Below are 144,179 nucleotides of genomic sequence, written 5' to 3' on the forward strand. Positions count from 1 at the left end.
GGGGTGGTGGGAGACATGAGTGGGGACCTGGTGGAGGCTGCCCCTGCACTGCTGGGGGGTGGGGGTGGTGGGAGACATGAGTGGGGGCCTGATGGAGGGTGCCCCTGGTGGCGGGGGGGTGGGGTTGATAGGGGACATGAGTGGGGGCCTGGTGGAGGCTGCCCCTGCACTGCTGGGGGGTGGGGGTGGTGGGAGACATGAGTTGGGGCATGGTGGAGGCTGCCCCTGCACTGCTGGGGGGTGGGGGTGGTGGGAGACATGAGTGGGGGCCTGGTGGAGGGTGACCCTGGTGGCTGGGGGGTGGGGGTGGTGGGAGACATGAGTGGGGGCCTGGTGGAGGGTGCCCCTGCACTGCTGGGGGGTGGGGGTGGTGGGAGACATGAGTGGGGGCCTGGTGGAGGGTGCCCCTGGTGGCTGGGGGGTGGGGGTGGTGGGTGACATGAGTGGGGGCCTGGTGGAGGCTGCCCCTGCACTGCTGGGGGGTGGGGGTGGTGGGAGACATGAGTGGGGGCCTGGTGGAGGGTGCCCCTGGTGGCGGGGGGGTGGGGGTGATAGGGGACATGAGTGGGGGCCTGGTGGAGGCTGCCCCTGCACTGCTGGGGGGTGGGGGTGGTGGGAGACATGAGTGGGGGCCTGGTGGAGGGTGACCCTGGTGGCTGGGGGGTGGGGGTGGGGGTGGTGGGTGACATGAGTGGGGGCCTGGTGGAGGCTGCCCCTGCACTGCTGGGGGGTGGGGGTGCAGGGGGACATGAGCAGGTGTGCAGGGTAGTCCCCTGTTTTGTGGGCTGCCTGCAGGGGCTGTGGAGGGTGAACAGGGAACACCTGTGAGGACCCACCCAGCCTAATTGCGTGTGATAATTCCCGCACACACCTGTAATACACGTACCAAGCCAAATCGCGTGTGATAATTCCCACGCACCCCTGTAATACACGTACCTGGCCAAATCGCATGTGAAAATTCCCGCGCACCCCTGTAATACACGTACCCAGCCGAATCGCGTGTAGAACTTCCCGTGTACCCCTGTAATACACGTACCCAGCCAAATCGCGTGTGATAATTCCCACATACCCCTGTAATACACGTACCCTGGCCAATCGCGTGTAGAACTTCCCACGCACCCCTGTAATACACGTACCAAGCCAAATCGCGTGTGATAATTCCCACGCACCCCTGTAATACACGTACCTGGCCAAATCGCATGTGAAAATTCCCGCGCACCCCTGTAATACACGTACCCAGCCGAATCGCGTGTAGAACTTCTCGTGTACCCCTGTAATACACGTACCCAGCCAAATCGCGTGTGATAATTCCCACATACCCCTGTAATACATGTACCCTGGCCAATCGCGTGTAGAACTTCCCACGCACCCCTGTAATACACCTACCCAGCCAAATCGCGTGTGATAATTCCCGCACACCCCTGGAATACACGTACCCAGCCAAATCGCGTGTGATAATTCCCGCGCACCCCTGGAATACACGTACCCAGCCAAAACGCGTGTGATAATTCCCGCGCACCCCTGGAATACACGTACCCAGCCAAATCGCGTGTGATAATTCCCGCGCACCCCTGGAATACACGTACCCAGCCAAATCGCGTGTGATAATTCCCGCGCACCCCTGTAATATACGTACCCAGCCAAATCGCGTGTGATAATTCCTGCGTACCCCTGTGATACACGTGCCCTGGCTAATCGCGTGTAAAACTTCACGCGTACCCCTGATATGCACGTTACCCGCTTTGCGTTCCTTGTTTGGCAGCCCTGTGGACTGGTCCAGGGTTAGCGCTGCCCTTTGCGATGATTTAGCGATTTTGATGGCTTTTCCTTGCGCGAGGGCGTTCTTGGGGGCGTTACTGGCGCTGCTGCAGGGTCGCTGCGATACTCTGCGCCACGGCTGGTTTGGGAGCCTGAAATCCATGAATACGCTGTGCGCGGAAATCGGTTTTAGCGCACGTGCCTGGCGCAGTCAATCGCACGCGGACACTCTGCGCCAGCCGCTTGCGACACTTTTCTGCGAAATTCTATGAATTACCCTGATAGAGGTTTTGAGCTGCGACGATTGGTGCACACTCATGGTGGAGTGATTGGTTATGTAAAAGTGTTATTTTGTGTGAAACACAGTAAGTATCGACAGGTGAGTGAGCCTTGTCACAATGGAGGATATTACTCCACTTGCCATATGTGCCAGCAGTTACCCAAACACGCACCCAATCTCAAACAGTATAGCACAGAATGGGTTAAGAGAACGGCGAATAACATGTTCATGCAGTGGCCACAAGGGGAATCGCTGTCAAAAACGGTTTTACAGCATATGACCACATATTTGCATGCAGCATACACAGGAAATAAACTGAAGAAAAGGTTAGCTAGTTTAGAGCTTTGGAAGGTGTATCAGGAGGAACGGGAAGACCCGCCTCCTGAAGACTGGATATTAAGTCAACGCACAGAAGAGGGTGATGAGCCTTCCGCTCCCCACCACAACCTCGTGCCTGAAGTAAATGATGATAAGTTAAAAGATGATGGAGTGTATCCACTCAGAGAGTTTAAAGCAGCAGCAGGGTAAAGTAACCCAACGTATGAACCACCTGCTTAAAGCAGTGATGATGGTTCGGAGAAAGCTCCAGAGAAAGACAAAGACACGGTACAAGGAGAGAAGTGAACAACCAGGTATGACCCTGGATATGGAAAGAAAAATAAAGATATGGAAAGGAGAGAAAGACAAAACCGACGACATAGCACCCATACAAAATGAGTAGATGGGAGGTCAGATATTGCTCAAACTCGATGGGACGAGCATTGGGGAAGTACGGCAAACGAAAGATCAAGATGAGCAAGATAAAAAGACCGGGACAGAGAGAAACAATTGAAAGAGGACGAGCTTAAACCAAAGGACAGGAAAAGACGAGAACAGATGTATCAAGAAGAACAACGGAGGAAGGAAGAAAGAGCAGAAGAACAATGGAAATATGATAATAGGCAGCGAGCAATCGAAGAACGGGATAGAATAGAAAAGAAGAGAGAAGAGGAAGAGGAAGAGAACTTAAGAGAAAAGAGAATACAAAGGCAAAAAATGATCTAATATGAAGGGCAAATGAGAGAAGAGAGATGAAGAGACAGGAGGAAGAAAGAATTAAGGAAGAAGCAAAGAATCGAAGAGCATTACATGAGGAAATGGAATGGAAAGGAGGCAGAGAGCGGGCAACATTGATCGCATTGGGAATGAGTTAAGAAATCTGAATCCAGTAGTAGCATGGGAGAATATAAAAGAATTCTTCCCATCACAGGACCCAATGGCAGTGCCTTCTAGGGTAAATCTAGAGGAGGATTTTGAAGAATAAACTATTGGGAACAGAATTGCAAAAGTATATCTTGAAATGAAGACATAAAATGAATTAAAAAGTCAAGGGAAAAATGATCAATTTGAGATTTCCTAATAACAAGGAAAGGAAGGAAGTCTGTTTGGTTCCGAGCACCGAGCTCTGTCTTTGGATAGGCTAACTCTAAATAGAGAAGAAAAAGAGGGTAGTCACACGAGTTGGGCAAAGGAAATGTCAGATGAAGAAGGGGAAACTTTCAGTGAAAAAGAAGGGACTGGTGCATGGGGGTTTGGAGGATGTTTATTAACAGATAAAGCGGTTAAATGGTTAGACCTGTACCTACCAAAACCGAGAATGCCAGACCCAGTGGCACAGCCAGGACGACCTAAAGGACGAACACAGAGTGAGCGGGGTGAATCGCCGCCATATGTAAACAGATTAAGATCATTACCAGGGAGAAGACGGTCGGGAACCATTGTTCCTACTATGTATATGCAAACGATGGAAGCGGATTGGGATTTTGGGATTTCACAGTTTCCTTTATTAGAATAAGTAGGGGTTAGACCACAGTGCATTCCATGACCTCAGATGGATAAGGGCAACTTAAGATGTAAATTGCCCAGTTAAACATTGGGTGCCGGAAAATGGATCTATGAGTTAGAGAAGATGACAGGAGGTAATACGTTACCCATAGGAGACATTAAAGGTCTCCTTGCAGCCATCCTTGGGGAGAGAGCTGACGACATTTGATCCAGAGCAGGATATGCAGGAGTTACCGCGCAGAACACGGCACACGATGATGCACCATTTAGTAACTGTAGAGCAGCAGTTTGGAAAGCGCTTAGAGTGCAGTATCCTAACACGTCAGATATGGGAGATATAATGGCACGGAAAATGCAGGAAGGGGAAGATCTGCTTGCTTATATTCAAAATTTCCAAGAGCAGTGGTCCTTGGAAATGTGAGAACCGTGGGGGAAATCTATACCAGTGTTTTATCACATTTTATGACAAGGGTTACCGGAACAGGTACAGAGGCAGATCATGAAATTGGTGTGTCATATGTGCTAAATGTAATCTTAGCTGTGTGGGCATTGCTTCATTGCATGTGTTTTGGTTTGTGTAATCTGTAACAGAGGAAGAAGTGTTGTAATGTGACGTGTGTCAATGTTGTGATGTCAGAGCTTCTGGTTCTGGGGAGTGTAGGGGTTTCTGTGTTCTCAAGGGACGGTTGGAACTTTAATGAGAGGGGCTAGCTTGATGGGTGTAGGGAATGTCCAACATTAATACGTGTGTCTCGGTCTGCCTACCTTTTCCTACTGCTTCATGGACCCTCAAAAAGTACCAGACCAAGGGCAATAAAGCGTGCATATACCTTGCTGGAAAGGATTATGCCACCGTTATTTTACTTAGATATCTAAAAGGCCTTTGATCTGGTCTGTTGGTCATGCTTGGAGGCTGTACAAAGGAGAAACGGGGTTTTGAGGATTTTAATGAGTATATTCAAGGCCGTTTAGAGTGAAGGTAGGGCTCGAATTTTGGCTGATTAAGCAGAGGTACACGGCATGTCTGCTCCCTATCTCAACTCCTTTTTCATGTCATCATGGAGCCACTTTTGAGTCTCCTGACGAAAGATGGGGTGAAGTGCATAACAGTGGTGCATGTCTCTTTTATATGCAGATGACTGTCGAGCCCTTATCGGGAATTCAGTTACCTCGCCTCCACGCCTTTTTCAGAATATGGGTCATTTTTGGTTGCTCTCTGTCTTTAAGGTAAATGAAAGCAAGAATGAAATGATCCCATTATGCAAAACTGCTCTTGAAGGTGTTCATTTTTTCTGGGCTTGCGGCGCATTTAAGTACTTAGTCTTAGGTGTGGACCGTGGATGCATGCAAGACAATGGGCCTCATTACGAGTATGGCGGTAAGGCAACAACGGCGCCGGTATCGCCACCAGCACCGTTGGTACCATACCGCCATACTATGAGTTCTGCTCGCGGGTGCCCTTGCGGCCACCAGGTTTTACCGGGTAGCCGTACCGGCACCCGCAAGCAGAACTTGATGGTAGCAACGGTACCGTTAATAATGGTACCGTTGCTACCACCCTCCCCATTTCCATTGAGCCCTATGGGGCTCAAAGGGAATGGGGAATATTTTTTTCTGGCGCCCAGAAAAGGGCAATTACTGGGTCCACCAAGGTCGTAGTGAATCGGTAATTGCCCTTTTCTGGGCACCGGATAAAAATCAATACCGGCGGCACCCGTGCCTGTACTACAGGCACGGCTACCGCCATACTCGTAATGAGGCCCATTGTTGCTGTAGGCTCATACGGGGGAAACAATCTGAGCAGACAACCCTGTAAATTCCAAGACCCCATTACTAGTCTCATTGCTAGAAAGAGATCGTCTTAAAAGGGGATTCCTTGTTACCTTAAATTGTGCCATAATTATTGCCAAGAATACCAATAAACATTTCCATTGAGTTTTCCCTCACTTCACAGTATGATACAGGGAAACAAGACCGGGGTGGATGCTCTCAGATACATCATTCCAGTCGACCTAGTTCTATCATAATATGCAATCAATCACGTGTAGATCCATAATTCCTGAAGCCAAGTACACAGCAACAACGTCCACACACGCTGTGCTTTTGGGAAAAACCCCTCAGAGCTCCCATAAGTACGTTGCAGGACTTCTTGTAAAATTACCAAAGGCAAAATCGTGTGATGTAAAATGTCCAACATCCTCCAGAATGTCCATATTATTCCACGGAAAGGTGATTACCACAAATAAATGCAAATCCCTTTTCATGATGCAAAAAGGCAAAGCGTGCCTTAAACCAGCTACTTAGACTGCACTCTGAAATTAGAATGTGACTCTGTACAGCGCCCCGCTTCTCTCAAGCTAGGTCCACGTTACAAACAATAAACATGAAAACAATAAAAAGATTTGAAAAAATGAAAAGAGTAGGCCGTGGTTGTTAGCTCGCGGCAGCTGTCTCACTTGGAGTCACAACCCCTGAATACATCCATGTGCTTTCAAGACTCTAATCTAGCGACAGAGTTCATTAAAAGCCCCGAGACAATAAAGGTGCAGTTTGGTGCCTTGCCATTTAAGTCCGATGTTGCGGTGTGCTGCGTAATATTGGACAGCTTTAGGGCAGCGTACAGAAGCTGGCTCATGCATATTCAGACCGGCCACAGGCAGGATCGCCAGATGGAGAACCCCGATCTTAAATCGCTCTCCGGACCTCATTCCTCCCCGCTCGGAGGCCCTCTGGCTGCAAACAGCAGCGTTTAATCAAGTGACTGCCCACCCCCTACAGCCGCCCCTATGCATTTATGCACGCGGCGTCAGCACTGCAGCACGAATGTCAGCGCAAGCACATCATTTGACTCTGCATGAGCGCGTGATCGCTGCAGGTTCATTCCACTGCTGAGAGGGACTCTTCTCTGGGTGTCATTCTCAAAACCTCGAGAGTAGGAATAAATGATATTCATAAATAAACAAGTAAATACGCACACAGCCGTGTGTGAGGGAGGTGCTTTACAATTAGACAATTATAGCATGTGACTAATTATGTAGTGTGGACAGCTACTATACTTTTCAACAGTCGGTGCACGGTCATTAAGTCTTTGCACCAGAACACATTTGTGTATGTTCATTTAAATCCGGGATTCACAAGGGCACTGGTATGTGAACATCAGCACTGTAGATGTGTACTCAAAAGTATGGGGGCACCTGGATTTCTGCATTTGCACGGAACGTGATACAATGGTGCTTTACAGAAATCGTGGTATATTGCTTAGTCAAGCAAACATTGGCAATGCCCATAGTTTTGGTGTTTATTGCTGTTCTTTGCATTCTGCATTTACAGACACCTTGGTGCGAAGAGGAGAGTGGAATGCTTCAAATGAGGATGTGATAAGGGGTACAGGTGTGCAATAGAATGAGAAGGGGAATCTATTGATAGAGGGTACGATTGATGATGAGCAAGAGGAAATATGAGCGGAAAAGGGTAAGAGTGAGGGGTAAGAAATAAAGTGAGAGATTGAGCAGAAGGATGAGGGGGTGGTTAGAGGGGCAAGAGAAGATAGGATGGGTGGTGGAGGTAAGGAGAGAGATGGTAGGGCTGAGTTGCGAAAAATGGGTAGGATGGGTGCCAGTAGAAGAGGGGATAGGGTAGGTGTGGATAGAGAGAGAGGGGTATGGCAGGTGGATGGGGGTAGAGAGAGGTGGGTTGGTGGGGGTACAGAGAGTCAGCACTGTGTGGGTGGAGCTAGGGTCACAGTAGCCTAAAATACACTCCTAGTTCTGACTCCACCGAAAACAGTCTTCCTCAGGGCCAAACATGAAAGACGCAGTATTCAATCTGCTACCAAATGCCCTCCAACCTTGTGCTTTAATGTACGCCACTGACTGGAAAATAGTACCAACAATGACTGCATGTGGGTACTGGATGTTTCCTGCTAATTCTGAACAATTTCCATTCTGTGTGTAATTAAAATCTTGTCACACCATGATGTTGCATGTGCATAGTGTTACTACATGTGCTACCGGCTTTATCGTCGGTAAATATGTGCTGGAGTACATTTTCTTGGAGGGAAGGAATTCCCACATCATGTAACACTGCAGGTCATAACGAGAATATCCAAACAGAAATAACGCCATTGATTGGCAGGGGCCAATGTTGGTCCAGAATGATTGTTTTCTAAAGTGCGTTCTTTGGAATTATTTTTGGAATGATTATCGTGCAGGGGACACCACAGATTCCTCACTGGGTGATGACTTGTTGATGTTGGTGATTTGGTCTCCACAGTAGCATGATGACAGTCATATTTGGTGAGTGTGATAGGTGTGTGTTTAGTGGTTCATTTCCTTTGGTTTTGTTGCAGTTATTTTACCTGGTGTACATTAAAGCACAAGGTTGTGGGGGTGTTTGGTTGCAGATTGAATACCACGTCTTTCATGTTTGGCCCTGAGGAAGACTGTTTCGGTGGAGTCGAAACTAGGAGTGTATTTTAGACTACTGTGACCTGTTGGACCTTTTAATACAATAGGCCTACTGTAAGTTGAGCATAGTGTTGTGCACTTTTTAGGCTCATAGCTGACCTGAGCATTTGTGTCCATTATGTGATGGTGAACTATAGGTGATAAGTTAGACCATGTTTGGCTGCCTGGTGGTGTCCACAGCACTTAAGATGTGGATCATTGTTCTCAGGTGAATTTCATGAATATTGTGATCAATTGTTAATGTATGAACTCCTTGTGAATCTGTTTACACACACATTGTGAATTTTATTTCTGAATGCATTGTTATATGTTCCTTTTATGTTCTTGTGATGTTAGTCCTTTTACTTAATTTTTGCTAATTACCATAATAAATTGTTTACTGATTTGGATCAGTTAGACCACAGGTTGTTGTGATTTTTGGTAGGTCTTCAGGTGTGTCCCCTGCCTCAAGTGCTGAGGACGATATTTGCTGATACACAGACAGTGATAGGTGTACTCAGAAGTGTTATATAGTAATCTCACATATTGGTTATGTCCAGGATAATTTGTGTTTTTTAGAATAAAGTAATGACGCAGGCATGGATTTCCATTATTTGTTTTAGAAGACGTCCAAATGCCCCATAGAAGGCAACCCTTCTATGGCTTCTGCCCTCTCCATGGCACTGAAACAGCCTTGATAGATCTTAAAACTAAAATTGAGGAATTCAAGGATAGTGGGAAAACAGCGCTGCTACTCCTACTGGACTTGTCAGCAGCTTTTGATTTGGTGGATCATGCAGTTTTATGCAACCACCTCAAGCTCGCTGCCAATTTCACAGGGGAAGCTATAGCATGGGTCCAATCCTTTCTAGCCAACCGGACCATGAGAGACTTTTCCACCTCTACCTGTGCCGATCCCATCCAAATTACACGTGGAGTCCCACAGGGCTCCTGTGTCTCACCCACTATGTACAACATTTTCACCAAGCCATTCTTCGACAAGTTGGACAGACTGGGTGTCACCTACACAAATTATGCAGATGACACCGAGATCCTCATACCCCTTTCGGGCAACTATGAAGTGGACCTGGCTTTGGTGAATAAAATATACATCCTCATTCAGGCATGAATGGCCACCCATGGCCTCTGCCTGAATGACGATAAAACTGAAATCCTGCTCCTCGGATCAGACCATAACCTAACCAAACTCACCCCGGACTATGCCTCATTTAACATCGACAATAATACTATTAAGGTTATGTGAGAGGTTAAAACTCTAGGTTTTTACCTCGACTCAGTTCTCACCCTTAAAAAGCAAGTGAACTCCCTCGCTTCTACAACCACTTACACCCGTAAACTCATCCGTGCTGCCAGACCATTCCTGTCCAGTGCCAGCTGCCTCACCTTGGCCAATGCCCTTGTCATGCCCAAACTGGACTATTGCAACGCCCTATACTCAGGTGCAAATAAGTCGGTCATTGACAAACTCCAGAGATTACAAAATAATGCCTTAAGAGCAGCTTTGAATATCCCACATAGAGAGCATATCTCCAAACACCGGACTGAGGCACACTGGCTAAAGATAAAGGACAGAATATTCCTTAAAACTATTTCTCTCACATCCGAATGCCTCAACAATCAAGCACCCCCCTACCTAGCTGAAAGAATCAACTGGAGACCCTCAAACCGACTGACGAGATCTGCCGACACCTTCTTACTTGACAACAAACTTACCACAGCGGGTGGATCTAGCTTTCCTGTTAGAGCTGCACAATCATGGAACATACTCCCACCTGACTTCAGACGCCCATTACCCTACACTAGATTTAGATGCAACGCTCTCAAATGGCTGCACAACAATGATATGTAACAATATTCACCCTTATCTAGCTGATCATGGTATACATATGTTAAGACGGTATTCTTCTACGCTTACCCATCTTGATCCTATATGGACTACATCACTTGTATCATTTGTTGTGGCACTGTAACTAAGTTTCAAGTCTACTTGTATTGTTACGCCCAGCTGCCCAAGGGCTTGGAGCGCATTATCAAATAAACAAGCAAACAAACAAACAAACCCTGGCCACCAGCGGTGCTAGAGCCCATTATAATCCACCCATTTCCGTCATGCTACCAGGTTTCTGTTGCTGAGGGCCATCTCTTGCTGCTGCCTGCTCATCTAACGACTGCGCTATAGAACAGGAATGCTGCTCCCTAAACTGGACTATCCCTGTACAGTAACACCTGTTACATGATTCCTCTCTTGACTGCATTCCCCACACCTAACGGGAGTCGCTGACCCCTGGATTACTATCTGTGCACCTTCCATATCTGCTTGTGTACTTCAAGGACACCAAAACTGGTAAAATATCCAAAACTACCTCTTTTGAAGAAAAGCTCATAGACATGGCGGACATTGGGGCTCATTACAATAGTGCCGGTCCGGAAACAATGGTGCTGGAAAGCCTACTGTCACTGTTGTTTCCAGACCAGCACACTACACCTCTGCGGCCGTGTGCCGTCCCGCCCGCCAGGGTCAGACCTGCCGGGTGGGATGCCACCCGCTCGCAGAGTTCTCACGGAAGCACCAGCACTGTTGTTACTGCTGCTGTTGCTCCCGTGTCCCCATGCCCATCGAGTCCTGGGAATGGGGGCTAACAAAATTACTGGCGCCTGACTTCCCGGCCATCAGACTCTGAATAGCCCTGTGGCACCGGGAAGTCAGGCGTCAGCGATTTTTTTCGGGTCCGGTGGCAACCGGACCTGTAATGAGGCCCATTATCATGAAGGATAAAGTTTATCTTGATGACCAAGAACCTTACCAGGGTTCACTGTGATCTTATCAAAAATGTAATAACGAAAACTTTATTAACTAACCTAAAATACTGCAATAATACAGAATTTTTATTTTTATGTTTATTTTCATTTGGGGGAGACCCTCATACCCCTCATTTCACTAGGTTTATAACCCCACCCAGCCCCCCCAAAATAATCCCTTACCCCACCCCATATATGTTCTTAATAATACAATTCTGTGTTTTTCGCTATTGTAGTCATTCGTTATTTCCAGTTCAAAAACATCACTGGATACCCCTTACCAAACATCATGGCCATGCTATGAGAGGCCATCCACACCCACATCAACATGCTGGCTGTACACCCTTAAAGTCTTGAAGTTCTGAGAAGCAGTGGAATGACTTAAATAGGCATCTATAGCAAGGCTATAAAGTACTGGTGAATGTTCCTTTCAGCAGGAGGGGTTCTTCACCCAACTGGAGCTGAGGCCCTGGGAGGAGAATTCCATGTACATCATTGACCTAAAAGGTCTTGATCAAGTCAGAAACTGGGAAATAGGAGGAAAAGGGGCATACCAATGCACAACATTAGTATGTCACCTGTTGTCTGTATTTGGAATGCTCACTTATATACATTAAAGTGCCCTGACCCAGTTTACTCTTTGAGGTGGTATTCTGAACATATTTGCAGATGCCACTGGGCTGTCACAAAGCAGAAGTTAATGGTCTGGCTGCAATCCCACCTGCACATGAGGGCCTGACTTCCCAGCTCCCCAAACTACCATTCTGACACCTGCCCCTTTCAGAAACGTGCACAGCCATACTCACAATAGACGAAAAAGGGATCCCGTTACAGATGAATAATGTGCATTTTTGTCTACTGGGAATGAGGACATACCATTGGACAATTGCAGTTTCAAAGTGTGAGAGGCATCAAGGATCCCCTCTAAAGACACGAGTCTATGATGGGGAAGGCCAGGGCAGCATGACTACTACCTCTACCATTTTTATGAATCTCGGCTAGCCTGCTAGTCAGCCCTAAAGCAGGCAGGTTTATAAATTGAACAGCTGCAGGTATTCTGAAATGGCAGGGACCTTTGAAGGAGCTACCCCCTGAGTCATTCAGGCATTATAATAGATGGAAACGATCAAGTTAATAATGGCACTCCAAATTCTTAAACTATTAGGTAATGTAAGAGTTATTTCAAAATACTTCTCAATATATCCAAATGTTTATGAATCTCGATAAACAGACTCTAAGCGGCTAATTCATGGAATAAATGTGCGCCGAAATCAGTGACGCAAGCAGGCGCAAGCGTGAAAATGCCAGCGCACGCGTACAAATTGCATTCATTTCCACATCCCAAACGCTGTACGCAACGCGCACAACGTCAATGCACATATCAAAAAGGGGGCAGAACAAGTGGCAGAACACGCGGAATGAGGAACAATGCGTGAAAATAAGGGCGTAACAGGGGAAGTACCGCTGGGAAGTACACGGAACCCACACACACACGCAAACTACACGTATTCATGGAATCGAATAGGGAAAATCTGCGCACGTCAAAACACACGCACACCCACAATTACGTTTGCCACACGAAAGCAGGCGGAAGCGTGTGCAAACAACAACGAGCATATACAGCTACGATGAATGTCCCGTTCCTCGCAGCATTGATCGTAGGACACCGTAGGAGGAGGAGAATAGCCAGGCCCTGTATAATTTTGCCCAGGACCAGCCTTTTTGGGATGCCTGATAACCAGGTCTCTGGTAGGTATAGGTTTCCACCTCATGTCATCCTAGAGCTGGTCAGGGAGTGGGAGGATGAACTCGCATCGCCCACCCTGTGCTCCCAAGCATTGAGCCACTTGGAGAAGGTGCTCAATGTACTGCATTTTTTGTCCACAGGGTCATTTCAGCGGACAACTGCCATAGTGGGGGGATCTCACAGGCCACGCAGTCACGCTGCCTACACCAGGTGTTGGCAATCATCACTGCGCGCCCCTCAGTCCGCAGGCACATATACATGCCCAGAACACCCACAGAAAGGCAAGCCATGGTCCTGGACTTGTACAGGGTGGCACACTTCCCCAAAGTGCTCGGTACCATAGATTGCACCCGTGTGGCCCTACGTCCAACTAGGGCCTCAGAGCACATCTATCGAAACCGCAAGCACTGGCATTCCATCAATGTGCAGGTGGTATGCGATAACAAGGGGGCAAATTTCCCTGCGTCCACCCATGATAGTTTCATATTCAGAATGTCCGCCCTGAGCCGGGTCCTGGAAGCTGGGAAGCATGGCGACACATGGCTCCTAGGTGAGTACAAATGCCTGTGCATATGCATACATGTCACACACAGACAAATACAAAAGCCCCACTAATGACAACTATTATCACCTTACCAGGGGACGGTGCCTACCCTCTGAGCACCTACATGATGACGCCCATACGGAACCCCACCACACCACCCCAGGTAAGAAACAACGCAGCCCATATTGCAACTAGGGCCAAAGTGGAGCGCACATTCGGAGTGCTCAAGTCACGCATTCGCTCTCTTGACCGCTCTGGTGGACAGCTACTATATGCACCCCCAGTAGTGTGCAGGATCATTGTGGCAGCATGTGTCCTGCACAACGTTGCAACAAGGCATGGTGTATCGGTGGACATGGTGGTGCCCCCACATCCCCAACCACACGCACGGCCGCTGCGCGTGGGAGGGGAAAGGGCATGTTGCGAGGCAGCCCGTACCCAGCTTGTGGCCACATTTTTCACCTAAACTCCAACCCCTGCGGAGTGCACACAGGCCTGGCACATACCAGGTCGCAATCGATGATGACAAAGGGACAGTTAACTGTCACTACCTTACCACCCTGAGAATGTGTCCACGGAAGTGCCACATTGTGTGCATCCCTAGATACTTAATCACAACCAATCCCATGTGACCAAAGGGAACACATTCAAGGCATTTCCCCCCCTTGCTAAACAGGGCATGAAAAGACTGACATGCCACCCAAACTCTCCCAACACTCCTCAACCCTGACTGCCACACCATACCATGGCATACAACGTGAAAACATCCAACCATATGCACAACAGGAGTGACCAACATCTCACACCCTGGAAACGGTGCCACAAATACATGCCACCAGTCGTTCAAGCAACAAAAGTCTGAATTCCTTTTGCCATGCAAACTGGACAATAGCAAATGGCCATATCAAACACTGCACACTGCACAGCACAATGATTGTGCATTGCATTGGTGAAAACCCTTCTGCATCATTTCAAAAAAAGGCATACAACCAAATATCACCCTGTCATGAATGTACACGAAAAATGACTCGGAAGTGAACATGGATTGTCGTGACACAGCATGCATGAGAAGGCAATCTGGGTGCAATGTATTTGGGGGCGGTGTTGCCTAAGTGTATTTGTCCATATGGACATGTCTAGAATACATACATGTGTAATGAAGTGAATGGCAGTGTCCTGTACACAGCACATATGAACATAGCACCAAGGACCACCCTGTGTCTCAAACCACACCCATACCGTAACAATTCAAAAGAAATCACTACATTTCATCAGCCATTGACCAGCAGAACATATCATGTACAGAGTACACCACATCGGCAATGGCAGACAGTGACCCATCACTGATTCATAGAAATCGATTAAATGAGCAAGACACAAACTTCATCAAAGTGCATCAATGAGGGAGTGAATAAGGGAGAAGAACAGTACATTACTACATGTCCTTCAAACAGTCCACAGTGTGAGGATGAACTGGAAAAGCAAAGTACATATTATAAATGCCAGGCCCATTAAGGGAGAGCCTAGGGAGGGAATGTAGGATGACATAACTAGCATCAACATTCCTATGTCTGACGGGAATAGTCGCAAGTGCAGGAGTCACATAAGGAGGGGAGTGACAGAAGAGGATGGAAGAGGTGAGGAGAGTAACAAAACAAGTTACAAACTGTGTTAGGTCTACAAAGAATCAACATAGTGCTGGGGAGGTGGAGAAGAAAGACAGAAGGGAAAGGGGGAAGAGATGACCTGTAATCAGTGGTGGAAGGACTAATGATCAAATCAACTGCCAAAATAATACTTAAAATAGTGAAGGTGGGGTGTGGAAGGGTGGGGGCAGAAGAGCAAATGTCTGCAAAGAACAAGCGCCTACATATCACCATGGTCAATGGCAATTGGGCTAGTGGTTGAAAATGACAGCCAGAGTACAAGGAGGAGGCCAACGGGGTGGAGAGGGAGAGGGAGGAGAGAAGGGAGGAGGGGGCCAAGCTCAAAATGACCACTGGGGAAGATGGTGAAAGAAAGCACACACCGGGGGCAGAGGGAAACCTGCCGGTAAGGAGAGTTGGGGATGTGATGATCAGGGGGGGGAGACAGAGGGACACTGACAAGGGCAGGGGAGACAGGGGGGTCTTCAAGTGACCGAGTAGGCATGTGGACAGGTCTAGACAGGGGCACCTTAGTGGGCGTTTGATAGTGGTGGCAGGCTCAAGCATCCTGGTTGGCTGGATTTTCACAAGGGCCAAATGCAAACAGTGGGAGAGGGGTAGCAGGTCCAGGACACAAACTGAAAATTTAAATGACAAACAATGTAGTCCTAACTCAGATGTCACATCCAAGCACCAGCCAGGGCTGGGAAATGTCCAAAGTGGTGCTAGCAAGGAATGGGTGATTGTTGAAATGCGTGGTGACAGGGGTAACTCAGCGTGCAGCTTTCATGTGGCATATCAAAATCACTGTGGGAAAACTGTCCCAATTCCACATTCTCAGCACATGGACCCCTCCCACCATCAGTGTGTTGTATGCAGCCAAAGGGTGCATGGTACCAGCTACAGTAGGAAGTGCATCAACATAGACATTCAATACATAACAAACATCTCAAGCAACATGATGAAATGCACAGCCAGCTTAATACTCACCAAAGTGAAGTGCAGACATGCATTGGAGAACCCATATGGAATGCCCACTAGGGATGTACACACAAGTAGAACTGCAGGCTGGCCACAGATATGATAGAAGCCCAATGCCCATGTGTGATATGCTGTTACACCGAGCCATCCTTGCGAGCCCATGGAAAAGGGAAGCAGGAGTAGCATATGTGTCAGGACCCCAAGCAAAACACATACACAAGACAAGCCTGAATGGGCCCAGCAGGAACATACAGTGGATGCCTTCCGATGCCACAAAGCACTGCACTGTCACATGTATGCACAACAGACAAATAAAATTGAAAAAAATAGAATTCTAAAGAAAATACAAATAAAATCAAATAATCAATTGAAATAAATAAAATGAAAAGAGTAATGATTGAAACAAAATCAAAATCAATAAAATAGAAGAAAACCTGAAAAAACAACAAACAAAAAGCGAAATGAAATCATTGAAAAAGAACAGCAAAATAATGGAAAAATTTAATCAAATGAAAAATTAAAATGAAAAGATAACATACTTCCCAAAAACCATACAATTTTGATGGAAAATCAGAAATATTTTCAGATTAAAAACTGCTGGAAAAAAAATGTGCAGGAAAAAAATAAAAATAAAAAATGCCCATATTTGACCCAGCGGGTGGGGGGGCACCCAGCAGGAGGGGAGGGGGCACAGGGTGCACCTCTACACACACATGTTTAGATGTCGAGGTAAAAAAAAACCTCACTGGGCTCAGCACCTGCACGGCCCGACCTATGTGGGAGATAGGTTGTCATTGTCACCCTCTGGATCTGAATCAGAAGGTGGAGGTGGTCCAGTTGACTCCCCACGCCTAGCCATGCCTTGCCCCTCAACGGCAGCAAGTATGCGAGTCTGGTAAGCCAGGGCCTGGCGGGCAATGACACTGAGGTCAGTATGCATTACCTCATGTGTCACACGTGCTTCCTCCTCCAGGGACTGACGTGTGAGACGGAGTTCTGCTTTCATGGCCTCACATGACAAACAATGTGACTCCTGGCTTGCACAGAGTTTAGCCGAGATGGTTCTTTCAAGCTGTTCAAACCTGTCTTCTGTCTGCCTACTCTGATCCATCATGAGGTCAGCTAAAGTAGATCGGAGGGCTTGTTGTTCCACCATCAGGGCCTCACGGTGTGCCTCTGCTTGAGCATTGAGTGTTTCACACAGCGCCACCATTTCAGCCCGGCGCACCCTGTCATGCGCCATCATGGCCAGCCTGAGTGAGCCGCACGTGGACTGCGTAGCCCGCTGATGGAGCACCATTTGCCTAACAGATGGGAGGATGGAATGGGCCACACTTTCCATACCTTGAGCAATCATCTCAACTGCTCCCCCCTGTTGCTGTGCTATGGCAATCATGGAACGCTCCCACTCGTTTGACCCCGGTGGCACACGGCCACCGCGTCGCCGGACACCACACCTGTTGGGCCCAAAGAGACGTGGTCCTTGCTGGGTTGGAGCCACCTGCGGGTGCAGGACTGCATCCCTCCCTCCACCCGATGCCCCAGGAAAATTTCCAATTGGTGTCGAGTGTGACCGTGCACCCGTAACCAGCACAGGTGGACATTCCAACCCTGCCTGGCCCCCTACTGCAGGTGTTGCAGACAGAAGACCATCCGACACAGGATCTCCTACCGGCAATGACACGTCATGATGCAGATCTGGCTCAACATAGTGGTCAGAGGATACATCAGAGCCTGACTCAGAGTCAGCTCTGGACACGATGGCCTGGAGCACCTTTGGGTTCTCGTGGGCTGCCACCCCACGGCCACCACTGGTGCCTGGTTGGTCATGTGAACTGACCACTGTGTCTGGTATGACATCTTCATCCTCTGCCGCCAGTGCATCATCACCTGCAACATAAAAAAGAAAAACAAGAACACGCACGTCAGTAGCACATACCACACACGTATAGTTCACAACATTGACAGACAAATAATGAAACAGCTATGTCACAGGCAAATCAAACCCCAACATGCATCCAGTAGCATTGGAATGCAAGGCCACCCCAAAAGCAGTAAAGGATGTGTGCAAAATGTGAATGAAACACATTTATTGCATGTTTCACATCACCTGCATCACACACAACCTCTAGAGGGCATACATGCAATTAAAAAATGTGAGATGGTAACAACTAGTCTGCACCTAGCATAAGCATGTGTTACCACACAGATAGACACAGCTAGAAATGTAACCAACCATACCATGATACATGAAACATGCATGTTCATGTGCAGCACTCAACTACAATCAACTATACACAGTACATGTGTCAGAGGAGGCATCTACGCTAGTGCATTTCCAAACTGTGATGGGAGGGACATGCGTACATACATGTCAGGTCAACATCACACAGCACCATCATGATTGCACGTTGAAGGGCTTAACTTGGCACAGGAGTGGGTGTGTGTGTTGCAGTGCATGTGTAGCCCCTCAACTTACAACATCAAGATGGACGTAGTAATGACAATATTCAAACATTATGGCAGTGTAACGGCAATTGCAGCAATCATGTGCAAATGGCATGCACCAGGTAGCATGGTTTCCATGAAACACTCGCCCTATGGCCCATAGCAGGGAGGTACTATATGGCAATGACATGTTACATGCAGAACTGTGCATTGCCAGACAGTGTAGGCGTGCGTTTATTGCATCTCATCAGTCAAAGGTCTCTACAGCCAATGAGAAGTGGACATGATGGAGGAGAGTTAGGAAACCATCCATAGTACATCCATGCATGTAGAAGACAACACCAGTTGAAAAGTGGTCATGGGCCTGTACCTGGGGGGGGCCATGGCCATGATACAGATGTGCACAGCTCAAAGACGTGCGTGATGACACACAGACCTACAGTGAGCATGACATGGCTGTCCTAATGAGATGACACTTGGATCATCCTGGAAATATACAACAATGAGCAGATGGTGAAGGACACCTAGGGGCATACATGGAATGCACATGCAACATGATCCTGCACATATATGCATGGGGAGCCACTGCCATCAGCACACTTAGAGTGAGCCACACTGCACCAAGGACAAAGGATGCGTATGACATGATGTGGCATCTCATCAAGATTTCACACGTACACAAGTGGCTCAGAGCACAAACAAGCAAAGGGCGGGGAACAAGGGAGAAAAGGAATTCAAAACAACTATCATACTGGGCACAGTGACATTCAGAACACGCTAGTGCATGGAGAAGGGATAAAGGGTTGAAGACCCAGGAAGGGGGAGAAGCGAAACCTGACAAACAGAACAGACCAAAGAAAGAAAATGAAGTGCAATGATAGAATGTCCATTCAAATAGTTGTAGTGCAGCCAGTAAGTGGCAAGTGCAAGATGATTTGGACAGGGCAAATCTGATGAGTGCAGACAAAGAGTGCTGGACTGTATGGGACAAGTACTGGACCCATTGATATGGGAGGCCTGTAGGCAGTGCAGCAGGGAGGCAGGGTGAGCAGGTACCTAATCCGATGGACAGAGTGTGTGCAGGTGCACAGTGCCAACAGAGGAAACTGTTCAGCTGGGTAGAAGAGGGGCTAATGCAGGAGCAAGAAGGAAGGTGTTGAGGTGCTACCAGAATCAGATATATCTCCCCTCAAGATTCAACGTGGCCAGTTGGCTGTTCAAAAGTGAGCTCCCAGCTGTACACACAGATCTGCTCCTACCTCATTTCTTGAATTAACGACTGAGCTTGAGGGAGTGTGGGTTAGAGGAGCAAAGGACTCAAGGCGGGAGGAATTGGTAGAGGGATTGTAGAAGGTATTTTCTACCCAGTCCCAAAGAAACCTTGTGCACAATGCAGAGGGTCTGAAGTAACATCCTTGCATCCACTGGTAGCCAGTGAATGGGGCACATAGCTGGAAAGATGGGATCCCAGGGCTGGTGGCCAAGGACAAGTCTTGCAGTCCTGTACCGGATTAGTGGTGGAGGGTGGAGGCTGGTCGATTATTGAATGAGACTGTCACAGTACCCCAACCTTGAATGAACCAGAGCTTGAAAGACTGTGAGCATGTAGGAGAATGTTAGGGAGGGCACAGTACCCTTGAGGTGGCGGAGCAAGAAGTTAATCCATTCCAAGATACATCACAAATGTGTGTGTAAAAGGGATGTGTTGAGTCAAAGGTGACCCAGAGGTTCATGGCCTTGCAGGTGGAGGCAGGAGGAGGGCCAAGTGGGGCTGGCCAGAGATTGATTGCAAAGGATGGAAAAGGTACATCAATGAGGAGGATGTCAGTCTTGCTGGCATTCAGACAGAGACTGTTGGTAGTAAACCTAAAACAAATGGCAATGAGGCGGCTATCGGAAATACGGGAGGGACAAGAGGTGGCCAATGGCAGCCAGAAAATTAGTTGGTTGTCATCAGCATAGCACCAGAACTCGTACAAAAAATGATAATGCAGTAGTTAAGAGCTGCCAGGTGCTCTCTGTGAATTGAGGTGACAGTTTAGGCCTCTGGTGAACAACACAGGTGGAGAGGGTTATTGAAGATAGGTAAGAGCCAACTTGTAGCTGGGTGGGTCACACATGCCAAACACACATGTCATTGAGTTACACGCATCAATACTCACCAGATGATGCATCATAGTCCATCCTCTCTCCCACTCCACCGATTTGTGCCTTTGGGATGAACTCTGAAGCAATCTCCTCATGCTGAGTGAGTTCATCCTCCTCTGGTGGTGGCCCACCACCAGTCACCAGAGGCATGGAGTAATTGGAGGCACGCTTTTGCTTAGCACTGCGTTTGAGGTCATTCCAGTGCTTGTAGCAGTCCTGAGCTGTGCGCACCTGGAATCCCATCGATGTCACACCATCCGCAACATGCTGCCAGTGGACCCAACGCTGGTGATGTGTCGTATGACACTGTGGGCCCACAAGCATATCGCGTTGGTGTTCCGACAGGTAGCCCACAAGGAAGTCCAGTTCCTGATTGCAGAAAGGCTTCTTCCTTAATGTGCCAGAGGCCAGAGCCGTGTCTGGGGTCCCAGCCTCTTGTGCAGGAGCACGCTTCCTCCTTTTGGCCGGTGGTACTGACCCTGAGTGAGCAATGTGGCCCTGATCAGTGGGGGCTTTGACGCTGGTGGACTGGACCAAGGCTGTTGGTGTTGGTATGAGGACAGAAGGTCTGGCTTGGGTCTGAATCACTGCCGGGGTGGTGTTGGCTGCATCTGCACATGCAGTTACCACCACCCGGCTGCTTGGGGCAGCAGATGACATGACTACCCCAGATACGTATGCCACAGTCACAGCCACAGTGGACACACATGACCCCAACCTCCGGACAAGATGGAAATCGACCTGGGAGTCCTTGTCACACAACAAAACATGTGCTGCCTGACCCAGAGCCCGGGTGGGAGTAGCCACAGCTGCACCTGCAGCTACCACCACCGGTGAGCCTGTGACTGCAGATGTAATTTGCTGTTGGGTGATATGGGTGCCAGGTTGTGATGCAACAGCTGCATCACCAGGAACCACAGGGAGTGGTGGCATGTCTACAACAGCACGTGGCTGGGCATCCCATCCCAGAGGGGCACGCCTGCCTCTTCCACCCCTGTAGCCACCCTGGCCACCCTGGACTCCCTGTCCTCCCTGGTCTCCGCACCAACGTGCCCGACCACGTCCAGCCCTGGGAGGACGGCCAGCTTTGCCACCCTTAGCCTTTGGTGGCCTCCCAACCATGGCACCGATGGAAAATGGGCTGTGGGAGGTTCAATCAACAATTGTCCTGGGCAATTGGCTAGAAGGGGGCAGGGTACTTGATGGAATAGGCACCCCAGTGCCCCTGCAAGGCTGTCTGTGACCCCTGGGGAGAAATGACTGGTCACGCAATGCTGAGACACTCCCTAAAAAAAATTAAAAAATGAAAAATAAAAAAGAATTTAAGCTCACAAAATTAGAATTAAAAAAAAAATTGTGCACGCGACCCTGGTAGCCCACGTGCGTGAATATTACCTCCAGCAGTACGTTGTGGCACCTAGGAACACAATAAACACGTACGCGTGGAACACGCAGGCTACAATACAATGACCTCTAAACAGTATGCATGCACAGGGGGAACTACAGTGGGAAAAAAGCATATGCGACTCACCATCTGCCTTGCGTGGGAAAAAAAAAAAAGCACGCGCTTGTGCGTGTAGGCAACACCCCACCAAAAGAAGAGGTACGGACTCCAGGCGCTGCGAAGTAATCGCGTGTGATTCCAGCAGAGTAAACACATGCATCGGTCTCCACGAACAGCACGTACAGTGTTTTGCTGGCCTGCGCTCACCTTTCACCCATGCAGAGAGCAACACCTGTGCACGTAATGTAACATACACGCTTACGTGCTTGGGCCTTTTCCTCGAATTACACGTATTCACACGCGGACGTGTTTTTTGGCACGTGCGGATGCACCCGTGCTGAGGGACATGCCTGCACACGTCACTTCTCTTATGTGCTTAGGCCCTTTCCTCGGATTACACGCATTAACACGCAGACGTGCTGTTTTATCACGTGCTGATTCACTATGCACCCGTCATGAGGGAAACACACAAGTGTGTAACATCACAGATGTACTTACACGCTAAGGGCCTTTCCTCGAATTACACGCTGACGTGCAGTTTTTTCACATGCCAAATCACTCCGTATCAAGCTGGCCACGCGACAACACACAGAAGACCATGCTCCTGCCCAGAAGGCCGAATCACTACCGCCCAAAGCCCCGAGCAGCCTCCCATGAACCATCTGCTGCTGCCTGCCTGCCTACTGCCACCATGCCCTGCCATTTGGTGCCTGCACATCTGCCATCTGCAGGGGTCCAGTTGCTGTGACCACCCCTGCTGGAACAGAAGACTGCCGACTGGTATTCCATCGCTCCACAGCCCAGCCCTAGGACCCAGTTGCCCACCCACACCTGCCTTGGGGTCGCCATGTCGGGGCAAACACCATCAGAGACCACTGGCGACCCCCAGCCAGAGAGTCAGAGGGCTACCAGCTTCAGTGACAAGGAAGTTGGTATCCTGGTGGAGCAAGTTCTGGGGCATTATGATGCCCTCTTCACACCATCGCGCACCGACAAGGAAGGACGGGAGAGGATCTGGGAGGACATAGTGGGTGCCATCCACGCGAAGGGGGTGGCACCCCGTGACATCAAACACGTCCGGAAGTGCTGGGAGGACTACAAATCCAGGACCCTCAAGAAGGCCCGGTGTCTCTTGGAGGCAGTAGATGCAGTGGGGCACCGGGCCCATCTTACCACCCAGTAGATGAAGGTCCTGGAGAGCATTTGCCCAGTGCTTCACCACCAGATCCTCAGGATGCAGGCCCATCTGGAGTCGAGCAGTAAGTGGCCATGCATTCACGTTTGAGACAGTGCATGTTGAAGTATGGTGGTAGTTACCTACTCGGCTGCATGTGTGACATAGGTCATGTACGGATGTGTGTGTGCAGGGAAATGATGGTGCTGCATGTGAGTCTAGTCAGGCATGACCCACACGGATGTGTATGTGTTACAGTGCAACATGCAGAGCAGCATGCGGAATGCACACATGAATGCCTGCCTGTCTCTGTTCTTGGACATGGTTGGGGTGTGAGGGATGGGTGCTGCTATCATGAACATGTATGCTGTACATGTCTGTGTGTCTGAGTGGAGCTTTTGTGACTTGTAAACACCATGGATGCATGACACATGTCCGTGATGATGTGTAGATTCACTGATGCAGACTAGTCATCCTTGTATCCACTGTGTCTGTGGTGTACGAGGCCAGATGCATGAACCTCCGGTGATGTGTGTGCATGTGATCAGTATGACCCTTGATGCATGTGAGTTTCAACCCACCATTTTATGTTAATAGAGTCCCTTGGACATGGATGCAAATGTTGATTGCATGCGCCATGCCTGTTTCTGCATGTGTGTTGCCTGCATTGACCCATGTGTTGTGGAGGGACATGATGGTAGTGACGTTTCACAGTGCCACTCATGTGCTGTTGCTTCCTGTCTGGGGACTATTGTACAGTACACTGATGCTTGTGTTCTATGTCTCCCTCTACACAGCGTCCAGTGAAGAAGAGGGCGGAGATGGTGCTGTGGAGCAAAGCGGTGGGGAAGACTCCACCGGCCAGCGACGCAAGGCCCAGCCACCTTCCCAGGAATTAACATCATCCAGGAGCGAGGGGACTGGTGCCACGTCTACCACAAGGGCTGCAGCAGAAGGGGTGGGTGAGCCCCCACAGGGGCTTGCAATGGCGGAAGACGGTACGGAGCCATCCAGGTTGGTGGTGTGCACAGAGGAGGAGGAGGCCGCTACTGAGCCACACATGGGGCCTGGTGGGGGTGGTACCACTGGTGCAAGTGGGGCAGTCCAGGGCCAGGGGCAGGTGGCAGCACAGGTCGCCGCGGAGGGGCCTGTTCATGTCACTGTCCCTGACCCTGTGACTGCACCACCATGCACCAGCAGGAATGCCCCGTCCCAGGCCCGTCTGCAGGTAGGGGGAGGTCCCCATCATCTGGCACTCCGGTACGTGCAGACGAGGTGACCCGTTACCGTATGGAGTCCGTCCTGATTGGCGTCGCGTGGTGCACGCGTGACATTCATGATGACGTGCATGCTTCCTGGGGGGTTCCTACATGTGTCCGGCACTCTGGCGGCCCTCTCCTCCTCTGTGCACACTATGTGCCAGTCGTTCTCCATGCCGTCTTCCGGCCCAGATTCCACCAGGGCCCCCTGGGGTCCTTCCCCGACCAACGCAGCCAGCTCGGTGGAGATCCCATCCCTGCCACAGTCGTGAGTCGGAGGTCCAGCAGGGGTGGACACCCCAACAACTGGAGCCCAGCACATGGAGGATGTGCCGGCATCATCGGGCAGGGCACGTGCATGATGGCGCTGGTGGATTCCATCAGCCCGGATGCCGTCATGCTGGCAGAGGCCCTTGCGTCGGAGGAGCGGCAGGCTCAGCGTGGGAGGCATCATGGCTCGGGGCCATCAACATCAGAGGGGCAGGTATCGGCCGGGGGGCAGGAGGACCCTGGAATGGGAGTGTCTTCCGTTTGGCAGCAGTTGGGCCAGCGGATAGATGTGGAGCAGCGGCGGGCGGAAGAGGCCCGGCTCACTAAGGTCAGGGCGGAGAACTCCATTCACAGGGCGTTGAGGTGGGCTGAGTGCCTCGAGGCAACCTGCAGGGAGTTGGAACAGGCCATGACTGCATCCCTGCGAGACCTCTGGGACAGGGAAGAGGCTCGCCTCCGGGACATCGACGTGGAGTTCGATGATGCCCTGGCCCAGAACATCACAGAGTGAGCCTTAGGACTTGCCCGTTGCCATTGTATATAGTTGATTAGTGTTAGGTTTCCTTTCTATTTTTCTTTCATGTGGGGTGCATGGACTATGCCCCACCTTTTTGTATATAGTTGTTTATTAGGTAGTGTTTTTTGTAGGTTTCCTTTGAATTGCTGGGCTCATGGACCCTGGATTTGTACATTGTATATAGTTGAAGACTGGATTTGACCTCATTATTTTGTTTTCCCATAGAGCAATGGATTTCTCTTTTTTCTCCTTTGGATTTGGTTTGATGGACGAACACTTTGGAGCCATTTTCATTTGAATTTATTTGGATTATGCATTGATATATTTTTTTTATATTTTTTTGGACATACAGCCTTTTGTTTGTTATTATTTTCTATTGTGTGATTTTCTTTTATTCCATTGATTTTTCATTTAATACATTTTGGTTTCATACTTCAATTGTGTGGTATTCTCTCATTGGTTTCATGCATGTAACAATGTGGGTTTTCTCATTCACTTGGACCCATTGTGTGTGTGTGACAGACATGTATTGATTTGCATACTTGCCATTTGGGATGTGTCATGTAATGGGGATTTCAATGTGGGGTGGATGGAATACCTGGTTGGGTGTTTGGACTAGGGAGGCGTGGGGTGGGATTTGGTTGGCCATAAGGGACATGATTGTGGATGATTATGACGTGTTGGGGGGGACATGAGTCAGGGCCTGCTGCCAGGTGCCCGTCAATGCTGGGTGGGTGGGGGTGCAGTGGGACATGAGTCTGGGCCTGCTGGCAGGTGCCCGTCAATGATGGGTGGGTGGGGGTGCAGGGGGACATGAGTCGGGGGCCTGCTGGAAGGTGCCCGTCAATGGTGGGTGGGACATGTGTTGGGGCTCACAAGTGCATGGTGCCATGTGGGTTGCCTGCGGGGCATGCCCAGGGAGGATGGGCTGCCTGCGGGGCATGGCCAGGGTGGATGGGCTGCCTGCAAGTCCTGGGGTGGGGGCACACCCGTGAGGACCCACAATGACAAATCGTGTGTAAAACTCCCTGCGCACCCCTCAGAATACCCGTACCCCTCTTGCGCTAGCGAAATCGTGTGTAAAACGGCCAGCGCACCCCTCAAAATACACGTACCCCTCTCGCACTAGTGATAACACATGTATGAGTTCCCGCACACACCCGAAATGCACGTACCCCGCTCGCACAGGGCCTATCGTGTGTGAAACTCCCCGCGTACCCCAAAAATACAAGTACCATGCTCGCCCAAGGCCTATCGCATTTGAAACTCCCCGCATACACCACAAATACATGTACCATGCTTGCCCAAGGCCTATCGCGTGTGGAACTCTTTGCGTACCCCACAAATACACGTATCACGCTCGCCCAAGGCCTATCGAGAGCACAATGCCCCGTCCTTCAAAAAAGGTCAAATAATACATTTGGTAATTTGGGTAGGCGATCCAGACGTCGCCCGGGCGTAGGGGGCCCTGATAGAGGTCAGTTTACACAGGACCCTCAGCAACCTTTCTCGCTGGACAATCAGGCTCCGTGTGTGGACACCAGGAACATATTTGATCATCCTTCTGCTGCATATTTATCTGAAGAGCTTCCTTTTGATGACATTCTGTTTCGTTAGGATTGCCGGAAGCAGGGCTTGGAACCTACACCTATTCCCATCAATCAGAAAGGTCCCTACATTGAAATGGTGGTGGGAAATAGGAAACATCAATTTTTCATAGACACTGGAGCACAGAAGTGTTCCATTGATCATTCACGGGTTCCAAACATTCCACTGTCAGGGCAAACCAATGTTTCTGTAGGGTTTTCTGTTACACCAGTTGTTTGCCACGTTTCTATGCCGGTACCTATTTCTTTGGGTCCCTTTACGGACCATTGTCCATTTCTGTTGACTTTGGATTGTGGAGAGAACTTGCTGGGGTTGAATCTGTTAAAAGAATTAAATGCAGTGATTTATTGTTCTTCTGATGGAGTGCGCTTGACGATTTCACCACAGCAATTTTCTGCCTCGCAATTCTTGACTAGACCTTTGCCTCCAGAATTCATTAATGTACCAGAGAGCTTGTGGGCTGTCGACAACAATGATGTCAGTGTTTTACAGATTGAGCCTGTCAAGATAGTTTTGAAACATGGAATTGAGCTGCCACGCATTCCCCAGTATAAGATGTCGATTGAAGAAATTTCAGGAAGTTTGTGTAACAGTCCCCATTTTACCCGTGTACAAGAAAGGTGATAATGCAATTCCATTCCGTTTCATAATTGATTTACGTGTCATTAATAAAGTTGTGGCACCACAATTTCCAATTGTGCCTGATATAACGACAATCCTAACCATGATTCCAGCTACAGCTACTTACTTTAGTGTTGTGGACCTGAAGAATGCTTTCTTTAGTATTCCTATACACAAGGATAGTAGATATTTGTTCGCGTTCACCTTAGGGGGACGCTCGTTCACATTTACTCGTGCACCTCAAGGGTACACAGAGAGTGCTAGCATTTACAGTAGGGCTTTGAAAGAACAGCTTGATACCCTTGAATTGCCCTCTGCCTGTACTTTGCTTCAGTACGTTGATGATTTGCTTCTAGCTGCTGACTCTGAGAGTGCCTTTAAGGAGGGCAATGTGTCACTACTTATTCATCTAGCTAAGCATGGTCACAAAGCTTTGCTTAAAAAATTTCAATATTGTTGTCAGGAGGTTGCCTATTTAGGCTAACTCCTGTCAAACTACGGAAGAAGATTGACACCTCAAAGAATAAAACGCATTTCTGGCATGTCTGTCCCAAATAAACAGAAGGAAGATAGGGCCTTGATAGGTATGGCTTCTTACTGTAGGTTGTGAATCCCGAATTTTTCACTAGTGATCAAACCGATGTTGGCTTTGACGAAGAAGGGCATTTCTTCGCCATTGCCATGGAACGCGCTACACCAGCAGTCGTTTGACTTGCTTAAGACTGCATTATGCTCTGCACCAGTTTTGGGCACACAAAACTATGAAAAGGCCTTATTGTTGTTTGTGCATGAATGTGATGGATGTGCTTTGGCTGTATTAACGCAGGAACATGGAGGGAAGAATAGGCCGTGCGGTTACTTTTCTTCCGCCCTTGATCCTGTAACATGCGCTTTGCCAAGATGTTTGCGAGCTGTCTCTGCTGCTGCCGTGTCGGTAAAACAGAGTGAGGGAACGGTCCTAGGCCATGATCTGACCCTGATGGTGCCTCACTCTGTAGATGGTCTACTGGACCGAACTCAAACGCAACACCTCACTTCTGCACGGTTGACAAGATATGAATTGCTCTTGTTTGCTGCTCACATTCAAATTAAGAAGTGTTGTGTTCTTAATCCGGCTGAACTTCTACCTTTCCCACAAGATTCTACTTGCGGCGATGAAGTGCCACATGATTGCTTGTATATGACCGAACAAGAGACAAAGGGTAGAATTGATTTGAAGGATACTCCCTTGGATAATCCGCAAGGAGAGCTGTTTTGTGAAAGCTCCTGCTTCAAACTTCCGGATGGTATATCCACAGCTGCTTATGCGATTACTACATTGAGCGCGGTTGTGGAAACTAAGAGAATCAACCATAATTCTGCGCAGGCCGCAGAGATTATAGCATTGACCCGAGCTTGTGAACTTTCCGAAGGGCTTGCAGTAAATATATATACTGATAGTCAGTATGCTTTTGGTGTGGTCCACAACTTCGGGAGACTTTGGTCAGAGAGAGGGTTCCTAACTTCGCATGGCACCAAAATTCAACATGGCTCCCTAATAGTACAACTACTCTCAGCGCTTGTGCTCCCTACTCAGTTAGCAGTTATGAAATGTGCAGCACATCGAAAGATTACAGATGATATAGGGAAAGGGAATGCTTTCGCTGATCAGATACCTAGGAAAACTGCTACTGATCTCCTTACGGAGATGTATGTTTCAAGGGAATCTGTAGATGCTTATGCTATATATGAGGGTGTTGGGTCTGTACGGGATATCCAAGCTGATGCCACGTTAGAAGAATCCAAAAGGTGGGCTGAAGGCTTGGGGGAACTTGTTGATGACGGGTGTTGGGTGGACATAGTAGAAGGGAAATGGCTACTCCCTGACACGTACGTCATGATGATGGTCATCATGGCCCATGGTCCTACGCATTGATGTGCCCAGAAAATGACAAAAATGTTAGAGAAAGTTTGGGTAAGTGACAACATTTCCAGAATTGCCCAGCGCTACGTCCGGGAGTGCATGATTTGCCTGCAACACAACGTGGGGAAGGGGATAGTAACTCCGAGGGGTCGTTTTGGGCCACCCTCTATCCCCTTTGAAGTGATCCACTTTGATTTCATTGAAATGGAATGATGCGATAATAAGAAATATGTACTGGTGGTTATCTGTGCTTTTAGTAAATCGGTTGAGGCTTTCCCTGTTAAAGTTGCTACTGCTATGACTACTGCAAAAATCATGTTAAAAGAATACTTCCCGCGGTTCGGTTTGCCAAGAGTTATCTGGTCGGACAATGGTCCACATTTTGTCGACGTTGTAATTCTGCAGATATGTACATCATTACGAATTGACAAACGGTTCCATTCGGCCAGACATGCTGAGAGCGCCGGACTAGTAGAAAGACACAACGGTATCATTAAGAACAAGCTCGCTAAAACGTGAGCCGGCACCAAACTAAAACGGCTGGACGCCTTACCGATCGTGTTGTTATCCATGCGCACAACCCCTCAAATTAAGACTGAACTCTCTCCATTTGACGTCGTAATGGGGAGACCTGCCAATATTTGGAACCTTGTTAAATGTAACTCATTAAGAAATGTTGAAAATGTACTACTTTCAGATTATTGTAGCCAATTGACTAAAAACCTGCATTTGATGTATCACCACGTACGAGAAGCTTTACCTGTGCGATACGAGGGCCCGGGCCACAGCATACGGCCTGGAAGTTGGGTGCTCGTCAAATCGTTGGAACGCTCCTCTTGCCTTGCGCCTCGCTGGCATGGGCCATTCCAAGTCCTGTTGGTCACCCAGACAGCGGTGCGGGTCGCTGGGAGAAAGAACTGGATACACGCGTTCCACATCAAGAAACTTCCTCCCTGTGCCACACGTTACAGAAGAAACAGAACCCCTCGCTGACACTGCAACCAATGATCCCAAAGCAGTAAGTGTCACTGAGAGTGTGTCAGAGAATTTCTCTGAGCCCGTGAGGCTTGGGGAAGCTGCCATTTTGTCTCCACACTCTCCACGAATTTCGCTTCCGGAAACTGCTATTTCAAATTCAGTACCTTCACTTGCTTCCGACACGTTGCTTCCAGCAGGAAGTGATGACCTCTTGTTTCCGGATCAATCAGTACCAGGAAAAGTACGATATAATCTACAAACACAAAGATAGACTTACGGCACGGTTTTGCTGTGCATCTGTAGGCTCACAGCACGGTTCGGCGGTGCATTTGGAGAAGGAAAAGAGTCATCGAGGGCTTGCTTTTTGCCCAAATTTGAGAAAGGGGATTGTGTTGGCTAGGGTTGTGGAAGGACTAAGAAGTCGCTCGACCGGGAGGTCACCAGCAACAAACTTTGGAGTATCCGTTTGAAGACTACGATGCCCGCCACCGCAACTGCTCGTATGGGACTTATAAATAAGGGGGTGACCAAACGGGACAATGGACAAAATGCCTGGGCCCCGAAAATGTATTGCTGTATTTTTATAATGATATTTGGGTTTTTAATAGTCGCTGCCTTAGGATTGTGGTACCTCGAGGAAACACACTCTTTAGAACTTTTGTTGCCTACTGAAAGTGCATCCATTGTTCCTACTTCCTTTGTACATTTGCACACTCTATCCCCTAGGGATTCTCAGCACAGACAAAGGTACCACATTAACACTTTACTGCTTATCATGAATGCTACACATGCCATTTTTAATAAATCTAATTGTTGGGTCTGCTCACATTTACCGCAACACAGGGATAAGGGGCTAGGTTGGTATATTCATCCTTTACCGTTGACAACTGCTTGCTATGCTTCTCTTAGAGCACTGTTCTTTGGCCGATGGAATGATAGCATCTCAGGGAACTTTGATGGCACCAATTTGAATAGTTTTGAGAAACTTGTTTTGACTCCCCTGGGATGCTCGCTTTTTGCAAATAGGAGTAAACCGAATGTTGCTTCTATTAGGCCTTCTGATAAACCGTCTCGTCCTTTCGAATCCTTGATTGCCTTTAAGATGGCTCCAATAGGCAATAAGGATGCCATGCCTCCTTCTTACACTGTTAACCATAGCCCCGATTCAGTTTCTTTTTGCATACAGAGAAACCGAACTCAGTCAATGGGAAATTTTCTAGGTTGTGCCAACGTTGCAAATTTGACTGGGGAAAACAGACGTTTGTATGTAGGCAAACCTGTCTACTTTGTCTGCGGTAATGTAGCATTCCCATGGTTGGCCAGTGACTGGCAGGGAACCTGTTATTTAGGGGCCCTGTTACCTGGGGTGTTTATAGCTAGTACAAAAGAAGTTTCAAAGGCTTGTCCACGGCGGGACGAGAATGGTGACACCCCAGCACAAATCTTGGGAGATATAGCTAAATCAGTTGTGCCATTTTGGGGGCAGATAGCAAATTCGAAAGATATCAGAAAACTAGCGAGAGTACTGGAGAGAACCATCAACCAGACCACGGACATACTCTATAATATGACGTTAGAACAAAAGGCGATAAGATTAGTAGCACTTCAAAACCAAATGGCATTGGATGTCATTGTAGCTGAGCGTGGTGGAGTGTGCAAATTAGTGGGGTCCGCTTGCTGTGTTTTCATACCAGATTCCTCCCCAACTATCTTCAAGGCAATACAGAATCTGCACGTCCTTAGTTCCGAAGTGCATGTTCCCGAGGGAAATTGGGATCTAAGTGCTTGGTTCTGGTACTTCTTGCAATCTTGGGGTTGGAAGGTACTTTCGGTATTACTAATTATTTTGGGAATCCTGTTGTTTCTTTGTTGATGTATTCAGTGTCTACCTGGTATGTGTTCGATGCTAGGGGGATGTTGGGCACAAGCAATAGGTGCTATAGGACATAAAGTGTATGCCCCGGATAAAACTTCCAAAGAATATGTGTTGAAAGATATTGTAGCAAATGACCTAATGGCAATAGATTTTTCCGATAGTGATTCAGGGTGCATGGACTAGGATGCATGGAGTTATTTGTAAGGAGATCCAAAGTAGTTTTTAGCACTTGGCATAGGCCAATAGGAGGGTTTGTCGAAAGAGAAAGTATATCGTGCCTCCTATTGTAATAAATATATTAATATTGTCCTACGCCAAGCTGCTCGAAAGTCGCTTGCGAAAGAAATCCGTGTTGCAAGGTCCTGACCTTAAATCCATGTAAGCCACCATTTTAGGTCAAACCGACATTTTAGGCTTCGCTTTGTAAAAGTCACCCTGTGAGTTAAAATGGTGGACGATGTCATTCCAGAATACAACATGGCCGTCTTGACCTCTGTACATAGCTAATATGTAACTTGCATGCAGGCCACTTGTTGAGGTCGTGAACTGAGACCTTGTCCTTCGTTGACCTATGTGTAGAAGGATTACTCATGCAATGAAACTAATCCACGAGCATATGTTGAGACAATGTATTCAAATACTGAACGAAGAACATTTGTTTAACTACATTGTATTAATGTTTGAGAAGGCCTGCATGGAAAATCTTAGAATACACAGCTATTGCATAGGCTTGTTGATACATGTATTAAAGGCAAACCAGTTATATGCGGTTGTTTGAGACTTGGCACGAACCCTAGATCGGTGATGTATTAAAAGGAATATTAACCCGAAATGGGGCTGGACATCGTGCCCACCAAATGTATAAAAAGTGAATGCATTCTAATGTACAACGTCTCTCACTGAACACACTGAACCACGCTGGAGTTCGTTGTGTTGTACTGAGGGCCGATAGCTATCTGATTCTGCTCTGTTTTTGTAACTGGATTCAGTATAAAATAAAGTACTTTGTATGTTCCTTTGTAACCCATGTTCGGTGTATTTCCTTTAGGGGGACTCAGCCTCGATATTTTGATTCTGTTTTCACACACCCTCCACATGCCTCACAGGCATCCCACACCACAGGGGGGCTTTTTCCATGCTATTTACCTCGCGCGAGTGGGGTACGTGTATTCTGAGGGGAGCGCAGGGAGTTTTACACGCAATTTATTTCGTTAGCGTGAGAGGGCTACGTGTACTCTGAGGGATGCGCGGGGAGTGTTACAAGCGATTTCGCTAGCGCGAGCAGGGTACGTGTATTCTGCGGGTTGCGCTGGGAGTTTTACAGGCGATTTCACTAGCGCGAGAGGGGTACGTGTATTCTGAGGGGTGCGCAGGGAGTTTTACATGCGTTTTCGTGGTTGGGGGGCTGTATGCTTGTCCACTGGCCTTTGCACCAGGTATTGGATTTGTCCGCTGTTCATGGTGCACGGGCGGTGTTGGCGGTGTAACTGGTGTAACTGGCGCTGCTGCAGGGTCACTGCTCCACTCTGCGCCATGGCTGGTTATGGATGTTGAAATCCATGAATATGCTGTGCGCTGAAATGGGTTTTGGCGCACGCAGCTGGCGCAGGCTGCCACACGCGCCCACTGTGCACCAGCCGCGTGCGCCACTTGTGCGCTGATTTCTATGAATTACCACCTTAGTGTTCAAAATCAAACTGATTTTTTGACAAAAATACGTTTGTCAAAATTAGTAGCATAATCCCAACAGAATCTTTGTTGTGGGCCCTCTGCATTCTATTTGAGTAAAATATACTCTTCTCCTCAAAGTCAATAAAGATTAAATAGTAAAGGAATTTTAGAATTAACTAAATGTCAATAGGCCACCATTCCGGGAAGGTTTCTGAAGACAAACTTTCAAAAGCACTTAATTTCAAAACAATGAATTATATTTAGTACAGAATAACATTGTTGTCATGTGTACATATTCATATAAAAATATTTAAATATTTCAAATACAACTAACACTATGTTTACAAACAATACTCAAATAGTGAATCCACAATCTCAAAGATTCCCTGTATAGTTTTTCTTGCATGGTCTCAAAAATGGATTGTATAGCCTTTCTTCCACAATGTAGGGCTATGGTGAATTCACCAAAAGCCTTTATACAAGAAATCTTTGAGATTGTAGATTCACTATTTGAGTATAAACATAGTGGAAGTTATATTTGAAATATGTTTATATGAATATGTAAACATGACAATAAGGTAATTGTATATTAAATATGATTCATTGTTATGGTATGAAGTCTTTCTTTAAATGTGGTCTTCAGAAATCTTTCTGGAAATGATGGGTCATTGAGATTTTGCACATTCAAAAATTCCTTTACTATTTTATCTGCATTTACTTTGAGAGAATAACATTATTTTGTGATGACAAAAGTCCAATAAAAGTAAAAAACGACAAATATATCAGAAAAAATCACACCCATGTTGAAAATACAACAACAAATCATCAAATGTACTCATAACGCATCAAGTTACCATAAATCCACTTACTGTTAATGAATTTGACTAATTCATATAGCCTTCTATCAACCCCTTTTCAGCACATGCACCCACAATTTATAGAAAATGAAACACTTGCTAATATTGTAACATACTGATTTCCATATTAACCATCTAAAATCTATGAATGAGTAAAACCTTGGAATGTGTTTGTTACCCTATTATTAGTTCACAATGTAGTAGTGGCTCTTGCACATAATTCAGCTGTTTTCCTAAACCTACTAAAAGCAATAATTGCCCCAGTTTCCCTTAATCTTGCCTACAGATGCCCTTCAGTGCCGCGCTTTCCGAGGGAAATGAGCGGAATATGATTAATATCTGATTGTTCTTTCTTCAATAGATGCATGGAAAATGAATAGAAAAACAAAAATGTAGGTAGAATTGATATTTGGGTTACATTCATCTGCAGAAGCACCACTATGGAAAGAGTCCCTGCGTGATTAAGTGTGTTCCTGTTTTTTAATTCATATTCCATGTATATTTGTAATTTCTAACTCTATATGATGTTTTACTGTTTCTACTAGTAAACAGATACTTGTATGTATCTTCGGCCCATTGTATTCATCCAAATTCCTGACCGTGGTCTGATCATTTATCATGTACCCTGCAAGACTACACATTTCTAAGTCTAGCTGAGGAATCTGCAGAACAAACATTGCTGTATTTGAGGAGAGGTCAAAATGTAATTAGCAAAGGCAATGGTCTCACCACTATTTTCTTATTTGTGGTTTTGTAATGGGCTAAGTGCATCATAAGTCACTTGACAGTGCTCAGAATGACAGAAGAAAAGAAGGCATGTGGAAAGGGAGTTGAGAGAGAAAGCCCTCTATCCCCACCATCCTGTGAGGCCAAAAACCTCAGGGCCATCTTTGATTCTGCGCTCTCATTCATCCCTCACATCATGGATCTTACTAAGACGTTCCACTTCCAGCACAACCTCCTCAGAGGCATTCTTCCTTTCCTCACCTTCCACCAAAAGCTCAATGTCTCCAGAGCTCTGGTCCTTTCCAGGCTGTACTACTGCAGCAGCCTCTTTCTAAATCTCCCTTTTACCTCCCTACGCCCCCACCAGCTTATCCGGAATAGAGATGCAAGATTTATCCTTATCCTCAAGACCAGGGACCATATCTCTCCAACCCTAAAATATCTCCACTGCTTCCACTGCTGCAAGGATCGAATTCAAGACCCTCTGCATCATCCACAAGGCCTTCTGTGGCCTGGGGCCACGCTATCTCCAACTTTCCCTCACTAAATACTCCCCTGCTAGAGCCCTTCGCTCCTCTAATTCTAACTCGTTGTCAAACGTTTCTCCAAGCACAGAGTAGGATGCAGGTCTCTCTCCTCAGCTGGCCCCTCCCTTTGGAACAGCCTCCCTACATCTCTCAGATACATGACATGCCTCATTAAGTTCCAGAAACTGCTCAAAACTCTGCTGTTCTCTACCTCCTTCCCTCTTTCCCTTCCCTGTTAATCACCCCACTGCCACTGTGACCAGTGCCTGATCCTCAGGAGTCTCACAGGACCCTAGCCCCTTTTTTCCAGTCGATACCAGCACCCAGCCCCCCACTGCATTGCCCTTGCAGACACCTGCTTGATGGCCCTGCATCCAAGCTTTGGGAGTCGCCTGCACTCGCTCTAAGCTTAAGGTTCTCTTCCTTGCTCCCCTTAGCACTTCTCTCCTGGGCCCTCCAGCAGCATGTCTACTCCTCTGCTCCCCCTATCCCCCTCCCTATCTCCTACACTTCACTTCACTGCTCTTGCATGTCCGAATGGCGCAAGGCCTAATAGGAACACAACTGTATTTTGCTGTTTTGACATTATTTTTTTCCTCTGTTCCCTTCCCATTTAGCCTTGTAGAGCTTTGAAACACAAGTCTGTTGGATAGGGGCTTAACAAATGCTCAGTAAAATAAATAGATAAAAACAACTATCATAGAACAATCCAACAAGAGCAGATCTCTCTTCCAAGAGGTGGAACCCTGCATCAATCTGCTGCCATACCCTGCAATAACACAATCCAGTGACAGATGCAATGCCATCAACAGCTCATTTACAGATTCAATAAACAAGATAATGCAATGCATTAACAACTTGTAACACACCACAAACATCCCACACATACCGGCCTACAAAATATCAATGTCGACCAAATTCAGGACAATTACTCCAGGATTAAGAAGGATGTTCCATGGAATTTCTTCTACTCAGGACAGTCTGCAACCACGTTTAGCTCTCAGCACCCTTCACAGAGGAAAAATATGAATTTGCATATTTGTCTCTGTCCCACCCACAAGCGCAGTTCATCATCAAAATGGTAGGCAATTCTCCTCTGAAGAAGAGTACCATCAGCAACCCCAGACATGTGTTTCGCCCTTGTTGGGCCTCCTCGGTGAGGTGGAGGTAAGCTGAGCAAGGGGTTCACGTCTGGATTACCCTGGGTTACAGAGGGTGAAACTCCAAGTTTTACAAAATTAAGAAGGGTGTGGGAGTCCATCTACTGAGAACGAACGTGGGTCAAATACCCTGATCTATGGAATTTCTTCCACTGAGGAGGGTCTGCAGCCATGTTTAAGTTCACTGCAACCTTGACAGAGAAAAGACGTCCCACTTAACTCACATCATAGCGAATGATACCTTACATGTTGGCCAATAATACAAATGTCTGTGACATTTAATGTAGACACTCATTGCACTCTGAAAATCCTTCAGACTAAGAATTAAAAAACAGGCAGTATTTTCCTGCTTCACTACTTGACCTCGCTTCTTCTCTACATCTCTCATTATAGCCCTTGCTGAACATGTTCTGGAAATTATCTTTAAAGTGCATCCCTGCTCTATAGGCTAAGTCTGTGATATAACAATTCTTTAATAAATGAATGCACATAGTTATATTTAATTTCTACTTTAATATTTTTGTCACAGATTTTTTTGTCATTTTGGAATCATGAATACTGTCACTAAATGTCCATACTTGCCATGACATACTCCACTAAAGAGGTGACGCCAAGACCTACCTCTGGTGTTTTGTCTCCATATCTGCACCATGAAATGGGCAGCCCTCCAGGCTCACACGGTATGCTACACGTGGAAGGTTGGTTGGAGGCTGGCAAACTTCCAGTATGGGCAAGAGAGGCCTATTCTTGGAGTGGGGAAGAATTGTCGGATCAACATGCTGCCCAAGCATTCTCTAAAATCCACAATTGACGACCTGGTGTCTATCACATGACTTGCCCCTAAGAAGTAATGATGGATAGGGAGGCTCCACTGAAAGCCCTTACAGCAATGAGGACACTACTGCTAGAGCCTGAAAAAGGAAATAGTGGGCCTCACCGGCACCCTTGTTTCCGGACAAGCAAACTACGTGTTTGCATGCCGTGGCCGCTGTGCCCGACAGGTCTGACCCTGCTGGGTGCAGCGGCCACAGTAGTCAAACACTTCACGTTCACCAACAGTGCCAGCGCTTCTGTGTCCCCACTCCCATTGAGACCTATGGGACTCTATGGGAATGGGGGCTTACAATTTACCGGTGCCTGACTTCCCAGGCTGCCGGACTTGTAATGAGCAGGTAGCACTGGGAAGTCAGCCGCTGGTAATTTATCACAAGTCTGGTGGCAACCCGCCGGTTGCAACAGCAGGGTCACCGCCGGACTCGTAATGAAGGCCATTGTGTTACTCGCCTGTGTTAAGGGATTTACTGGATGCAATGCTGAGGGGCCCAAGGAAAAAGCCTCTGAGCCCCTGCACTTGGCTTCCATTCTGAGCCGCTGATAGAAGCCCCTGGAACGCTGCACCTGACTGCCATTCAGTAACCTCCAAAAGTTTTAGAACCCTCAAAAGCACTGTAAACACTGTAAACAACGAACCCAATGGAAACCTTGAAAGAAGAGTGATCCCCAAAAGCATCGGCAACTCCAAACGCACTGTGAACCCTTTAAGCAATGTGGAGATCGAAAGTGCTGAGAACCCAGACAGAATTAGGAACCCCTAAATGTGCAGTGAATCCCAAAAGAGATGTGTAACCCCAAAAGTGGTGGCAGCGGCAAAGTGCTGTGAAAAAGGCTGAGAAAGCCTATGCGGAGGCCTGAGGAGTGGCAGAAAAGCGTATTCTGAAGCGCGAGGAGAGATTGAGAAAGCATTTTGATCTTATTGAAGAAAAAGGCCTGTGGGGAATGTTCTGACAAAGCCAGGAGGGTGTGAGCCTCTGGAGGACTCTTCATCCCGGAACCCTGAAAAAGACGAAGGGCTGAGAGAGGAAGCTGCTAGTCCACGCGCTGTGTCTACTAACTAGAGGATAGCACTGAAACTGGGAAAGACTGGGAACCCGAATGATAATCCCAGAGATTGATAATAAGCTTCTGATTTAAAGCAATACTTTGCTCACTACTTTGTTGACACAAATGTAAGGCCTATGGCCATCATTATGTGCTTGGTGCTCAATCAGTGGTAAATCCGCCAAATTACTGCCAAAATTGGTTACCGTTGCCACCATTTGCTCCTGTGGATTTACCACGGGATACAAATGGTGGTAGGGCGGTGTAATTCCCCATTTTCGTATGCATGGGGATATTGGTCAGATTTACCACCGGCGGAATTACCACAAATGACTGCTGATTTTGGGAGGTAAGGGAGAGTATTTAGCTCCACCAATAAGCTGGAAGTGAATCTGCCACTTTTACGGCAAATCTGTGGATTTACCACACGGTAATTACGCCAGCAGTAAATCTGCAAAAAAATTATAATTTTCCCATGCGGTCGAAACAGCAGTAATTCCTTACCGACAACAAATACGGTGGAATTACTGCTACTTTTTTCTTACACCACCAAATTTACAATGAGGTCCAATCTATATTTTGCAATAAATGCCAGCAAAATGTACCTTTTTTGGCACCAGTAAAACATTCGAACAGAAATGTGCCAGAAACTTGAAATGATATAGCTTCCCCTAGATTGTTAGTTCGGAGCAGGAGATGCAGAGGCCCCTTTGGGTGCAATACAGAGGTTTAGGTGTAGCATAGGTCTAAGGATCCTGTCGCTTCGAAATGTCAACAGACTTTCTGTTAGCTCTTTCCAAACGCCCTTATCTTTTGTTGGAGCCAGCGGGAACCACTTTGACATGGCTGGGCTAATAGCAAATACAGCAGGGAGCGGAGCACCTTGCTATCATTCGGAACATATTTTAAGAATTAACCCTTGCAGTCAGAGGAAATAGGTGTCGTATTCGACACAGGCAAAGCGAGGCAAACATCGTCATGCGCCGTTAAATACCTAATGCTGGTGTTTCCCTATTAAGATGCGCTCAGTATGATGGACATAATGGGGGAACCCCACGAGGGCAGAGTTAATTGAATAAATATAATACATCAATGTAATTGGACTTGTCGTCAAGCAGCATGTCATATGTGCAGTAGACCCGTGTGACGCTCAGGCATACCTATGAGTAGATTAATTTACTGTCCTCATTTTGAACGAGTGCCTTTGGGAAATCCAGCCCTGGTGTGTAATCGCTTACACAGAGTGACGGGCAGTAAGCATGTATAGCCGAGCGTCGATACGCCACCTTCCTGAGTAAAGCACATGCACACAGTCCATCACTTTGGTAATGACAGGACCCCTTACTAGAATAATTGTTCACGGTCGCGGCATTCTTCACAGACATCCAAGCAATCTCTTCATACCATGCAAAACTGACATTGAACTATGGCGGGTGGATTTATTGCACACTGCATGCTCGCGCCTCCCCCACGCTTTAAATGCACGCAGGGTGATGACATACACATAACCTCAGGGTTGCTGATTGGTATACGCCTCTGGATATTAGAGATTGTATTGCAGACGAAGGGCACAAGGCCCGATTTACACAAGTGGTTTACAACGGTGCAGTCCCTTTGTTAAACGCTTTGTAAATCCGGCCCACGCTGTCCTGTATAAAAAATGCACAGAGCTTCAATTCAATGTATTGACAAAGCCATGAGGTTTGGGCTCTCAACAGGGACGTCATTTGACCAAAATGTCAGGGGTATTGGAAGTGACATCACACGACCTGTGATCCCACGATTACATTAATGGAAGTGATGTCTTTGGACCCCGCCAGAAAATGGCATCACAGGAAATGATGGCAAACGACCTTCAGATTCTTCAGATGCGTCTAGCACTCCTGTTTCCAGGCACTCTCATTTCAGCCAGATATAGGAAGCGAGGCACAGAGGGAGGCATGATTTGTTCATGATCATACATTTGGGGACTGTCATTTCCCAGATTCGACGTGGGTTCTATATGTAAAACATACATAATGCAGTATTTGTAACAGAGTACCCACAATCTCTAATGCAAGCTTGCGCTAGCGTCTGATACATCTACAGATCAATGAATATAAAAGTATGCGTTATCTGTGGCATTTCTGTGTTAAACAAGCCAAAAAAGCACTGACCTCGGGAGGCATGAGTGCTCCTTAACAAAGCACAAGGAATGCAACACCCCGAGATAGACCGGACCACCACGTGTGAGCAATGTCCATGATGATTATGCCGCTGCAGGAGCATGCACTACTGCAAGTGAAATAAGTAAATATATTTTTTAATCAAAGTTTAAATGTTTACCCTAACATAGAAAGAAGGGGTGGTGCCTGGTCCACAAATATACCAGCACCAGTGGTGGCTGGTGATTTTTTCTTTTTTTTCTTGGAGGGTGTAAATATATGTCACAAGTATGTGATTGCGACCGAGCGTAGCGATTGAACCCAAACTAACAAAAATGGGTTGTGGAGGTGTGGCTGGGGAGTCCAGGGGATTCTTCTCCCTCCCCTAAGAAAATGTTTCGAATAATGGTGCATTACACAGCACACTTTCTGTGAAAATTAGGGTAAAAGGCCAACAATCGGTTTTGTAGGGTGTAGGGTAAATCATGCAAGTCACCAAAAGTGCACAGGGCATTTCCCAATGCATTATCATGTCGGTCCCTGCAACATATGCCAGTATAAAAACATTTTCATGCTGGCTGTGGCCATACATTTCCATGCTGGCTCCACCAACATATGATAGTATTCCCATATAAGACCATACTCATGTTCGCTTTAAGATGTTTTTTTATAGTATAATTATTGGCACTGGGCACAAGACTGGTTCTGCCAATATATGTCAGTACTCCTATATAAGAACATACTCCTGAGGGTTTGGCCAGTAAAAGTGAGATGTCACAATATGAAAACCTGTTTCCAATGTATGCCATTCTAGACCCATAAGAACACTTACCATGCTTGATTCATCATAGATGCTCAGTTAATAAAAAGTAATGCTACAGGAAGAAATATACAGGCCGCTACACCAAAACATCAGTCTAGCGAGGTAACACTACTTATCCTACTTGCTTTTTTAATGATGCCGAGTAATAAATGTCATGCCACAGTAAGCAATGGCTAGACTGATTGCACCAAAATGCCAATCTAGCCAAGTAATGACACACATGAAATTGGCTCTGCCTGAAAATACCAGTAAAACATGCAAAGTCAATAAAGGATGTGGCAAACATGCACCAGTGATCCCCAGTCTCATAGGGCCTTACCCACACATGCCTCCTCTTTCACCCACCGGTCATTCACCCATACATCCACTCTCACATTCACTCACACTGGATCGCCCACACAAGCACACACCAAACCCAACACAGAGCATTCAAATACACACTACCACATTCATACTCATTCACCCACCAATCACTCACTCACACCTTCTCTTACATACACCCATTGCATTCTCTACACAAGCACGCACCCATCCACTCATTACATTCTGTACACAGGCACGCACCCACCCACCCACCAAGAACATTTAAAAACACACATCACATCACTTCTCATTCAACCACCAGCCATTCACACCTTCTCTTGCATCCACCCATTGCATTCTCTACACAGGCACAAATCCACCCACCCAGAACATTCAACAAAACACATCACATCACTTCTCATTCACCCACCATTCACATACATACATCTGATACGCACTTCACACATGCAAAATACGTATCATATTTTTTTTAAAGCTGTCTTCCCTTTCTCTTGCAGACCACCCTCGGCTCCTCCGTGCTGCAAGACCTTCCCTGGTTCCTGTATGGGTGCAGTGAGGAAGCCGAGGGAGAAGGGGCTGGAGCTGAATGTGACATGTGACATGTGCCACATATCACGGTCCGCTCCAACCCTTACTGAGTGCCTCCCCGGCCCAGCCTTCACCCTGATGGGGCCCCCGCTACACCAGGTATTTCCTTTATTTTGGTTGAAAAAAGGAATAAATACATACTTTTTTTTAAGTTGGGTTCTCAAGGGAGTTCCCAGGGGGTGCAACTGCAGCCATCAGGGTACGCAGTTGCGACCCCTGGCAACCCCAAAATGAGGTCCTAGGCTCTCAAGTGTAAAGTTCAGCTTCAAAGGTCAACATACACATGATATAGACCTTATGGGACATTGGGCCTCATTCCGAGTGGGCTGGTCCAGTAAAAAAGTGACGGTGTTCATGGATACCAGCACTTTACTGGACAGGCTGACTATGGATTTGTGTTTGGGGCACCTGGGTTACCTTCAGCTAAACTGAAGGTAAGCCAGGCAACTTACCAGCAAACAAAGCCCTCATTACTGGCACTGGCAAATCCCCTCCTGGGCTTCTATGGGACTCCATGAATGGAGATGTACACCGTCACTCTGGCATTGTCACCAGACTGAGTGCCAGAAACAGTACTAACATTTGCAGGTCTCCTGGTGGCTCTACCGCCAGGATACCAGAAAATTTAAAATGAGGCCCATTGTCTTTAAATATATAAGGGCTTTGTCTTACAATACTATATTTTCAGGCTATAATAAGTTCTTTTTAAAACACAAAAGACAGTATAGGTGGGATTTACTTTTCATAGCAATGTTTATTCCACAAACTGGTTAAAATTCAGTTTTCTTTGGCCAAGTATACAAAAAGCTCAGACTAGGTCAACTCCAGGTCACTGACATTCGAGTTCAAAGAACAGTTTAACATTCAGTAGAACTAAATTTGATAAGAAACTTGAAGGAAGCCTAATTGCAGAGACAACCATGATCCATCTCATGTAACAACAATTGCCTTTTTCAAAACAGCAGTCTAGAGATGCAGGTGCACATGTCATCACCAGCTCCTGCCCCCTCACTTCTGTCAGACCGGAACAGTAGGAGAAGAGCCATATCTGGAACTCCAGGTATCATCCCAATACCGCATCGAGTGTATGAGAGACGATATGCACTCAGACAACTGTATCAAATGCACCCTCACATTGAGAGGGTGGAAGAATGTCTGCACACACCATTGGACGCCATAGGGATATAAGTGAAATCTAACAAGAGTAGAATGACCTCATAGAGGAAAGATACTGAGACTCAATGAAACGATATGTAAATACTCAAAGAATAAAGATGTAACTGAAGTAACAAGAGAAACATGTAATCGAACATGAAGAAATCGTATATGCAAAGAAGTTAAAGAAAGCTGCTGACTAATAAGTGTATATATGCAGAAACACAAGGTAGATGAGACATATACAAGTTTGCTGCAGAGGAAAACATAACATGGCTAGAGTGGCCATGATGGAAAGATGGACGTCAGACTCATATTGAAACCAATCAAGCTATCTCAGCGACAGACCAGGTCTGCAGAGTCGGGTGACGCTGGAAAAGAGCTTTGCATGAGTAATAAAGAGTAGTCTATTGGCCTGGAATCAAGGATGGTACTTCAAGGAATAATTGCAGGGCACAAGGGGAGTCAAAAGGATAAGCCATGTATGTAAGACATATTTCTCTTAGATTAAGCAAAGGACAAAACATCTTACAAATACCATATCATATCATAAGAGCCAAGTATTAGAAAATTAAAAATGTGGAAAACCTATGTAAATCGGAGTGAACAAGTCTCTGGAGGCCAAGAATGGTAATGACACCCAGCCCAATTGACAATTTGTGGTCTCCTCACACGTGATTTAGAAGTTGAAAACAAGGGCTATTCAATGGAGCCAAACAAATATAATGGTGTGCCTACACTCCCTTGAATGTCCCAGAACAGAGAACAGGCTTCGAGGTCAACTACAAAGGAGAAGCGTTGGCTTGGAGCCTGACCGATGAGAGACGATGGAGTGATTGGGAAAGTGGGGAGTAGTTTGACGTTGCTTGCAGCACCTGAGTTTTTCTTTGCTTACGTGCTGCTAACGAGCCGAAAGGTCAAGCTTAGGAAAGCATTTCAACCAATCAGAGGGTCTATGTAGTAACAGGCTATTCAATGCTACAAAGAACAGCCCACTGCCATTTTTCTGCTATAATCAGTATTATACGTATTTAGATGGGGTTTCAGGCGTGCCCACCAACTAAGGGGCAGGCAATGAAGTTATTAACACGTATACATAATACAGGCCCATATGTTCCCTTAATCAATCCCTCCCTTCAATAGGTCTTAGGTTGCCATGTAGGATGACATCATTGATGACGCATATCAAGGTATAAAACCTCTGCATAATCACACTTGGGTGTGAGTGAGTGAATTACTTCCTGTTATTCGCCAGATTGCCCTACTTTATTTTTATGCTAATAATAAAGTAGTACTTTGCCATATTCTTTTAGTCTGCCTGGTTATTTGGGTCTAAGATAATTATTGGTAATTCCATCTAAAACATTAGATGCTTCAAGGTGCTAGAGCACAATAGGATTCAAGACAGGAAATCTGCTGCCCTTCTTTGACAAAAAAATCAACACAAAATGTCAAAATGAAAAGCACAAGACATTCAGGAAGTGACATGCAAGTGTGTCAAAGAAATCTACCAGCAGAGGAGTGTTGAGAAATATTAGCATACAATAATAATTAATAATGTGCGTTATATAGCACTACATGCTGGATAACATGTGCTATTGTTACTGACTTCAGTGGTACTCAATTCATTAACTTCAAAAGGATTAAGGGCTGAGTCGGCCCGAGGCAAGCACTTACCTCATGAGTTGACCACATGGATATTCATACCCAGAACACTACATTTATCTGCCACTGCCATTTTCTCTGTGGCTCTTCAATACCATCACGTTCCCACACCTAAAAAGGATACTTGTGCTTTTTTTATCATGCCAACTGCTTTGTGCATTTTCCCACATCTAACCTGCTAATGAATATGCAGGAGCAGTGTAAGCAAGCAACTTAAGGCATGCATCTCACTGTCCTGGCCAGGTTAGGCACACAGGACCGCTGGTGAAAGCAATGCACCAGTCCTTTTCAGTGCAGCTGCAAATCATTATTCTCAACACTTCTGACATGTACAAATAATTTAAAATTGTAGTAGATCTCGACTACATAAATATGCATTGCTCCACAAATGGTTTATGCAGTAGACAGGGGTTGGGATGCAAGTACAGCACCCCATCCAGGCAAAAAGTTTAAATTTGAGAAAAACCTATTACAATGCAACATTAGAGGAGCAGAGAGAAGTTTGCGACAGACAGCGTATACATTGCCTTAGTTAGGTCTGGTACACAAATAGATATTCACATATAGGAACACAGACAGAGCAACAAATGTTGTGTTTGCAGAGGTCATAGACAGGACAGCATTATAGGCCCAGTGTTATAGATGATGTGTAGTAACGTAGGGTAGCATGATGTGGGGGAAGGATTGAAATGAGTGGAAGATGGAGTCAGCAAGGCAGGGTGGTAGAAGCGAGGTTGGTGTGTTAACTTTGCAGAAGTGTCACCAATTTTGATGTTAAGGCCTAGCACATGATGAACAGGAGAGAATACAGGCCTTGGTGCAGAGCTGCGGCTCTGGTAGTTCAGCTCTAAAAACAAATGCCCTTTCCCGTTCCCCAGGAGATAAGGCGAGGTCAGAGGGAACCATGGTTTGCAGATAAGCACTAGTTGTATCCAGCTGCGGGACGTGAACTTGGTGGGAACAGATTTCTAGTGGTTAGAAGAGCAGAAAAGGATGTGCCCTTTGAAGGACACATTCATGAGAATAGGGCATGAGGCTCTGTGATGCCAATGAGCCAGGTGAAGTTATAGATGACTACTGCCTTCACCCAAGAGGGGACACCCCATGTGAATTACACCCATACACACAATTTAAGCAAACAATATTGAAGTTCAGACTCGAAAGCAGTGCCCTACTCACGTCATCCCATGATACCTGGGTTTGGGAGGATATAAGGGGGCAACCGTGTCATGGACGTCTTGTGATTCAGGACCGAAGGAGCGGAGGTGATGCCAATCAATTGAGTACATGAGCTTCATAGTTTCTGGGTTAATGAGGAAGCCTATTGTCTAATCAAAAGCAGAGTTGGCCTTGCTAAATTACTTTGATCGCATCTGAAACAGGACAGTGCACAACATGTGAAGCTTCTAGATTTATGAACCCATTGATAAGAACCCGCCAATCACATACCTGGGACCGAAAGTGACAATGTAGGGAACCACGTGGCTAGGGGAATGGGGTAGCTTAGATGTGGCTAATCAGTCAAGGACCTATAGGAGGGGATTACCATGCTCTATAGGTGGTAGAAAATGAGGGTGGTGGTACTATGCTGTACTAATTATTATGCATAACGTTGTTAATTTGCAGACATCTCTACTATATAAACTGTAACCCTTCCCTTTGAGATAAGAGGAGCTCCATGTCTGTTTGGGTTTATGAGACCATCTGAGACCTTTTTGCAAGCAATACACCTTGTTTTCCCTTGCAAAGAAGTCAGTGATTATTTTGTCTTTTGAATTGTTTTTATTCCCCGGTTTTTGGGCTACCATCATTTTACAGGGGCCATGACTGTACCATCTCTGCTCTTTCACAAGTTAAGTGGGATTTATAATGGAAACAGAAACGTTTGGGACTGTGCTGCCATCTTGGTACGCATTCTCACTGGGAATCACCTTTGTTGTACAAATCTTCACATAAAAAGGCACATTTATGCAGTGCACACCTAACTTCTGTTCAACTATAGAGTTTGCACAAGTGCAAATGAAACATATGGGGCCAGATTACAGAAATGTTGCACTGGAGGAAGTGCAATTTTGCACGGTATAAATACTGAGGGCAAAGTATGACCTAGTGCAAAAAACATTGGGGGCCATATCATGAAAGCATTGCACCATGACAAGTGTAATTTTGCATGGTAAGTATGATAGAAGTGGGATATAATAGAGAGTGTAGGGATTGAAGCAGGAGGAAAGAATAGGGATGAGGGAGGGATAAAAGAATGGACAGGGTGGTGTGTATCTTGGTTATTGTTGAGAACTGGGAGAAGAAGTGATTGGTGGAGAGGGAAGATGATATATAATGAAGTTCGGGTGTGTGTTAATCATGGCCTGCAGGGTCATGAACAGCTGGCCAGGGTGTAGGCAGGGGAAATGATATACGATTATTGTGGCAGACAGATTTGTCAGAGTCTACAGTGAGGGTAAGGAGCGAGTTATTGTAAGAAGCAAAGAAAGAAGGGAAACATACATTTCATCAGCAGCAAAGATGAAGACATATCGTAGTACTCAACCGTTGGATGGCTGAGGAGATCCATGGTTGAGAGTGTGAGTGGGAAGGAGTTGGCTGAATGGTGAGAAGGAGTGCCCAGTGCATTGTTGAATTCCGTAAGGGGAGTTTGAAGAGCAAGCAAGCAGAGACAAGAGCTTTGAGGGTGGTCCTGATTTGGTCATGGCAGGAGACCATAGAGCATGGTTTGTAGTTTCATTTGATGATAGATAAGGCATGGCAGAGCAGGATATGCTTAAGTGTGAGAGTGAGTGTTCTGAGGCTAATAGAGCATTAGCTAATAGAACATTAGGTCTAGGGTGTTACCATGAGTGTGGTTAAGAAGGTTATGTAACTTGGCCGGAGAATCGAGTCCATCTGTAATTGAATGGCATTTGTCAAGTTAGTTAGGTGGGGGTTACCCATGATGACAGCAAGGACATTAGCTGCTAAAGATGTGAGTGGTAGGTGGAGGTCTGTGAAGACAGCCTTAAGGGTGCGATGTGGACAAAATGCCAAAATCATAGTGTGAGTGTGTACTTGTACCTTGCTCTATCAGTCTACTGATCTGCTGGGCCTGCCCTAACAGTGGCACAGAGAAGATTCAGAGGTCATAGTCGCCCATTTGCATCTGCGGTGACAGCCAAGTCCTTGCAGCGCAGGGGCTGAATTTAAGTGATGCACCCATGCACCAAAACTATAATGATCATAGGTATCCTGTGCTGGTGGCAGGGTAAACTCTAAATTAAGCCATGCCTTTGTTAGGTATGGTGCATGACCCTACATATAATCATTGCAGCCACCTTCAATTTATATCACACGTGTCAACTTCTGTGAGCCAGTTCAGCTGTGGAAGGTGATGTGTATTCTGTCCAGAAAGTCTGATCCTGCCAAAGTGACAGGACAGGAAACCTGAATGATCTCTTTGTGAGTAAGGAACACCCTCCTCCAGAGACAGTCGCACAATAGGCAGCTGTCCTGGGACCAGGCATCAATGTAGCACAGCCCTTCAAAGGAAGTAACCTCACACCAGGCCATGGACATGATCTTATAGATCTGCAATAATGATTCATTCCTTTCAGTCACATTTTCTGTTGGTCATCAGCTGCTGTACTGGCTGTATTTCATCATTCCTCCTTTCCCTGTCCACTGGTGATTTTGGGAATATTAGTGGTAACAATCTCTTCAACTAATTTCTAACAGTGTCTCTGGTGTCTGTTTCCAATTCTGGTATTTGGTGGGTTGGGTTATCTAGCCACTGGCCTTTTGTTGTGCAATTATTTAGGCCATTTCATTGGTTTCAATTCATGACCTCCAGAAGACTATGGGTTTAAAATCTCTTCATGTTTGATCAACAATGTGTGACTGTCATGTTTTGAGTGTGAGTCTAAGTTTGTCACCTGTACCATAACCTCAATGGGGATGAATCCAAGCTCATGTCCAGTATTGAAAAGCTGAAGGACAGCTATCAAGTTACATGTTTATGTTATGACAAAGACTCCTCCTAGCCTAGATGCTTCAGTACTCATCAAATTGTATTTTCAACTGACCCAGACTCACTGCAGCCCTAGCACTCCATTAGATGATATTTGTGTTTACCTTTCACTTCAGACAAAGCCATCAAGTACTGTGCAGAAGCCTCCAGAGTGATGGTCACATCACCTCACCCAACTACCCAGGTTCAAGCATGCTGTTTACATAGCTATGGTTTAGTGTTTGGAGAGTCATTCTTTTCATTAAGTACTTGCTTTGTAGGTCTCTCTGGTCCCATGCAGCAGGCGGAGGCAGCCTTATGTTATGTTCCTGTGCTTTTAGCCAACTCCCTGGGGTCCCTTCAGTTGGCAAGGTCGGAGGAGAATTGATCTGCCATCCTGATTTGCTTGCTATTTGGGGTCCTGAACTCCATTATGTGTTTTGGGTTCATTTTGTGTTGTCTATCCTGATTTGTAGGTTCTTCTTTCTCCCTCTGTTCTTGGTGACCATTCTTTTTTATGGATTAGGTTTGATTCCTGACGTCTCCCTCTCAATGGTGTTCTCTTAGGTTTGTCAATTGATAAGAGCATTTCCCCTTCCAATGAGTTTCTTAGTCGCCTTTCTTGTTTTTCTTCATTGGCTGTGGTCAAGGTCAACTGGGACCACTGTAGTATGTCAACATTGAGGCAGGGCCTTACAGTGGAAGAGAATTGGCATGGGAATGACTACTAACTCATCTCCTTCTTTGGTTCCCAATTCCTCCTCGTTGCAGTGCTTACAAAGTCCTTTCATCTGTCTACTTTTGACCATGACCCCGCTGGAGCAACGCTCAGTAGACAATGTAGGAAACTAAAGTGGGGTTTGGCGTATTTATTTGAGGGAATCTTTGAGTGGGTTATCCCAAATGCGAGGATGAATTTTATGGATTGAGCAATATGATGAGGACGATTTGCACATGGAATTGTAAAGTTCATCATTAGGTCATCATGTCATTGCTGAGCATATACAGTTGTATAACCTCAAACGACTATTTTTTTCTTCTCGTTTTTTCACTTCTTTGGCTTACATTTTTTCTGATTAAAAACCTCAACTGCATAATGTAATAGCAACTAGTCTTTTATTATATACTGTAATTGCATTACAACCTCGATAGAAGGCCCACCTCTTCCAAATTCCTGTCCCACTCATTGGATGTGGTAAAGTTTTCTGATAAGTGAAATACATCTGGCACAAGGCAGACAAGAGCTGCTGGGATCTGCTGACAGTTGAACACTTATGCAGTGTTACTTGGCGATTTGCATTAATCCACCTTCTTCCCTTGCAGAGTAGAGTTAAGCAATTGCGACCGTGTTGTGGCAGGTTCTGTCCCGGTTACGCCACCTTAGTCCGAGCTGTGCGAAGCGAGAGTCGCAGCGACCGCTCAGCGCTGTGACCGGCAGCCCGGAACGCCAGAGCTGTATTTTTTTGGGGACGGAAGATAGGCTACGTGAGAGCACCTTGTTTAGCTCAAATCATCTCACAACGTTTGAAGCCTATTATCCTCCATTACGGACCTGGAATGTCGGCTCTGTTATACAGTAGAAATTGGAACCAGTCTTTAGTTCGTCTGCTTAATGTGCCACACATCTGAAGTGTGCCCCAACTCACGTGCTTGTCTTTACATTGTACAGACTAGCCGAGCATATAGTTTGCTTATTAGTGAATCCTCACAAACGCTGTCACTCATATAATCACGTTTAATGGCGGACTTTATTGTTGCTAATGTTGTATCCTTTCTTTTTGAAAGAAAGAGGCAACATGTCTCAAATGGCAACACGTTGACAAGCTTCTCCCTTACAAGCGCAGACAGTCGTCGTGCAGGCCCTGCAGACCGCTATGTGAAGCGACGGCCTCAACAAAGCAGGTTTGATGCACAACGTGAGGAGCGCGGGCATCTGTTCAAAGCCAATTTACAGGGAAAGGAGACCTAAAAACAGCAACGCGCAGCAGATCCAGCATGCTATGTGAGAAGCTCCGTATCCATGGCAACAGAGGCCGAGTATTTAGGAGCCAGTACACCTCTGCAGATCTTCAAAACAATCTCACTCTTAAGATTAGCAAGCACGTTTCGTTGAATACATATTGTGTTGTCAATTATGTATTTATTTTACCTTTACGAGAAAAACACGTTCACTGACAATGTCGTGATTATGGGAAAACGGTTTCAGAAAACAAGCATTAAGATGGCATTGTATTGAACGAACGATTAGATCAGTAGATGGTGAAATGTGTGCAATCTGCTGCAATCCATCATAACACTGCCATGGTGATAAATGGGTGAATGCGAAATAATGGATCAAACATGCCACTCTTCTAACGGCTTAAGACAGCACCTCCCTCCATAAAAAGGGACCCGACGCATCCCAGCCCTGGACATGCGCACAAAGACAGTGGCAGCAGGAGATCAACATTTCCACTCAATGCACTGTCACCACGGCAACACCATACTCGTGTGCTTATTGTGAGGTTTCATAAAGTCCAGACCGGGTATCAGAGGATCTACAGAGAGGAAGGCAGACATTGGAGGTGCGCAAAGGCAGACACAGACATACAAGGCTTCCTGCTGCCCCATGTCCCATGTGTTTGCGGAGCGTCTTGGGTCTGCTTGCTGACTGCACTGACCTTGCGCAGTACTCCCTACCAGAATATGATTATCTGCCAGCTGTCTCATATCCCTCTCTTGTCATTACAATTCCTTCTGTTAATCAGTGTCCCTGCCTGGGGTTATGGATAGTAGTTTTCTCTACCATCAATGATGATCCACATCAGATCGTGTCCACTAGGAAAGCAACGGAAGTCCTGGTCACCACATGGTTCCACAGTGATCCATGCATGGAATCTACACTCAGAGCATCCATATATTGTTAGCTTCCACTGAGGCGATATGCCACTCAGTGGCGGGCCGACCCTGTAGGTACAGGCCCGCCACCCGATTTAAGGGCTGGAGCACAGGCCGGGGTCGGCCCGCCAGTGAGAGGCATATCGCCATTAGCACCTGTGTAGATTCCTACACGAATGGTAATGTTTTTTTTTTAACTTTAAAAATATACCTACCATTACGGAACAACCCAACGCCGCAGTGCTGACATCCAGGGAAGTCCCTCTTCAATTTTCTTGGCTGGTGTCATGAACATGAAGAGGGACTGCCAGGAAGACAGCACTGCACGGTGCCAAGTCCTTCCACAAAGATACGTTTATTTATTTTTCTGGGATCGGCAACACTCTTAGCACCCGTGAAGGGAACTACGCGGGTGCTAATAGGTAAAGGGGCTCGGGAAGTGGGGAAGGCAAGGGGCGTTGGTGGCTCAGAGCGAGGGCAGTCCTTGATGAGTACAGCCTACGTTCCGAGCATTTTGAGTGTCTTAAAAAGCCAGCCCAGGGTACTAATGATTAGCATTCTTGCTTGATTGGATTTTAGGGGAGTAATGAAGATCTTAAGAGGAGCCGGTTCGCATGTAGTTGGGGAATGTACTTTGGTGGACATAGGTGTGATTGAGAGATATTTGAAAGGGCAATCGCGTGGAGGACTGGCATATGTAAGCAGTGATATGTGATCACAATCCTTGCATAGGACTTACTCATTTTGTATTGTGCTGTTCCTAAAGCTGCATTAGAAAATACGTATAGTCATCAACACAAATGTAACCACACATCATACCACACATCATAGGGTGAGCCCCAATTAAATAGCAAATAGAAAATGACTATAAGCAGTCCTAAGCATGTAGGCATAGTCACATTCCTATATGATATGATATGATATGATATGGCATTTATAACGTGCCTGTAAACAAGTGTTTCAAGGCGCAACGAGGAAAGGGAGGGGGAACAAGGGGAAGACAGACAACGATCCTACTAAGCCAGGTGTCATTCAGATCACGCAAGTTCATGGGAAGGGGAAGGAGAAGTGCGGGGGTTAGGGGGATGAGGACAGTGCAGTATATGGGATAAGAACAATAAATAAACAGTAAATAGAAGTAAGGCCAGCAGGTGGCAAGTGAAAGGGTAAGTGCGGTTGTAGGTCAAAGGTTCGAAAACAAAAGGCTCGAATGCCTTTTTTTCGACACCAAAATGACCGAAAATAAGGGTTGAATATTTATTTGTATTTTTTTATGGGGGGTTCCCCCCAACCCCTCGTTTTCTTTTTATGAATTAGTTTTTATGTACACTAAACTTAAAATATATATATATATACATATAAATAAATAAATACAAAATTGACCTTTTTTTCGGTCATTTTGGATTCGAACAAAAGGTAATTCGATCCTTTTGATTCGATCCTCTGACTGGACACGACGTTGGGAGAGGTTGCGTTAGAACAGGCGACTTGTTTTATCAGGTGAGTCATTCCCCGATTCAAAGAGAAACCTGATTTTTGGTAGAGTGTTGATTTTGCAAACTCAAACGTCCAGGTAAAAGTGGCTAACCAAAGGGGAAGGTTAAAGAAACATGCCTGGAGTACTGTCCACTTTAGCGGGGCTTTTCAGCTGCGGTAGACAGTCCTTGGAATATGGCCAAAGTGCACCGCCTGGGGGAACGCCGGCTTATGATATGTATGCAAAATATGGTGTGGGTCCGATAATATTTTGTGAAATTTGGCATAGGCAAACTAGAAAGCAGCCCGACCATCAGTGGCCGATTAATGGTAGTTTTGAGATTGGGAGGATAGATAATCTAGAAAGGGTGCTAATTAGAAAGAAAGCGCAACCTGCAGCTTTTGAGACTGTCAAAGATTGGAGGAGGGAAGCAATGCTCCGACTTAGGAGTAGAGAGAAGCATGCGCGTAGTCACAAAACAAAGCTTGAGGTAGCAGAAGAGAAGGAAGAGGAGGAGTTGACTGCAAGTCTAAGACGGGAAGGGAGACGTGACCAGATGAACATAGACAGAATATACCCGCAGAGGGAACTACACATAGCAGACGAATTAATGGAACATTTGTTAACTAACATGGGTCGAGGCCCAAAACCAGAATTGAAACCAAACACGCCAGCAGTGACTGCACAGGCCCAATCATACCCCCTCCCGCAGCCCAAGCACTTCCCCCCAAGCCCTGCCCACAGCGCGAGCCCTCCCACAAGTGCAGACCGCGGATACACAATTTCCCAGCACCCAGCAAGGCCCTTCACAGATGCCACCTGTGTCACTTGTCCCATCCGCACCTCCCACTCTAGAGACGGATTCAGCACCGTCCGCCCCTCCCGAAGTCGAAATTGAGACCTAGGAGGTGAGAGGCGGGGCTGAAGGAACAGGATTTGGACGGGTAACTCGAAGCGCGATCAGCAAAGAATGAAAGATTGAATTACGGCAAGAGGGAGAAATGTACATAGAAGGAAATGATGAGACAGCAGCATTAGCCTCATTGTATGGGTACCGAAGAAGAGACGAGAGATAGGTAGTGTTGGAATGCATGGGGGAAATTTTGGTGGGAGAATGGAAAAAGATACTTGGGAATTTACCGCCACAGTGATTGTTAGATTTGAATAAGTTAGCACGCAGTGAGCAAAGAGATGAGGATGTAAGAAAACATGTGCACAAACTGATTGAAGTAAAAAATGAAATGGAAGACAGATATGCTGAAATGTTTGCTACACCTGAGTATAGTAGAGAGTTTATTGAGAAAGGAAGGAAGGAGGCGTCAAGGTTGAATATGAAAATACATGGCCGAGAGTTTTTCCAGGTGGTACAAAGAACTTGCCGGTACCGGGACAAATAGGCGATAAACAAAGATTGCAGGTATGGGTAGGGGAAACAATGCGATGGATGTCGAACAAAAGAACGTCAGTAAAGGAAGTAAGTGAGATATGTAATGGGTACCCATTGGAGATGAGAAAAGAAGCGATGCAAACGATAGTAGGGGTGTTACTGCAGCAGGTCATTGGATACAATAGAGGCAGAGGAAACGCACAAGGCAGGGGAAATTTGAATAATATGCATGGGGTGTCATTGGGATTAAATCAATGTGCGTATTGTAAGGAGGAAGGACACTGGCGAGCGCAATGCCCGCACCTACAGAATAGAGGTGGGTTTGATCAAAGAAGGCCTCATAGAGGACATCAGGGGTCAAACGGCCCAAGCAGAAATAACATGCAGCAGCAGCAGGGATATACCAATGGAGGTACTCAAACCCAATCATATGGTCAAAACCAAGCACAACAGAACCAGACATTGAACCAAAGTGTTTCGAACCAAAATCAGGGCGGGCAGGGCCAGCAGAGAAATGATCAGAGTGGAGGACATCGAGAGGGAAATGGGAATATTTTTGATACACAACCAAACACGTATTATAGCAGTAGCAGGGACTACACATCGGATGATGTGTTATTTTCACGATAGGACAGCCCACGACAGGGGTCGGAACCAGTGTCTATTCCCGTGAATCAGAGAGGACCCTACGTAGAAATGAGAGTCGGGAATAAGGAGCACCGTTTCCTTGTAGATGCAGGGGCACAGAAGTGCTCGATAGGCCACCACTTGGTTCCGGAGATACCGCTGTCGGGGCAGAAGAATGTTTCTGTAGGGTTCACAGGTACACCAGTAATTAACCCCATGTCCGAAGCTGTCCCAATTACAATAGGACCATTTACGGAACAGTGTCCATTTCTTTTGACAGAAAATTGTGGAGAGAACTTGCTAGGATTAAAGCTGTTGAGAAAATTGGAGGCAGTCATACATTGTACGGCAGACGGGGTGTTCCTCACGATGTGGCCTCACGATGCACTGGTGACGGAATTTATGTCAAAAGAGTTGCCAGAAGAGCTAAGTAGAGTACCACCCTGTCTGTGGGCAATGCATGATAATGATGTAGGATGCTTGAAAATAGAGCCAGCAAAAATAACTTTGAAAGAAGGTGTCACACTACCACGAATTCCCCAGTATAAAATTTCTGTTGAAGGTGAGAAGGGATTGAAAAGCATTGTTACTGACCTGGTGAGATTGGCGCTGGTTGAGGAAATTACAGGTAGCACGTGCAACAGCCCGATTCTTCTAGTCTACAAGAAAGGAGGCAATGATTTCTTTCATAATTGATCTGCGCGCATTAAACAAAGTGGTAGACCCACAATTCCCTTTGGTCCCAGATGTCACAATAATACTGACAATGATACCGGCCACTGCAGAATACTTTAGTGTAGTCGATCTGAAGAACGCGTTCTTTAGCATTCCAGTGGATAAAAGCAGTAGATATCTGTTCGCATTCACTCTAGGAGGTCAATCATTCACATTCACACACATTCCACAAGGATAAACAGAAAGCCCAAGAATTTACAGCAGAGTGCTAAAAGAGCAGCTAGAGATGATAGAATTACCCAAAGGTTGCGTACTCTTGCAGTACATAGATGACTTGTTATTAGCTGCAGACACGAAAGAGATCTGTAAAGAAAGTACTATATTACTATTGACACACTTAGCAACCCATGGTGACAAGGCAAGTTTGAAGAAATTCCAGTATAATCAGAAGGAGGTGTCTTATTTGGGTTACTTACTTTCGAAAGAAGGGAGAAGATTAACACCAGAACGAATAGAAAGTATTTCTAGTATGCCTATTCCAAAAACCAAAAAGGAGTGAGAGCTGTAATAGGCATGGCCTCTTATTGTCGGCAGTGGATCAGTAATTTTGCGTTGATTGTGAAGCCGATGATAAAGTTGACAAAAAAGGATGCAGAGATGCCTTTACAGTGGGATGAGGAATGTCAGAAAGCGTTTGAGCAATTGAAAGCTGCATTGTGTGCTGCGACAGTTTTAGGCACTCCTAACTATAAAAAGATCTTTAGACTGTTTGTGAGTGAGAGTGAAGGATGTGTGTTGGCGGTCTTGACACAGGAACAAGGTGGAAGAAATAGGCCATGCGGCTATTTTTCTTGCGCGTTGGACCCTGTAGCGCGTGCACTACCACGATGTTTGAGATCTGTCGCAGCAGCTGCTGCATCAGTGAAACAAACGGAAGGAATGGTATTGGGGCACACTTTAATTCTGATGGTGCCACATGCTATAGACGTTCTATTAAATAGGACGCAGACGCAAAACCTCACCTCAGCTAGACTGACAAGATATGAGCTCATCTTGTTTGCACCCCACATCCAAATTATGAGGTGTAGCACATTGAATCCTGCAGAATTAATGCCACTGCCCATAGCAGAAATTGGTGACAACGAATCACCACCCCATGATTGTTTAATGATCACTGAAGAAGAAACAAAGGGAAGGATTGATTTGAGCGATATCCCACAAAAAAGATGGGGAGTTATTTTGAGATGGCTCTTGTTTTAAATTACCTGATGGCACATCAACGGCCGCATATGCAATTACTACCCTAAAGAGTGTTGTAGTGTAAGCGATATTCAATCAACACTACAGCTAAGTCAATGCCTAGTCTGGGATGCTGAGGGAAACCCTTATTAATGTATTTTTATATCCAGTTCAGTACTCTGGATGACAACCCTTGTATAACACCCCCCTCTTAGAATCCCCCTGACCCCACTGAGCCAAGAAGTAGGTTTGTTTTGCAAATTAAAAGGTTTATTTGAAAATTTAAACAATATATATATATATATATATCACACTTCTATAAATAAATTGATAATGGATATTACACTTGTGAATATGAGCAGTAGTCAGCAAGAGGTAACTTATGAATAGGAACAGAAGAATAAGGTGGGAAAGAATGCTTTATATGGTTCAAGGAAACACAAGGTGGAATAAAATGCAGTACAGAAATAACTTGTTATGATTTTAGCAAAAGGTAATATGATCACTTTTTCTTTTGACAATTCACTCCCCCCTATGCAATACAAGAAATGGAAGGAGAGCACACAGTCTTCAAGAATCCCAACAAATCACACTGTATAATGCAATACACAGTTCCAGTTCTCCCAGCAAGCTTAGGGAAAACAGGGATGACTTTTAAACACAGGCAAATTACTTTAATGTGGTTTGCAAGGAAGTGAAAAGGTGCTAAAATTGTTTTTAATTCCCTCTAGAAGCTCAGGGTGAGTGAGAGATGCTTGTTGGTATTAGTTCAGGCTCACTTTAGCAATGCTCTATGAGTTATTACCAGGTTGCAAACGGATTTTAACAAAGGAAAGAATGGAGCTGCTATTTTGACGAGTGGAGAAATTGAGCCAAAATCGCAAATCGCAGTAAATTTCGCGAGTGCGTGTCTCGCAATTATGGAACAATAATAGGGAATAGGAAGTTGGTTCGAAAGCCCAGATTCTAAGCTTTCAGATGAAAGTTAAATCTCGTTTCTAGCACAAATGGTTCCGGAGATACGGATGATTTAAGAAAGGTAGATTTTCGGATTTAAAGTAAAACTCAAATTGACAGGTGACAGCCTGCAGCTGCAGAATTGACAGGTGACAGTTGTGCAGCTTTAAAAATGACAAATGACACGATTTCTAGGAGGCTGTTCTAATTAGGTTAAAATAGCTTGAATTAGATTATTTTATCTAAGATATTGGGTTATGCAAAGTTCTGGCGGATACTCACTCCTAATTATGAAATGAATGGGCCTCGTCACGGATCTGGTCAACTGGACTGGACTTCGGTTCTCTCTGCTTGGCGGGTCAATCAGGCACCGGTTCTGCTCACAGCGGTCTGGGTCTCTCTGAATCTCTGGTCTGGTCACTGGCAATTGTTCTTGGCAAAGAATTCAAACAGCTCGCCCGGCTGTGGAATAGTTTGCAAATGATTTTAAGGATGCTGAGGCCTGCTGAGAAGAGTTCTCAGTTTGTGGGTTTAGGCCCTTGCTTTAAGTTCTGAAGTAAAGGTCTGGTCTTTGGAGATTGATGGATGTGAAGTCTGGAGTCTCCCGGCAGAGCGTCCCGCAGAAAATGGAATTGAATGTCTCTACCTGTCCCAGCAGTCTCTTTTTATGTGTTTTAAAAAGTGGGTGGAGAGGCTAGCATCCCTAAGCCTGCCCCTCTCTTGATTTGATAGGTCAATAGATTCTTTGGTCCCTGATTTGGGAAGGGATAGTGTGTCAGAGTGATGTCATTTTTATGACCTGCAGAAATGACACTCCCCTGGTCAATGTGCACACAAATCTATTCCTGATCCAAATACATATTTCCCAGGTACACAGTTGTTTGACATCACATACACACATCATATATTACTAAAGATAGTCCCTGTACCAACTCTGGCGTTTCTAGGAGCTTGCATTAAAAAATGGCAACTTATTTTCGATTTTAGTGGGTTTTGCAACATTGGTTTTTCATAAAAAATTATACAAAGGTACATTTCCCTTCCACATATATCCCAGTAACTTTCCATGTCTCTAGCTTAAACACATTGTCTACAATATTCATAATTAGCGGGGTTTTGCCCCAAAACATGGTACAAATTGGAGTTTGGACTCAAATTGTGAGGGCATTTTGCATACTAAGACTCTCAAAGTTGTACATTCCTGTCATTTGGTTACAATAAATTATCACTGTTTCTATAAAATATATATTTGTTGCAATTCAACTCCCCAAAGTGTTTGGTTCCGCCTCCGGGAGTCTGGGTGGGTCAGTGATCACATGTCTCTCCTTGCTGGCAGAGGGCTGTTGACAGGAAACACTCAAAATTAACATACCCCATTCAACAGAAAGAGCCTTTTGTGTGGGCTCCAGCAGGCTGCCTGGAAGTCTCTCCTCAATCAATCAACAGGGTCATGTGATATCCTGCCTCCTGGTGTGGAATCTCTGAGGTGTTAAGGTAAAACGCTCACCTGACTCCCACGGAGGCGCTGGCCTGGTTCGCGCTGCTGTGACCTCTTCTAAGGTGATGCGCAGGGTTCGGAAGACGGACTGGACCGGGCCCCCAAATCTGTTTGTCTGGCTCGCAGAAGTATCCTTTTGTAGGCAAAAATAGGGGATTAACTGTCTGCGGGGTAATGCAATCGGCCTCCCACTTTCCCCTCTCACCCTCCTCGAAACCCTTCTGTGATTCCCATAGCGTCTCACCTTAGGGTCTGGAAGGACGAGCTCTCCATCCTGCTTCTGATGCAGGGGCGCGTTGGTATCCAGTTACTTCACTGGATTTTCGGATTGGTGAGAATCAAACTTGCTGGGCTTCCAGGTAAGTTTTTTGATAAGAGGTTCCCCTTGTGTCCATGCATTAATGTACTAATGCTAGTGTCTTTTTCCCCATAGGGGCCGGGGTACGGAATGCCGGGGAACAGGCACCGACCCGAGATGAGAGGTGAAATCCTTGTAGAAATCAGGTAAGTCTTTAATGAGCGTTTTTTGGTAATGTCTTTTCATTCGCTCATTAACGCTGATGTCCTTTTTTCCCCTTAGGGGCCGGGGTCCGGAAATGCCAGGATGCGGCGCGGACCCGAAATGAAGAGGGAATGAATCAACAGGTAAGTCTTAACATGGAGATTTAGCTTTCCTTATTCCCTTCTCTCTTTCACCTTTTGTTCTTGCCTTTTTCTCCCTAGGCGCTGGGGCGTGACTGCGAATCCGGATGATCGCTGCTGAACATGGAGGCGCCCTGTAAAGGTGAGTGGAATGCGGCGCTGCAGCGATCGACGCGATGAGCTTTTAAATAAAAGTCTTCCTTTTCAAGATTGTCGGCGAGATGTCTCCGGGATGCGGATTTAGCAGGTAAGGTCTTTTCCTTCTTCTGTTCTCTTCTTCTCTTCCTTTGCAGGTGATCCAGGATGCTGGCAGGCGTGGCAGAAGTCAGGATGCAGGAGCAGACACGGTGAGCATCCAGCTGCTAGATGCAGAACAACGCGAAGCACGTGTGGCTGTTCGGGTGGGGTTTAAATAGCCTTGGAAGAAGTTCCAGGTATGTATCCTTCCTCCAATCAGGTATGTATCCTTCCCCGACCATGCCCGGATGGTAAATTAGTCCCACAGGTAAAGTAGTGGTCTGCATCAGGTAAGTGCACCCAAGCACTCCCATAATGAGCCTGGCGCCTATGGCGCCAGGACTGATGTATTTTATGAGCCTGGTGCCATAGGCGCCAGGACACTGTACAAAGGGCCCCTATATGGGGTTGCTGGGTCTTTCCTTGGGGACTGGATGTCCGCTTCCGGGGACGCAGGGCTTGAACCGGCTCCCCGGGAGCGGGCATCATGACATAAGGTTTCCCAGCCTCTTGGCCTCTGGGAACAACAGGTGGCTAAGATTTCCAATTAACCAACAAGCTTTGAAGTCCCTGCCCCTCTTGCAACTCCTAAATACAGTTTCCCTGTCAGAGTTTAGACCGCTAGCGTCGGTACTACATCCATTTTTGAGTTGTCTTGAATTACTGCATTTAAATAGAGTGGTCTTTTGCTTGATAGTATAGGACCCTTGCTTAACATTGTTTTGATGGCATCCTTACAGTAGAGTGGTGATGTGGAACCCCCCACAAGAAGGTTGTATCTTTGGAGTGGTCTCGTGCCAACTGCGCAGTTCTCCTATTCTGGCGTGAATGTGGGCGGCGATAGCTCATCCCCACATCCACCCAGTCTATTGATTTAGTTTGTTCTGGGATAGAATAATGGGCGGCGACAGCTCATCCCCACATCTACCCAGTCTATTGATTCAACATGGGTCAAAACCCTTGACAGTAGAAAGCAGAAGAATCCCCTATAATTTGGTTCAAGCCGCAGAAATAATAGCACTGACCCGAGCCTGTGAACTCTCTGAGAATTTGAACGTGAATATTTATACTGACAGCCAGTACGCCTTTGGCGTGGTTCACAACTTTGGCCGACTTTGGGCTGAGAGGGGTTTCTTGACATCACATGGGGCCAGGATTCAGCATGGCCCTTTGATTGTGCGATTGTTGTCTGCACTCACGTTTCCAAAGCGCCTAGCTATAGAAGTGCGAGGCGCGTAAGAAAGTAACATGTAGATTGGGAGAGGGAAACACATTTGCAGACAGGATTGCGAAGCAAACAGACGCAGATTTGGGGAATAAAATGATGACAGTACAGACTGAGGAAGTACCTTGTATGATAGAGAATGGAGTTGCCACAGTCAAAGAAATGCAGGCTGAGGCCACGGCCGAAGAGATTCAGGGGTGGGCTGAGGGCTCTGCTGAGTTAGATTTGGAAGGATGTTGGGTGGACAAGGAAACAAAGAACTGGATGTTGCCAAATTGTTATGTAACTGCAATGGTTATAATGGCGCATAGCCCTACCCACATTTGCGCGAAGAAGATGGTACAGCTTTTATCCACAGTATGGAAGAATAAGAATGAGCACATAAAAAAGAATGCAGAAAGACTAGTGCAGAATTGTATTAAGTGCCTGCAACACAATGTAGGGAAGGGAACCGTGACTCCAGCAGGTAGTTTCGGCCCACCCTCTATGCCATTTGAGGTGGTCCATTTTGATTTCATAGAAATCGAAAAGTGCCAGAACTACAAATATGTGTTAGTGGTAATTTGTGCATTCAGCAAGTGGGTGGAGGCATATCCTTTAAAAGACTGTACTGCCATGTCCACAGCAAAAGTAATGCTAAAGGAGTATTTCTCCCGGTTTGGGTTGCCCCGTGGCCTGTGGTCACACAACGGCCCCCACTTTGTGGGCGCAGTAGTGCTACAGATCTGTGCATGTCTGCAAATAGAGAAGAGATTCCACAGTTCCAGGCATCCCAGTTCTGCCGGGCTTGTGGAGAGAAATAACAGAATCTTGAAGTCAAAGATAGGAAAAAATTGCGCTGGGAGCAAGTTGAGTTGGATGGATGCATTACCCCTAGCGCTGTTGTGTATGCGCACGTCTGTGCAGGCTAAGACTGGGCTCTCCCCCTATGAGATTGTAATGGGGAGACCAGCAAATGTATGTTGCGCACCGCAGCCAAAAAGATTATGTGAGGTCGAGCATCCTATGTTAAGCACTTATTGTGGGCTTTTAATACAGAAGTTGCGTTTGATTCATCAGCAGGTGCAGGAGGCGTTACCAGTGCGATATACCGGACCGGGGCACTCGCTGGAGCCTGGAAGCTGGGTGTTAATTAAAAACTTTGAACGGAAGACAGCATTAGCACCCAGGTGGCGCGGCCCCTATCAAGTACTTTTGGCAATGCAGACGGCCATCCGAGTAGACGGACAGAAGGCATGGATCCACGCGACACATGCCAAAAGATTCCCAGGACTGCTGACAACTTCCAACGACCAGAGAAAGGAGACAGTCTCGGAAACGAAAGAAACTGTTGCCAGTCCAGTGCCACAGCATCAGCCTGAGTGAGAAGTGAAAGTTGAAACAAAGCGCAAACGAGAAGTGACACTCGAAACAGAGACTGAGGAGGCTGCCAGTAAGGGGAAAGGGCGAAAAGTGCCCCAACGTTGCTCAGCGGAAACAACATCACTGCCGAGCGACACAAACCCTGCATTGCAAACACGAGCAGAAACAACGCGTGTACCCCTTTGGCACCCACCAGTTCCTGCAAATGCACCAAAGCCAAATAAAGAAATTACATCATTGCCACGGCGCTCATCGCTACCCATCATTGTGCCACAGGCTGACACTGGGCCTGATACTGGAAATGCAACAGCATTATTCACGGATCATACAATGCCAGGAGTGAATCGGTATAATTTGCGGCCTCGACAGGCAAAGTGATCCACAGATCTTTGGTGCTTTTCTTTTTGCCTTTGATTCCACTCACGGATAGAGTAGGAACCAGGAGCGTAGAGGAGAGAAGTGTGAGAATTGTGCAAGTCGGACAATTCAAGACTCACGGCTCCTCAGTGCGCTTATAAAAGTACATGTGTCAGGAGCCAGAGCAGGACAAGCTGGACGCACATAAGTACTAAGGCTGATAGAGTACATGTGTCCTAAGCCAGAGCGGGACAAGCTGGATGCACATAGTACTCTATCGATAAAGAACTGTCCGGAAATCATCTGAGCAGTGGGAAAAAGAACAACTAATCTTGTTCGGAGTGGATAAATGATCCAGGCTGTGAAAAGGCTGGCAAAGTTGAACTGTGACAATTCTCGTTGAACTTTTCTGGCATTAAGAACAAGAGACATTCGCGACAAACTTTACCAGCAAGAAGAAGGACGATGAAGAACAAGTCAAGACCGGTTTCAGCTTCCTCCTGCCCCCCTGCTGAAAAGATAATAGATTTAGAGACTGTAAATTTAGGGAAAAAGCATGGCAAAAGGAATAAGGTACTGATTTGGACATTGGTCCTATGTTTTTTAAGTATGATAGTACCAACAATAACAGCTATTACACTATGGTTCCTGGAGTACGTACACCCATTAGAAACACTTTTGCCAAAAGCAGCTACTGAAAGCCTGGTTCATGTAATCACTGGTACTTTGCCCCCAATGGAAGAGAGACATAGAGAAGGATACATTGCTGCTCATCATGAACATGACCCATGCGGATTTAAAGAAAAAAGATTACTGGTTTTGCGCCCATTTACCACAGCACGGTGGGAAAGGGATAGGTTGGTATGTACAACCGTTACCATTGATTTAGTCATGTGAGGTAACATTAAGTGCAATGTTCTTTGGGAAATGGAACAAGAGTAATACAGGTCAGCTAGATGAGACCAATATGAATGAATTTGAGGAAGTGATCATGAGACCTGTGGGTTGTTCCATATTCCAAAAAGCTTGCGTGTTTGCACTAGAACCCATGAGAAAGAATACACGAAAAATAACAAGACTAGATAGATTACATAGGTAAAATAGACCAACCCAGTCAGCAGAAAAACATCAGTAATGACATTTCGAATGAGGGATGAATGGAACAAAGATGCTGTGCCCCCTGCCTATACAGTGGATCACAGCTCCAAAACTGCTCCCCTATGTCTACAGAAAAAGGGTTCCTATAAAGTAGGAACGTTTAGCAACTGCCTGAACACAGTGGTTTTAAAACACGAAATAGAACTCGTGTACGTAGGAGACCCTGTTTACTTTATATGTGGAGAAAAAGCATATCCATTGTTACCTAGAAACTGGGGAGGTACATGCTACCTAGGTCTACTGTTTCCAGGAGTGTTCCTCTTGAAGACAGCAGAAGTAGCCAAACGAACAAAAGGTAGAACTCGAAGGAGTAGCGAGGATGGAATGATAGCAATGGATATAGCCAAATCATTTATACCGTTCTTGTCCCAAATAGAACATTCTTACAATATAAGAAAACTGTCTGGAATATTACAAAAAACAATAGATTCCACAACAGATATTTTATTGAATATGACGTTAGAAGGAAAAGGAATAAGACTAATGGCACTTCAAAACAGGATGGCTCTCGATATAATATTAGTTGATCATGGGGGAGTTTGCAAGCTCGTAAAAACTGCATGCTGTGTGTATATAGATGACTACTCCCCTACGATATTTAAAGCGATCCGGAAATTACATGTCATAAGTTCCACACTCTCTACTGAAGGAGGGGGTTGGGGGATAGGATCCTGGTTTTGGGGATTATTGCGGTCTTGGGGATGGAAGTTAATTTCGATACTAATGATGGTACTCGGAATATTCATAACATGCTGCTGTTGCATACAATGCTTACCAATAGTGTGCACTGAAATAACTGATGGATGTACTAAGGGGTGTATGCATATGGTGTCGAGAGGAAAACAAACGCATGGACGAAATAACAGAGACACTGAGGAAACAAAAACAGTAAAACAATTCATGGCGATAGACATTAATGATGAAGATGATTCAGAAGTAGATACCCCAGACTTATCCTCATTAGAGGAGGATACAATGAATAAATAAGACGTATGGCATACGGCCAAAAGGAGGGTTTGTCAATCTGGAAAAATGAATACCCTTCATTTGAATGATAGACGTAACTTGATGGCCGTGGGCCAACCGTCTTATGCACCGAATTATAGAAATATAAACTGCAATACTTGACCAACGAGCGGCCATTTTAAATGTAGCAAGAATCGCCATTCTGCTTGTTAACCATTGCTCATTGCTTTCTGTCTAAAAACTGCTTTGCAGCTTGCAATTCTTGCGGATTCTGCTTACTCTGCTCAACTGTTAACATTGTTGTCTGAATATGAAAGGACAGGGTCGCGGGACTGAAGACTTTGTTGAAACTCCTCATGAGTAGCCCAGAGAGGAATGCCCACGCTCCCTCTCTGTAGCCTTGAGAGAGAGCTGCAGGGCATTTAATCACTTCACAGCTGCCAGCCAGTCTCGTACGATGGTAGAATATGTTAGAATAATACAGCTAAAGGCTTGAATTATGCTTTTCTTACGCCCCCCCTTCGCAAAACCCTTTAGAACGTGTCGGCTCCCAGGACAGGAATAGTACCTCCTAGATAGCAAAGCTTGGAATGTGGCTCTACCCCCGTGTGCAGCTTGCTTCCAAGAACAGAACCACCGTGTTCTGTTCAACAACTAAAAGATGCCTCCGCACTTTCTAATTGCACATTGTTACCAGAATAGACATCAAAAATGTCATAATCGTCATACTCGTCGGATATGTCCATCGTCATCCCGAGTTCAAAGGAACTTAATAAAGAGGGGTGTTGAACATGACTTTGCTGATTGTATGATATGCATTTTGTATATATGTAACCGATGTACGTAATTCGCTTTCTTGCGTCCCTCGAGGTCTAAGAAACTCACGTCGCGGGGCGTGAGATCAGAATTGGCCAATTGATACTATCTTTTGCTTGCAATAAACCCTAGCATTGGGAATTTGAACCTCGTGTCTGGCACATCTTTTCGTGTATGGTTATTGCCTTGTTTCCATAGCACGAGGGACCCCTAGGGGCCCCTTTCACTCCAGTTGCGCTGAAGCATGAAATGTCACGGTAGGGCATGGGGAGGGATCAAACGACAGCCACAGGGGGAATGAGGAGGCAGAGGGGAACAAACAAAAATCACGGGGGCATTTGGAGGGAGGGGGGAACAAACAAAAGTCACTGGGGCATGGGGAGGGAGGGGACAACAAGCAAAAGTCACTGGGGGCAAGGGGAGGGAGGAGGGAACAAACGAAAATCACGGGGCATGGGGAGCGAGGGGTGAACAAACAAAAGTCACGGGAGTGTGGGGAGGGGGACAAATGAAAATCACTGGGGGGCAAGAGGAGGGAGGGGGACCAAATGAAAATCAGGTGGGGTATGGGGAGGGAGGGGCAAACAAACAAGTCACTGGGGGCATGGGGAGAGAGGGGAGAACACACACAAATCACATGGGGCATGGGGAGGGAGGGGGAACAAACGAAAGTCACTGGGGCATGGGGAGAGATGGGGAACAAATACAATCACGAGGGACATGGGGAGTGAGGGTGGAACAAACGAAAGTCACTGGGGGCATGGGGAGTGAGGGGGAACAAACGAAAGTCATGGGGGCAAGGGGAGGGAGGAGGGAACAAACGAAAGTCATGGGGGCAAGGGGAGGGAGGGGGTAACAAACGAAAGTCATGGGGGCAAGGGGAGGGAGGAGGGAACAAACAAAAGACATGGGGGCCAAGGGGAGGGAGGGGGTAACAAACGAAAATCAGGTGGGGCATGGACAGGGAGGGGGGAACAAACACAAGTCACTGGAGGCATGGGGAGGGGGGAACACACATAAATCACGGGGGGCATGGGGAGGGAGAGGGAACAAACGAAAGTCACTGGGGGCATGGGGAGGGAGGAGGGACAAACAAGCGTCACTGGGCCATGGGGAAGGGGAAAGAAATTAAAGTCACTGGGGGCATGGGGAGGTTTGGGGAACAAATGAAAATCACGGGGGGCATGGGGAGCGAGGGGGAACAAACGAAAATCACAAGGGACATGGGGAGTGAGGGGGGAAGAAACGAAAGTCACTGGGGGAATGGGGAGTGATTGGGGAACAAACGAAAGTCACAGGGGGCATGGGAAGGGAGGGGGGAACAAACAAAAGTCACTGGGGGTTGGGGACGGAGGGGGAGCAAATGAATGTCACAGGGGCAAGGGGAGGGAGGGGGAAAAAACTAAAATCACGAGGGACATGGGGAGGGAGGGAGGAATAATTTGGCAGCAAAAGTTCCAGCAACGTCTGGACCCCTACCTCCGTCAGCTCAGTCACACTTGCAGCACACATTTCATTGCTATCGCTGTATGCTTGGGTTGCAGGATTCACAGAGGGCACGCTGCTTACCCAATCAGCACATATTCTGCTTCATACTCCGCTGCACACTGTATTCGATGGGGTGGGTTAGAGGGCACGTATGGTGGAGGGTCAGCACTCAGCAGGGTTGCTTGCGTCGTATCACAAACATCTTTTGTTCAGGGGCTGGTGTTTGCTCTTGAACATTGTTAACAATAATCTGAGCTGTTCGTGGCAGACACAGGCACCCTCCAAAGTGGTTAATGCTCTTCTTTCCACACATTTGCACGCATTGTGCATCATCTTGCACTCGTCAATATATCTCATGAGCAATGCAAACGGGAACGTGTTTCAAAAGGAGCTTTTACGTGTAGAAACAAATATCACATGTTACTGAAAACAACATGTTTTTCCAGGGTTACCTTTGCACTGCTGCCGTGCGAGGTGACAGGGTCCCACTCATAGCCGTCTGTGCATTGCTGTGTGCAGAAGACAGGGAAATAAAACTGCCAGACAGAGACAGTGGTCGGAAATTGAATCATCTGCGCGCCAAATGAAAGTGTCTCCACACGCTCATGCCACGCGCCACTGCACCCACCTCAGTAGTGTTAACAAATTTCATTGGCTGATAAACAGCCAATGAAATTAAAGTAAACTTTTGTTTCCATGCAGATCCAGGCCTGGCCTGTCTGCTTTAAGACTGTGTTTGTTGTGCCTCTTGCATCGGGTGCAGGGATGGTACAGTAATTAAGACACCGGCCTGTTAATCTGGGGATTGAGGTTCGAGTCCCGGGGACAGATGCTTTCAAAAAAAGAAACGAATGGATGTTTCTTATTGTTATACACATCCATCGTCTCTAAAATACCCAGGGGGGACGCGCAGCAATGAGTTCCGGTGCCCAGAAAAGAGTGCCGGTGTTGCCCACCGGCAAACACCAGCACAAATTAAGCACTGTCTATTTCGTAGCAGCATAGTGCTGATGGAAGCACGAAAAGAAGTTGAGGAAGAGAGAGAGTCACTACAGCCCTACAGCTGCAAGGGATACCAAGAATACAGACATGGGCTGATGAGCATGAAGCAGAAACCATAGGGAAGAGGATTGGGGATATATATAGGCAAATGAGAGATAAAGATGGGAATAAAACCCAAGAGGATGTTGGTATTTTGGTCTCTGTTTGGTATTTTCTCCTGCTTATTTTCAGGATACAGGTTGTCCTTCCCCCTTTCCCAGGGCATTAACATTCCAGTTCTATCTTTCTCCCCCTCTGTGGTATTTATGTTTCTCTTTATCTCATCGGCACATTTCTGATTCATCAGCTTAATTTCAATTCCTTTTCCATTAGTACTGGGATGAGTTTTGTTCAACTTATAACGAGTCCCTTTGGTCTTTTTGTGTTTTCTGTATTAACTTCTATATCTAGAGGTAACATCGTCAGTACCTGTAGGTCGTTGGACTCTCTGCATCTTGCTTGCTCCATGGCTCACTCTCCCATGGTGTCTATTTCAGGTGCATCCCAATCTTAGCTTCTTTGTGTTGCCAGTGCTGGGATTCGGGTCAGGGGTGGATTTCTCCCCTGACTGGTTTCGGAATTGTTGCACGAGCACGATACCCACCACAGTATGACATTCATTCATCAACAGTGTTTTTCCGATGGATTTTTTGCTGATTTTCTTTTTGTGGATAAGGGTTTATAAGGGGGCAGGGGGGTCACGAATAATGTAAAATTAATAGGTGAGTGGGGGCTGGGGAATCCCCAAAAATAAAATAAATACAATTTTGAAAACTAATTCAGCAAAAACCCCATCAAAAAACACTGTTGATGAATGAACATAGAACCACCCACCATAATTGCTAAGTGGCCACACCACCACTGAACACTGTTCTTCCTCCTTGGAGTTCCTCCTTGCTCAGTCCATGTCCTCACAGCGGTTCTCGCTCTGCTTTAGAGCTGCTCTGGATTACACAAGCCCTGTGTACTGCAACTGCCCAACCAATTTGCTACATACAGGGGGCTTCCCCTGTGTCTCTCGGCTCTCCAGTCTCTTACGGCTCTCTACTTTCTCACGGCCTTCTGCTCTCTCACGGTCTTCCGCTCGTTCACCATGGTTAACTGGTATATCATCTGTTTTTCAGTCTCCTTGGCAGAGTCCATTGGAGAGTTGGATTCAAAGGGACAGCATCAGTTTTTTGTATTATAAGTCCACTTTCTCCTCATGAAACTGGTAACGTCCTGGTGTATTAAATACGTCAATACAAGCACCACGTGGAGGGCATCAGGGAGTTCCTCACAGGAATGGTAGTCCTTGCACCCAAAGGGGGAGTCGCTCCCGGTGAAGTCCCACTTGTTTCAACCTCTATAGAGGGTGTTGTGGAGCATGCTCACCTCCCTAGCCTGACAGGGGACGCTCCCCTTTGGGGAAAAGGAAGGGAGTACCTCGATTCTTCACAGGACCCTTTGCCCCAAATATGTTGCAACCATTACAATGGAGGATGTGCATATCTTTGTTTACAAGAAATTAGCCTGGTGAGACGGTATGCAAACTGTTCAAACACCTAGTCTCCTTTGAATAGTATAAAGAAGGATATAAAAAAGTATAAATGGTATAAAAAGGGATATTAAAAAAGTAAACTTTACTAGGTCAGATAACATGGATTCCCAGCCTCTCAATCTGGGAAACCACAACACTGAGCATTGTGCATGTACACTACACAGGGGATCTCATCCATAAATAAAGTATCCGATAAACAAATTGTAGCTGTTGTCTGCCAACATGCCTGACCAGCTTTGCTCTCTTGCTTGCCTGCTCTCATCCCTTCCCTCTTTAGTCAGGCCAGGGCCTCTATAATCCAACTGAGGCCAACACATACCGACTCTCCCAGACACACGACAAACCCTCCAACAAAAAAAATACATCATCATGTATGATTTTGGTTACATATTTATTGTTTATGAATCAATATCTGCAATATCTTTGTGAATAAATATCTGCAAACAAAGAAGCAGACATTGTTTTCTGTTTTCTGTGCATATCGATACAAAAGAGATGGGTGCGATTAGACCTATAGGGACATGACAAAATGGAATGTCAATTGGCAATGTTTAGCATTGCTAAGCACAACACATTACTAATGTGTGCTTGTTCTCTGTATGGATATCAAAGCCTGGGAACCAAAGTTGGAAAATGCAGCACGACGGTCATGAGATTATACAGTCTACAACTCCAATCAGTCCTTCTCATTACATTTCTTGGGAAGACCTGATGAGAGTGCTAGCCCAAAACATTTGGTGGGGAGTTGCAGAAAATAAGGGCGTTGCTTATTTGAATGCATGTAAATCAGGGAAAGATGGAAAACGAAAGAAAGATCATATCAATTGACATTATTAAAGATGACTAAATACATAACATTACTAATGTATACTGGCATGCCGTATGCACAACAACGCCATGCTCCACAGCACTCATACATGTTCTATAGGAAAGGGAATGTCTCCACAAATACACTGCTGCTACGTCCACAGAGCACACTACCTCATCAAAGTTGTAGAATAAAAGCAAAAAGTTCCTTGAACATCTAAAGTCAACAGGACTAGCATGCCTCTGCTGGATGATATACTAGTAAAAGGGTTTGGTAAATGCCATTAGAATGTATTCTAATTCTGTAACTGGCAATGTATATCAGTATCATAAGAAGGGATAACCTGCATTAGTGTTGTGCACAGAACACCTGGGTCTTATATCTGGTAGAAAGCCATACAATTTATGGGTTTGATGGATGGTTTTGGTGTTTATGACATTGATCTTCAAAATGCAAAAACCAAAGGGTAGGCAAGCCCCTAGTACCTTATTCAAAGAGCTGATAGAACTCAATATTGTACAAAATCAGAATTAGGATATCATTTGAATACAGAATTAATATTTATTCAAACGTTATTTTTCTTTTTTAGGAGCTGCCATATCTGGCTTGTAGTTAAATTGACAACACATTATACACTTACTAAAAACATTTTTAGAAAACATCACAATATACATACATACAAAAAACCCTCTTAAAGTTCAATGTGCAACTAATTGCTAATATCCACCTCAATTTCCTCAGGGGAAGAATGTACAAAACAAAATAGTAAAGGGAAATGGGGGGCCCAACACCTCTGTCCCCCCGAGGCATAGGTCAACAATACAGTATAACCCATAGTCAGAACACCTATACACAAGTGTCACACATAAAACAACCTAAACGGCTCCCAAAACAGAAAATAATATTTGAATAAATATTCATTCTGTATTCAAATGACATCCTCATTCTGATTTTGTACAATATTGCTCTTCAAAATGACTGAAAAATAAATAATCAGAAAAATGCCATATGATGCGGTGTGCTGTACAATGTAAGAGGATTTAATTCAGCACTACAGCTAAGTCAACGCCTAGTCTAGAATACTGAATGAAAACCCTTATTGATATATCTTTATGTCCAGTTCATGCGTTCTGGATGACTACCCCTATATAACACCCCTCTCTTGGAATCCTCCTGACCCCACTGAGCCAAGAAGTAGTTCTGTTTTGCAAGTTAAAAGGTTTATTTGATAATTTAAACAATATATATATATATATATATATATATATATATATATATATATATATATATATATATATATATATATATATATCACACTTTATAATAAATTAATAATTGAATATCACACTTAATCTGATATGATAAAGATTAACAACGGAGAATCTGGCACTAGCACACTTCTTTATAATCACTAAGGAGTTGACATGAAATGGATAAGATAGCAACAATACTTTTATGGTTTCCAATGGATGCAATGTGGAATGAAATGCAGTACAGAAAATAACTTGATAGGATTTCAGCAAAAGACAATGTAATCACTTTCTTGGACAATTCACCCCCCCTTTTATGCAATGCAAGGAAATGGAAGGAAGGCACACAGTTCTCAGAAATGCAATCAAATGTGATTCAGTTCACCCCAGCAGCTTAGACTGCAGATCGGAGTTTTAAACACAAGCCCAAAATGCTTTTAAATGTGCTGGCAATGAAGTGAGGAATATACTAAAATGCTTTTAATTCCCTCTAGGAGGTTCAGGGTGAGTGAAATCAAGTTAATATTAGTCCAGGCTCACTTTAGCAAGGATCTAGGAGTAATTGGTAGGTTAAACGATTTTTTGGCAAATGAAAGGCAAGCAGCAGCAGATTTTTACACGTGGAGAAATTTGCAAATCGCGGTAAATTCGCGAGTGCATTTTTCACGATTGCGGCAAAACTATATGGGGTAGGAAAGCGGTTCTAGGTTCGTAGAAAAGCCACGATTCCCAGCTTTCAGGGGAAAGTTACTGCAAGCCTCTAGCACAAACGGTCACGGAGATATGAGCAATTAAATAAAGGTCGTTTTTCAGATTTGAAATTTTAAAGTTCAAAAAGACAAGTGCAGCTTGCAACTAGAAAATGACAAGTGACAGCTTTACAAATGACAGTCGACAGTTAGGAGACAGTTCTACTTAGATTAAAATAGATTGAATTATATTATTTTAACTAGGAGATTGGTTCTGCACAGTTCTGCTATGTACTCACAATATATTTAGAAATATGCCTTGCCACGGATCTGGTCAGGTTTTGGACTGCACTCCGGTTCAGGTCTCTCTGGTTTTGGATACTGCTCGGCTTTCTCTGGGTCTTTCTGCACAGCTTTCTCTGGAGATTGATGGAGGTAAAGTATGGATTTTCCCGGCAGAGCTTCCAGCTGCAAATGGATTTGAAGGTACCTATCTGTCCTGTCTGTCTGCTTTTATGTGTTTCTTTATGGGTGTGTGTGCAGCATCACTAGACCCTACCCCTCTCCACTTATCATTGGCCAAGCTTTCATTTCTCCCCTGATTGGGGGAGCTAAGTTGTGTCAGAGTGATGTCATTTTACAGCCTGCAGAAAGTCCACTCCTCCTGTCAACTTACACACAAATCTAGATTTGAACCAAATACATATTTGCAGAGGTACATATTGTTTTAAAATCATATGCACCCCTCACATATCACAGGAGGTATCCCCTGTTCAAACTCTGCTCTTCCTGGGAGCTTGCATTCAGAAATGGCAATATTTTGCACTTTTTAACTGGTTTGCAATACCGGACATTACCCCAAATTTACAGACATGTGCGCAAGGAGTATGGACATTAGTTGATGAAGTGTCAGATTTTTCACATACACACATTTTGAGTAATATCCTCTTTTCCGCTAAAACCCCCCTGAACATGCCACCGGTTCTAAAAACCTCTTAAAATGTGGGCAGAAAAATCACAAGAATTATGGTATCATTTAAATAATTTTCACAAGTCCGTACTATGAGTTATTCATCTTTGTAGAGTTATGTTCTGGCCCCAAAGGTGTGTGGTTTCCCCCCAGCATAAGGTTGAATTTCTGGTTTTTCCAGTTCTGCCAAGCCAGCTTGCTCTCACAGGCAGTGCCCCTCCCCTTTACTTCCAGGAGGAAGCTACATTTACGACATCTGCAATAAACCATCTGCCTGGGTCAGGACAGGGCTTTGTTCAGAGCTCCTGTATTGTGTGGGGGCTCCCCTTAATTCAATTATCAGAGAGATGGCATATCCTTAGTGTGGCCAGCAAAAGGCAGATAGGCCTGGGAACACAGCTGTGACTCAAGTTTCACTCCTGATGGGGGGTAGTTGCCAGGCAAAATTGGAATCTCTTTAAGCCAGTTTTTAGCTACATGTCATTTCTGTTCCCCAGTTTAAGTCAAGACATTTTTTTACATATGCAGAAGGGTGCTGATTCTAAGTTTAAAACTATGACATTTAAACAATTGCAACCTATGTGACATTCAAAGTAGGTCACTCATTTCTTTTAAACATTTAGATTTGTAGTGTCTTTCAGTCCAAATTTACTTAAACTGCTGAAATCCACAGCTCAGCCAGTCTTGTTATAAACCTTCAAGTCACTTCAGAATATAACTTTACATTGGATCCACCTCTTAAAATGTCTTTCTTTGGCATGTTTTGGGTTCATTTATTCAGTTTTCTACAAAAAGTAAAATCTGGTGGTTTTAAAACGCCGGCTTTTGGATAGTGGTGAGTACTGGTACTGCACCCCTTTTTGGGATTCAAGAAAATGAATTCTCCACAGTTATGGGTTTGCTTTTGGCAATCAGCATTGCCACTCCCAATGGTTTCAGACTACTGTGTGGGTAGTCCACTGGTGGTTTTAGGCAGTGTCCTTCTGTGCCCATAACATCGGCAAAAATGAGTGGCAGCCTATTCTTCATGCATTTCCCTGTGCATTTTCTGGGAAGCTCTGGCCATCATGATGTTTTCCATGTCAGTACTGCACAGTTTTGAGGTAGGGCTCGGATGCATGGGTAAATACATCCCACAAGCCCCCCTCTTGCGATGGCCATTCGGTTTCACTGATGGGACTCGCAAGACCCGGGATTTTTCCTCATCTTCTTCCAATAGATGGCACAGTTCAGCATCTTTTCCTCCATCCGGTCGGATCGATCGGTTCTCCTCGCCGGTCCTGATAGGAATATTGGGCGGTACACTGGGCCCGTTGCGTCTCTGCTCCCGGTCTCCGGATCGTCCTCCTTGGCCCGTCTCCCGGTTTTCTTTCTCCTAGGACGACAAAGGAAGAGCGGCAATACCTATTCATAGACATTTTTCCACCACTGTTGAGATAGTGGGGCAGCATATGCATTTCATCATAACAAAACATTACATTCTTATTTTGAAAAAACAACGGTATAACTAAGAGACAGTTTCATGCAAATCACAATATTTTAGAGACTAGATGTGGTCTGTTTTATGGTTGGAACTGAATTAATCTGAGACAGTACCCGCTAGGATTCCAGAGGATTCCTCCAGTTGTTGCAGAGTGTGCCTGGGATGGCAACATTTCAACTGGTTTATGTGGACCCACTTGTCTTCCCCCGCTGCCAAAGGACCTTTGGGGATGTGGATTTTGTAGGCCACAGGGGAGATCTTGTCGATGATCTCAAAGGGTCCCTTCCATGTAGGCAAGAATTTCCGCTGTTTTGCCTGGTTCCTTTGGAAGTTGTATAGATAGACCCGGTCTCCCACCTGATATTCCTTCCTGGAAGTTTTCAGGTCATAGTGGGTCTTCATGCTATCAGCCGATCTTTCTAGATTCCGCTGAGCATAAGCAAAAGCATGTTGAAGGTGTTTCCTTAAATTCTCCACATACTCATGAGTTGTGGAGGCATTTATCAGTGTCTGCTCTTGGGTCCTATAGAGCAAATGCTGCGGAAGCACCATCTTGCGTCCAGTCATCAACTCAAATGGTGACATTTTGGTTGCAGATGAAGGGGTAGATCTGATGGCCATTAGGACCAGAGGTAATCGGATATCCCAACTTGGCCCAGAATCTGCCACAAACTTCTTTAATATGCTCACAATGGTTCGGTTATATCTCTCTACTGCCCCAGAAGAAGCTGGCCGGTAAGCAATGTGTAGCTTTCTCTTGACCCCCAGTATCTCCCACATCTTTGTCATTACTTCACTGGTGAAGTGGCTACCTCTGTCTGACTCAATCCTTTGAGGTAGACCAAAACGGGAAAAGATGTGGTTAATCATCAAGGCAGCTGCCGTTTCTGCCTTGCAATTTGGGGCTGGGAGACATTCCACCCACTTGGCAAACAAGCATGTCACAGTCAACATGTACTTATTCCCCCTAGCAGAGCGAATCACAGGGCCTACAAAGTCGATTTGTAAATCTGACCATGGCAGTGTCATGCCCCGCTTTTGGAGAGGCGCGCGGTGCGTGAGGGATGATGGCTGAAATTGTGCACACACAAGACACCCCTTCAAGTATTGGTCGAGGTCCTGCCCCATGTGTGGCCAGTATGCAACCTCTCTTAAGATTTCCAGTGTTGTGTGAAACCCCCTATGACCGGCGGTGGCCGCATCATGGCCGTGACTTAACATCAGGCTTCGGAATGAGGTAGGAACCACCCACTGATCGTGGCCAGCTTTGGATTTCCTTACCAACAAACCGTCTTGGATCCGGAACATTTTTGGACATTTCATCAACACTCTTAGGTCCTCTCTCCCAATGTAATCGGTATCCGTCAGGGGAAAGTTCTCAGGGTCCTCAAGGTGCTGGTAAAACTTACCAATAATTGGATCCCCCTTCTGAGCGGTAATCAAATCAGCATCAGGGGTCTCCTTACTCCATTGTGCAATTGAAAGGTAGTTGTGAGCATTTGTCTGGGACCTAGTGATAGCAGTGACCTGGATTTCCCCCAACAGGGACTCAATCTCAATTAGATCCCCTTGGATGGCCCCGGTTTTGGCCAGCTGATCATCTAAGTCATTTCCAGTTTTGTCTGGTCCCTCTACTTTGGAATGACTCTTGATCTTTTTCCAATAGATGGTCATCTCATTCGAGGTGACCAGATCATCAATGTTTTGGATCAACTTCCCATGTTTCAAGGGTTTGTTGTTAGCACATAACATGCCTCTGGTTTTCCAATTAACCAGGTGCTCCACAAACCCGTTCCGTACATAATCCGAATCTGTGATTATGACCAGTTCGTGGAGTTGATGCTGGACAGCAGTGAGGATGGCCTGATGCACAGCCATCAATTCTGCCACCTGACTACTTCGGGGACCAATTTTGTATCCAGCGGAGGGTTCTGGGGACTCATTCACCCATGCATTCCCTACGCCGGCCACCAGTTCTTTCTCCCCGATGTTGTCAACATGGTAAGAGCATCCATCCACATACACAGTGGGCATTCCCTCACACTTGTCCTCTTCAAAGACTTTGTGTGGGGAATTAAGGTAAGCCTCCGTGTTGTCCTTGATTTTTAGACTTTCGTCCTCGAGACAGTTTTCTCTGGCACAATCATGCAAGTCAGCCAGACCTTGCGCGAGGGGACTCTTCTTGTTTTGGCCATATCTGACCTCCACAGGAAAGCCTTGCATTGACAGAATCCAGGAAGTAATTCGGGAATTACTCACATTTCCGGCCGGATTCTGTCACTTTGGAAATATTGCAGAGGCTGGTGTGGAGTCTCCACTATGATGTGTTCCCCCTGGATAAACGGGCGGTAATTCTTCAATGCCCACACCGTTGCCAGGAGTGCCTTCTCACAATCGTTGAATTTTTCCTCCACAGAGGATAAAGTTTTGCTCGCATAGGAGATTACTTTATTGACCTTGTCATGCTTTTGGTATAATACTGCCGTCAAGCACGTATTAGAGAACCCCGTCTCCAGGAAAAACTCCTTGTTTCTGACAGGGTAAGCTAGGCAAGGCGCTTGTGAGAGGCTTCTCTTGAGTTGTTTTACCTCCTCGGCTTGTTCTGGACCCCATTCCCACTTGACCCCCCCCTTCAGGAGATGAATCAGGGGTCTAGTGATCTCTGCGTAGCCCTCAATGAACTTTCTGCTGTAATTAGTCAGTCCAAGGAGGCTCCTTAGTTCTCGCAGAGTTGTGGGGTCTTTCAGTTTCTGAAGTGCTTCCACTTTCTTTTCCTGGGGACAGAGGCCCTGAGCAGTAATCTCAAGCCCCAAGAAATTAACACGGGTTCTACACCACTGTGCTTTCTGAAAGGAAAGTTTTGCTCCGGCGGCCCTCAACTGTGTCAGAACATAACGGATCTCCGCTATGTGTTCCTCCACAGATGAACTTTTGATGAGGACATCATCAACATAAGCCAGGTTACCCCTCTCACCCAGATCGGGCATGGCCTTGTGTAGGAAAATGTTGAATTCATTGCCGGAGTTGAGGTATCCGAAGGGAGTCCGGGTCCATGTGTACTGCTGGCCCCCAAAGGTGAAAGCCAGTTTGTATTGGTCCTCCCTACTGACAGGCACGGTCCAGTACCCATTGGTCAGGTCTATTGCAGTGAATACCTGTGACCCCTGGATCTGGGCCAGCCCTTGGTCAATGTAGGGCAGTGGCCATCGGGAAGTATGGACCCGTTTGTTGAGCTCCCTAAGGTCAGCGCAGAGCCTCCACTGGCCGTTTGGCTTCAATATTCCCAGCACCGGATTATTGAAGGTGCTGTGGACTGGACGGATTATTCCACTGTACTCAAGGTTCTTAATTATTTCAGTAAGGGACTCCATTGATGCGAGAGGCAAGCGATATTGCTTCACAAACACAGGAGTCATGCCAGGGTCCGTGGGGATTGTTGTTGTGTGGATGTCAGTGCGACCACAGTCATATGAGTCTACCGCAAAGAGATCTTGGAAATCCAAGAAAACTTGTTTCAACTTTTGCTTTTGTTCCAGAGTCACACAGGCATCAGCTAGGTTGACTCTCTCTTCCGCCATCTGCCTGAAGCCTGGAAAGACTTCTGGTTTGGCTATCTCAGCGGCCTCCTCCAGCTGGGTGGAGAGGTCCCTGGTCAGAGTGCTGATTTGGACTGGAGGCTTCAGGTGGGAAAGGCAGCCCTCATGGACCTGGAAAATCACCTCATCCCTCCTGAAGTCACAAGTCACATTTTCCTTACCATAAGGGCAAGAAGTGTACACCAGGAAGTTCCCCCCATGCCGGGTAAAAATCCTGTCTGGTGTTGTATTGTCATCACTGTCACTGTCAAAGCAGTCCTTGGGGATTGGCCCTAACAGTTAATTTCCAAGATCAATGGAGAAATGTCGGTCATCAACCGCCATTCCAATAATGGTGCCTGCGGCTAGAGTAATACTCTTTAAGTCGCTGTTATCCACCTCTATTGGAATGGTGTCATGTTCTATGTTGACTAATGGTGTTGGGTTTACCCCCAACCCTTGCTGTTGGAGAGAAGCATTTAGATGTATGTAAGCATCAGGGTTTTGCAAATATTGTCCTCTTTTAGCTTTCACTTCCAGGGAGAATTGTCGGGTCCTTTCTGGGATGGTGACTTCCTCTTTGATCTGAATTTCAACTGCATAAGGTAGCAATTGAGCTGACCTAAATGCTTTTTCTGGATCATCAAAGCCCATGGGATTATCCGCTAATCGGGACCAAGCTTTGAAGTTTATTAGGTCCAAACTAATGGCAAAGCGATTGAGAATGTCACTGCCTAAGTAAAAGGCGGCAGTGACGTCTCGCACGACCCAACAATTATGGACTATGCTCTTGTTGCCAATGGAGATTTTGAGCATACACCTGCTTGGCAGGAGATGTTTGGAATTGGGTGCTTCCAGGTCCATTTCCCATTTGTCTATCAGTTTGAATGTGGGAATGGCTGGATCTTTTGGGAGTTGGCGGAACATGGCTTCGCTGATGAAGCTCTTACCGTTGTTCACACACACTCGAGCGAGAACAGAGTCCTTCCCATCATTTAACTGAATAGGGATGAACAACTGCTCTCCAATTTGCTGAATATCAGCCAGGCTCTGAGCTGATTTCACATCTTTCTGGACTATAGGAGTCGGAGTTTCTGATTGTGGATTAGTATAGAATCTCAGAGTGTTTCCTTCCAGCGTGGAGTACCACTTTAGACTGGAAGGAAGGTTGATTTTCAGAAATAGAGAGGACCCCCCATCACCAGTCTGTTGTCCTACTGCTATTACTGTCACGTCTGGAATTTGGCTATTCTGGAAGTGAAATTCTACTTGGTCAGATTTTTGTTCAACCATGTGGCAGGTGCCGTTTAAACTAACATGGTTAACACTCTGTTTTAATTTGATTGGTCGGCTAGTCTGGGTCCAGAGGACCTTGTTTACGCAATCTATTAGGGGTGACAACCTTCTCAGGAGGTCATTCCCTAGTAAACAAGGGGTGCCCTCTGGGGTCACAACTATGACCGGGTGTTTCAACTTGTGTCGCCCAATTTTAATGTCCAAGTCTGCCGTCCCCTCGACGGGAATTTCCTTCCCGTCAAAGTTCTGGAGTTGTCCAGGAAGTGAGGTGAGAGGAATTTGGTAATTCTCTCCCCTTCCTGCATTCAGTTCATCAAAGGCCCTTCTGGACAGAAGGGTGGCTTGAGATCCAGTGTCCACCAGTGCCAAAATTGTACCCTGCCCCTGTACTTGTACCGGGGCATAGTATCTTCCCTCCTTCTCCTCAAGGGGGCACAGATAATGCACATTTTTGGACAACTGGTGGGCTAACTTTCTGGTTTTGGACATCGCTAGCGAAGAGATTTGGGCGGAATTCTGCGGAGAGCCTTGGGAATCTGAAAGAAAAAGTTGGCAACTGGAGATCAGAGCCATTGTGGGTTCCCCTGGCTCCGGTTCTGGGCCGCCCCCCCCTTTTTGGAGGCAGTCACCAGGATGGGTTTGAACCAGGGGATTTTCTTGCTGTTGGTTCTGGGATGAGATGGTGGGCGGCGGTAGCTCAGTCTCCACATCTCCCCAGTCTGGATTTGCATCCCTAGGGACCCATTTTTCTTTGGGAGGAGTTCCCCCCTCTCTGAAGGAGAAGATCCTTTTCCCAGGATCTTTTGAGGATCCCTCTCCCTCAAATTGGAAGATCTGTACCTCCTCCTCAAACTGAGTCTGTTTGGGTCTTTTGTTTCTCCTACCCCCCCTCTGCTCCTTAGGAGGCAGACTTTCAGGAGCAAGAGATTTTGTTTCTGGTTCCTGGGTTTCCAGGGGCTGTTTACAAGTGAGGAAGGAAGCTTCCTCCAAGGCTTTACACCCCCCTTCCCCTTGTGCCTCCTCCCTGGGAACCGGTGTGTTATCGGGGTGCTGCCCCCGTCATTGTTCTGGAGCACCAGGTCCAGAGTTGGGTGCGTTCTGCGCCGGCACGCCCATCTGAGGGTTCTGCTGAGCCCTCAGTATGTGACCCAGATCCCGCGCCATGTTTTGAACCTGGCGCTCTAACTGGGAAACCCGCTCAGGCTGATACGGGGCCCTGTTTTCTCTCCTGGGCTGTTCCCGGGAAGGGTAGCTATCCCTTCTCTGGTAGTACCCCGGGTTGGGAAGATTTGGGTACCCCTCCACCCTTGGCCTCCCCTCTCCCGGATTAGGTTGTCTGGGCTCAGGGAATTGGGGAAAGAAGGATGGATGCTTTTGGGGTTGGAAGTTGGGTGGATACTTGGGGAAAAAGGTCTGCCCAGGATTTGGAGAATTTCTGCCCTCCTGTGAGAAGTTAGGAGGGAAGTTCCCTGGGTTAGGTGCTTAGCTGGATCCCCCCCCTTGGGCTGGAGGAGTCCACACATAACCCAGGATGGGTCGATTTCCCTTGTAACGGGGACTTACATAATCAGGAGAGCGAGGGACCCCATTTGTGGGGCTGCCTCCCTGGCTCCCTGTCTGTGACTGGCCCGAGGACCTTCTGGGCCTAGCATTATTAGGTGCAGGTAGGTTTTTAGGCCCCCCCATCTCCAACTCTAAAACAGGGGTGACCTTTACCTCTGCCACCTTGGCAGCAGCAGGGGTGTTGTTGGCTTTGGGGTTTTTGGGCGTATTATTTTTATTTTCTACCGGTTTCTGCACCTCATAGATCCGGGTAGCCTGTTCAATGACCCAGTCTAAAGATCTCTTCTCGTGAAAATCCCTCACGAGCTGGGTCATTATGTATTTGGGCAAGGCATGAAAAAATGTATTAATGAATTCTCTACTGTCTGTGCGCACCCTTCTGGTGGTCTGCGCAAAAGCACGTTTCAGTTCTTGCACAAATTCTTGTGGGGCCTGATCCTCCCCACATGGCAAATTGTAGGCCGCCTTGCGAGCCTCTTGAGGATTTCTATGAATGGAAAAATGTTTCAAGATGGCCGCCTTATAGGTGGACCATCTTAAATGATTTTGGTCCTCCAGCCCCGCAAAGAAACTGGAGTATTCCGGGGAGAAGGTCCACTTTACATATTGAATACAGCTTTGGCTGTCCTTCAAATGGAAAGTCTCCATCATTTGCTCAAACAACTCTAAGTGCTCCCAAACAGAATACTTAGCGTGCTTATGGTAAGGCGTGATGACGCTCCTGATCGCCTTAACCTGCTTTAAGGGGTCCTTAAGCAAGGCCCTTTTTGCCTTATTGGCCTTTTTGGTTCGGGTAACCCTTGTCCATTCATCCTCTGACTCAGAGGCACTGCTCCCAGAGGTTCCTGTCTGTTATTCCAGGTTTTCCCGGATTCTGCGAGCCTGGGAATGGCTGGCAGAATGTGGGGACCTGGTCTCCTGTTTCCTGTCGTGCTCAGAGGAGTCCTCAGATCCCTCCTTGCTGCCAGGATTTGCTGGGTACCCCCCCCCACTGACCTAACTGGGCAGAGGTTTTCAGGATGCCCTTAAGGGGCCTACTCTCCTGGGGTTCCCCACTGAACTGTACTGTACTTGGGTGCCCATACCCGGATGCCCACCCCTCCATTCCTGAGTGGTACTGGCCTATGAGCCCTATACTTTTAGCTGGATAGTAATCTGCGATCCCTGTGGCCCTGTGCTCATGTGCGCCAGGGGACATGGGGGTGGCAGAGTCCAGGGACTGAGAGGAATAAAGGCCTCTGGTACTAGGGCTCCTGGGGTTATGCTCAGGAGTTTCTCTTTCCCAGCGAACCTCATCTCTATCCGCCCCTGCTCCCTGTTGCAATGCAAGAGCCTGCGCCTTCAGTTCCTCAGTTAAGGCCTTACTAGACTCTATCAGTCTCTCCTGCATCGCTACCTGTTGTTGGAGCCTATCATTGTGTTGACAGAGGGCCTCATTTTCCCCCTGTGCTTTCTGGTTGGTCCTGGAGAACTGGGCCAGTCTTTGCTGCAGGAGGTTTACCTCCTGAGTCCCATCCCTACTGGCCTGCTCCTTTCTTGCCAGAGCATCTTCCACCCTTCTGGTGTGCTCTACCAAGTTCTGGTTTTCTTTTTGGAGGTCACCCAGCCCCTGGAGGGCCAGGTGATTTTCTTCAATTTCCTTTTTTAAGTGGCAGACTTCCTGGCCTAAAGTGTCTCTTTCCTGACTGAGAGCCTGCATCTGTGCTGCCAGGTCGTCCCTCTGTCGTTGAAAGGCACCAGCTTTTTGGCGCTCCTCATCAAACTCTGCCTGGGTATCCAGGTCTTTCAGAATCAGTTTATTGCTCTCCTCTTTCTCTCTATCTAGCTGGCTTTGCAGGGTGACTACCTGCTCCGCGCATGCCCTGTTGAAATTGATCTGTTGCTCCAACTTTTTCTGGTTCTGCAGTAAGGAGTCCAAACTGTCTTGGTGCTCCTTCTGCAGGGCCAGAAATCTGGTATCCTGGTCTGTCTTTTCCTGTTGCAGGATGCCCATATCCTCTTTTATTTTAATGATATATTGCCTACTATCATTTTCTGACTCCTGGCTCCTCTGCAGCCTCTGCTCAGAAGAGGCCAGATCAGATCGAGCCTTCTCTACTGCCATCTGTTGCCTATTTGCCAGATCTTGGCTTTCAGTGCATTTATCCTGCATGTCTCCCATATATAGGTACAGGTATGCTGCTATCCTAACCATCTTGTCTTGTTCATCCTTAGCTTTAGGAGCCATGTATAGTTCACTCGGGGCCACATGTAAGGGACCCTGGTCTCTCCATGTATCTGACCCTGTTTCCGTGATTTGGGGTGTGATGGCCTGCAACCAGACTGTTTGGTCCTGGTGAGTCCACTCACCTCTCACAAATAGTTTATGTAAGAGGTGCTCTCTGGCTATTTTCATGTCTACTAAGGTCGTCATTCTAGAGATTGGTCTCTGTCCTGACTTACAGAAGTTTGTATTTTATTTTTGCAAAACAGACCTTTTCCTAAGAGCGTTCCTTTGAGGAGTGCTTTACAGCGTAACACAGCGTGGTGATCCGACCGGATATGTGTATCTGGTCAGCTGGCACGCTGTATTAATCTGCACAAATGGTAGATCTAACCCAAACATCCCGGACGAGCCCCCAATTTGTAAGAGGATTCAAATCAGCACTACAGCTAAGTCAACGCCTAGTCTAGTATACTGAATGAAAACCCTTATTGATATATCTTTATGTCCAGTTCATGCGTTCTGGATGACTACCCCTATATAACACCCCTCTCTTGGAATCCTCCTGACCCCACTGAGCCAAGAAGTAGTTCTGTTTTGCAAGTTAAAAGGTTTATTTGATAATTTAAACAATATATATATATATATATATATATATATATATATATATATATATCACGCTTTATAATAAATTAATAATTGAATATCACACTTAATCTGATATGATAAAGATTAACAACAGAGAATCTGGCACTAGCACACTTCTTTATAATCACTAAGGAGTTGACATGAAATATAATAAATTAATAATTGAATATCACACTTAATCTGATATGATAAAGATTAACAACGGAGAATCTGGCACTAGCACACTTCTTTATAATCACTAAGGAGTTGACATGAAATGGATAAGATAGCAACAATACTTTTATGGTTTCCAATGGATGCAATGTGGAATGAAATGCAGTACAGAAAATAACTTGATAGGATTTCAGCGCCTCATTACGACCCTTGCGGAAATGGAAAAATGATGGCGGAAATGCAATACCGCCATCGAACACCGCTCGTTGCGATCATGACCCGTCACCGTAAAGTACGATGCCATTAGCGACACCGCAGTGAACGGCAACGCTAACTGCACCAAGTACGCGCACGAGCGCCTTGCAAAACCGGAATCACCGCCATGGCGCAACGGTACGCGAATTCTGACCCTAGCGGACATGTACTGAACGCCATCAAGCACGTCGTAAAGTACCATTCCGCCATGGCGAGAAATACGGCAACGCGAACCAACCGTAAATGGCCCACTGAGTGCCTGTACTCCACTCCCTGGCCTCATTGCACAACTCCTGGCATGCGCAATGTACTCACACTATGCAACCAGTGAAATCCACAATTCACCCATGCATGCCAACGTAGAAAAGCATGCAGGGGCTCAAAGCGCCCCGTGAGTGGGCATCCATGTACGGCATGTCACCATAGCCGTACTGACGCAGCACAGGCATGTGAAGGTACAACACATCAAAATGAAAATCAAGAACACATGACACAAAACAACAGTAGTCCCCCATCGCTTGCCACCAGCGCAAGGCAACATCCACAACAGCATCCTGAGGGGGATTGCACCAGCCCTGTACTCATGCCAGTAAACAAACCAACCATCAGCAGAAGCATGTACCACACAAGTCGGCAGAGTGACTGAGCAGCCAGGCTCATCCCAAGAGGGGCCGATGGGAGCTGCAGGGCACAGATGGCATCAATACAGAAGCTATTCCAATGGACATGACCCCAGTCCCCCTCCAACAAACGCACGCAAACACAGTCACCTGTGACCAGCCACATTCTGAACAACCCATCATTCCACCAATCGACCTGGCTGACAGGCACCAGTCGGCCAAAAGCCAATCCCCCGCCCCTGAACAGCACATCATGTAAACAGTCACAATGGCAGCCTCTATCCGTGACCATACTGTGCTACGTAGGCAAACGCGGCCAGTACTGTACCACACAACTCAACTCAGAAGGCGGAACACAATGCAGATCATCACGCAATACATACCGCCACAAAGCGAAAATCGCCACATCACCTGCAAAGAACAACGCAACACGACAAATATCGGAATACAATTTAAATGCACATCCAAATGACAAAGGCCCCACAGCAATTTGCAAAATACCACCAAAACAACCATCATCACCGAGGGCTGCATCTGCAATAATTGACCGGCTTCCACTTGTGTGACGCCCTGTACCATCATGGCACACAGGGCTTACATCAACGTTCCAAAAGGCAACATGGAAGCGGCAAGAACCGCAGGTCCGTCCCATGAGGCAGGCACTAGTCGAGCTGAAAGGCCGAAATGTTGCACCTAGCCACCAGTACAGCGTAAGGGCATGTGGCCCATTGGCGATCGTCCCATATGATCGAAATGGTGCTCCACTGATTCACCCGAAGCTGCAGGAGTCGAGAGTAAAAACCATCTGGAGGAGTGGCGTAGAGATGGCATCTGCAATAGGGCAGGAGATACCTGTCACCCAAAAGAAACACAAATCAACCGATTGCATTACGGGACTCATGATGCATTACAATCTTCATTCAACACACCAAATCCACACCCATATGCATGCTAGCCCACTCCAAAGGAATATACACACCCCTAAATCAGTATCGAATCACAACGAAACCAATCGAGCTAAATACACCATTGGCAACGTCGGTTACTGTGCATGCGTCCGTCAAGATAGAACCCATGACATGGGATTAGTAACGTGCCTAGACACAAGTGTATGAAGGCGCGTCGAGACAGGGAGGATCCGACAAGGGCAGATAGACGTATGTCCCACTATGGCAGCCTTGCATCACATAACGCAGGGGAAGGGGAGTGAACCAAAAAACCCATGTACATGGCAGACCCTAAACGGATTCATCAGTCCATGCATCCACACATCATTCCCTCATCCCGCAATGAAAACGCATGAATATTCACTCACATAATATGTGAAACTTCCATCGCGTCTGTGCGTAATGCAGTCCGCCAAAAACCACTGTGCCCCTGGCCGGATCTGTAGTGTTGTGAAGCAAGATGGATTTGGGAACGTCCTGCCTCATCGTCCACTACGCTATTGCGCATCCCATTCAATTCATATCATTCATTGCCTGCTCGTTATGGGCCATGTCCCAAGGACATTCTACAATAGAACGTTACATTTCCAGCCAGACCTGTGGGCGTATCCTCGCCGCTACTTCAAAACCCAAAATGCTGGCCTTCGAATTCCTCACTTGCAACATTACGTCGAAAAGGCTTCTGTGAACGCTTGCATTCACAATTACATCAATGTAGTGCGGCTGTGTGTCATGATGCTAACTGGCTGCAATCACAAATGGTACGCCACGCCCGTCGGTGAATTACGTTACTGTGCTGCATGAGGGTCGCCCATCGATCGAGCCCTACATACCACTGACTCTTCACAGGTATGTAAGCGGCTGCAATCATAGCATGTGTAACAATGGGAGCATAGCATGAAGATCAGTCAAAGTACATCACACTGCCATCGGGATTAGATACATGATTCAAATCCCAAGATGCCATGCGGCCAAATGCAGCCTTACGTGCGGGACGTGCTCGACCAGAAGGGATTGCATCTGCCACAGATTCATTCAATCAGCACAGGTGGAGGCCATACAGGCCGACAGCACATATATTGCAGACCCAAACCCCTCCCACAACCACTCCCACTCCAAAATGCTACCGGCAGGACTAGCGATGTTGGGCCTGGGGTACCAGATAGCACTGCAAGTGCTACAACTACAAGAAGACGACGAACAACAACAGGTACAACAACCGGGCGCACAGGGGAGACGGAGGAGAAGGAGGAGGAGGAGGGCAAGGCAGGGTCAGCAAGGCCCACAAGCACTGCCACTACCACCACGCAGGCGGCCCGCAATCCCACGCCTCCGAGCCGATCCGTTCAACCTCACTGCTGAGCAGATCCACACCCTCTACCGTTTGGACCGGGACACCATAATCGCCATTGTGGACATGACACATGCTGACCTCGTGAGCATGATAGATAGCCCAACCGCCATCCCACCCCTACTGAAGGTGGTGTCTGCACTCCACTTCCTGGCCACAGGCACCTACCAGCACACAGTGGGACAGTTGCATGGCATTTCACAGCCACTGTTCTCACGGACACTCTTCCAAGTGCACGATGCCCTCCTGAAGCACGCCGACGACCACATCACACTACCACGCACGTACCAGGAGATTACCAACGCTAAAGTGGGATTCCATGCACTTGGCGGCATCCCGGGTTGCATTGGTGCCATCGACTGCACCCATGTTGAATTGGTTGTCCCACATGCCATGGAGGTCCAGTACCGCAACCGGAAACAATTTCATTCAATCAATGTGCAAATGGTGTGTGACTCCAACAAGATATTTACGCATTGTTGTGCCAGATTTCCAGGATCTACCCATGATTCTATGGTCCTGAGGAACACAAGAATACCACGCTACATGGAGCGACACGCAGGGCACAGATCCTGGCTACTCGGTGAGTCTCATTCCATGCATGACATCGTGGCCCATTTGATGCGTCAATGACCTTGCAGGGGGGGGGGGGGGCTACTTAGCACTATCATTCCACTGACACCCTTTATTCGTCTCATACAGGTGATGCCGGGTATCCACTGAAGAGATGGCTCCTTACACCAATCCGGAACCCACAGAACGAGCATGAGGAGGACTACAACCATGCCCACTCACGTACCCGTGTGGTCATTGAACAGGCATTCGGCCTACTGAAGGCTCGTTTCCGCAGCCTCAGCAGGTCTGGCGGGGCACTCATATACAGCCATGAGAAGGTTTCTAAGATGGTCATGGCATGTGTCATGCTGCACAACATGTGCATACGTAGGAATGTGCCCATGCCCCCTGACGCTGTACTGCATGCACCTGAAGATGATGATGATGATGAGGGTGGGGATGTGGAGGCACCTCAAGGAGTCCATGAGGCACAGGATGCACGTGCAATCCGACAGAGCATCATAGATGCATGCTTCTAGCAACCACGCATGGTGCCTATTACACGGAAAGGGGACCTGTGGCACTGTGTGTGTGTAGTACAGGCACATTGTGGACTGTACGCCTATGAAGGCCTCGTACGCAAATATCAATGTCCACACATGTCATTGGATGATAATGAGGTGCTGTATTGTTAATGTGATTTGATTTATACACCCTATGGACCCGCCACCCAGTGAAGCCCAACACACCCCCTCCACCCTACTACCTCCCCCCCCAACACCAGTGTCCAAATATGCATGCTGTCCGTGGGTAGACGCTATTGCAAGCCCCCTCTACGGGTATCAGGGGCACCCCTGCCCGTGGAGCGCAGGTTCCTGCCAGATCTGCGTTGGGGGCTGCCCTGGACGGAACTTGCCACGGATGAGGTCTCTGCCTGCTCGCGTCCATGCATGTCTCTGAGGGTTTGTGAGAGCTCCGAGAGCACACGGCGCACAGCAGCAAGTTCAGCACAAACGTCTTTGGACGTCGCATGCAGTTCCCCCCTCAGGCTCTCGGTGCTTTTCTCCATTTGTGCTCTCAGGCTCTCGGTGCTTTTCTCCATTTGTGCTCTCAGGCTCTCGGTGCTTCTCTCCATTTCTCCCCTGAGGCTCTCACTACTTTTCTCAATTTGTGCCCTGAGTGTCTCGGTGGATGTTTCCATGGCTGCCCTGGAACCCCCGCATTCATTTGCATGGTCCTTGAGTAGCGTGGACGCTTCCTGCTGTTGCTCGATCAGCAGGTCGAGGGACTGTTGCCTCTGCTGGGCCATGGACATTTGCGGTGGTGTGACAGGGGGGCTGCTCAACACATGTTGCCTTGGCACAGGACTTGTGGGGGTTGGCCAGTCGTCGTCTTCAGGGTGCCCCTGCGTGGTTTCGTCATGGTGTAGGGGATGGAACATGCAGGGGGATTGGGAAAGGTCATGGATGGTACCTACGTCGCCAGCACTGTTTTCCGTGTCGGAGCATGCTGGCATGACAGCTGTGTCACCTATGGTGCTGCTACCACCAGAGGCAGTGCCATCAGATACGTTCTTTGGGGGGACCTGTGGTGCTGGGGTTGTGGACTTGCTGGCTGCTGGGGTGCCTGTTGCAGTCCCCTCCAGTGTGCTGCCACTTGATTCCTGCTGCTGCCGTGTCTTGATCCTTGCACCTGAGGTGGAGGCTCTTGGGACGTTGGTCCTGGCCCTCTTTGCAGGCGTGCTGGTAGGGGTGTCCTGCAGCTCGTCGTTGGTATCGGACCCTGTGGTGGAGTAAAGAGGGGCGAGCGTTAGTTATGGGTCTGTCGGATTTGGAATGGCAACGTATCAAATGCATTGGGGTGGTACATGAGGCTGATTTGGGACTGGGCCTTGGAGGTGGTCTCATTTTCGTGTGGATTGAGGATGCATTCATTTGGCTGCCTGCAGTTAGGGGGTGCATGCTGCACATGTAGGGGTTGTTTATGGCTTCTTGATTGATTTGTTTGTTCATTCTGACTTTTAGAGGGCGCTGTCAGGGCTAAGTATGTATTGCACTATGGGGTCACATGGTACTGCACATGTTCGTGGTTTGTGGATTTCGCATTGTTTCTCTTGGCCAACCTACCTGATTCTCCGGATGTCGGCACTCCTTTCTCCATCCCTCCGACTCCCTCTATGCTCTCCATTCCTATGGTGGAGGCGCAGATTTCCTCCCAGGGGGTCAACTTGATGGGCGACTCTGAACCCCCCCCGGTAGCTGTGGCGATGTTCCTGTTCGCAGAAAGTATGCTGCGTACGCGGATCCGCAGGTCGTCCCACCGCTTGCGACATTGCTGTGGCGTGCGGGGTGTTGTCCCCACCGCACTTACGCGCTGTGCCACCAGGGCCCATATGGCCTTCTTGTTGGCAAGGGCCGTCCTGGTCATTTGACTGGAGAAGACGACGGCGGAATTTTCCTGTAGGGTCTCGGTGAGCACGGTCAGTTCCTCTCGAGAGAAGTGTACCTGCCGCTTGCGGTCACACGCTTTCTTGGCTACCTTTCCCATATTTATTTTTTTAACTGGGGTTGCTAACGGGTTGGGATGTGTGTCAGGGTCGGATTTTTTATGGTTGTGTTGGGATTCGGTTTTTATAGTTGTGCGGCGTGCTGTTTCCCGTTCCGGCCACATGCTTTTACTTCCGTTTCCGTATATTTACGGTGGCCGTAATTTGCGGTGCACGCTCGTTACGGTGACCGCTCATTACGGTGACCGCTAAGATGGGTGGCGGTATTGCACCTGGTGCAGCGTACGGCGGCGGTAAGGGCCGTTTTGGGGTCATTTCCGCCATCGCAGCCTTTCGGATTCCGCCATGGCGTAATGCTCGTGCCCGATGGGTCGTGATTGGCCGCACTTTGCTCCTTCGTGCAATGGCGGAAACGCTATTTACGCTGTTGCGGTCCGGTCAGTCACTTTCCGCCAGGGTCGTAATGAGGCCCAATGTAATCACTTTCTTGGACAATTCACACCCCCTTTTATGCAATGCAAGGAAATGGAAGGAAGGCACACAGTTCTCAGAAATGCAATCAAATGTGATTCAGTTCACCCCAGCAGCTTAGACTGCAGATCGGAGTTTTAAACACAAGCCCAAAATGCTTTTAAATGTGCTGGCAATGAAGTGAGGAATATACTAAAATGCTTTTAATTCCCTCTAGGAGGTTCAGGGTGAGTGAAATCAAGTTAATATTAGTCCAGGCTCACTTTAGCAAGGATCTAGGAGTAATTGGTAGGTTAAACGAATTTTTGGCAAATGCAAGGCAAGCAGCAGCAGATTTTTACACGTGGAGAAATTTGCAAATCGTGGTAAATTCGCGAGTGCGTTTTTCACGATTATGGGGTAGGAATGCGGTTCTAGGTTCGTGGAAAAGCCACGATTCCCAGCTTTCAGGGGAAAGTTACTGCAAGCCTCTAGCACAAACGGTCACGGAGATATGAGCGATTAAATAAAGGTGGTTTTTCAGATTTGAAATTTTAAAGTTCAAAAAGACAAGTGCAGCTTGCAACTAGAAAATGACAAGTGACAGCTTTACAAATGACAGTCGACAGTTAGGAGACAGTTCTACTTAGATTAAAATAGATTGAATTATATTATTTTAACTAGGAGATTGGTTCTGCACAGTTCTGCTATGAAATAGCAGAAATATGCCTTGCCACGCATCTGGTCAGGTTTTGGACTGCACTCCGGTTCAGCTCTCTCTGGTTTTGGATACTGCTCTGCTTTCTCTGGGTCTTTCTGCACAGCTTTCTCTGGAGATTGATGGAGGTAAAGTATGGATTTTCCTGGCAGAGCTTCCAGCTGCAAATGGATTTGAAGGTACCTATCTGTCCTGTCTGTCTGCTTTTATGTGTTTTTTTATGGGTGTGTGTGCAGCATCACTAGACCCTACCCCTCTCCACTTATCATTGGCCAAGCTTTCATTTCTCCCCTGATTGGGGGAGCTAAGTTGTGTCAGAGTGATGTCATTTTACAGCCTGCAGAAAGTCCACTCCTCCTGTCAACTTACACACAAATCTAGATTTGAACCAAATACATATTTGCAGAGGTACATATTGTTTTAAAATCATATGCACCCCTCACATATCACAGGAGGTATCCCCTGTTCAAACTCTGCTCTTCCTGGGAGCTTGCATTCAGAAATGGCAATATTTTGCACTTTTTAACTGGTTTGCAATACCGGACATTACCCCAAATTTACACACATGTGCGCAAGGAGTATGGACATTATTTGATGAAGTGTCAGATTTTTCACATGCACACATTTTGAGTAATATCCTCTTTTCCGCTAAAACCCCCCTGAACATGCCACCGGTTCTAAAAACCTCTTAAAATGTGGTCAGAAAAATCACAAGAATTATGGTATCATTTAAATAATTTTCACAAGTCCGTACTATGAGTTATTCATCTTTGTAGAGTTATGTTCTGGCCCCAAAGGGGTGTGGTTTCCCCCCAGCATAAGGTTGAATTTCTGGTTTTTCCAGTTCTGCCAAGCCAGCTTGCTCTCACAGGCAGTGCCCCTCCCCTTTACTTCCAGGAGGAAGCTACATTTACGACATCTGCAATAAACCATCTGCCTGGGTCAGGACAGGGCTTTGTTCAGAGCTCCTGTATTCTGTGGGGGCTCCCCTTAATTCAATTATCAGAGAGATGGCATATCCTTAGTGTGGCCAGCAAAAGGCAGATAGGCCTGGGAACACAGCTGTGACTCAAGTTTCACTCCTGATGGGGGGTAGTTGCCAGGCAAAATTGGAATCTCTTTAAGCCAGTTTTTAGCTACATGTCATTTCTGTTCCCCAGTTTAAGTCAAGACATTTTTTTACATATGCAGAAGGGTGCTGATTCTAAGTTTAAAACTATGACATTTAAACAATTGCAACCTATGTGACACTCAAAGTAGGTCACTCATTTCTTTTAAACATTTAGATTTGTAGTGTCTTTCAGTCCAAATTTACTTAAACTGCTGAAATCCACAGCTCAGCCAGTCTTGTTATAAACCTTCAAGTCACTTCAGAATATAACTTTACATTGGATCCACCTCTTAAAATGTCTTTCTTTGGCATGTTTTGGGTTCATTTATTCAGTTTTCTACAAAAAGTAAAATCTGGTGGTTTTAAAACGCCGGCTTTTGGATAGTGGTGAGTACTGGTACTGCACCCCTTTTTGGGATTTAAGAAAATGAATTCTCCACAGTTATGGGTTTGCTTTTGGCAATCAGCATTGCCACTCCCAATGGTTTCAGACTACTGTGTGGGTAGTCCACTGGTGGTTTTAGGCAGTGTCCTTCTGTGCCCATAACATCGGCAAAAATGAGTGGCAGCCTATTCTTCATGCATTTCCCTGTGCATTTTCTGGGAAGCTCTGGCCATCATGATGTTTTCCATGTCAGTACTGCACAGTTTTGAGGTAGGGCTCGGATGCATGGATAAACACATCCCACAACAACCAAATAATCAAAGAAGCATGGGCAGTATGTTGGAATTGAGTGAGCACTAAAATATTGTGACGTTCTTTATGCTAATACGCAACAGCCCCATTTTTAGCTTGGGGTATTAGGTGGCATCTACCCACCGCCCATAAGTCGAAAATATTGCACTGGAATACAGGTAGGAGGGAATTCCCATGTGAGGAGGGACACAGCTTGCTTATATTGTTTGGTTATTTACCCACCCATTGAGCTTCCATGGTCATGCTAATCCGTATGGCCATTCTTACTTATTACATGTCCCTCCCTGCACCTAACCACAACCTCCTGTGATCTCTTTTGTTTCACTCTACCAAGCAGTAACATCGAACTTTAACCTGACATGTTTATTTTTAAGTAGTCCGTTGATGGAGAATGGCTTACTTTCAGCTGTAAATGGCTATTTGCGCCATAAAAACGTATTAATGAAGTGTGCCTTCAGTCGCTTGAGTTACATCTCTTCCATGCACTGTAGACCTGTTAAAACAAGCAATGACAATGCCAATAGTTGTGGCTTGAAGTATTGGACATGCTTTTGTCTTGTGCTGCCATCATACGCCCAGGTAGTCATACCATTTTCCAGCTGTTGTGATTTTATTGCTGGGTAATTTACATATTTATGTCAGTGCCTAGCAAATGTTTATCCCATATCTACACAAAATCCCAAACTTTTGGCTTTGCCAATTCTATTTTAATGTGCACATGCATTTGTACACAGCAAAATAGCACTGACTTGGGACGTCTAAGGAGGTAACCACACAATGGATGCAGTTATCAAGCTGGATGCGGGAATCAGCCCACACAATGAATAAGTGCCCTGACAATCGGCAATTAACATCTGACCATTAGCTATACTAGCTATATGGAATCATTGAAAAAAAATAATTGTAACAAGCGAGTTAAGGTTAAACCAACAAAAACTAACTTAAAGTGTACAGACATCAGAAATAAAAAAGTTAAGGTAACAATATAACAAACTTTAGTAATACATTACAAAAACATATTAAAAAATAGCATGGTAACTGTAAGGGAGGCATGGTATCACACTTATGACACTGACGCAAGAGGTACACATTTCAAAACCTTTATTAATTTGTAGAGGTTTTGAAAAACTCCTACTTTACAATATAGCTATGATGGGAGTAGTCTCTACCATCAAATAATCAAGAAAACACAGTCCTAGTCAGTCTACGTCAAAACAAAATAGCCTATACAAAAAAAAATGCTGGCACTATCTCTTATACAAAGACTGTGTAAAGAGAAATGTGTATGCAAAGGAAAGTCAGTATTATAATATAAAGGATCAAGATAACTGAGTCACCTCTCCTCCCCACGTTGGACAGCACGGAGTAAGGCGGCCCCTGCAGACAGGATGACACACTCTGGCTCAGGTTATCAAAAAAAGGCAGTTCAAGATGTGGGTCGAGGCCCGCTTGGCGTTCCACATTAAAGGGACTTAAGTTCACCAAAAATTCACATGGGTCTCCCTCTGTCGGGTTCGGACCTCTCAAGGCATCAATAGTTCACGTAGGTCGGCCACTGGCAGGCTCGGACCTCTCAAGAAAAGTACCTGATTCAAAGTAGATCTCCCTCTGCCAGGCTTGAACCTTGCAATCACAGCACTTGCAGGGGCTTGCTTGCCCAAGCTTTTTTCACATTCAACAAAAGCACCTTCAAAGTCTCCCTCAGGCAGGCTTGGACCTTTTACTGATGTCGAAGACTCCCGAATGTGCAACACTTTTCCACAAACCTCTGCAGGACCACTTCAACTTCCACTTCAGCTCCTCCTTATGATATTTGCCCTAGTGTCTCTTGGTCTGGGTAGTTCAAAAAGTTCAAAGAAGTCTTTCTCTTAAAGCAATCATCTTTTAACCTTCCCTTTCGTCTGGGTTAATCTTGACTTTCGTGTATTTTAAATTTCATTCGCTTAGTCGCTCTATAAAAAATATCAAACATTTCGTGGAGACTTTCAAGTGGGCTGTTTCCTTTTGCAGGACCACTCCACTACTCTGTATCACTGGCTTCCTAGTTACAGCTGTCTTTAAAGTCCACTAAAGGTTTGCTTTCTTTCACATCTCATCAGCACGGGCTCGACCTTCAATTGGGAGATACACTGTTGTGGCTTAAATCTTTCCTTGACACAAGCCAGCCTTTCATGTCTTTCACTAACTCTGCATTCTTTTCTGCTCTCTGCAGCTTTTATTCACAAGTCAAGGCTAATACCGCAGGCTTGGCTTGCCTCCCCAACTCTGCCGTTCACCCGGGAGGGTCGCTGGTGTCCCTGAAACACAATGCAAGCTTCTTCTTGTCTGGGTTCTGGCCTTCTCCGTGTATCTCTCAAGGTTTCCTGGTTTCCCATGGGCAACAACCTGCTGCAGGTTTGTTCAAGGTTTTTCAGCCCCTTACTCCGGTTCCTCGATAGGTCATCCAGCTGCAGTAGATTCGCCTTTGACCCGGAAGATCTGCTGCTTCTCGTGTTCCATCTGGCCCTGAGTGTGTCTCCATGTTCTGCCTTTTATCTGTGTGGGGGGAGCTAATGGGTATCAGATGTATGTGATTAAAGACAAGGGCCTGACTTCATCTGACCTTATTAATGAGACATGTGCAATGGGATATGTAATGGTTAGCCACTTTTCTCTCATTCCTCCTCTTCCTCGGACCAATGTTTGTGTAGAAAAGGTGGGGGGGGGAGTTGCGATGTCAGAGAATCCTATCACATGGGATGTGGTATCGGCAAAGGAAAGGGGGGGGGGTACTGTGTCTCACCATCGGTTGTCTAACCCCCACTCACCAAAGAACTCTCACCCAGGTGATCCTCCAACACTGGTCTACCCCCAGGGTCTGAATCCAAAATTGAGGTCCATGCCCTGGCCACCTGAGAGAGAGATCCCCAGGCACTAGCAAGTGAGGCACCCTTTGGTTTCTGACATAACCTTAACTCGCGTGTTTTGTTTTGCAATATTTCTTTTTTGCTCTAAAATACTTTGTAGTGAAAGTAATGTAACGTGTTGTGTGAATGTTTGTTTTTACACATTTCAAACACTTTTATGTGTTTATGTTTTTAATGTGTATTATGTTTGTACTGCTTTTGTTAGTATTTACAGTTTGCATTATGTAATATATTTAATTTAGCACACGTTACATATTTGTATTTTGTATGCATAGTGTAATGACAATAAATGTGTATATGTTATTTGTAGAAGAAAATATTAAGCTTTACTCTATGTGATACATTTATACTTTTTTATTTGTTTAGTGTATTCATTTTAGAATGGTATTTTTATTGTTCAGTAAATTATATGTATTTATAATGCTGACATGTACCTTGTTAATTGATACTGTTGTATACATAAAGTATGACACTTGTTTATTGTAGATTTATTTTTTAAATCTGTGTATTTTTGTAATTGAATTTTATGGAGAAATTATGCTTTTAAATATTATATTTTAAGTTTGTTATTAAGTAGTAATGTTGTATTCCCACAATATTGTATGCATTCTTTGAACATATATTTCTGGTCTACATTTAATGTATGTTTGAATGATTTTACATTTTATAGAGTACCTTGTTTTTATGTGTGAATTTGTTATGATGTTGTATGGTTTTATGGTAATATTGCACGTGTTTAAGTATAACTCTTTTGTACATTTTCTTCAAATCTTTTTTTCACAGTTATGTGATTATTGATTTTGAGTGTTTGTTCTAATACTAGCGTGTGTTGTAACAGCATGTAGCATAAATGTTTGTGTGTGACAAAAGAGCATGTTGAATAACAGTGCATGGCAGATGTGAATGTGTCAAAAGAGTGTGGGGGTAATTCATAGAATTCAGGCGCACAAGTGGCGCACGCGGCTGGCGCACAGAGTGCGCGTGCAGCAGTCTGCGCCAGCCACGTGCACCAAAACCCATTTAGGCACACAGCATATTCATGGGTTTATACATCCATAAGCAGCCGTGGCGCAGAGTGGCACAGCGACCCTGCAGCAGCGCCAGTTATGCCCCCAACCCCGCCCCATCTGCCAAAAACATTGCACAAATCCAGTACATGGCGCAAAGGCCAGTGGACCAGAATACAGCCTCCCAACCACGAAAATGTGTTTAAAACTCCCCGCACACCCCTCGGAATACACGTACTCTGCTCGCACAAGGCCTATCGTGAGTAAAACTTCACACGCACCCCCGGAATACACGGACCCCGCTCGCGCCAGGCGTATCGCGTGTGAAACTTCACACGCACCCCCGGAATACACGTACCCCACTCGCACCAGGCCTATCAAGTGTGAAACTTCACACGCACCCCTCGGAATACACGTACCCTGCTCGCGCCAGCGAAAACACGTGGAAAAAGTCCCCCCTGTGGAGTGGGCTGCCTGCAGAGCATGCCCAGGGGTGATGGGCTGCCTGTGGGGCATGCCCATGGGTAATGGGCTGCCTGCGGGGTATGGACTGGGGTGATGGGCTGCCTGTGGGGCATGGGGAGGGTGGATGGGCTGCCTGCACGTATTCGGGAGGTGCTCTGGAGTTTTACACACAATTAGGCAGTGTGGGCCCTCCCCATGCCCTGCAGGCAGCCCATCCACCCTGACCATGCCCTGCAGGCAGCCCACATGGCACCATGCACTTGTTAGCCCCAACACATGTTCCCCCCACCAGTGACGGGCACCTGTCAGCAGGCCCCTACTCATGTCCCCCAGCCAAATGACCCACCCACCATTGACGGGCACCTGTCAGCAGGCCCTGACTCATGTCGGCCACCCACCCACCAGTGACGGGCACCTGTCAGCAGGCCCCGACTCATGTCGAACCACCCACCCACCATTGACGGGCACCTGCCAGCAGGCCCCGACACATGGCCCAACAAATAACATGTCATGAGGAAACAGACCCACGTCCCTAATGCCAACCACAATCCCCCCTGCCCTCCAGTCCAAGCATGCAAACTTGCACTGTGCCCACTCCCAAATTAACCATGCCATGACATACTGAAAAGAACCACCATGCCCATGCATAAATGCACAACGGAGCCACACAGTGGCAATACCTAACTGAGGCAATGTTCATTGAGACATGCACAAAACCAAGGATAGTACACAACACCAATCATGAAGTTAGCAAAAATGTATTAAAAACATAACGAAGTAACATAGAGGATATCATACTTGAAAATCAATATACAATGACAGATATAACCAAAAAAAATTGGTAATCCAATTAAAAAGAAAATGAACGTCATGTTGAATGAAAAAAGTGGTCTATAAGAAATAAGAAATCCGAATAAAATTAAACCATTGATCCATGGGAAAATTGAAAATGAAAGTATGTACAAGTCTTCAACTATCTACAATCCAAACATACAACAAAGTCCTATGAAGAAAAAACTATATACATGAAGTGGTGCAATGTCCATTTACTCCAAAATAAAATGAAAAACAAAGGAAACCTAACACTAATGAACTATGTACAATGGTGCTGGGCAAGTCCTACGTCTCACTCTTTGCTGTTCCGCTGTTCCGGTCCAGGGCATCATCGAACTCCTGTTCAACGTCCCAGAGGTGGGCCTCTTCCCTGGCCTCAAGGTCTCGCAGGGATGCAGCCATGGTGTCCTCAAACTCCCTGCGAGTTGTCTCGAGGCACTCAGCCCGCCTCAATGCCCTCTGCATGGAGTTCTCCGCCCTGCCCATAGTGAGCCGTTCCTCTTCCGCCCGCCACCGCTCTGCATCTATCAGCTGGCCCAACTGCTGCCACACGTAAGACACTCCCAATCCAGGGTCCTCTTGCCCTCCGGCCGATGCCTGCCCCTGTGATGTTGATGGCCCCGAGCCATCTTCACTCCCACCTTCAGCCTGCTGCTGCCGTGCATGTGCCCAGCCTGTTGATGCCTGCACATCCACCTCGTGCTGGGGTCCAGATGTTGGGGGGGGCCACCCCTGCTGGACCTCCGACTCCCGACTGTGGCAGGGATGTGTCCTCCAGCAGCCTGGCTGCTGGGTCAGGGACAGCTCCACAGGGTTCCCAGGTGATACTCGGGCAGGAAGATGGCACGGAGGACGACTGGCGCATCGGGGGTGCAGTTTAGGAGGGGGTCGCTAGAAGATCCAGCACACAGAGCAACCCAGCGCTGGTGACCCGTCCTAGTAGGCCGAGGCAGTCAATGAGGTATTCGAAATGACGTTCATTGTCCTCACGAGAACCCTACACGTCATCCCGAATACCACATTCACGCAACACCACCCCAGCTAGGACAGGCTCAACACGGTCCCGGATTGCTACGTCCGCAGGGAGAGGAAGGCCAGTTGTTGTGTGTGCATCCCCTCCCTGAAAATGGGTCTGGACGGAGGTATCCATGTTGGTGCCGGATGATGCAGTCACAGGATCGGGGACAGGATTACACACAGGCACCTCCGCGGCGGCCTGTGCTGCCTCCTGTCCCTGCCCCTGGACTGCACCACTAGCACCAGTGGAATCCCCCCTCCAGGCCCAGTGCGTGGGCCTTCCATGGCCTCCTCCTCAACAGAACCCCCCACCAACCTGAATGACTCTGTGCCATCTTCCTCCATAGGCCCCTGTGCGGGCTCAGCTGCCCCTTCTGCTGCCGAGGAGTCCACCTCCAACCTCCGCCTCTTGGACCTTCCCTCAGCAGCTGCGGCAACGGACGCGGCACCAGACTCCTCACTCCCTGAAGAGATGACAACCTGGGAGGGGAGCTGGGCCTTGCGTCTCCTGCTGGCGGTGGGATCCCTACCGCTGTGCTCCACAGCACCGTCTCCGCCCTCCTCATCAGTTGACGCTGCAGACAGGGAGAGACAGACCACAGGCATCAGGGCACTGTACAATGGGCTGATACACACATGACAGTTGCACATGAGTGGCAGTCTCAAACTTCACAGTTTGCATCACACTCCCCAACACACATATCAATTGAACCCACACACATGTGCTAATTAACAGGAATCATGCAGCAGGCAGCAGCATCCATACACATACAACAGCATGAACATCAGAAGGTTAGCCTGACGTCACATGCAACACAGGGAGTGCCGAACACATGCACACACGCAACCAGACATACATGCATCTGTACATCTCCACCACCTGTCACAGTGCAATCATCGGCAACTTTGTCACTTCTGCCAATGGGGTTCCTACATGCCTGTGTCACATGCATCCATGGCATATCACATTTGCACACATGTCAACAATGCACGTACATGAAGGTGGAACCAGCATCCATGTGTCACACCCCAACCATGCCATAGTACATACACAGAAATGCTGACATGTGTGCATCCCCCATGCATTGGTGCATCATGCATTTGAACACATATACCATTGATTTGCCTCACACATGACTGGACTCACATGTGGCAGGCTCATGTCCCTGCACATACACATCCATACATGGGCCTTTCAAGACATATGTCCAAGCTGTACACACCTGGCACACCTCAACATCCACTGCGTCCAATCAGTACACATGGACTCTTACCGCTTGACTCCGGACGGGCATGCCTCTCAAGGACCTGGTGGTGAAGCGCTGGAGGTATACGTTCCAGGACCCTCATCTGGTCATTGGTAAGGCGGACCCGGCACCCCTCTGCATCCGCTGCCTCCAAGAGGTGCGGGCCTTACTGAGGGTCCTGGACCTGGAGTCCTCCCAGCACTTCCGGACATGTCTCCACGTTGATGGCCGCCACAATGTCCTTCCAGATCCTCTTCCATCCATCATTGTCGGCGCGTGGTCTGCCGAAGAGGGCATCGTAATGCCCCAGGACTTGTTCCACCAGGATACCAACTTCTGTGGCACTGAAGCTGGTAGCCCTCTGCCTCTCTGGCTGGGGGTTGCCAGTGGTGTCTGATGGTGTTTTACCCGACATAGCAACCCCCGAGGCAGGTGTGGGTGGGCAACTGGGTCCTGGGGCTGGGCTGTGGAGCGATGGTACAGCAGTCTGGAGTCTTCTGTTGCAGCAGGGGTGGTCACAGCAACTGGTCCCCTGCAGATGGCTGATGTGCAGGCACCAAATGGCAGGGCACGTGGCCAGCAGGCAGGCAGGCAGCAGCAGATGGCAGGTGGGAGTCTGCTCGGGGCTCTGGGGGGCAGCATAATGGCCTTGTGGGCAGGAGCGTGGTCTTCCGTGTGTTGTCGCATGGCCAGCTTGATACGGAGTGATTTGGCACGTGTAAAAAGAGCATGTCAGCGTGTGATTCGAGGAAAGGCCCTTAGCGCGTAGGCGCGTATGTGATGCAACGTGCGTGCGGGCGTTTCCCTGGCACGGGTTGAGGGTCCTACATGGGTTTCCATCGCTCTGTATGTGCTTTTCGTGGAAAGCGGTGCATGTGTTTTCCAGGCGTTGGGGTTCACACGCGATTACTTCACAGCGGCTGCAGTGCGTACAAGTTCTTCTTCTACATGCTAGGCAGACGGTGAGTCGCACACGCTATTTTTAAGAATGCAGGTGTCCATGTTAGCCGTGTACCCCTTTTTCTGTGGCCATACTACCCTGCATGTTGATCACGTACGTGTTTTTTGTGTTTCTGGCTCCCACAGCGTACTACGTGTGTTTTTTTACATGCACGTGGCTACAGGGGTCACTTATCTCTTTTTCTTGCTTTTTTGGGATGCCTGAGCATTGCGTGACATGTCATTTCTCCTAGGGGGCCACATAATGGGACATTCATCGTAGCTGTATATACGTGTTTGTTGCTTGCGCACACTTTTGTAATGTGTAGGGACGCTACCGCCTGCCTTCGTGTGGTGGACGTGTTTAGGCCTGTGCGTGTCTTTGGCCATGCGTGGGTTTCCTCTATTCAATTCCATGAATACGCGTGGTTCGTAGCGTGTGGGAATTCTGTGTACTTCACGGCATACATCCCCAGTTACGCCCTTATGTTCACGCGTTGTTCCCCATTCCGCACGTTCCACCCAATGTTCTACTCCCTCTTTGGTGTGTACACTAACGTTGTGCGCTTTCGCTGTGCACGTCGCACATGGAATTCTGGATGTTGCAATGACTTGTGCGCCCATGTGCGCCACGCACGGATTTGGTGCACATCCCGAGGAAAACACGCGCAGGCCCTTCCATGAATCGCACGTGTGTGCGTGAGCTTGCTTTTTCACGCTTGCGTCAGCTTACACCACGATTTGTGGCGCACATTTGTTCCATGAATTGGCCTCAGAGTGTCATAAGATTGTGCTTTTCGTGTCTGTGTTGTAGGTGCATGTGTTGAAGGAGCATGTGTCCTAGGAGTGTGTGTTCTAAGAAGGTCCATAGTAAAGGTTTGTGTTATTAGTGTTTATATACAAAATGTTAATCTCACACATGTACGTCTAGGGTTTTAATATAAAATGTACCTCCATTCTGCTCATGCATATTATGTTTCCTATTTGAATGAAAGTTCATGTTAAAGTAAATTTTAACTTTAATGTGTGTTTTTAATATGTACAAGAGGTGTATTTGACTAAACCTTGTGATTGCTGTGCATGTTGTAGGTACTTGTGTGGTACGAGTATGTGTTGTAAGCGTGTGTGTTGTAGGACAATATGCTGTAGGAGCGCATGTTGTAGGAGCATGTTTTGTAGGAGCATTTGTGGGTAGTAGGAGCACGTGTCATATAAGCACATGTTGTAGGTGTCTGCATCATAAGAGTGTGGCATACATTTGTGTGATAAGTGTGCATCTTAACGTGTGTGTGGTTGGAGCATGTGTGATAAGAGGAAGCGTTGTACATACACATGTTATGTGTAATGGGCATTTGTAGAGTAGGTGTTCATGTTATAGAAACATATATTATAGGAGTATGTGTTTTCGGAGCGCATTTAATTGTAACACATACTGTGTGGTAAGAGTGTGCATGGTAAGAGTGTGTGTGATAAGAGCATGTGTCGTAGGAGCATGTATTGTAGGTGCATGTCATAGGTGCATGTGCCTAGGTACATATGAGAGCATGTGTTGGCCTCACATTGTTGCTTGAATTATATATTTCCTTGATTTACTGCATGTTTGTCATGCATGCATAGTGGGGAAGAGTGTGTATGCTGTATGTGGTCATGATAATGTTGGCTGCATATTCTTGCCTGAATTATTACATATTTCTCTGCTGCAGTGTATGTTTGTAATGTGTATTCAGTGGGGTGAGAATGTATGATGTGTGTGGTCAGGATAAAGTTGGCTGCATATTGTTGCTTAAATTATGTATTTGCCTGCTTGCTGTATGCTTGTAATGTGTACTCAGTGGGGGTGAGTGTGTATGTTGTGTGTGGTTATGAAATTGTGCTGAGCGTGTATGGGGTGAGTATGTTTGTAGACTGTGGTCATGATAATGGGGTTGAGTTTGTATTTTATGGGCGAGTTTGTATGTTGTGTGCAGTCATGATAATGGGGTGAGTCTGTATGTTGTGTGTGGTCATGATAATAGGGTGGATGTGTATGTTGTGTGTGGTCATGATAATGGGGTGAGTGTGTATGTTATGGGATGAGTGTGTCTGTTGTGGGTGGTTATGGTAATTGGGTGAGTGTGTATGTTGTTTGTGGTTATGATAATGTTGGCTGCACATTGCTGCTTAAATTATGTGTTGGCTTGTTTGAGTGTATGTTTGTAATGTGTACGCAGTGGGGTGAGGTTGTATGCTGAGTGTGACTATATCTGCTGTGTACATGAGTGGTGTAGTTGCTGAGCGTATGGTTGGTGTGTATTTTTAGATTATTACATTTTTTGGGGTGTAAAACATGCTTGTCATTGTGCATGCATCATGTAGAGATACATTTTCAAGAATTAATATCTCAAAATTGGCCAAGTCGATTTTCATTTTTTGTTTTCAGTGCACAAATTCCAGTTAAAATCTAGGCTCCTGCAAAAAAATTGGAAAATCAAAGCAACCAATTTTGAGATATTTGGAATTAATTTTTTTTTTTCTGATGGGAAAACCCCATGTTAAAACCTGTTAAAAACATAATTATTATTTTTTTTAAACTATGAAGTCATTAATGCACAAATCTTAAGGTTTGCATGACATATTACCCTGAGATATTTTCAGATTTTTTTCCTGCAGTTTATTGAGAAAAGTCATTTTCTGAAACACCATAGAGACTTGGTCTTAACCTTAACTATGACTTGCGCTAGCTCGAATTCATAATTGGGCTCAAAAGTCCCTTGCATACTCGATAGGCAAAAATCAACAACTGAAAGGATTGCAAACATTAATTGACAAAAGGCACTGGACTAACTGACCTAAGTACCAGGTCCCTTGCAGGAAGCTACTACATGACTCCATATAGTATCAGCCAGGTGCCCCAAGTTTGTATCACTCGATAATACTCAAAACATGGTGCATGGTAGAGATTGAGTGGAGAGTGCTGAAAGAATACCAGATGGTTAACGATGGATGTTCCCCACTTCTGTACTGTTGGCGGCACCTGTACTAGCTCCATCATTGTGTTTTAATTCAATAGATAAAGAAACGATGCAACATATAATAAAGAAAAATAAAGGCAAATTGAAAAAGATATTGGCGAAGGTGAGATTCAAACACATCTCCTATTGTGGCTTTCTTTTCTGGTAACGAACATTTAAGCTACTTTGAAACCAATGCCACAAACATGACATCCATGGCCATGTATGCATATGCCTTTACATAGCCGGCACGTCATCATAGGTCATGATGTGCTTAGATCAGTCAAAACCTTGCACACATGTAGCACAGTTTGTGTCTTTTGCCGATCAATGATGTAGGGCAAATCGTGTAACGCAGGTCGAACGATATTTCAAATATTTGTCCTTTTTAAATCCCCTTCCTAAATGTATACATTTACTAAATAACACGTTTTTCCTGCAAAATAATTCCCTGTGCATTGAAATACACATAAAATATTGAGGAAAGATTATTATATTTGCATGGGTTGCCCCAAATACAGAGATCAAATGTACCCTAAAATACATTGGCCCTCATTACGATACCGGCGCTAAACCATGGCGCTATTAGCACCATGGTTGGTGCCGGTATCGTAACGTGTCTGCCATGGTGAAATGGGGAAATACCGCCCCATTCCAAGGATGGCGGGGCGGTATTTCCCCATTTCCCCATGGCCCTTCCCCATTCCCATTTTTGCCCCATAGGGCGTAATGGGAATGGCGAAGGCGTTAAGTACGGTACCGCAAATTGATGTACCATACTTACAGCGAAGGTCCCTTTGCGGGTCCCTACTTTAACGGCTGGTCTACACCAGCCGTTAAGGTCGGGTCCCGCAAAGGGACCTCGTAATTAGGGGCTAATGGGTTAACAGTGCTGCAGCCTTTTACGGCGCCGTTAACCCATTAGCGCTAGGGTCGTAATGAGGCCCATTGTTTACCCCCACTAAGCACTATTAAATGAAACCCAAAAAAACAAAAGGTCACCACAAAATGTGATGCTCAAATATCTACCAAAGGATTTTATCTGCTAAGAATATTAAAGTGAATTGTCTTCCCAATCACTCTTTGCTATTCTGCTTTTCCTGTGTCTAGCTCCCCCTTTCGATTTCTCTCTTGACCCCAGTGCACTGCTCTTCAGTTTCTCATGCCCAAGATTCTCTCTCCCTTCAACTCTCTAATGCCTTTCCCATGCCTCAATGTTTTACTCATTTAGTCTTTCATTCCTTATCAGTCTCAGTCTACAGCATTGACTCATTTTGTCTCTTACTTTGTTTCAATCGCAGAGCATCTGAGTTTCAAACTCATCTCACATATTTGTATGTGTATAAATGTGTGTTTATCCAGTGTCCACTGAACATCCTTAGCCTCATGTACATATATATATCACTGATAAAACTTTGCTAAAGGGACGTTATGGTTAAGTTGTACTAATAAACACCTATGAAATTCAATGAATAAACGTTGTTAAAGGGACGTTATGGTTACAAGTAAAACCAAAAAACCTCAGAAATTCGCCAGTTATGGTAAACTAAGCAACCATAACTCGTGCCACCACCATGCACTGCTAAAACTAACACCCAGGACATCACAGATGACATCACAAATGTCAGTGATGACATCACTGATGACATCACATATCTCGGCCGCTTGTTTTGTTCACTGACATATCTAGGCCAGGTGGGTTTGTTCACTGACAGTCATAAGATTACATAAGATTACAATTCAAAAGGTGCTATATATCTAGATGTTAACCTTGTATGTTCTTTCCTTAGGGTTTGTTCTCAGCTCATGGCGCACATACATGGGGCAATAAGGAGGCCTTATACATGAAGATGAACTTTGATGTTATTAACATTTTCTGGTGATGCTGTTTCTTTCTTCCTTACTTTAGTTTCCCTGTATGTACCTCTGATTTGTATGCATTGCGGGTCTTAATATGTATTGTTTGTACTAGAACTAGTTTGTAGTAAGTCTTGAATTGTTAGCGATTTATTACATGGTTAACATTACTCAAAACTTTGATACAGTAGCATTCATTATTTTACTATCCAGAATTACAAGATTAAAAAGATTGTACTTCTATGATGCATGCTGCAGCCATTGCCTATGTTTATGTATGATGGGGTTCCTGTATTAACAACAACACTACAATACAATGGGCCTCATTACAAGTATGCTGGTCTGGAAATAGCGATTAGGCATTTAAACAAATAATAAAAAGGGGGGCCAGGAGGAAATAACCAACACTGTTGCCAGCCCAAAAATAAAATTTCTTTAGAAAAATATTCACAATTTCATTTTTATAATTGTTATAGACATATAATGCTAAAAAAGTCTAAAAACTTAGACATACCATAAAACCAGGTAAAACACGACCAAATACATGCAACATACAAATATGGAGTTCAAGAAGACTAATTACATACAAGACTAACCAATTAATACAAAAAACAACAATTTTTCACATAAATATTTTTATACACAAATACATTTGTTATAATTCAACCAAAAAAGGCCCAACATGTTTCTGTCAAATAACAAATAAATGTCCGACATTCATCAGGGGTAGTGTGTTCTCTTACTACAAGAGATAAGAGTCCATGCTGATCCTGGTCAAAGTGAGTTTTGATAGACAATCTTGTGTTGCACAAGTTTTCAAATGCCCAAAAATGGATATCAACAATCCCTTCAGCTTGAATTGTGTCAGGTAGAAGAAGTCTCTTTACTGGGCACAAGATGGATAATACTTTTGGCTTCCAAAAGCAATCAAGTGACGAGACCCCAACTCAAAAAACCATGTAGCCGTGATCTTAATTCCCAAACGGAAAACAGGCGAGAGCAATTACTGTTTGAATTCCCACCACAATGTTCCCTTTTAACTGCCCGTGGCTGAAACCACAACCTCGTACTCGGCCAACACCAAAAAAAATGTCTCTATGGTGATAGGATCGACATGTTCAAATTGACCAGTTTGTGGTGTACCTTCATATATTTCTGTTGTTTCTTTTAAGTTTTCTCCTGTGCTTTTATCTTTGTAGTATTCATTGTTTTAATTTAATTTATTATTAATGTGTTATAGCTTAACATAAGCTTTTCACATTTCATAAATTACATAAACTAAATAATCTTATTACATTATATAAAGATATATAGAAAAAAAGAAAAGAAAATCATAAGAGGAAAAAATTAAAGACAATTTCAAATAAACACATACACTATAATCAAAATTGCAATATATAAAAATTCTGAAGATCAACAGTTACTAGTGCAAAGACTTATTAATTCATAGATAAAACTGTAGCAACAGTTAGCATACATAGCCAACAAGATGACTGTATACTTATATCCAATGATTTCTCTATATTCAACCATATGTTGTACATTGCAATGTAAAGTTTCAGACCTCTTGCATTGATCGCCCTTAACCAGAAGTCATTGCTACTAACGTGGTCCAATCTGTGAACAAAGTCTGCATAACATGTCATGTAGACCTTTAGCATAGCCCGACATCTGGTAAGGACGGATTTGCCAGTTTCAATCACTGATTTGTCCATGCACAATCGGCAGGAGCGTTTCGGATGTAGTAAGCTTATTTTTAATCCCACTTATAGCCAGTGTCGGGAGCTGATCAATCCTTAGCAGGAGAATAAATCGTCTCAAGCGTGGTGAGGGGCAAATATTCAAGTATGGTAATGGTTTCTTGAAGGTATAATTCATATATTGCACAAATTTATAGCGCTTCAGATCTTCCAAGTGCGCAAAATTATTGATCCAGTCATGCACTTCAGATTTCTTTGACAGCGCTCTGAGTGAAGAAGCTGTATCCGCTTGTTGTCTTTGGGTCCAACCAATCGTATCAAGATAACAGTCCATATGTTTTTTCATGAGTAAATATGAAGAGGTTTTATTAATTTCGCAGTGCATTGCCGCTAACAAGAGATTGTCTGTGTGAGGTGTCATTTTTAAATACAGTTCAGGTCTTTTTCTTAGTAGCAGGGATTTCCAAGAGATAAGGCCAGATTCTAATCTGAGGACGGACATGGGTATGCAAGCCGCGAGTCCGAGTATTTTTTTCCAGTATTTTCCTTCAAGGATCTGCAGCCACTCTATGTCCATCAGTTGTATTGCCTCAAGGCCATAAATTATCATTGGTGCAAGCACCTGGATATATAATTGTCGTGCTGCCCAGATTATATACCCACACTGAGTTGTAGTGAAGCGATATATCAGGGCTGTGACTTGGGCCGCTCTCGTAATTCTGGCCTGTTTTCACATAGTGTATTGCCCCTTGGGCTCGATCTCGATGCCCAAATATCTGTAGTAGTGGGTAAAATGAATTACAGTCCCATGTATTTTGATATTCACTCAAGGTATCTTCTTGGAACTGAATACTACCATCTGAGTTTTATTCCAATTGATTATCAGGCCGTTGGTTTGAGTAGAAGCCCATAGTGCCTCTGCTGACCTTCGGATAACGCTGATAGTGTGGTCCATGATGACTAAGTCGTCAGCATATGCTAGGACCAAACAACGGGCAGTACCCATCTTAGGGTGGCTAGTTGTGTTCCAATGCTAATATTTTGGGTATGTCGTGGACAAACAGGTTATATAGTTTTGGTGCCGTAACACAACCTTGTTTTACTCCACGATTTTGTCTGATCTTATTGGTCATATTCCCCTTGTTGTCTAACGTCAGGGAGACGGTAGTATTATGGTGTAGAAGTAGAGGTAGTGTAGTATTTCTTTTGGGGGAACCCAGATTATCAAGTTTCTGCCACAGTAACTCCCTAGGGACTAGATCAAAAGCAGCCCTAAAATCAATAAACAGAGCATATAGGGGGGGTTACCAGGTGTTCTGGCCTTATTACGAAGGATATCCATTACAACCAGGTTATGTGTTGTGGAATATCCACCCCTAAAGCCGCATTGAAATCGGACTAAGATCTTTTCTCTATCTGCCCATCTTTGTAGTTCTTGTAGTAGGTAAGCTGCGAATAATTTGCCTGTACAGTCCAGCATGGATAGTAGACGGTAGTTACCAGGATCCATACAGTCTCCGCTCTTATAGACAGGAACCAAGGTTGCTTTCTGCCAGGATGCTGGTATACACCCCTCATTCAAGATCTTTTAAAAAGTATCTCAAGTATTTCTGCCCAGAATTTCAGATTACTCTTTAGGGTAACGTTTGCTAGGTCATTGGGCCAAGCAGTTCTTGATGTTTTGAGGTTTTTTATCCTGGCAATCAGTGATTGGACTGTCACCTTAAAAGGGGCAATAGGTTGTCCCATAATGTTCCTCTCCTGGAATTTATCATGAGCAGTATGATTACGGGTTTTCAGGAATTTCTCCCACTGGTCAATACCAATTGGGTTAGACAAAAAGTTGTTAGTGTCTTCCCATGACATACTCAGCATTCCCCATATAGATCAAGAATTCCCTGTACAGAGTGTTTGAACTGTTTTTTGCCATTTAGATAGTTTAGTTGTGTAACATTTCTGCCTAAGCCATACTCTATAAACTTCTTACTTAGATTCAAATAGTTGTTCCAAGTACTGGATTCTTTTCGCAACTCTCTCAGATCTGCTCTTAAACTTTGTTTAGCGTCTCTGATTTCAATATCAAATTCATTTGTAGACTTGACTTCAGGGGCCAGCATGATATTTGTTTTAACAGTTGCATAGCAATACGAGAATGATGTGATCCAATCCTCAATCCTCAATCTCGTTGCTAGTCATGGCAAGAAGCTCATCGGTCCAGCGAATGTTAGAGGAGGCATGGTTCCTCTTCAGCTCTCCCAAGGGTCTGTTTTGTATATGCTGTACCCTATAATTGAATGTGAGTGTAAGTGTTGCATGATCACTCCACTCGTTGTCATTAATCTTCATATCCGTGACCCAAGTAGCCATGGAGGGGCTAACATAAATGTAGTCCAATGTGCTTCTAGATTTAGCATTACCCCATGTTGGTTGTCCCGGGTAGTCGCTGGTGGTTCTGCTAAATGGCAGTTAAAGTCACCAGCAAATATATCCAGGTTTTTCTTTACATCTGTCATCCAGTCAATCAACAGATCATGACAGGCTTCCTGGATGTGATCTCTATGGGAAGATTCAGGAGGATTATATATGTTAACCAACAGTATTTGCTCCACTATATCTTTTCCAGGAAGTTCCATTTCCACCACTAAGACAAATTCATCCATATTCGTGTGAATACGGGTGGATCTGAGTGGATGTAAAATTCCAATGAGTAAGCCTCCATAAGGTCTTCCCCTCTGTCCCTTTTTGGCCAGTTCCTAATGTATAGTGTAACCATTTAGCAGGGCTCGAGAGGTAAGCCACGTCTCCTGAAGGCATATGCAGGTATGTCCTATTAGTAGAGGAATGGAGCCATCGGGCATTAGTAAATGGCTAAATTACTGACAGTTCCATGATATTACGGTTTGATCTCATTGTCTTAATGTTAATGCCAGAAGAGATTCCGGAAGCCACTTGAGCACCTTCTGTACATCTTCCATCTGTACTGAACTGCCTTTAGGTAACTGTGGTGTTATATTTCTTCCATTTTTGGACTCGACATCTGTGTTGGCCATTGTGGGTCAATTGTGTTAGGGTCAACATCTATCTCCATGTCTGCTTCCCTCAGGCTGGTTTTAAACTTACGTGTCAGATTGGCTGTGGCTAAAAATGTACAGTGTAAAGCCGATGTACTAGAATTCTTGACCTTCAGTGGTTCGACACGTTCAAAATCCTCAGATTGTAATACTCTCAACTGTGGAATGGAATGCAGTCTGGTCATTAGTGCTGATCTAGTAATCCAGTCATGGTCGCTGGTTTGATACAAGCTTTTGATGAGGCAAGTTCTCCCACCCTGGGGCACTATAATGTTGCCTTTGTCCTCAGCTGTTACTGGGATTGATGGTGGAGGATTGTTAATCGGTGGCAATGAGATAACTGATACGTTGTTTGTATTGTTCTGAGTTAAATTCATATCCTGCATGTCTAAACAGGGTGATGGCTCTGGGTCCACCGCCACTGCTGGATGAGAGGTATTGCTCTTATCATTAATGAGCCAGCTGTTCAGCTTACCCTCTTTTCCTACAGTGCGTTTTCGGGCGCGTGCTGCTTTACGTTTTGCTTTTCTATGCCCCTTTTTGGGCGTGCTGCCTTCAGTTGGTCTAGAGATTTCATCCTCCGGCTCTGTTGTATCAGGTACTGTTATAGTTACAATTTGATGCTTTCTCCTTCCGATCGCTCTTCTGGTCAGGCATCGCTGCTTACGTGAGAAATAGATTTCCGAGTTATTTGTGACGTTTAAGTCCTGGACCACAGGTTCAGAGCAGTCTGGAGTGGTAGCATTACTTTCTTCCGGCTCAGATTCCTTATGACTATTTTCCTCTGTGGCTCCTCTCGACAAGGTGAGGGTGACATCCAATATCTTTCCACACATTTTTAGAAGAATGTTTAATGCAAATTGTAAGGACGCAACCGAAGCTTGCAAATCACCCAAAGTCAAACAACTTACTCCTTGATCACTGCGTTTTCTGGTTCCAATGAATCAAGTGTACGTCCAGATTAGGGTAAGCAGATTATCTGATGAATGCTTCACGTTGTGTATCAATAGCCTGATGTTGATAGCTATTGATCAGATTGACAGCGTTATTTGCTGGTTGCGGAGTCATTGGTCTCTGCATAGATAAGCAGAGATCTAGCAATTAATTATTATCAATTGCACTTTCACCTAGTCGCTCTGCGTTGTTAATCATGCTGTGACTACCAGACTCCTTCTCCACAGATGGTGATGACATTGTTGGATTAGTAGTGCTCGGGAGTGCGAAGAAGTCAGTAATGGCGCCTTTTTCCATCGGTGCAGGTTTAGTCCCCTTGCACTTATTCATCCCTGTTATAGAAGTCCTGCCCTTCTGATTTTGAAGGTTGTACCTCGTAGCAGAGCACTTCTTGACTGTGAGCATGATATGTCTTGTCCCTCCCCACTGTAAGAGATCTTATGAAAAAGCCTGTGGTTTATTTCTATATCACAATAGTTTTGCCTTATGTGCCTGGATCAAAGGCGTTGCCCGCAATCTCCCAGACACAGCAAAAATAAGAATAGATGGAACCAGTGTTTATAAATCACTCCCTCCCTTTACACTTTAACAGCCCGGTGACCACTTCAGTGTAGTGCTGCTCTAACTGCTGCAGCGCTATAGCTGACGGGACTGTCGTGCATTTGTTGGAGCCAGAAGGATGTAAAAAATAACAAAAGAGGAAAGGGAGTACTGGGAGTGGGGGAGGACTCAGGGCAGGTCTGTGGAGCGAGTGCGGTGTGGAGGCGAAAAATAACGTTTCACCACACAACGGGGGATGAGGTGGGGGGATTGGGGGTTCCCTATTTGCTGAGGTGTCTGTGCCTCTGTTAGTCGGGTTATGGCACAGCTGGCACCTCGACCAAGGAGACAGGGGATTTGTGGTAGTCCACTACTACTCCCCCTAGTGTCAGCTCACTTTGCCCCTCCTCACCTCCTTGCCTCCTTACCTCCTCCATGCCGACTCGTTTGACTGGCCAACATGAGTCTAATACAAGTCCGGTGCTCCAAGGCGGCTACGGCTCCCGCTCAGGGTCCAGATCCAGGGAGCGTTGCTCTCGCTCCCTGAACAAACGCTTGCCTCAGCTCTGAGGGCTCCGAGTACACGTCTTGCATCCTGGAGCATGTCTGTTAGAGAAAGGCACCTAGAGTCTCAAGACGTCAAGCCGCACCAACGTTTGCTGTCACTAGTAGAATTACAGTGAGCAGAGTGGCCGCTTCCGACGTCTGCGTGTTCATTGTTTTGTTTAATATACTCTAGGGTTTCTTTAATGCTGTGTAAGTAAACTAGTGACTGCCAAATTGTTTAATCTTTTGTTGGCACACCATTAGCTAATTGGCAGTTTTGGGATGAAGACAATATATAGCTCGGAATGGGTGTACTGTTTGAATTCTGATACTCTCATATAGATTATTTTGTTGGAGAGCATTTGGAAGTAGACATATTTGTAAGTTAATATTGATAGCTTGAAATGGCAATTGGTTATAATCAAGCTTACTATTCCAGTATATACTGAAGAGGGATTGGGAAGCATACCACCCACTCCCCCTCCTATGAAATTCATGACATGGAAGAAGGTCAGGAAACACTGCAATCACCCAATCTGTTTTGGACCAATTTCCAGTGGTCCCATGAATGGTAAGTATGTCGCGAGATATCCCCTCACCCAACCATACCCTCTCAATTAGCCCTACAGGCCAGGTGCAGTACGAATTTACGCAAGCATGAATGAAGAGCCACAAGCCATGATCAAAGACACATCCATTGACAGTATCGACTAAAGCACCAAGAAGCCATATTGCTGATGTCGTGAGAGACACCCCAACATAGGAGCGTTAGACATGACGCACATGTGCCATCCGTATGTCAGGACACAAACACGTTCTCGAATACATGAAGAAGACAAGCGTAAAGTTCTATAGTTAGAGGACACACACATACACATACTGTCATTGCTTTTATTTTTTTACCATTAGCCAAATGCAGCAATGCAGAAACCGCGAGAAGCAAGAGATCCTGAGCAAAGCTTGCAGATGCTTACATGGAAATAACCCCATGGAACTGCAGGAGCACCTATGGGACCTGACAGAACCAAGTGCAACTAACCTTTGGAGAATGTATTACAGCATGGACACTGTAGAAACCACATTATAATGGTTTAGGAAAATTACAGCAGGCCTCTCAGCCAGAGGCGAGCTGGGCTGATTCAGGCTGAACAAGGAGCAAGATGTGTGAGACAGGACCTGAAGCCAAAGCCACGAGATGCAGATGACATTCCAATCCACAAATTACAAAGGCACCAGCTGACAGCTCAAATTTGTGGTCTCTGAACATGTGACACAGCCAACGCAGACAATGGACAGCGACCAGCAGTGGGAAAGAGAGCCAGTCTCAGGCTACCAGACATAAGACTGCAACAAATATGCCACAATGTGAGACAAGTGTTGCACCCAGCAGGAGAGCACTCTCATAAACTATGGTGGTACACACAAGTTACAATGTAGACACCTATTCATTCTTATTACCTTGAAGAGGTACACAGATAGCTGAACATTTTTGCGGAATCCAGGCCTGGGGACGTCAGCTCTAGCCAATCAGAGTTTAGTGTCCTAGGGGTGGGTAGTAATGGGCAAGAACCAATGGTAAGCACACTGCAACATTGTTATGAAATAGTGACTTGGGGATGGAACAGCCCAGCCACCTGACATGCGAGGGCCAGTGGAATAACATATATAGTGTCCACTATAGGTGGTAGGTACTCAATACCCCAATCATGGAGCCCGATTCTGGAGAAGGGCCCAAATTGTGACCTGGTACTGATGCCACACTAGAGTAAAACTGCCTTGCAAGCCGAGAACGAGCGAGATGTGCATGGATTTTCCTTGTTCCTGTGCTAATCCTTGTTGGTTTTGTCTGTAATAAGCCTTAGTTTGAACTTGCAGTTGACTGAGTCCTCTGGGAAGGAGGAAGTTGGACTCTACAAGCCTGAGGACTTCCAGTGTTCCTCTGGCATACCTGGGAGTTCTTCCCAACAAGTTGGTAGCAGAGGTGACGGTTGGCTGTGCCAGCCCGGCACCAAGTCGTCTGCTTTGCCGCCAAACCTGAGAGGCTGCGGGACCCTCACATATTTTGAGAAGACGGGAAAATGCATGCCCGTATAAAGGCTGTCCCGAGACTCTTGTGAGTCATCCTGCTTGAAGTCAGCTAGTTCACCAGGCAGATCAGTGCGGGGAGATGAACGCCTTGAGGAGGAGTCGGCACCTGAGCAGCGCCAGCAGACTTTGGAGTGCAAGTATTGACCAAGTCTAACGGCAACTGTTGGTTTGGGCGGGTATTGAGTATTGTGAAGTATTGTTTAGTAGTGTTGAGCATTGTCAAAGTATTGTCTAGCATAGTCAAAGTGAATAGGGACAGGAGCGGAGGTAGAAGTCCTTTTTCTATGTTTAGGGCACATTCTATTCTAGAGGTAAAAGGTTCTGGTGAATAGCCTAGACCAGGGGTCTCCAACCTTTATGTTGGCGTGAGCTACTTTCAGTTGGGGGCCAACAGCGAGAGCTACTTGCGGGCGATATCGGCGGTCGGGGTTGTTCATAAACATTGGAACTTTTTTTTTTTTTAGCTGTAATTTTCCCTTCATAAATATAGGGAATAACATATCCCTTCATGTTTATGTTAAGTTCGAAAATCTCTTTATTGCATTCTTTTTTATTAGAAGTTCTCATAAAAAGACTTTCACAATGAAGGAAAATGAGACATTCATTGTGAAGGTTGACACTGCATGCCATCCACCAGTGCTCTGTAGTCGGGGGTATAACTTGATACAGCAACTTGGATGGAGTCACTAAGATGCTCATCGGTCAGGCGGGTTCGAAATTTCGATTTGATGAAGTTCATATCTGAAAATGCAGATTCACAGAGATAGGTGGAACCAAACAGAGAAGTCACTTTTAATGCTGCTGTGCAAATGTTACTGTGCTCCTTGTGATCAACAAGGCTCCAGAAATTGGTGTGAGATTGTCTGCTTTTCAACAGAATGTCCCCTTGCAGGCTGACAATCTCCATTTCCATAGCACAACTGTTCAGGTTAAACAGCTCACCCATTTGTTCTGTACGTTCACAAACATTGACTTCTATGAAGGGGTTTGCGATGAACATCACACACGGTTCAATCCTTTCGAAATCCCTGAACCGGTCACTGAACTCTTCCTTAAGCCTGCTCAGGAGACTGCTGTATTTGTCTATGTTCAGGAGTTCAGGACTAGCTGTATGCTCTGTCAGCATTTGCATTACAGAAGGGAAATGATGCATTTTCCTTTTCACCACTTGTTCAGTGAAAAGGTTTGACTTAAATGTCTTTACTGAGCTTATCATGTCAGCAATGGTTTTACCCTTTCCTTGTAGTTCACAGTTCAGGGTATTTAATCTCTCAGTAACATCTGCCAGAAATGCCAAATCAAGTAGCCAAGAAATGCTGCATAATTGGCTGATGTCTTCATTTCTTGACCTCATGAAATCTTTGATTTCTGGCAAAAGCGAAAGAAAGCGACGTAGTATTTTCCCCCTGCTAAGCCATCGGATTTCCGTGTGTAGCAACAGATTACTATGTGCGGCAGATAGTTCTTCCAGGAATATTTTGAACATTCTGTGCTGTTTGGCCTTTGCACAAATTGAATTAATAATTCGCACAACAGGTGCCATTACGTGATCAAACCCCATCACTTTGGCACAAATTGCCTGGTGGTGGATGATGCAGTGGTAGTGCAGTAATGGAGGAAAATCAGGGTCTGCTTTACAGCACGCAACAAAGCCAGAATGACGCCCGGTCATTGCTGGTGCACCATCGGTTGTTATTGCCACCAACTTGTTCAATGGAATTTTTGTTTTGACAAAATAATTCTTCACCTCATTGTAGATATCAACACCGCTGGTTGTGGATTTCAGAGGCAACAAGGTCAAGAATTCCTCTTTGTTGGTGAAGTCTTCAAACACCATTCGAGCAAACAGTGCTAGCTGGGCAGTATCACTTGCATCAACCGATTCATCACACTGAATGGAGAAAAAACTGCATATGCTCAAATCTTTTTCTAATTGCCCCATCACATTGGCAGATAGTGCAGATACCCTCCTTGCCATTGTGTTTGCACCTAACTGCACATCTGAAATGTCAGACATAATGTCAGGGCAGTTTTTAAAATCTTTTAAAACTGACTCAGCCACGAGAGCCACGAGAGCCATTGCACCTTTCACAACTGCACCATCTGTAAAAGTGCATTTGTGTTTTGCCAAATAATGTGCAACTTTGAAGGATGCCTATGTTGCAGCATTTGCTTTCTTTGCAGGTTGGGTGAAAAATGCTTGTTGCCACACTATTGTTTTCCAAATCTGCATCTAACACTTTCATAGGAAAAAAAATAATTTCTAAACTCAAAAATGCTGCTTAAACTTGCATTCACGGTTTCTTTTTTTGTCAGACTACCACACAAATACCACGTCATTTTTGTGCCCCTTCCTTGGGGTTTTATCACAGGTTACATTTATAAAGATGGTATACGCGTGACAAACTGCTTAATCACATAAATGCTTCTGTTGTGCTGACAGCAGTTATTAGGAAATTAAACTGTGGGTTCATGGTGCCAACTTTTGATTTTCACTACAGGGGCAGAATACCCTACCCTCCCTCTCCCCTGAATATAAGCAAGCGACCAGCCCAACCCATGCCTTGTTCAAACATTTTATAGGAATTGCAAAAGTCATACGATAACAAGCAGTTTTTTTTATATTTAACATCTCGGCAACAGTCTCTCAACCTGCTGAGCTACCCTGGTAACCTTCTACTGTAGAGTGTGTCTATTGATCCCTTAATCTCCAGAGTTCCCTATAGGCCAGTCCACCCATGGCCCTGCCTTCGAAAAATAGCTGAAAAGAGTGCCAGGGGTGGACTGGGAACTAATAGAGGCCCTGGAAATACTTATTTGGGACAAAAAGAGGCCCTGGAAATTATTTTCAAAGTGGCGCCACATGACACATTTTCAGCAAGCACAATGCTTTTCTTATGCGAAAATTAGGAAATGCCACACAAAAGAGGCCCAGGGTGCAGAGGCCCACCGGTAAATCTCCAGAGTTCCCTATAGGCCAGTCCACTCATGGCCCTGCCTTCGAAAAATAGCTGAAAAGAGTGCTAGGGGTGGACTGGGAACTAAAAGAGGCCCTGGAAATACTTACTTGGGACCAAAAGAGGCCCTGGAAATTATTTTCAAAGTGGCGCCACATGACACATTTTTAGCAAGCCCAATGCTTTTCCTATACGAAAATTAGGAAATGCCACACAAAAGAGGACCAGGGTGCAGAGGCCCACCGGGAAATCTCCAGAGTTCCCTATAGGCCAGTCCACCCCTGTACTCAAAATGAGCCCAGGGTCGAAACGGAGGCATGCAGCTATCATGCTGCATGTCCCCGCTCGCCCTGGGCTGACTGCCAGTTGTGCGAGGTACTATTAGAAACGGCAGGGCTCTGGTGAGGAAGTCCCGAGGGGGCTTGCTCGCCAGAGCCCTGCCATCTAACAATAACTTACATGACTAGAAAGGAGCACAGGGCGAGCGGAGACATGCAGCTAGCATGATGAAAGTCTCCATTTCGCCCTGGGCTCTGTGTCAGTCATATGAGTTGCGTTTAGAAACGCAGGGTTCTGGTGAGTTAGTCCCGAGGGGGGCTTGCTCGCCAGAGCCCTGCCTTCTAAAAATAACTTACATGACTGGAAAGGAGCCCAGGGCGAGCGGAGACAGTAATCAAAATAGCTGAATACTCTGTTTCACCCGGGGCTCCTTTCTGCCAAGCTGCCCACCCCTCCTCCGACAGCACAAACATGTGCACACATGAGAGGAGGGGCCGCAGTTCGGCGTGCACAGACACAAAGTAAATAAAATAAAAACATCTCAATTCACCTCCCCCGACCCACCCGACCTCACCTCACCTCAAAATCCACTTCAGGCAGCCTTGTTACCTCAGTCCACACTTCAAAACGCCAGGAGAGCTCCAAAATAGAAAAAAAAAAAATACCTGCGCCATGGTGCTTTTAAAAGAGAAAGCCCGGACTTTCTCACACAGCACAAAGGAACTTACTCTGGCCAATCACAGGACGCATTGCATATGCTTTACAGATTTGCAGGCCTGTGATTGGTCAGAGCACTTCCTTGAATCTTTTTTTTTTTCTTTCTGAAAGTCGAACGCGAGCTACTTCAGAGGCTCTGGCGAGCTACTGGTAGCTCGCGATCGACTGTTTGGAGACCCCTGGCCTAGACTATTGACTTGAGGGCACAGATGACAGAAGATATGTAAATAAAGATATTCCTGTGGGTTGGGCATTTTAGCTGACACTATACCCTTATAGATTAGCAAGGGAGCTGGCCTAGATGGCGGAAGGTGAGTCGACTGGTTATGTCTACTTGAGTGAGAAGTTTTGCACGCTAGGCGACACAGCAGGTGCAGTTCGATCACAAGAAAATATTGGTATACTCCCCCTGGAGCGCGGGAAGACAGCTGTGGGGTTTTTGTGTGGTTAGGGGGTAAGAGGCTATTACAGTATGCGCAGTATTTGATCTTCCTATATTATTCTGGTAGCTCAGTGAATTCACGCATAGGTTCATACATAGGACACAAAGAGCACGAGGCGGTGAGGAGCTAGAACTGGAAACCTGGGATTGGCAGGCCAGGTGAACCAGCGGTGGTGCGCGGAAGGTGCATGAGCAAAGATTGTGGGTGTGCCTGAGGAGGCAGTGATTGTGAACAAGGGGCGGTGCACAGAGCACACCTGATAAATCATGGGGCCAGGGAGGCGCGTAGAAACTGAAAAGTATTATTATTGTATTGTGCCTTTCTCCCTAAACAGCGGCCTATCGAAACCCTCGACTTGAGGTCAGGTAAAAGGTACTAAACATGTATCAGTGAAAATGTGGGGGGGAAACGCCACTTCACCACTTGTGTAAGACACTTCCTCTGTATCGAGAAATTTGTAAATATATGATAGAATGGTCCAAAGGTATAGAGGGAAAATTAACTAAACCATGACCACCTTGTGGAAGTTTCTCCAAAAATGTGCAGCAATCACTATTGACACACATGCAGGGTGCCTATAAGGGTAAGAAATTGACAAAACGCATGGCCATATGTGAGTTCTGGTGCATGTTCCAGGAGAGCAAGGGGGAAGCAGCGACGCGTTAGTGGATGCTGTGCCAGCAGGAGGTGAAGGAGCCAGAGATTCATCCCTCCGCACCTCCCTATGTCCCTCAGAGTGTAGCATCCGATGACACAGATGACGAGCAAGGGATGTACCCAATGCGAGAATTAAGGGCAGCAGAGGGGTGCTCAAACCCGATATTTCAGCCACTTCCATATACCAAGGAGGAGAGGGCGAAAGGCGCAGGGTAGCCGGCTAGTGACCAGAGGGCAAGCAGCGAGGTGCAGCAGGACGCAAAGGAAGGGCTAGAGGGCATAGCAACTAACGAATGGATAGCAGCGCAGGTACTCCTAAAACTGCAGGGGAAGACAGATGGAGAAGCAGATGGGGATGGAGGGATTGAAGAGGAGCAGCGTAGCAACAGACTGGGCATAGATAAGGAATGAGGAGGACAGGAGGGATCAGGTCCGGGAGGAGGGACTAAAACGAGAAGACAGAGAGAGGAGGAGAGAAGAGAAACTGGGAAGGGAAGACAGGCAACGAAGGAGAGAGCAGGATAAGGAACGCATAGAAAGGGAACAGGAAGGAAGGATTGATAAAGATCTCAAAGAAAGGAAGGGAGCAGAAAGGGAGATGAGGGAGAAAAGGGAGAGGGAGCTGGAAAAGTTAGAAAGACAAAGAGATATAGCAGAGCAAGAACAATCCAAGTTAGCCGAGAGAGCAGAGGAAGTTAAAGTTGGACAGACTTCCAAGGGAACGAACGAGCATGGAGGAGGACGAGTGAGCAATAAGGCCGGTAGAGACACAAGTAGCCCTAGATAGGGGAAAAGATAGACTTGAGGAGGACAGGCAGACAGAGCCAGACAGCACAAACTCTTGGGGAAGGAGCACAACAGAAGGAGGAGGAGCAGGCGTAGCGGCCTTGGCGGGAGAAAGTAGGTACGACTTGAGAGATATCGATCACAGCATGAAGCCCAACACAGAGTTGACATTGAGGGGATCTGAAAATGAGGACAAGTACAGTGGAGAAGAGAGGGGGAGCAGTTTCAATCCCAGTCCATGGGGACAGGGATAGACAAACGGGTATCATGGGAGCTTAAGACGCACACACAGAGAGAAGAACGGGGTTGCTCGGAGGAGCAGGTACAGCAGGCAAATGACTTTTGCACCTCACACTGCACCTATATCAATAGACTAAGAGACCTAACAGGACGAAGGAAAGGGGAGCCAGCCATGGCTTGTTCACGAGGACAATTGACTAGAATGCATGACGACAACAGGAGAGTTCCCGTACTAGAACCAATAAATGTATGTACAGGCATTGAGAGTGAGAGAGGGGACCGACAAGTGAGACTGACCAGGAGGACACACAAGGAGGAGGCAGCATTCAGACAGATGCCTTTATTAAAGAGAGGAGGTGTGCGACCCCAGTATGTGCCATGGAAACACACAGACAAGGAGAATGTGAAGTGCAGGTTACCATCATTGAGTGCCAGGGCTGGGAAGTGGATTTATGAGTTGGAGAAGATGACAGCTGGCAATAGGCTAGCAGTGGGAGACGTAAAGGGACTACTAGTATAAATCTTAGGAGAAGCAGCTGATGACGCATGGAAGAGGGCAGGATTCCCGGGTGTGATGACACAAAACATATCATGCATTTATATCTTACAGGTGTGTCCCACAGGGTAGTTTGAAGGGGGGGCATTTTGGCATTAGATGTGACGTCTTAATTCAGCAATGCTGCATACCAGGTGGCATGCCGTTGTATTGGGGTTTGTGTGATGTATGACATGGGAATGGTCCCTGTGTGGTGGCTGTATGTTGGTAATGGGAATGGCACTCAGCATGCATTTCAGTGTGGCAGGGTTTGGGCCTCAATCTGGACATGGATGTGTTAATGTGTGTGTGATGGGACATGCATCGCCTTGCCTAGGCTCTATTCCACATCACTTGTGCCACGTCATGGTTTGCCCTACTGGGGTTTGCAGGTCACTCACCTCCATCTCCAGATGTTGTGGCACCCGTCTCCATCTCCCCAAAGCCCTCGATCGACTCCATCTGGATGGTAGCGCTGCATGTCTCCTCTCAGCGCATGAGTTTGACCAAGGAGTGGGCACCCCCGCCTCTGACTATGGCCTCCTGACGATTGCTGGCCAGGATGTTGCGGACCCTGAAGCAGAGGTCATCCCATCTTTTCTTGCAGTCTTTGACTGTGCGTGTGGTGGTGCCAACTGCAGACACCTTGCGGGCTACCTCCTCCCATATCTCCTTCTTCCTCTGCTGCACCTCCCTTTTGAGGTTATGGGTGGAGATCTCATCAGCATGGGCAGCAAGAGTGTCTGCCAACATCTTCAGTTCCTCATCTGAGAAACGCTTCTTGCACAGGCGGGGGTTGGTTTTTCTGGTTGCCTTAGACATCTTCTTTGCAATGGCCCAGGTCTCACCTATGCAAAACTGGTGGTTTGGGAGGATTGCAATGGATTGTGTGTTTAAAGATGGCCACGGGCGCATTTCCCATTCTGACGCAATGACGTTACTTCCGGATCCGGTATTACGAGCCCGGTATTTACATGGTGTTATTACCTGGTCGGTATTAAGGGGTGCCTCCTAGACGGAGGCGGTAGCGGCGGGTCCCGTGATGCCGCTATCAGGGGGTTGGAGGGCCTTTAGCAGCATGGCGGTATGGCCATTACCGGCATGGGGGTTCGCGCGTGCTTGCGCACTCATAATTAGCTGCTATTAGCTGCGTCAAACGAGCACGGACCCGCTACTTCCTCCATGCCAGTAATGACCTTGTTTTTAGCGCACTTCTCGTAATGAGGCCCTAGTCATTCTTATTACTTTGAAGCGGTACACAGAGAGCTGAGGAGAATCATTGCAGATCCCAGGCCTGGGGATGCCAGCTGGCCAATCACAGTTTAGTTTATGATAGGGGTGGGTAGCAATGGCCAAGAACCAATGGTAAGCCCCCCACACTGTAACATTGTTATAGATAGTGACTTGGGGATGGAACAGGTCAGCCACCTGACATGCGTGGGCCAGTAGAATAACATATATAGGGCCTCATTACACGGACGGCGGAAAGGGTTAACGGTCACCGTTAATGGCAACAGTGACCGTTAACCCTTACCGCCGTACTACGAGGTCCCTTTGCGGGTTGGTGCTCTAACGCCTGCTTTTTGCAGGCGTTAAAAACCAACCCGCTAAGGGACCCCGGAGCTAATTACGGCACCGCAAAATTGCGGTGCCGTAATTAGCGCCTTCCCCATTCCCATAGAGCCCTATGGGGCAGAAATGGGAATGGGGAAGGGCAATGGCGGAAGGGGGATTTACTGCCCCACCGACCTTGGAATGGGGCGGTAAATCCCCTTTCCGCCAAGGCGGTGCCGGTAATTTACCGGCATGGTCCGGGGTGCTAATAGCACCCTGGATCACCGCCTTTCGTGTAATGAGGCCCATAGTGTCCACTATAGGTGGTAAAGTACTCAATACACAATTGTGGTGCCCAATAGGTTTTCTGGAGAAGGGTCCAAGTTGTGACATGGCGCTGACACCACAATAGAGTAAAACCGCCCTGCGAGCCAAGAACGAGCAAGATGTGCATGGATTTTCCTTGTTCCATTGCTGATCCCTGTTGGCTTTGTCTATAATAAAATGCAGTTTGAACTTGCCATTGACTGAGTCCTCTGTGTATCTTGGGAAGGAGGGATTGGGCTCTCCAAGTCCGAGGACTTCCAGTGCCCCTCTGGCAAACCTGGAAGTTCTCCCCAACAATGCAAACTATTAAGGGATTATTTATGTTGTATTTATGTTCTGCTGTGTATACGGACAAGGTCAATTGGAACCATTGTGATTCCTCATTGTCTCCTGTCTTGTAGGACATATCTACTAGTTTTGTACCTTTTTTTTGCAATGTTCTGCGACAACAGCCACATACATTGTCTGGAATTTCAACAGACATGTTTTTGAACTTTGCTATTTCTTTTTTGTATGTGTTTGTAAGAAGGTAAGTTAACTGTATTTTCCAATTATTGTTCAGTCCTGAAGTATTTACTTTGTATGTGTTCTGTTTGTCTCAGGAATTCTTGGGCTGTTCCATTTAGGAGATTGTTATCAAGTTGTACTTTTATAGCAGAGCCTTTAGCATTGGTACAATTTATGCATAAGGTTTCACATTGTAGAATGGGCTATTGCTAACATGTTTACGTGATGGAAGGCGATTTTACAAGCGGTTCCTGATTGCAGGCTAATGAATGTCCTCATAGTCCAGTGTGGATGCGGACTGGCCAAGAGTCCATATTTTGTAAAATGCTGATTCTACTTTTGTCTTTTATTTTAACATAGTTATTGAGGAATTGTCGTAAACATTTGAACAACTGTTGGCAACCATTTCAAATTGAGCTACACCTCCATTTGTACACCGGATGACCTGTGTGGACTTTAGGAATATTTGGTTGAAAGTTTGTTGGAGAAGATGTTTCTTTTGCCATAATGGTATCTGCTACTTTTTCAGAGCCTCTTCCATAAGTGTTTTTGACAATTGGGTTTGTTGTTTTTGGTCATATGCTTCTTCATTGAAATACGATTCTGTGCTACTGTTGTGAAACCATTCACCTGCACATACGTTCAAAAAGTTATCTATGTTCATATTGCATATGTTTAGAATTTTATTTTTGTAGTTTTTTAATTAATTTTTTTATTGGTTTTATTCTGTTTAAAAATAGTACACATCATTTTCTTTTTTGTTTGAATGTGCTGCCAATCAGAGCTTTAACTATCAGTTTTCTTTTGTTATTTTTAATTGAGGAATGTGATTTTTCCGATCTTTTCATTAGATTGCTCAGAACTATGCACCAGAAAATATTTTGTAAAATTGACTTTTTTAAATGTTTTATTGTGACTACATTGACATTGCTAGATATAGTTTGAGGTTCATTTTCAGGTGTAATTATTTCACTACATATTTGGTTCCTTTTCTTTTTTGATGCAGGAGCACTACTTTTCTCAGTGGTGTTGTTGTAGTTTGTTCTCTCACTTATATGTTTTCTATACATTGGGCCTCATAACGACTCAGGCGCTAAGTGGTTAACGGCGCCGTAAAAGGATGCGGCGCCGTTAACCACTTAGCGCCTTACTACGAGGTCCCTTTGCGGGACCCGACCTGAACGGCTGGTCTGGACCAGCCGTTAAAGTAGGGACCCACAAAAGAACCTTGCAGGCAATTACTGTAGCGCAATTTGCGGTACCGTAATTGCCGCCTTCCCCATTCCCATTGAGCCCTATGGGGCAAAAATGGGAATGGGGAAATACCATGGTGAAATGGGGAATACCGCCCCGCCAACCTTGGAATGGGGCGGTATTTCCCCATTTCACCATGGCGGACTCGTTACAACACCGGCACCAACCATGGTGCTAATAGCGCCATGGTTTAGCGCCGGTGTTGTAATGAGGGCCATTGTGTTAGCGGAAGGTGAGTATATGACTTTCACTTCTTTTTATCTGCTCAATCTTTTATTTGTCTTCTACAGAGCTGAGTTTAGTTGGCATTGTTTTGTATATGTTAGAGAAAAGAAAGTGTGTACTTTACTCTTGTAGAAGTGTTCTGTGGCTGTTATTGTACAAGGATGAGGAAGAGTATGGATAATATTATGGACTAATATTGCGTACTAGGATGAGGAAGAGAAGTAATGGAGTCATAATATAGATTATACATGCAAAATAGTGTGGGGATACTGCAGAATATTTTGATTTAAGTAATGTTATGATGAAGCAGGACATGCAGCAATGAGTGCATTATTTTTAGTGAAGTGACACAAGGGAGAGTGGGGTAAGCATAAAGATATACATTCATTTTGTGTACTGGGATGTAGAAGAGGGGTGTGCAGTAATAATACAGATTCTAGTTGCGCAGTAGGATGTGGAAGAGGAATGTATAGCTAATGGGAGCTATGGACAAAAATATTTGTAGAGGAAGAAAGAGGTTGTATACCTGTGGAATAGTGGTATGAGGAAGAGAGATGTGGGGATAGTGCAGAATAATGTGATTTCAGTTATGTTATGATGGAACAGGAAAAGCAGCAATGAATGCATTGTTGTTAGTGAAGTTACATGAAGGAGATTGGTGTAAGCATAAAGATATAGACTAGTGCTGGGTACTGGGATGAAGAAGAGTGGTGTTGGAGTATTAATATAGATTATAATTGTGCAGTAGCAAATGGATGAGGAATGTAGAGATAATGGGAGCTATAGACTAAGATATTTGTAGAGGAAGAGTTTGTAGACCTCTAGTGTAGTGGTATGAGGAAGAGGGATCTACGAGCATGCAAAATGAAGTGATTTTAGTAATGGTACAAGGAAGGGTGAAATGAAGCAATGCATGCTTTGTTGTTAGTTAAGTCTCATGAGGGAGTGTGATGTAAGCATAAAGATATAGATTCATGTTCGGTATTGGGATGAGGAAGAGGGTGTTGGAGTAATAATATAAATTATAATTGAACAGTACTCCCCCTGTTGCTGAGAGTATTACCACAACCATGGCATCAGAGTGAACACTCCCTCTCTCTTCACCCTGCTCCTGTTCCCTCTCTATCACTCTCACTCAATCTTCCACATGGCCTACACTCCTCCCTCTACACCACACCTTCTATCACACCTCTCTTTACAACATATACCTCTCTCATCTCTACACCATGCTGCTCTTCTCTCTGCAACACTCTCCCTCTCTCTACAGCACTCCCTCTTGCTCTACTGCACTCACTATCTCTACCACACTTCCTCTCGCTACTGTTCTTACTCGCTACCACACTCCTTCCATCTCTATCATACCGTCTCTCTGTGCACTGTGTCTCTAACATCCTTTCTCTCTACCACACTCCCTCTCTTAAATGCCCTCTCTTTCTCTAAAGCACTCTCTCTCTCTCTGGCACACTTTCTCTCTCTCTTTAGCAAACATCCCTCTCTCTCTCTATCGCATTCCCTCTCTCTACCACACCTTCTCACTACAACACACACTCTCTACCATACTCCCCCTTTCTCTATAACATTCATTCTATCACATTCTCTCTCTCTACCATGATCTGTCTCTCTGTATCCCACCCTCTATGTATTTACCACACCCCTTCCCTCTTACTGTGGCACTACCACATCCCATCTCTCTCTTTTCTACACTCCCTCTCTAACACTCTGTCTCTACAACACTCCTTAGCCCAACCAAGCTACCTCTTTACAACGCTCCCTCTACCATACACCCTGTCTCTTCTATGCTCCCTCTCTGGGTATGTATAGTTCACGTGTTTACTGCTTTCAAACCTATACATGTTAAATGCAATAATCTGCAAACAGCAAGGGCCTCATTACGAGTTCGCTGGTCTGTAATCCGTTGATTCCATGACAACGGTGACACCGTTTCTGTGACCGCAAGCTTGCGGAACCAACAGCCGATTACGGCTTTTCAGTCACGCGCACCAGAACAATGCAGAAACGGTGTCACCGCCGGCATGGAAACACCCACGGACACGGACATAACGCCGATAATAGCAGTGGAAATACCGCGACCGCACCCACCGACACAGACATGGAAATACCAGAAGTGGAAACACCATGATCGCGAAAAGCGGAAAGAGAGAGGCAGCCATTATTTAAACCACAATCCACTGCCATCCTCACAGACCACAGACCACATCACCTCCTTCAGTTGGAAAAACCAACCACCACAATGGCATCCCGTATCCTTGCTACAAGACAGCGCAAGCAGAGGTTCAGTGAGGCGCATTGTAGGGAATGCAGACATGCTTTTCAGCGCAGACCAGTGGCGCAGCACCCAGCAATGCCGTAAGGAGGTCTGGGCAGAAGCTGCACGCAGGTGTACAGCCGTTGGGGTGACCATACACACTGTAAAGGACTGCCGACCTACGGCTGCGAGTGCAGAATCTTATTGTTGCACACGGCCAGCACAGCACTGGCACCGGTGGAGACCCAGCATCCACATTGAAACTCCAGTCATGGGCGGAGCAGTGCAGCAGTATCCTGCACCTCGAGGGGATACAGGGTATCAGCGAGGCAGAGGCTGTAGTATGCCCACCTGCTGATGTTGATAAGTGCACAGAGTGCAAAGCTATGGTTGTGAACCCCCTCACCCCCAGCCAGGGCAGGAGTGACCCAAGGTATCTACCAATGGAACCCCCCCAGCCAAGGCAGCAGTGACGCAATGCATCTACCAATGACCCAGACGACAAGCAACACGCACTCAAGACATGCCCCCTGGACATGCACAGTGCGTGACTGAGTACAGGTTGAGACACACAGACCTGATTGCTTCACCTGTCAAATGTGTGTACATGCAAGTGGGCAGACAACGTTCAGTGTGATGCATGTGATGGACCCATAAAATTCCACCACACAACTAACAGCATGCCCTCAAGTGACTGACGTAGCCGTCCTGCCCAGGATGCCGATGCCAGCACCTCCGGGACACAGGCACCTGCACCAGCAAGATCTGGCACGGATGCCCCAACTCACGTGGCCAATCCTGTATAGCCGCCTGCACCAGCAAGATGTAGCACAGATGCCCCAACCCACGTGGCCAACGCTGTACAGCCACCTGCACCAGTAAGATATGCATCAGCAAGATCTGGCAAGCATGCCCCAATCCACGGGGCAAACACCGTACAGCCAGCTGCCACACAAGTAGCACCCATCACCACTGTGGCCACCAAATCCATCGATCTGGCAGTGTGCACTGAAGAGGATGCTGCATCCTGTGGCGACAGTGACCCAGTCATGCAGTTTCAAGATGCAGGACAGGAGGAGGTGGATGACATGTATGACCTCTCATCCCTCCACAACCTGCAGTTTAGACCCCAGACCTGCACAGCCCCATGAGGTCGCCAACACCCTCAATGGCTGAGTTAAGTGCGCGCATACAGCACATGGAGGAACAATAGGCCAGCCTTGCACAGCTGGTGGAACACCAGTTGGAGAACACCTGCTGCAGCCGGAGGAGGCGATGCAGCAGCGGGAGGAGGCAAGGCTGCAACGCAAAAGCACTGCCACATCAGTATGTCACCTGTCCAGGACCATCAGTCATTTTGCCACAGCAATTGTGACCTTGTCACGCCATGTCAGGGAGGGCAATAGCATAATGTCTACCATTGCTGAGTCCATGTTGGTGGCCCAGCAAGTGTATTTTGGCCGTGTGCCACCAGTCACGCAATCAGTGCCATCCGCCAGCACCACCCCCTCAAGTTCCGTCTCAGGCAGCCCACGGAGGCGCTCTGGTCGGCTGGCTGGCCCCTCTGGCAAGGACGCTACCGCACATAAGCGCAGCCGGAAATAGTGTCCACTATGATTGACTGTCCACAAGTCATTTTGGGATCATTGGCTGTATGGGAATGGGTACTTTTGGGAGGTGGGGGAGGTCCATTATGGGGGTAGTGTGTTGGGGCGACTGGGTGGGGGTGGGTACATTTGGTGGTGGGTGTGAATGGGTGTACAGCTTTCCTGTCGATTCCACCTTCTTTCCTGCTTTGTTAACATTAAATCCCTGTTGAAATTGAAGTGCCGAGTGGACAACCGCTATTTGATGTACAGTGACTCCATTTATTGTCGTGTTACATTAAATGCATGCAGTGTTGTTCATGTAGAGTCTCTCAAAAGAAACTGCGAATGAGTGCATCCCATGCATGTTGTCCATCTTGTGCACCCCTGCCAGGGAGTGCAGTCATCCCACCCCCATACCCATCGTCATCTTCATCATCCACTTCATCATCATCCTCTGTGTCTGGGGCAGAGGGACGTTCCTGCGCATGCACAGATTGTGCAGCATGGCACACACAACCACTATTTTACCCGTCTTCACTGGCTTGTACCGCAATGATCCCCCAGATCTGCTCAAGCAGCAGAACCTGGCCTTCAGTAAACCAAATGTCCTCTCTATCATGACACGTGTGCGAACATGTGCACTGTTGTAGGCCTCCTCATGCCTGTTCCTTGGCCTCCGTATGGGCGTCATCAGCCATGGTGTGAGTGTATATCCTGCATCACCTACATGGAATGGGAAGGAAGGGGACATGTCATTGTTAGTGGCATCCATGTGTGGATAAGATGCAGTTCATTCATGTACCATTAGTGATTCATTCATATGGGGCATTGCGCTGATGTGACTAGTGGGTGAATCCCATTCCTGAGTCATTGTTTTCCTTACTGGCGCTTTGACAGTGGTCAACGACTCACTGTGCATTAGATGATGGCCTTATGCTCATTTGTATTAGGTAAGTATGGCATTGTGCAGTGATGTACACACGCAGAGCAGTCTGCCAAAGGTCACTGTGTTAACCTGTATCGATGCACAATGTCAGATATGCACTCATCATGTGCATTGTGGGGGCACAGGTGCATTGGATGGGTGGGGGGACTCACTCCCTCATTACGTGTTTGGTTGGGGTGCTACAACATGTCTTTGTTGTGCATCTCCTTTGGCAGGGTTTGTACAGGCACATTGTGGCCATCGGTATTGTGAAGCGTTGCAATGTGTGGTGTGTGGCGACTGTCCGTTGCATAGGTCAGGGGGTCATGCATTGGCAGTTGTACTCACCCAATAGCTATGTGCTCTGTCCAGCATAGCGTCCTATGTACCGTGGCAATCTGAAATTCTGCAGGACCATTGAGTCATGTGTCGACCCCGGGAAATGTGCGCAGCAATGAGATATCACTTGTGCAGCGTCACATACCATCTGTACATTTAGTGGGTGGTATAGTTTCCTATTGTGGTACACCAACTCCATTGCACGTGGTACTTTCAGCTCTATGTGGGTGCAATCTAATGCACTGATGCAATTTGGCATGCCGTTAATGGCATGGAAGGCCATCTTGGTGGTAAAAACCTGGGCAGGAGTATGGGGAGGGCAATGTGTTCTGACGCATGGCACAGCAGGGCACCCAGTACCTGTTCGAGTATCCTTGAAAACAGGGTTGTGACAGCCCGTGCAGCTCACCAACAGTGTACTGATACATTCCTGTCCCTAGGAAATGCAGCACCGAGACCACCTTCAGCAGGGGTGGAATTGCTGTCCGAATTTCAATGTGGCTGCTGATGTCGTCCTCAATCATGGTGACGATGGACATGATTATTTGACAGTCAACCCGATATAATGAGTGGATCTGCCTGGGGTCAGGTTCCAGGGTGAGGCCCTGATGCGGGGTATTGCAGGCTGCCTGCGGGGTCGTGCCGGCTGCACATTGGGATTTGGTATGGGTGCCGGATTTGCCATCTGCTGCCTGCGCCTCATCCGCCTCTGCCTCCTCCTCCTCTGCTGCATCACTGCCACTATGTGTGCTGCAGCCTGTAGGTACATTAGCCCCAGGCCCAGTGCTGCTACAGCAGCTGCCTGCATGGTTGTGTCTGGAGTTGGCCTGGGTGTGGGTGTGGCCCTTTTGTAGGCTCCCAGTGGCCTGCTGGGTGCAGCTGGGCTCATTTGGTGCTCCTGTGTCCTGATTCAGCTCACCTGCCACTGTTTGCCACCATGTCGGCGGTGGCGGCGGTACCACCACAGTGTTCACAGTGTCCGCGCTACTCGTAATGTGCACAGTGTTTCGTGTTGCTGGTAACGGGGTGTCGATGCGCTGTGTCCCCAGATGCTTTTTCCAGGTGCGTTGACTGTGTGGGGGCAGATTCAGGGTGATGGTGTTCCGGGATCACAGGTCAGATTGAGCCAGTCCAGTAAACGTTGCTGGTATGGTTTGAACGGAAACGTTAAATCCGGACCGGCAGACTTGTAATGAGGCCCCAAGTGTTTTGCTTTTGCCAATGTTTGATTGGATTTGCAGGAATTTTTGTTGACTGATGTTGAGACAAATATAAAGACACTGGAGCACATGTTGCTCCGCAAAATGTAATTTGATGGCGGGGACCTGGTACATTTATGCTCAGACGTAGGTAGGTCCCTGCTGCCAAATTTTGCATGGTGGAGTACAAAGGTGTAGGTCAAAAGGCGGCATACATGTGTGTACACGAACATTTACCCTTCACTTTTGCACTCTGCAGTGCAAAGTGAGTAAACGCTGCCTGGCATGCTTGCATGCCAGGCATCGTTCACTTTTAATTGTCAGTGCCTCATGCCACGCTCACACGGGAAGTGGCACTCACAATTACAAATAAACACTGCCGACTTGTGAGCATGTCAGGCAGGGTTTAATTGTAAACACTGCCTGCCATGCGAGCATGGCAGGCAGCATTTATAATGGATCCTTATGGGGTCCGTCTGCTTTATGCTGATGCATAAAGCTGGGTGGACCCCATAATGATCTCATGAAATTCATGCTGGCGCAAATGCTGGAGCATTTGTATGGTGGAGAGCAAGGGAGGTGGCGGAAAAGCAAGTTGTGTGCTGCCCCTCTTCTCCTCCAGACCAATGAGCAGTAACATGAATGAATGCCATAATTACACCATTCATTTACATTATGTGCTCATTGAACATGAGCTGCACTGACATTTTCAGGTGTGCCAATGTTGACTGCATCAGAGTTTTACCAGAATCATTGTGTGTGTCACAGGAATGAGAATTGCAGCATTAAGGGGACACTTCATGGATGATAATTCTGTGTGGGTAGTTTCTAATGGAATCCGCTTTTGCAGACCAGTGGCTGGATAACAACTGTGACACATTGCAAACTGTTGCATGCAAATGGCTAATATCGTCAAAATGTTCCTGATCTTTTAAATAGGGTGTGGTCTATTATGCATTCCAAAATGGAACTGTGCAGTTATGCAAGAGAACATGACCTGCATTGCAAGTCCCTCCTACTACCATTTAATTCAGGCATCACAAAGGTGACATCATATTACTGAAATTGTGAAAGGCATTAGCGCTGGATCAATATCCGTTTGCTGCAAACCAAAAGGGCACACTTTGGCCTCCCGTCCAACTTACCTGATGAGCTCCGGCAGCTTCCAACACCACTCTCCCAGCTCTCACCTAGATATTTAGGGGGCAACTCCAGCGGACTGCAAACGAATATGCTACATGGGGCCTCATTACGAGGAATGAACGGGGCAGGTAAGGGACCGGCACCATTCATTTCGGGCCACCCTATTACGAGGTCTGCAGTGGGTCCCGCTAAGGACGTCTGGTCAGACCAGGCGTCCTTAGCGGGACCCGCTAGCAGACCAGGATGCTAACAACGGGCCAGTCATTACCCGTCATTAATGGGCCCGTTGTTAGCATCCTCCCCATTCCCATTGAGCCCTCTGCGGGCTCAAATGGGAATGGGGATGGACCTGGTCCGGGTCCCGAGAATGGGAATTACCAGTCCTCCAAGTTCGGAATGGTCCGGTAATTCCCTTTTTTCAGCACCCGGACCCGGTTTGGGGGTAGCCATGCTGCTAAAAACAGCATGGCTACTTCGCAACTCGTAATGAGGCCCATAGTCTTTCAATTAATTTCAGCAACGTGTGCCCTTTTGCTAACACAGAACGGAGTTAGCTCAAGGGCAAACATTGCCCTGATACAAGAATGCAGAACATATTTTTTTCCGTTAGTTGTCAAATTAGATGCATGATAAAAATAGATGTGTAATGGAGTAACTGATAGATGTGTAATGGAGTAACTGATAGATGTGTAATGGAGTAACTGATAGATGTGTCATGGAGTAACTGATAGATGTGTAATGGAGTAACTGATTTGTGGTAAAATCCACATTCATGAAAATTGTGTAACGTAATGGAAAGAAAATTCAAATACTAAATAAGCGCCAGTTGTTCTGATGGGAATCGCTTATGCAGATACTGTTATATACAAGAATACCTCCTTAATTAAGCTCGATCTGCACTCTTTTAACCAAATCAATCCAATTGTCAAGCCAAAGCAAAGAACATAGAACGCTCCTAACAAAGTAATTGTAGATACAGAAATCATACATTGTAATTAGCTAACATGCATAATAGCTTTCATCTGCAGGCTGGATTTGGTGTACAAAAAACATCTGTATTTCATTCTCTCAATTGTGAGCGAGAAAGCCACCATCGTGTTGCATAGCAAATATCAAAAAAGCTCAGGAGTGCGCCTCCTCGCAGATGACATTCTGTCAAAATAGTATTAACAAAGTGTCTGTACTATGGACCATGGTCTCATAGAACAGGCTTCCCACCACACGCAGGAAACTACCAAACAGCGCCGTCTGGTGTGCAAAACAAACACATTTACAAATATATTGCGACAGAATAAGTATAGACTGGAGCACACCAAATTTGACTGCCAGATCGATCGAACGATTTAGCATGTTAACTAATTACAATTCAGATGATTTTTTTTGTTTTTTTACAAAAGTGCATATCGAACTTAAGCTTTTTTTAGTATTGATAACAGTATCGGCATAAGACATTCCTGTCAGATTAACTGGCTCTTTTTTAATATTTGAGTAGCATTTCCTTTCCGTTCTTCTATTACAAATTGCTTTTAAATGTGCATTTCCCACAACTCAGTTACTCTGATAAACATCTGTTTTATCATGCGTCTAAATTGAAGAGAAGAGAAGAATCTGTCCAGGCAAGAGATGGAGACGGCCGCAGCTCTGCTTCTGTGTTGTTGTACTGTATACCTCCTGATGAGTGGTGTCAGAAGAGGGACATGCTCGCTGCCAGGCAACAGAAGAATAGGGCCAGCAGCACCTCCGTTTATAAGCAGCAGTTCATGGTAGCTGGGCTGGTGGTGACGAAGAGCTTACCAAAAGGTGCCCATGCTGGGCACGCATTTTGTTTTGCCAGAAAAAGTTGTTGGGACTATGTACTGTGGTGGCATAAGCAAAGAGAAAGATGCTGGGGCTACACATTGGTGATGTTATCCCAGAAAATAAGAGACGCGCCTCTTCAATAATGCATTTTATATAGGCTTCCAATGAACCATTTAAGTCATGAAGTTCAATGGGATATATTAAAAACAACCTACAGCAACCATGGGTAGCCTGCGTCAATCTGGCAGAACGAAAATTATTATTATCAATTGAACAATTTCAGTTTATAATGTCTTGGTGAAAGAACGAAAACAGTTAAACAGCTGTGCCTTGCTCTTTACTAGCAATTTTGTGGGATATTGTGGGACTGAGAAACAATGGGGCTCATCACGAGTATGCCAGTATATGGTTAAAATGGCAGTAATTCCGGTTACCTCCACTTTTACCGCACTGCTGAATCAAGAGTCGGCGGCAATACCGCTGCCGATATTTCTGGTGTTGGTAATACCAGTGCAGGAAAGTCTGGCAATGGTATTTCCAGCAACGGTATAACCAGCGCTGTATTGCTGGCACAATGGTGTTACTGCCACATTTTCAGTTGAGAAATGTCGGTAATACTGTCATGTTTTGCCAGTAATACCGGCAAAAGCAAGGAGAAGATATCTCCACCTGGAAGCAGGAGGTAAATGCACACATGTAATGCACTTGAAGCCACAGATGCACTTAGGTTCACCCAATGCACACATGAAGGGTACAAAAGGGCCATGCCTGCCCCAAACACACATCCCAACACCACCATGCTGCCACTGGTGTGCGCATAGCCATGCAGCCGCTTCAGCTGAACGTTCAGCTGCATGGGCCTGGAGGGCCAACCCATGGAACATGTAGCAGAGGAGAGGAGAGGAGGAGGAGAAGGTCGATGATGGTGAGGGGGAGATGCCATGCATGAGGGCCTCACCATGGACCCTCACAGACAGCCAGATACTCACCCTGTACCGGCTGAACAGGCAGACAATCACTAAGCTACTGACCCTGATCCAGGAGGAAATCGGAAACAGGATCAACATTAAGACAGCCATACGACCGCTGGTGAAGCTGGTGTCGGCCCTGAACTTCTTTGCCATGGGCACATTCCATAGCACTGTGGGCACACTGTATAGCATCTCCAAGCCCACATTCTCGAATGTGCTCCATCAGGTGCTCGAAGCACTCCTGGGACATGTGTCACGGCATATCGTCCTACACACCAACTCGGCACATGTGATTGCCACAAAGGCATGATTTTACTGCTTGTTACACAAGCCCAATGTGCTCACAGACCTAGACCCATGTAGAACTGGTGGCACCCCAGACTACAGAGGAGGTCTACCGGAATCACAAGCAGTTCCATTCACTCAGTGTCCAGGTCACCTGTGATCCACACATCACCATCATGCACTGCTGTGCCTGCTTCCCATGGTCCTGTGGAACAGTATGCTGGCAGCATACGTGTAGGGGCGCAGAGGCCAACGGACTTGGATAGTGTGGAACAGGAGAAGTTGAGGTGTGCCAGGTAAATAGCGCTGGAGCAATTTAGTGTACAAGAAACAATTCAATTGAACCTCAAGGAATAGGGTGCAGCAACCTGTGGAAAAAGCGGGCACCTCAAACCCACTTAACAAGACAAATATAACATTTGGTATTCCCACATCGTGGATGCGCTCCCACAAAACACTTCGAAAGAGAGGTGATCCTTGTGTAGATTTCCTTTACGATAAATGTTCTGAAATGCCTCAATGATAAGAGTTTCAAAAGTTAAATCTTCGTTACATCCAAGGTATGATGTAACTAAACAAAGACAAATGCCCTGAAATGCCTCAATAATAAGAGTTTCAAGAGTTTAATCTTCGTAAAGTCCGATAATGTAACGTAACAGAGAAAGATGCCTGTTGTAAGAGTATCCAAAGTTTAATCTTTGTAACATCCGAGGTATGATGTAACATAACAGAGAAAAATGCCAACACGTGTTTCGACCTCTCTCGGTCTTTCTCAAGGCAAAGCTCTGTACAGCAAGAATATGAATGCAATATTGTAATCCAACAAAGGTCCACATCAATAAACCAGGACATAAGGTACAGACAGCACATACAAGCAAAATTATTAAAAATTGCAAATATACATTACCAGCAGGGTGGATATAACATGATCATAAGCAGCACATAGAAAATAATAAATAACACGATTTAGAATTCAATCCGGAAAATCTGACAGTAAATACCACATGTACCAGTTAATATAAGTGTCTAAAAATTAGTAAGAAATACCTTCTGAAATCAAGTTCTAGACCATTCATAACATGAGTATATTACCCGAGGATAACCTCCCTAAAGTGTAACATGATATGCATTTGATTCTCTGTGCAACATACACCAGTGTGTATCACTTCCCAATTTCCATTCGTGCATGTGATCGCCAGGTGCCAATCCATAACCGGCACTGCACACAATACCGCACCCGATGGGTCAAACCTTGAACCATGTCCAAGTCGTCTCATGCAAAATAGAAATAGTTAAAACCAATGAGGCCACGTAGAACAGAAGAATCCATTACCTAACACCAAATGTGACGAATTACCCGAATCCATTAAGATAAAATACCATTAATGGAAGCAATATATAGACGTATTGAATATGATGTGCAGCCCGAAGATACAAAAAGAACATGAAATCAGTCGTGAAGCAACTCAATCAAAATGGTGAAACCCCAGGTCACCAGTGAAAGTGTTAGTAAATATTAACCAAATACCTGTTCATTCTAGATTTATAAGTTGAAATCAATTCGCACATGGTCCTGCAAAGTAACGTCCCGCCTAGATTGGCCTGTCAATTAAAATAGACCAAATGTTCTATTAGAGTAGAGGAATTCCCAGAACCAAATTGCGTAACTCATCATACGCCCTCAGCATAAAGCAGTGTGCCGCTTTCTTACCAGCATGATCTCACGTCTGTGTGAACCCTTTTCTGCCGTGTCATTTCTAAACGAGATGCGATCCGCGTCCCCTTATAAAAGGTCGTGAGAACAGAATAAAGAAAAGCACCCTCCGTACACGTGATCTTAGGTCACATGTACAGAGCCGTGCGTACGTCCCGAAGAAGAAAAGAAATAGAAAAAGTTACAAACCCGTGATGTAAGTCACATGTTCAACCACGATTCGCATTGGAAGGTTAGCACCTCATCACAACTAACAGGTTTATATAAACAAAAATGCGTGATTCCATTCACGCCTGATATAATATCCGAAAATAATTAAATGTATATTTCTCTTAAAAGGTCAACCAAGTAAATGTGGTACAATGAATAAGACATTGTATATGGACAGGCAAAAGCAAAAGCAAGGATTGCGATCCCGTGTTGAGGATCACAAGTTCCCTCACGGGTCGCATAGAAAGTTAGCGCCTCGTCAAAACTAGCTAGTTCAAAATAAAATATAAACAGAGATGCGTGAACCCATTCACGCCTGATATGATATCTAGATATAATTTTAAATGTGCGTTAATCTAGAAGGGTCAAACAAGTAAAATGTACAGCACATACAACATTATATATCAGTTCTGTTGGCCCATGGGTACAGCAAGAATGCCCCACCGGTCCAATCAACACCCGCAAAAACATGCACGAAAAAGGAATCCACCTTATTTGACACATATAAAACTACCCATCTACAGAAACACATGCAGTTCCGTATCGCTGTTCAAGCCCAAAGTGGTACACCGTAACCTGCAGATGGTGCGTGCTTCTAATTGTCGCAACAAAACTGCGCGATCCCCACCTCTAGGGTGAGGTCTTGCCTGCAAGAGGCCTATAAACCTGATGTCATTCACATTGTCCATTTGATGCTGTTCCTGCCAATGTGTGGCTAACGGTAGTTTAGAATCAAACTTCCTCAAGCTTGCAAGGTGTTCCCTGATACGTATCCGTAATTCCCTAATCGTTGAACCCACATACACTTTACCACAGATACACAAAATAGCATAAACCACATATTTAGTCTTACAGTTCAAAAAATCGCGTATTTGCACTGTTAAACCATTATGACAAACAAAGTTATCAGCCTGTATGGCAAATTGACAAAAATTGCATGAGGCACATTTGAAGAAACCCTTTGGTTTGGGTGGTAACCATGTTCGAGAGTGTGTGGAACACGTTCTGGGAGCTAAAAATGAAGGACATAGCTGTTCCTTGAGTGTACGATTCCGCAAAAAGATAAATCTGGGATGATCAGTGATATAAGGTGTGATATTGGAATCAAGTTGCAATAAATGCCAATGTTTATTCAATAATTTGTATAACATCTCCGAATTGTGAACATATTTGGTGATGATCCGTACATCGGAAAACCCAGTTGGTCTTGGCCTCCTCTGGTCCATTAACATTTCGATGCGTGAAATATCACTCACCCGATTTATGCCCTTTTGAATACAACGGCTTGAATATCCTCTTTGTTTAAAACGTGCAGTAATTTGTGATACCTCATTAGTGAATTCCTCTGGGATACTACAATTACGTCTTGCGCGATAAAATTCTCCAAATGGTATATTATCTATCACTGTTCTTTTATGACAACTTGTAGCTTGCAAAATAGAATTCACCGCCGTTGGTTTTCTAAATGTTTGGGTCTGTATACAACCATTGACAATTGTGATAACAAGATCCAAAAATTCCATTCTGTTGGTACTAAAATGTCCAACGAATTCAATGCCAAATGTATTATTGTTCAAATAGTCAGTGAATTGCTGAAAAGATTCGATGGACCCACTCCAAACCACCAGAATATCATCAATGTATCTTTTCCATAGTACTATGCAGTCTTGAAATGGATGCGTACTGTATATGTAACGGTGTTCAAAAAAACCCATGAAGAGATTGGCCAAGGAGGGTGCATATTTTGCCCCCATGGCTACTCCTCGAGTTTGTGCATAATATTGCCCATTGAATAGAAACTGATTATGTTGAAGCGTAAAGGCCAAGAAATCCTTGATCATTGATATATGGTCAGCATACGAAGCAGAGTGATTTCTAAAGGAAAAGTCAATGGTATCAAGAGCCAAATGATGCTGAATAGCGGTGTAAAGTGATTTAACATCATATGTAATTAACAAAAAGTGGTCTAGCCACTTGATGGAGGTTAGAACCTGAAGAGTATGTGTGGTGTCTCGTAAATAAGCAGGCAGTGTGGCAACCAAGCTTTTAATGGCAGTATCTATATATTGGGAAAGCCCTTCTGTGGCCCAACCTAAACCACTCAGAATCGGTCTCACTTGAGGTAGCAGAATATAATCTTTATGTATCTTGGGTAAAAAATACATGGTCGGCATGACTGGAGCCGTCCGATACAAAAAAGATTTTTCGTCATCAGTAATGAACCCACGTAAGTGCCATTTTTGAATTAGGTCAGACAAATTTGCCACCGTTTGCAGAGAGGGATTGCCTGACAGTAGTTGATAGCAACCCGGAGTAGCAAGGTGATCATTCGCCATCTGAATATAATCATCTCTATTGAGTAGAACAATATTACCGCCTTTGTCGGCTTCCTTAATAACTATATCCTGATCCAACATTAATGTGATTAAGGCTTGTTGTTCTGCCTCGGAAAGGTTATTATAGTGTCGTAACCTATTCTTGGGGTGGTCCATCAAAAGATACAAATCTTGCAAAACAGCCTGATGAAAGGTATCTATTACACTCTCATCTTGTGATGGTGGTACAAATTTGGAAGGTTTCTTGTGTTCTAACATTTCAAATGGTAGCTGTTGTATACCTAATTCCTGTTCTAGCTGTCCTTGCTGCAGATCAGGAGCTTCTGACAAGGACAACAATAATGTTGTGTCTTCAATATCTGATATTGTGATGGAACTTGGAGATCTAGGAATATTCCTAGGTGAGAATTGCTTGACCTTGGTATGAAAACATTTTTTGAGCTTCAACTTCCGTATAAACTTGAACAAATCTATTTGGAAATTAATAAAATCAGGTTGACAACTTGGTGCAAATGAGAGACCTTTATTCAAAAGAGACACTTCCGCCATGGTTAGAACTCTAGAAGAAAGATTATATACTAGATTTTCAGAATCGATTTGGCTTGTAGGTGCCTGAGACTGGCCCGGGTTTGGCGTTTGTTTGCAATGTGCCCTGTACCTTGCCCTGTACCTTGCCCTAGATCCTCTTCCTCTTCTTCCTCTGAAGATGTATTGGGTATTAAAGTAACTTGCCCTAAAGGGACAGTAAATCTAACATGTTTGTTGACAGTAGCATTATAATTGGAAAAATTACCTTTCTTGTACCTTTTAATTTCTGCCATAAACCCTCTCCTGCGATGTGCAGAGGACGGGATTGGATTTTCTCCCCCTGAACCTACTGTAATGCCCACGGGTTCTTCCTCAGAGTCCACCTCTGAGGAAGTTGGACTGCCAGTTGGTGTTTTAACTAATGGGCCTGTGTTGTCTTTATCATACTTAGCTTGGAACGTGTACACTCGATCATTCTTGTAGTCTCTCTCATCCCTAAAGAATTTGCGAAATTTGCGAATTTTAATCTCATCCTGGTAATCTTTCAATATGTTATGCATGGTAGTATAATTTTTATCTTTAACTGCCTTCGGATTACCCATTGTTTCAATTTCTTTATGTAGAGCCTCAATTTGAATTGAAACTCTTTCATGTTCACGTTCGGCATGTGTAATCAAGAGTTGCAACATTTTTTCTGAACTAATTGTCAAATTGTCCTCCCATTCACGAGCTAAATCTTGATCAGCATCATTGGTAAAATCAGGAAAGATTAGAATTCTAAGTCCTCTTGGTATCATGCTATGCTCTAGATAGTTGGCAAGTGAGACTTTTTCCCAATACTTATTAGTTTCTTTCTTGGCTAATCTTTCTAGTTTAACGAATTTGTTCGCTAAGGTCTCTATCTGTGGATTGCTACCCGTGAAAGCATTGCCTGGGGTCCCCTTGGGGG

The 144,179-nt window shown here is 46.1% G+C and overlaps 1 protein-coding gene across 1 annotated transcript; it reads right to left on the reverse strand.

The window, feature by feature from the left end:
- Positions 1–118,045: 118,045 nt before the first annotated feature.
- On the reverse strand, positions 118,046–119,524 carry LOC138515292 (general transcription factor II-I repeat domain-containing protein 2-like). Its single transcript, XM_069630206.1, has one exon. It carries the CDS (start codon positions 119,522–119,524, stop codon positions 118,046–118,048), a length of 1,479 nt encoding a protein of 492 aa, XP_069486307.1.
- Between the last annotated feature and the right edge of the window lie 24,655 nt (positions 119,525–144,179).

This window comes from Ambystoma mexicanum, chromosome 6q (assembly GCF_040938575.1).
Source record: "Ambystoma mexicanum isolate Mex_15411 chromosome 6q, UKY_AmexF1_1, whole genome shotgun sequence".
Classification (NCBI taxonomy): domain Eukaryota; kingdom Metazoa; phylum Chordata; class Amphibia; order Caudata; family Ambystomatidae; genus Ambystoma; species Ambystoma mexicanum.

What these genes read in the sequence shown, in the direction of transcription:
- LOC138515292 (XM_069630206.1), bottom strand. Translation starts at nt 119,524, where the DNA reads ATGGCTCTCGTGGCTCTCGTGGCTGAGTCAGTTTTAAAAGATTTTAAA.